Here is a 144,179-nt window from a genome sequence, read left to right as displayed (position 1 = left end):
AGTCATGTATTACAATTTCAAATAGTCTAAAACTGAGTTAATTTATAATATTAATTTAGAAGTTAAATAAATGTTGATATGTATTATCTATTATATTTGACACAATTTTTTTTCTTAATACGTATATATTTTAATATACAAATAATAATACAATTTATAATAGCTGTTATCATAAATTGTTATTTCAAATAATGTTTTATGTGCAAAAGTTGTGCGAATTTAAAACAATAGTGAGTCTTCTGTCTGATCCAGAACCTCCTTAAAATCCTATCGAGGGTTCGTGATGAGCGAATTCATTTCAGGTTAATATAGGTACAATTCAACGGGAAGCTAGCTCGCTCTTCGCTGATTACACGTGAATGTTTCATAGACGAAGTTAGACAGTGTTTTCGTAAAAATACAAACATCCCATGTTAACCCGCTAAAGATAAATGGTTTGTAATATTCGAAATCTATAAACGTTTCTGGTCAAATATATGAAGTTCCCAATTAATAAGCGTTAATCACAGTTATAGCTTCCGAGATTTCTACACCCCAACTATAGCAAACCAATAATATATTCTATCTCTTGGCGCGTCACTTTGGTTAATTTTATAAGCGTAAGGCAAGTTCCTAGAAATTTCAGTTTGCATAACAATACTGAAGATACACTAGTGTTTACATAAACATATATTGTGGATTCTTATACTGAAGAATCTTCTTCATCTTTATTGAACAGGCGGGAATTTCGCAATATAGATTTAACAATCATAATTATGTACGTTTTTAAATACACATTTAACTTACACAAATGTCAGTATTAAAATAAATATACAATAGGAAATCCGTCATATAAGATTTCTGAAAATATTAACATTGTTTTAAGCTGCCTCTGGATTGTGCGACTTGCTCCAGGTAGCCATTTAAAGTTGTTCCATAATCAGAATATATTGCAAGAGTTTTTTTGTTTTTTTTGGAATTTTGCACAAAGCTACTCGAGGGCTATCTGTGCTAGCCGTCCCTAATTTAGCAGTGTAAGACTAGAGGGAAGGCAGCTAGTCATCACCACCCACCGCCAACTCTTGGGCTACTCTTTTACCAACGAATAGTGGGATTGACCGTCACATTATAACGCCCCCACGGCTGGGAGGGCGAGCATGTTTGGCGCGACTCGGGCGCGAACCCGCGACCTTCAGATTACGAAGCGCACCCCTTAACGCGCTAGGCCATGCCGGGCCCATATTGCAAGAGTAAATCATTAGAAAAATAATGCTCAACGTATTCGATCTGATCAGTTCATTACCCTGTATTTTTGGAAATCTGCTTCTATATATTAAAAAGCTGAAGTAATTTCATCTTGGTTCGTTTTAACACAAACATACAACATGACTACTCTGACCCTTTCCACCAGGGGAAAGGAACCCCAGATTTTAGCTTTTTTAAGTCCGTAAATTTACCACTGGTCAACCGTGGAACTATTTTACTTCACTCAATACGTTTCGAGTTATTTCGAAAATAGAAAATACCCAAATTACAATTTATTTGTCTCAAGCACAAATCAAGAGAATAGACGTTATAAGCTGTTAATATTTCTATAATAAAATATACATGAGAACATTCCACACTTTTGGGGGATATCATTATGGTACATGTTATATCACACCTTTTGGGGATATCATTATGGTACATGTTATATCACAACTTTTGGGGGATATCATTATGGTACATGTTATATCACAGCTTTTGATTTTATTAATATTCATTCATAAAAATACATACACACCCACGAGAAAATAAGTTTTTATACTTTAGAAAGTTACTCGGAAAATGTACATTTTTATATACTGTATTCGATCTGTTTCTATTAGTTCAAACTTTGCATGAAATCAAAACATTGGCAATCATTTGATTTGTTTTAGATTTGATATCTAGTTCACAGATATGCGGCTGGCATGGCCAGATGGTTAAGACACTCGACTCGTAGTTCAAGGGTCGCGGCTTCGAGTCCCCGTCACACCAAACTTGCTCGACCTTTTAGCCGTGTGGGCGTTATAATGTGACAGTTGATCCCACTATTCGTTGGTAAAAGAGTAGCCCAAGAGTTGGCGGTGGATGGTGATGACTAGCTGCCTTCCCTCTAGTCTTACGCTGCTAAACTAGGGATGGCTAGCGCAGGTAGCTCTCGAGTAGCTTCGAGCGAACTTCAAAGCAAACCAAACCACAAATCTGCGGTGTTGATCGCGATATTCACAACATACCTATGTACCACCTCCATAGTTAGGAAGTAAGAGAAAAAATTTGGCTAATGACGCGGTCATCTGAAGAAAGTGTGACATATCACTGGCTAAATAAGGTCTGCCATTTATTAAACGTCACTAAGAACTTGGATATCACGTGCACCTGCAGAAAGCTTATAATGGCTTTACTGGTAAATGGGTGAAGTTCATCGTGTATGGCGGCTCCTCATTAAAGGCTGTCGGTTCTGACATGCCAGCGATTGTAGATAATGTAGTGGAAATGATGTGAAGGAAAATGACCAAATTTCAGCTTAAACATCGTGTCTGTAACAAGTATATCTTGTTCATAACACGGTCCTTTGGTTGAACATCTGGTGTTTTAATATGCATCATTTGCATACCTAATTATGACATAAATATACAGGTTTTGTGGTGGCAGCAGTGCACTAACTACGCAGAATGCATAAGTTTTAATCCAAGGTTAACACAATGTTTGCACTAAAGTTGAGAAGGGACTCAACGTGTTTCAAAGACATATTCTATTTAGAGATGCTGAACCCTAAATTTACCTATTAGTTCCTCATTCTGTAGTGATGCTTATTGGAAGAAATATAATGCAACTTCTATATGTTGTGTAACTGTTTGAATGCTCAATAGATATAGTGAGTCCAGGTCTGGCATGGCCAAGCGATTTAAGGCGTGCGACTCGTAATCTGAGGGTCGCGGGTTCGCATCCTCGTCGCGCCAAACATGCTCGCCCTTTCAGCCGTGGGGGCGTTATAATATGACGGTCAATCCCACTATTTGTTGGTAAAAGAGTAGCCAAAGAGTTGACGGTGGGTGGTGATGACTAGCTGCCTTCCCTCTAGTCTTACACTGCTAAATTAGGGACGGCTAGCACAGATAGCCCTCGAGTAGCTTTGTGCGAAATTCAAAAACCAAACAACAAAACAAAAGTAGTGAGCCCTTAAAATAAAACATAATACCCTTTTGTATAATTTCTTCTATAAAAATTAGTCTTCCTTATTCATTTAAAGTTAAAAATATTATTTTCTTTTGTAGTTGGCTTTTCGAGCTGTGCACACCTTACACGTTGGCCAGTCTCTTCAAAACGTATCTCAGTGGATGACTCTGCTCTTTACGACTGCGACTGTAAATTAAAATAATGAATTAAATGCAAAGCGTAAATGAAGTAAAAATGGTCCTTTATTTCGCTTATATGAAATATTATGAGGGTTGCGGTGTTTTGTAAAGAGAACGTCACACACACTGGTAAAATTAGTCTTAGGTGTAATACAGTTAAAGTGCAAATCACACGTTGTTCTTCAGACACACAGTTAATAAAACAACACGTTCACAGTCATTCTAAAAAAGTAATCAACTCAACCGAAGGGAAGAAAAGTCTTTGTTACATTCGATTTCTGTGTGAATTCTTCGTTTATCCAAACCGTACTTTTGTTCTACACGAAGTAAACAGCTGGGGTTGCTGTAATTCCTACAACACATTGGTTTGCTTTGTTTGTTTATTTTTGTTGTTTTTTATTGGAATTTCGAGGAAAGTTGCACGAGGTCTATCTGCGCTGGCCGTTGGTAGAAGGCTACCAGTCATCTTCACCCACCGCCAACTCTTGGGCTACTATTTTACCAACGATTAGGCAGATTGACCGACACATTATAACGTCCCCACTGCTGAAAGGGCGAGCGTGTTTAGCGCGACGGGGATTCGAACCCGCGACCCTCAGATTATGAGTCGCGCGCCCTAACCACTACCTCGCCATGCCGGGCCTCGATACATTGGTACTGTCGTTACGGCTGAAAGGGTACGTCAGGTACGGTAAGTGTGGTGTCCACACTAAAATATGTGTGTGCAATGCAAAGAGCTTGGACATGTTTCATTCATTCGGATTTATCATCTTATAACAAACACCAGGAACACAACAGGTGCAAAACTGACACTCGTAGCGCAAACAAGTACGAACTGCACGAAATAATAATAACAACAACGAAAACTCCAACGTAAATTCATTTCTAGAAACCAATAGCATCATTCAACATTATATCCCTAAGCAAACAAGCGTTGTTAGCGGACATAAAACGTGCGGCATACCATGAAAATACGTTGCATAAAAGAAAAAGCCAAGCAAAAAAGCTGTTGTGGTAACTATTGATACTTGTGCACGGCACAGTTGCCACACAGCGTACACATATTTGATGAGCTTGTTTATTTTAGAACAAAGCTATATTGACTATCTGCTGTGTCCACCGAGGGGAATCGAACCCTGGATAGCTCCGTATACTTATCGCTGTCTCATTAGTGGGTAGTTTGAACAGGTTGGAATGGTTACTTCTACATTTAAAATAATAATAGTATTAAAGTAACATTGTTCCCTGAAAGATATTTGCTATTAAAGTTTCTATTAAATTTTTAAGGAGAAAAACCACTAAGACAGTGTTATTATTCATTTAGTAGAGGAACCTTTGAACTGGTATTTAAGTCCTTTGAATAATGATACGTTTTGATTATACAGAACTGTATCGTTCCTGAGTTAAGGTGAAATATAAAGGTTCAGGACATTAAACTGTTGTTACTGTCATTTTATATACAAGATTAGATAAAAAAATGAATTTAAGTGTATAATAAATAAACATTAGATAATATATCTAACACTCATTCAATATAAACACGCACAAAAATAATTCATAGGTTTTTATTTTATTTCTGTTACCGTAATTTCTTATATTAACAAGATATATAAAATCGTTTGTTTCGGATCTCTTCCGGTTAGCGAATTGTTGTACCGAGGGATGAAATTGTATCACAAACATTCTTAACGACAATATCAGCTAGAGATGACTCGGTTCCAGTGTTCTTAACTACATATTTTCCCGGGATAACGTATCAAACATTAAAGCTACCCGTTTCTCTGTTCCGTGCTGACACGGCCCAACACATCTCTACATACATTCAACTTATCTAACGACGAGATCGTTTAGATAACTTTATTTGCACCGTTCAACTTCTCCCTTCAAACAAATGGCCAATACACGATACAAAGGCTGTGCGATCTGTGGGTACCAGCTGCTAATATACGAGACTGCTTCGAAACGTTACATTCAATTGAATGGTCAATATACGGTTGACGACAAAGTTCGATAGAGTTAAGGACGGCTTACCAAGCGTGCTTTTGTATCCGGGGCCGATGTGGCAATCCGCCGCACCTGACGCTGCTGCGCGCTCTACCAGGCGTGATGCGATCCGACTACACCCACTGACTAAATGAAAAATCATACGTGCACTTGCCGAGTTTACTATGCATTCAAATAGCGGGCAAGCAGCTTCTCAACCATTAACAGCGTTTTCAGTGGTTCTACCGGTTTCGTCTTAATTTTTTTCTTCTGTAGCACTGAAAACGAGATCCAAAGTATCGTGAATACAAATGACGTCACAGCTGTGAGGAAACTGGAACTGGTGAATCGTCTGTACGCAAATATCTGATTTCTTGCCAGCAGTTTGAAAGATAAAAACATGGAAATACGTTTTTAGTATTCGATGGATATATAGTCATGTTGACTTATTTCTAACAATTATATCTTCACATTCAGAAAAGGTTTCAAATTTGGAAAAGTAGATTAATCAAATGTTTTTTTATTTTGTTTGTTTTTGAATTTCGCGCAAAGCTACTCGAGGGCTATCTGTGCTAGCCGTCCCTAATTTAGCAGTGTAAGACTAGAGGGAAGGCAGCTAGTCATCACCACCCACCGCCAACTCTTGGGCTACTCTTTTACCAACGAATAGTGGGATTGACCGTAACGTTATAACGCCCCCACGGCTGAAAGGGCGAGCATTATTGGTGCGACAGGGATTCGAACCCGCGACCATCGAATTACTAGTCGAACACTTTAACGCGCTTGGCCATGCCGGACCTTAACCAAATAAAATTATATGAAATTACTTCCAAACAGAGTGAAGCTAACTTTATTATTTTAAATACTTTGAAAGTCTATTTTTATCTTAACTTAAAGAAAATAGAGAAAATTATTTTGTGCAATGGGCTAATTTCAAATTTCAAGCTTTATTAATTGTTTTGTTTATTATAAAAATGATTTGCTAGAACGGCATGAATTAAAGAAAGCAAATCATGTTAAACTAACATATATTTTGAAATTCTTCTTATGACGTCCTTCGCTGTCAGTGTATTGTAAAAATATAAATCAATGCAAGGTTACCTTTCCCATTGACAGAGTAGGGCCTCTAGCGGCGGGATAAACAAACAAATAAAAATGTTTAATCTGATTTGCCTTCTTAAAATTTGGGTGAAAGTAATAATAATAATTATAAAGCACTGACTCTTTTCTTCTTGTCTGTGCTATATATTAAAAATCATTGTGACTTAAAATTATTAGATATATTCTATATTGTATCATTGCTTTTATACACATTCATATGATATAAATGGGTTTAAACTAAATTTAACGACTTACAACTAAATATCTGTGGTTCGATTTCTTGCGGTGAACAGAATACAGATAGTTCATTGCGTAGCTTTGCACAAGACAGAGAACAAAGTAACCGACTCTATAATCACGAGTGAAAGCATCTAGGCCCGGCATGGCCAAGCGTGTTATTGCGTTTGACTCGTAATCTGAAGCTCGCAGGTTCGAATCCCCATCGCACCAGACATGCTCGCCCCTTTCAGCCGTGGGGGCGTTATAATGTACGGTCAATCCCACTATTCGTTGGTAAAAGAGTAGCCCAAGAGTTGGCGGTGGGTGGTGATGACTAGCTGTCTTCCCTCTAGTCTTACACTGCTAAATTAGGAAAGACTAGCGCTGATAGTCCTGGAGTAGCTTTGCGCGAAATTCAAAAACAAAAACAAACAAAGCATCTACTGTACAGAGAATAATCAGTCGCTACGTTGCGCGTCTTTTGATATAATGATATGTTTAAAGTAGACATAATTTTAGCTGTGTGGTATACGAAACCAAAAGATTAAGTTATTTAGAATAAGATTTATTACGAATCATGTTCTCAGTATGTTTAAGGAATATTTGTGTTTCTATGCACTGAGTGGTTTATTGTCAAATATTATACAAAATGTAACGGTAATGGTCGATCAAGGTTGGATTTATCGGTAACTTCGTACTTTAGAATATGAAACGATGTCATATGTAAACACACCATGTGTTTTCTGTCTCCTTGTATTAAAAATCCCGCACTCGGTTAAAGCACTCGACTCGTAATGTGAGGGTTGCGGGTATGAATTTCCGTCGCACCAAACATGCGCGGCCTTTCAGCCGTAACGGCGTTATAATGTTTCGATCAATCCCACTATTCGTTGGTAAAAAATTAGCTCACGACATGGCAGTGGGTGGTGATGACTGGCTGCCTTCCCTCTGGTCTTACTCTGCTAAATTATGGACTGCTAGCGCAGATAGTCCTCGTGTAGCTTTACGCGAAATTCCAAACAAATAAAACCAAACGTTGTATTAAGATAAAAATTTTCATAATTTGCATTTTGGGTTGTTTTTATACTATGCTGGTCGAAAATGCGTTGAATTCTTTTCACTTTAGCTGGCCATTGTAAGTTATTATTCACTTAGAGCAGTAGCACTTTTTGTCTTTTCACGAGAAAGTCATTTATAGTATGTATAGTTAAACAGGTATATTTTCCTCTTGTTTTCAGTTCACCTCTAAAAGTAACGACCTCTCTACTGTTTCATTGGGAAAAGAATAGTTTCGCGTGTGTAGTGCTATTTACTCTGGGTACATCTGAAGTTAGCAGTGTTGGTAGAAAATACGAGAATCATTTAGTCTCAAACGAGATCCAGAATTATTTATTCTTGAATTTGATATTTAGAGATACAGCTCGGAACCTGAAATCTCCGTTTCAGTATTAACTCTCCGGCTATGACAAGTATCCGTTGTAAAAGTTAACGTATTTATTTTAAAATAGATTTTAAAGTAGATTTGTATTTCGTATTTACTAACTCATTAATACTCATCAACAAGTATAGCATTACGTTAGTGTAAATATCCTGTCCAATCTCCTGTTTTCACAGCTCGTCGCAGTGAAGTTTTGTTTGTTTTGTTTTAAATTTCGCGCAAAGCTGTACGAACGAAGGCTATCTGCGCTAGCTGTCCCTAATTTAGCAGTGTAAGATTAGAGGGTTGTCAGCTCTTCTTCACCACCAACCGGCAAAGGCTATCTGCGCTAGCCGTCCCTAATTTAGCAGTGTAAGATTAGAGGGTTGTCAGCTCTTCATCACCATCAACCGCCAACTCTTGGGGCACTCTTTTACCAACGAATAGCGGGATTGACCGCACATTTGAACGCCCCCATGGCAGAAAGGGCGAGCATATTTGATGCATATGAATGTAATCAATTTAATCTAAAAATACTACAACATCATCAGATGTGTTTTCATTCACAAAACTAGTGAATAGATTTCTACAGTTGGATAGGTTAAGTGCTCATGAATTCAGCGTCAGTGGAATATTTTTATGATAAATACTTCGGTTAAATTAGATTATAATAAAAAGCTCCATAAGGCACGTACAACGACAGCACTCAGTACCTCTATTCCTTCACAACACCACCTGCTGTCAGGGTAGGAAACCAGGAAGATAAATGTTGAGCTTGGAAAGTACGAAACAATCATAAAAAAACATTCACAAAATCGCCTATACCAATTACTGGCTTAACAATAGAAATATAGAATGACAAATGATAGTGAGAATCATGTGTAAAATAAATGTATTCAGAATCGGAATATATCTGTTACTTCTGTCACACAGGAACGTATTAATCAAGTTAGCCAACGTTGTTCATCGGTTCAGCCACAACCAAAGGTTAATAGTTTGAAAACTCTAATTACAAATCCAATAAAGGAACAACGTATTCTCAAGATTGCTGGTATAGGTATTAAAACTTTTCGCCCTTCTTAGGTTTTAATATCCGTCCCAGCCGTCTTGAGAATACATTTCTTCTTCGAGCAGGCTTCTGTCATCACAAAGGAACAATGTTTCTTGTATTTGACTGCAGGGTACAAGTGTAATATTCAATTCGTTGTTGTTGGTTGGGTATTGGTAAACGTGGAGCATTCCAACCAAAGTAACTCCAAGGTTTTGAATTTAGAATGCTTCGGTTTACGTAGAATATTAAAGTTTGGGTTGCAATACTGATATAATCATAGGACATGCAGATATAAAGATGTCTCTAGAAAATTTTTGTTTGGGCTAAGAAACATATTATGTGTATATAGAATATTGGTGTTGTGTGAGTAGCTAATTTATGCAGTAAATTGTGTTTGGAATAGGAGTCTCCACTGTACCATTATAACAACCGTATTTGAAATATGTATTTTAATTCGTGGTATTTTATCATTATATTCTTACCATGTGTATTTTTTCGGATCCTGTACGCCAATTAAAAATTCTCTTTATATCTTTAAAGCATTTGTTTATGGTTTGTGAACCAGTAACGTTGCACCATGATATGCTCACCTATAACGAATTGTTGTGTGTTAAGATGTTTGTAAATGGATAGCTAAGCATACTTATTTCATGTTTTGGTTTCGTGAGCTGTATTATTTCACCGACTGGGAAACGCAACACACTACGACCGTTTAGAGGTACAGTTTGAGCAAACTCATCTCTCGTAGTTTCAAATCGGTACAGATTTCTGATCTTGCATAATGTAATTTAATATTCTATCGTAAGAAAAATGAAATTATTCGAATCTAGGACAGTTAGTAATAGAGTTTCTTTCTGATGTAGTTTCTAGTTTTGTGTTTCAGCTTTACAAGAATTCCAACAATTGTCTAGCCACCTGTGTTATGTACATATAACCGTATAGATAGAACGTACAACGTTTCACTAAACCATTTAACTTACAGAATAATTAAAGCTGGCAAGTATGTGGATTTCCCCACACCCTCTGTAGTTGGCCACGTGCCTTTCTGACCCTGTTTCAACCTCAACAACTACAGAATACGTTGTCATATGTACGTAACAGATGTACCATTATAGAAACAGGAAGGCCTCAGAACATACCGATGATTTATTATTGGCGCAGAAAAAGAAAAATGGATTTCGTGTCTCTCTTTAAACAACAACATAGGGAGAGATTAGCCGTTAGGTTTACTGTAATGAACAGAAACATATCTAACGCCTGGCATAATTATCTTGACGTAATATATCGAGCCAAACATTACTGATTAGATAATTGTGATAATTGTTTCTCTGCTATATTTATTTGCTTATTGTAACTAAAAAAAAAGAACATTTTTAGAATTTTTCTTAATGCACGTTAGCTTCTTCCCTTATTTACAAAAAAATATTTTATTCGTTTAATTTTTAAATTCATTTCCTATCATTGAGTGTGTGTGTTTTCTTACAGCAAAACCACATCAGGCCATCTGCTGAGCCCACAGCGGAGAATAGAATACCTGATTCTAGTTTTGTAAATCCGTATACTTCCAATGTACCAGCGGAGAACACTATCATTGAGAAGGTAATGATGTGTTAAAATGTGTTAAACATGTTCGCACTTTCAAACCCTCCTCCCTCGTGGTATAACGGTATGTGTGTGACTTATAACGTTAGAAACAGGTTTCGATACCCGCGGTGGACAGTATACAAATATCCCATTGTGTAGTTTTTTTGCTTAACTTCAAACTCCTAATAAAATATATTTAAGGAGTCAGGAAAACCTAGGGTCATAATTGGAAATGTTTGATATGACAGGGATTCGAGCCCGCTACCCTCAGGTTACCCGTCCGACGCCCTAACCACCTAGTCATGCCAGGCCGTTTTATTACGAAAACTACAGAACGACGATCTATGTTTTTTGATACCCCAAGTATCGATGGAAGAAAATCGAATAAACTTACATTAAAAAAAAATTATTATGATATTTTGCTTGTTTGTTTGTTTTCCTTACGAAAAGCACTCTCCCCACTGGTACAATGGTATATCTGCAGACTTACAATACTAGAAACCAGTTTTAGATGGCCATGAGCAGTGTACAGTGTATGAAGCTTACTTTATAATTAAGAATAAACAATCCTTACAGATAAAAAATCTTGTAGGTCGCTGGTTCCAATTCCCGTCCCACCAAACATGCTCGCCCTTTTGGCCATGGAGTGTTATAATATGATGGTCAATCCCGCTACTAGTTGGTTTGTTTTGAATTTCGCACAAAGCTACTCGAGGGCTATCTGTGCTAGCCGTCCCTAATTTAGCAGTGTAAGACTAGTGGGAAGGCAGCTAGTCATCACCACCCACCGCCAACTCTTGGGGCACTCTTTTACCAACGAATAGCGGGATTGACCGCACATTTGAACGCCCCCATGGCAGAAAGGGCGAGCATATTTGATGCATATGAATGTAATCAATTTAATCTAAAAATACTACAACATCATCAGATGTGTTTTCATTCACAAAACTAGTGAATAGATTTCTACAGTTGGATAGGTTAAGTGCTCATGAATTCAGCGTCAGTGGAATATTTTTATGATAAATACTTCGGTTAAATTAGATTATAATAAAAAGCTCCATAAGGCACGTACAACGACAGCACTCAGTACCTCTATTCCTTCACAACACCACCTGGTGTCAGGGTAGGAAACCAGGAAAATAAATGTTGAGCTTGGAAAGTACGAAACAATCATAAAAAAACATTCACAAAATCGCCTATACCAATTACTGGCTTAACAATAGAAATATAGAATGACAAATGATAGTGAGAATCATGTGTAAAATAAATGTATTCAGAATCGGAATATATCTGTTACTTCTGTCACACAGGAACGTATTAATCAAGTTAGCCAACGTTGTTCATCGGTGCAGCCACAACCAAAGGTTAATAGTTTGAAAACTCTAATTACAAATCCAATAAAGGAACAACGTATTCTCAAGATTGCTGGTATAGGTATTAAAACTTTTCGACCATCTTAGGTTTTAATATCCGTCCCAGCCGTCTTGAGAATACATTTCTTCTTCGAGCAGGCTTCTCGTCATCACGAAGGAACAATGTTTGTTGTATTTGACTGCAGGGTACAAGTGTAAAATTCAATACGTTGTTGTTGGCTGGGTATTGGTAAAAGTGGAGCATTCCAACCAAAGTAACTCCAAGGTTTTGAATTTAGAATGCTTCGGTTTACGTAGAATATTAAAGTTTGGGTTGCAATACTGATATAATCATAGGACATGCAGATATAAAGATGTCTCTAGAAAATTTTTATTTGGGCTAAGAAACATAGTATGTGTATATAGAATATTGGTGTTGTGTGAGTAGCTAATTTATGCAGTAAGTATGTATTATTGTGTTTGGAATAGGAGTCTCCACTGTACGAATATAACAACCGTATTTGAAATATGTATTTTAATTTGTGGTATTTTATCATTATATTCTTACCATGTGTATTTTTTCGGATCCTGTACGCCAATTAAAATTCTCTTTATATCTTTAAAGCATTTGTTTATGGTTTGTGAACCAGTAACGTTGCACCATGATATGCTCACCTATAACGAATTGTTGTGTGTTAAGATGTTTGTAAATGGATAGCTAAGCATACTTATTTCATGTTTTGGTTTCGTGAGCTGTATTATTTCACCGACTGGGAAACGCAACACACTACGACCGTTTAGAGGTACAGTTTGAGCAAACTCATCTCTCGTAGTTTCAAATCGGTACAGATTTCTGATCTTGCATAATGTAATTTAATATTCTATCGTAAGAAAAATGAAATTATTCGAATCTAGAACAGTTAGTAATAGAGTTTCTTTCTGATGTAGTTTCTAGTTTTGTGTTTCAGCTTTACAAGAATTCCAACAATTGTCTAGCCACCTGTGTTATGTACATATAACCGTATAGATAGAACGTACAACGTTTCACTAAACCATTTAACTTACAGAATAATTAAGGCTGGCAAGTATGTGGATTTCCCCACACCCTCTGTAGTTGGCCACGTGCCTTTCTGACCCTGTTTCAACCTCAACAACTACAGAATACGTTGTCATATGTACGTAACAGATGTACCATTATAGAAACAGGAAGGCCTCAGAACATACCGATGATTTATTATTGGCGCAGAAAAAGAAAAATGGATTTCGTGTTTCTCTTTAAACAACAACATAGGGAGAGATTAGCCGTTAGGTTTACTGTAATGAACAGAAACATATCTAACGCCTGGCATAATTATCCTGACGTAATATATCGAGCCAAACATTACTGATTAGATAATTGTGATAATTGTTTCTCTGCTATATTTATTCGCTTATTGTAACTACAAAAAAGAACATTTTTAGAATTTTTCTAAATGCACGTTAGCTTCTTCCCTTATTTACAAAAAAATATTTTATTCGTTTAATTTTTAAGTTCATTTCCTATTATTGAGTGTGTGTGTTTTCTTACAGCAAAACCACATCAGGCCATCTGCTGAGTCCACAGAGGAGAATAGAATACCTGATTCTAGTTTTGTAAATCCGTATACTTCCAATGTACCAGCGGAGAACCCTATCATTGAGAAGGTAATGATGTGTTAAAATGTGTTAAACATGTTCGCACTTTCAAATCCTCCTCCCTCGTGGCACAACGGTATGTGTGTGACTTATAACGTTAGAAACAGGTTTCGATACCCGCGGTGGACAGTATACAAATATCCCATTGTGTAGTTTTTTTGCTTAACTTCAAACTCCTAATAAAATATATTTAAGGAGTCAGGCAAACCAAGGGTCATAATTGGAAATGTTTGATGTGACAGGGATTCGAGCCCGCTACCCTCAGGCTACCCATCCGACGCCCTAACCACCTAGCCATGCCAGGCCGTTTTATTACGAAAACTACAGAATGACGATCTATGTTTTTTGATACCCCAAGTATCGATGGAAGAAAATCGAATAAACTTACATTTAAAAAAAAATTATTATAATATTTTGCTTGTTTGTTTGTTTTCCTTACGAAAAGCACTCTCTCCACTGGTACAATGGTATATCTGCAGACTTACAATACTAGAAACCAGTTTTAGATGGCCATGAGCAGTGTACAGCGTATGAAGCTTACTTATTAATTAAGAATAAACAATCCTTACAGATAAAAAATTTTGCAGGTCGCAGGTTCCAATTCCCGTCCCGCCAAACATGCTCGCCCTTTTGGCCATGGAGTGTTATAATATGATGGTCAATCCCGCTACTAGTTGGTTTGTTTGTTTGTTTTGAATTTCGCACAAAGCTACTCGAGGGCTATCTGTGCTAGCCGTCCCTAATTTAGCAGTGTAAGACTAGAGGGAAGGCAGCTAGTCATCACCACCCACCGCCAACTCTTGGGCTACTCTTTTACCAACGAATAGTGGGATTGACCGTCACATTATTATGCCCCCCCCCCACGGCTTACGAGTCGCACGCTTCAACACACTTGGCCATGCCGGACCTATTAGTTGGTAAAAGAGTAGCTCAAGATTTGTGGGTGGTGATGACTAGCTGCCTTCCCTCTAGTCTTACACTGCTAAATTAGGGACGGCTGGCGCAGATAGCCCTCGTGTGGCTTTGCGCGAAATTATAAACAAAACAGGAGAAGAGAGATTATGTGTTTTGGTTTATATTTTCTGTGCACATGCATAATAAATATTACCTATAATATAGATAATAGGATAAAACTTCTGTCTTATGGTAGTGCTACTTGTTGAAGTATATGTAACATTCGGTACAACCGTTCGCTTCCATAGAATACGATAACCTTTACATTTATGATGTGCGTCATACTGAAGTATGAACATGAAAGTAAAACCACATATAAAAATAATTGATGTAAGAAATAATACGGTTAGAAAAGTAGATTAGATGATGAAACAGTTGTAGAGTACACTGAAAAACAATGTTAGTAGCAGTAAAAAAAGAAGGGAATAGTAATAACTAGTCACGTGGGTAATAACTAGTCACGTGGATAATAACTAGTCACGTGGGTAATATCTAGTCACGTGTGTAATAACTAGTCACGTGGGTAATATCTAGTCACGTGTGTAATAACTAGTCACGTGTGTAATATATAGTCACGTGTGTCAAGTAAAAGCAGCTTCAGCTTTTCTAACATCTCTATTTCCGATTATCTTGTAGTTAACGTTTGATCAGTTTATGGACGCATTAAATGAAGTGGGAAAGAGTCATTTTCTTACCTAAATCACCTGTAAACAGGTCGTAAACCCGATAAAAAAAACGTATAAACCCAGGGTAACGATCAGCCAGATCGTAAAACCTGACAACTACTGAAGAGGGCTCTCTCTGAACTATCACAACAATGTCTGCTGTATTTAAAATTATGAGCCTTGCCTTTAGAATGAATAAAGCATTAAAAGCAGTTAGTCAATTTCTTGGCGGGCTTAGTCAGACTCTTGGGTTGCGATAGCATAGGAACTGACGTCAGAAATTCATGAACACCCAACGCGCTCGTTTGTGTTTCGATGAAGGCGCGTGCAGAACGGTAGAAGTTTATGCATTCAGTTGCTAATGAACTGTCTTCATATTGTGTTCGCAGAATACTTTGTTCATAATCGTAACTCAAAAAGTGATCCCCCCCCGTGGTTCTGTAAAATAAAGTAAATAAGTTTCTTATATAAAACAGATCACAATAGCCGTTAAAGTTTCATGTTCAAGGCGAAACCCACAGCTTAGCATGTCTTCAATAGAAATACATTTTCCTCCCCTCACCCATCTGTTATGGGTGCTGACATCGACTGAAAGAATTGAGGTTTTCGTCTAAAAGACATTTCCTTCAAGGTTTAGAAGTAACGATTGAAGTATTGAACTTCAACGTTCTTTCGGTTGGCCATCACCTGGTTTGCTTTGAAATAAGTTCATGACGTGAATTTATGTTCTGAAATACATTTGAAACATTGAACTTTCACCAGAAATAAGCTGTTTAATTAATCTTACTCTTTGTTTTGGTGCAGCATAAATTTTATTGTAATCTAACATTTCTTTATTTAATATTTTCTTGTATTTTGAGACAACACTTCTGGCTGTGATATAACATTTGTAGGAATAAACTACTTTCTGGGAAGAAGGTTTAATTTAACCTAAAATTATTACTGGAATTTTGGAACAAAACGACAAACAAACAAACTAACTCACATATTTATTGTTTGACAGGATCGAACTAATGTCAGTTATAATTGTTATGCAAATTAAGACTTCAAATAAAATGTGATTTCAAGGCTTAACAACGAAGATTTTTTTTCTGAATGTTTATTTACAACCGAGGCCTGCATGGCCAGATGGCATACGACTCGTAAGTTGAGGGTCGCGAACTCGAATCTCTCTCATACGACAAACATGTTCACCCTTTCATTCGTGGGGGGGGGGGTTATAATGTACAGTCAATCCCACTATTCGTTGGTAAAAGAGTAGTCCTAGAGTTGACGGTGGGTGATGATGACTAGCTGCCTTCTTTCTAGTTTTACACTGCTAAATTAGAGACAGCTAGCGCAAATAGCCCTCGTGTAGCTGTGCGCGAAAGTGAAAACAAACAAACAAAACAAACATTTATAATCCTTGGTTGGTGGCACTTGAGAAGAAATCTGAGTTTACGGACAGTAATTACAACGTAAAAGTTCAATACAATAAAAATCGTACATTATAAGATTTGGTGAAACATTATACACGAAAAACTGCGGTTTTAAAACCATCAAAGTAATTCATTATTTAATACAAAAAATAATAGACAATAGAGGCAGGAATAGATGTGTCATTCTTGGTAAACGAGAATACAATAAACATTAATTTTTATTTCGCTTCAAATAATATTGCTTGTAGCTTTAAAACTGTTTTCTAAATAGATTTGACTTGAGTCCCCCAGTGGCTCAGCGGTATGTCTGCGGATGTAAAACGCTAAAAACCGGGTTTTGATACCCGTCATGGGCAGAGCACAGATAGCCCATTGTGTAGGTTTGTGCTTGATTCAAAACAACAACAAGATTTGACTAGAAACTTACTTGGCTGATGAAGTCAACGGTTGACTTTAATCAATATTTTTATTGACGTGTATAAAAAGGAAGAACCTACAGTAACTAAATAACTTAGGTTTTTGAGAATATATTCCTCTTAAAAATACTAAATCATACAGTACAGAACTTAAGAAACGTAACGAAATTAAAACTGGTTTTAGTCTATTTTTAATATAAGAGTATTGTATAAATTAACAGAATAGCTTGAAAGAGAGTTGCTTCACAATAACAAATAAGTTCTACAGCAAAAGAGTTGCTAAAGAATTATTGTTATTTTACGTCTAATAGTCTGTCCAATATTGTAGCACCATAAATCTGTGAATACGATTTGAACTTATTTGTATATCGTCAGGATGCTGTAACAGTTATGTTAAAATATTTAAGAAACGAATTTCCATGACCTTAACATTTAACTCGAGATAATCGAAACGAGTACCTTAACTGTAATCATAATTATTTATCACGAAATTTACATTCATCATGTGAAAAATTAAACAGATTATTTGTTTCTTTTGAATTTCGCGCAAAGATACACGGGGCTATCTACGCTAGCCGTCCCTAATTTAGCAGTGTAATACTACTATTTTACCAACGAATAGTGGGATTGATTGTAACATTATAACGTCCCAAGGCTTAAATGGCGAGCATCTTTAGCGCGACCGGATTCAAACCCGCAACCATCAGATTACGAGTCGAACGCCTTAAACCACCGGGCAATGTCGAGCCTGCGTTATTTGACTTTAGCCATATTATTTCTCTTGACCTTAAAGTTTATAACCTGAAATACGTGCTTTGATTATAACATTAATCGTTCTTGTTAATTTAACCCGTGAAAACAGAAATGTATGCTCCCACCATACATGTATTTGTTTTCATGGATTTGATCTTTAACTTAAGGAACTCGAAATATGTTCTTGAACTACTGATAAATAAACATAAGAGTAAAAATGTAAACACCAAAAACAGCAGTTCCGTTGTACTTGTAATGTGAACAAAAAAAAACACAACACCAATTTTAAAAATTAAAAGAACATCGCAAATTACAAAAAAATAGATTTAATAAATTATAAACAAATAAAATAAATAAACACTTTCAAAGAATGAACAAACAACCATTTTAATATTAGCGAAATGTAACAGGCTGGAATATCCTGAAAGAGACAGAGCTTACATGCAGTGAAAAGCATGACATGAAGATGGACCGTGCATAATTCGGTAATCCAGGGGCTTACCTACAAAAAAGACATATTGAATGAGCTGACGATCGAAAGACATTATTTCGCGAAAGTGTACACTATTATTGTGTATTACGATGCTCCCTAAGCCTTCTGAAATGATAGTCGAGCCATTGAAATGATAAACTACGTGTTACCTTTTTGTATAACAGAATAGCACGTTCTGACAAATTGGTTTTTACCCTTGGCTTTATTGCTAATGGATGGTGTTCGCAAATAAAGGGAAAAAAGCAAAGAGGCATTGGATCATTATCATGACGAATTGCTTACGGGTTGTTTTTTTTTTGGGAGAGGGGTCTACTGTTAGCTTTTAAAAACTTACATCTTGTCCAATCATTTAACAAAGGTATAGAAAAGGATTTCAAACGAATCCTGAGGAAGAACTTGGTGTTTCCATCTGTCCAATGATCTCTTTCACAAATCAGTTAGCTCAAGTCAAGGAATACAAAACCTAAAATTAATGTTTATTGTCATCCGTATACATGTGAGAGTATGTTTACCAAGAGATCCACACGACTGTCGATAAACGAACTTTGGTGTATGTCTACCGTCTGTTATCTTAGTTATTGGGGCAATAAAGTGAATCTTTATAATCCATTTCGCATACATCGTGATGCGTTCGTTCAGGCGTTCTAAATTAGCGTGTAATGTACATCCAATGTTAAGAATGAAACTATATATATATATATATATACGAATGACAGCAATGCGAAAGAAAACAAAATATATAAACAGTCACTAATATTAAAAATCGTCATTGAACATTGTTTGTACATCCATAGACATACATATGTACGAATTTTCTAAGTCATTCATTCATTTAATGTGGGGCCAGGCATGACCAGGTGATCAGGGGCGCTCAACTCGTAATCTGAGGATCGCGGGTTCGAATCCCCATCACACCAAACATGCTCGCCCTTTCAGCTGTGGGGGCGTTATAATGTGACGGTGGGTGGTGATGACTAGCTGCCTTCCTTCTAGTCTTACACAGCTAAATTAGGGACGGCTAACGCAATCAGCTCTTGTGTAGCTTTGCGCGAATTTCAAACAAAACAAACAAACAAACCCTATTATTGCTTTGCGCGAAATTCTAAAAACAAAGAAACCACTTAATGTATACTATGTTTGTTTGTTTTTTTTGCAGACATGATAGCTATTTATTACGTATGTGGAAAGAAATCTAACAGCTGAGTATATACGTAGTTTTCATTCTAAAGTTTTCTACGAATCTCCTCTGGTCAAACATTTTTTTAAAAAATGTACACTACTACTGTTGTGTTTGAAAACAAAAATGGTGCATGCTGTTTTTGTTCATTTGGACATTTAGTTTGTAGAGTAGCATACACTGTACTTTATATTAAGTTATTGTGTATAAACATAGTCAAATGACATACCTTTAGACACATTTTTCACAACTTAGAACGGTTACAAAAAATTTAACTGAATTTGAAACCAACATCAATGAACGTTTCTGACACTATATAAAGATTAATCTTGAAAAATATTTCTAAATATGTTCGTAATGTTTACCGTAACATTTACCCTATCACACCATAAAGACTCTCCTATTTAAACGATATTGGTTGTGCTTGTTGTTACAGTTACTCTAGTACACCATAAAGACTGTACTATTTACAGGATGTTAGTTGTGTTTACCATGACAGTTATTCTAGAATACCATAAAGACTGTCCTATTTACAGGATGTTAGTTGTGTTTACCATGACAGCTACTCTAGTACACCATAAAGACTGTCCTATTTAAAGGATATTGGTTGTGTTTACCATTACAGTTATTCTAGTACACCATAAAGACTGTCCTATTTACAGGATGTTTGTTGTGTTTACCATGACAGTTATTCTAGTACACCATAAAGACTGTCCTATTTACAGGATGTTTGTTGTGCTTGTCTTGACAGTTATTCTAGAATACCATAAAGACTGTCCTATTTACAGGATGTTAGTTGTGTTTACCATGACAGTTATTCTAGTACACCATAAAGACTGTCCTATTTAAAGGATATTGGTTGTGTTTACCATGACAGTTATTCTAGTACACCATAAAGACTGTCCTATTTACAGGATGTTAGTTGTGTTTACCATGACAGCTACTCTAGTACACCATAAAGACTGTCCTATTTAAAGGATATTGGTTGTGTTTACCATGACAGTTATTCTAGTACACCATAAAGACTGTCCTATTTACAGGATGTTAGTTGTGTTTACCATGACAGCTACTCTAGTACACCATAAAGACTGTCCTATTTAAAGGATATTGGTTGTGTTTACCATGACAGTTATTCTAGTACACCATAAAGACTGTCCTATTTACAGGATGTTAGTTGTGTTTACCATGACAGTTATTCTAGTACACCATAAAGACTGTCCTATTTAAAGGATATTGGTTGTGTTTACCATGACAGTTATTCTAGTACACCATAAAGACTGTCCTATTTACAGGATGTTAGTTGTGTTTACCATGACAGCTACTCTAGTACACCATAAAGACTGTCCTATTTAAAGGATATTGGTTGTGTTTACCATGACAGTTATTCTAGTACACCATAAAGACTGTCCTATTTACAGGATGTTGTTGTGTTTACCATGACAGTTATTCTAGTACACCATAAAGACTGTCCTATTTAAAGGATATTGGTTGTGTTTACCATGACAGTTATTCTAGTACACCATAAAGACTGTCCTATTTAAAGGATATTGGTTGTGTTTACCATGACAGTTATTCTAGTACACCATAAAGACTGTCCTATTTACAGGATGTTTGTTGTGTTTACCATGACAGTTATTCTAGTACACCATAAAGACTGTCCTATTTACAGGATGTTTGTTGTGCTTGTCTTGACAGTTATTCTAGAATACCATAAAGACTGTCCTATTTACAGGATGTTTGTTGTGTTTACCATGACAGTTATTCTAGTACACCATAAAGACTGTCCTATTTACAGGATGTTTGTTGTGCTTGTCTTGACAGTTATTCTAGGATACCATAAAGACTGTCCTATTTACAGGATGTTTGTTGTGTTTACCATGACAGTTATTCTAGTACACCATAAAGACTGTCCTATTTACAGGATGTTTGTTGTGTTTACCATGACAGTTATTCTGGTACACCATAAAGACTGTCCTATTTACAGGATGTTTGTTGTGCTTGTCTTGACAGTTATTCTAGAATACCATAAAGACTGTCCTATTTACAGGATGTTAGTTGTGTTTACCATGACAGTTATTCTAGTACACCATAAAGACTGTCCTATTTACAGGATGTTTGTTGTGCTTGTCTTGACAGTTATTCTAGAATACCATAAAGACTGTCCTATTTACAGGATGTTAGTTGTGTTTACTATGACAGCTACTCTAGTACACCATAAAGACTGTCCTATTTAAAGGATATTGGTTGTGTTTACCATGACAGTTATTCTAGTACACCATAAAGACTGTCCTATTTACAGGATGTTAGTTGTGTTTACCATGACAGTTATTCTAGTACACCATAAAGACTGTCCTATTTACAGGATATTAGTTGTGTTTACCATGACAGTTATTCTAGAATACCATAAAGACTGTCCTATTTACAGGATGTCAGACGTGTTTACCAAGACAGTTATTCTCGTGCACCGTAAAGACTGTGCTATTTAAAAGGTGTTACTTATATTTGTCATTACAGTTACTTTAGTACAAGATTGAAATTGTCTTTATAAGATTTGCGCGTTAATATCATATAAAAACTGCTATACCACAAAATACATGTATTTGTAAATTTGTAAAAAACAAAACAAAAACATGTAATGAATATTTCACTTACACGATATTTGCAATCTTTATCATAATAATTTATTATTTTAAATAAAGTGTGAGTGTTGTTCTGTTTATAGACTTTTAATTCTGTTTATCTTATAGCATATATAGATACTGTCTTACCAAAATGGCCTTTGTGCAACGATTATCGTAATAACACAATTACGCAGTGTTACAAAGAAAAATGCCACGTTTTCTGTGCCATTGGCTACCACGGTGAAATAACTGTATTATCAAATATTTTCTGTTTACGACAATTTTCCTTTTCTCAGAAATTAGTTTAGAAATTGTGTATTACTTAAAGCCTTTCTGTATAGTTTGAGACATGTCTGTTCGTAACGTATTTGATTAGGAGCAATTAATCACGTACTCAGTGATGTTGTATGCAAAACTCTTGTATTACTAATGATGTTCATTCAGCTCGTATCAAGTTTTCAACCACTCGTGCAGAAGTGCATAATACATTGTTGCCATGGTTAGTTGTAATGTTATTTCTGATAATTAGATACGACTACAGACTCGACTTCTCTATGTGTCACCTACACACCAATAAAAGGTCATCAATTCCTGACGAGTGTAGTACCACTATCCAGACCATTACAGCTGCCGTTGACATAACAGTCTGATGAATGGAACGCCAGCGTGTGCAGAAGGCGCTTTGAGGCTCGTGCTGTTACGTCCCTTACTTGCTGCATGTTGCAGGCCTGAGCGGAAGAGATTTTATAAGCACGTGTACTATATTGAAGAGATTGTGATATGAAACTAGACCCACAAAGAGTGGCAATATGTTCTTGGAAGATAGGAGATTGCTGGTGTAATGTGGATGGAAACACCTATTAGGACCTTTAAACAACTTTCCAAACACGCGTTCTGCAATCGTCTGAGACTTATCTAACACTTACCACAGTTTAATAAAAAAAAAGCTTCCAATTAAAAATGCAAACAAATAGACGATCAAATATTATTAATTTTGTTTTGACTAACAGAAATTTAACTTTTGAGATGTTTAAACAAGAAAGGTATTTGATGCCTGACGCAACACAAAATATTTTCAATCTGACTTAAATGATTTCAAACCATGTAATCAAGTACTCGCACAGAAAGTTCATTTTCATCAGGTTTTACAGGAATTTGTTAATTTTAATGCAATTAGCAGCTGGTGGTTAGAACGCTCGACTCGCGGGTTCCAATTCTCTTCAACAAACATGCTCGCCGTTTTAGCCATAAGGGCGTTATAATGTTTCGATGAATTCTACTATTCGTTGGTAGAAAAAAGTAGCCCAAGAACCGTCGGAGGGTGATGTTAATTATCTGTCCTCCGTCTTGTGTATCACTGCTAACTTGGAGAGCTGGCGCAGTTAGCCCTCGTGTAGCTTTGCGCAAAATTAAAATCAAACCAAACCAAGCATTTTGGAGTTGCAGGTGGTAGAGAAACAAACCTAAGTGAACTGACATGAAATGACCAGACGTATAATATTTTTTTGTATGCATCATCTCTTTGATTGATACTAACTAGGAGGAACGGGAACCTTGCAGGCTTCAATATTCCTCGATTTAACATAGTTCTCACAATATCTATATACATATACATCTTTACATTTACACCTGCTAATTTACATTATGTATCTGAAAGAACTGGACAACGTGCAGAAAGATTTTATAGAAAATAGAAAACATAGGAAACATGGTGGACCACACTCGATATAAAAAAGATGTTTCATCAAGACTGGACCTCCTGCGGTTTTGTTATTTATTTTCAATCGTGCAAGAGAACAACGTTAATACACAAAGGAAGAAGGTAACACGTGCACACACACACGCACACAGATATGTAGACCTTATTTTATATGAACAATATATTTGTTAAAACTCTACCGCTGCTTTAGATAAGCGAGTATGTTCACGATTTTCCAGTAAAGGACAACATGGGTTGACATTAATTAACACCGCACTTTGTAGCAGGTTTAACTGTCTCAGGAAACTCGAACATATTTTGCCATTCCTTAAAATACATCTTTACTGTTATGCCTTACAAAGAAGTATACACGAATAATGTCCCCCTCTGGGACAGCGGCAAGTCTAGGGACTTACAACGATAAAATCAGGGGCTCGATTCCCCTTGGTGGACACAGCATATAGCTCGATGTGGTTTTGCAATAAGAAAATACACACACACATATAGGAATAAGAATAATAACTCATGAGTGAAAATACCGCCACGTACTAACATGAAAGTGTTTAGCAGAAAATTATAAAGAAAAAATTCGTCTAGTACAACGAGATTTTGTAAAACGATTGTAATATTACCCTTTCAAAATATTAACGATAATTATATTATATTTACGAAGTTTTTATTTTATTTCCAGAGCGTTTTTTTAACAGGTAACTTTTTGGCTAATGTTTTTTTTATTAAGATACAAACAAAACAATACAACTGAAAATAAAAACAAGTGTAGTACCAAAGCACTTAGGTGAAAAAGAAAATACTGTAAGGCAAAGAACTGCAAAGTTATAATTAGAATAACCGTGAGAGAGACTAAATCTATACATTAAAAATTGTAACGTAAACAGTCATAAAAAACCTTACATCTAGAATGAGAAGCAGGATTTTAGTTGTGACAGTTTAACCACGTTCGATCAGTATTTTACAATTCCAACGGCTGTATTCTAAACTGGAGAACGTTTCCAGAGGTTTAGATATAAACTGTGCAACGTAAACTCGGAAGTAGCAGTACTTGTTTGGAACGGCAAGAACAACTTCCAATAATGTAGGTAGAAAGTGTTGGATGGCCCGACATGGCCAAGCGTGCTAAGGCGTTCCACTCGAAATCCGTGGGTTCGAATCCCGATCGTACCAAACATGCTCGCCCTCCCAGCCGTGGGGGCGTTATAATGTGACAGCTAATCCCACTATTCGTTGGTAAAAGAGTAGCCCAAGGTTGGCGGTGGGTGATGATGACTAGCTGCCTTCCTTCTAGTCTTACACTGTTAAGTTAGGGACGGCTAGCGCAGATAGCCTTCGAGTAGCTTTACGCGAAATTCAAAACAAACAAACAAATCAAAGTGTTGGTTAACAGCCTTGTAGAGCAATATAACTTAATTGGTAAAAGTATATCTTACCAACGACTTCTGTGACGGAAGATCGAACAGAAACCCGAGTGATTTATTTACTTTATATATAACTTTCAAAACAACTGATGTTGCGCCATGGGAATTCTGTACTGCTACTAAAAACATTAATAATACTTAAGGGTTACGATAAAGAAAAGTAGATGCTTCTAAAGCATTGGGTAAGTTTTTAAATGTTTCAATGATAAATTTGTTTGTTTTTAAATTTCGCGTAAAGCTACAAGAGGGTTATCTGCGTTAGTCATCCCTAATTTGTCAGTTTAAGACCATCCCTTGCCAACTCGTAGGCTACTCTTTTACGAAGAATAGTGGGATTGACCGAACATTATAACGCCCCCACAGTTGAAAGAGCGAGCACGTTCGTTGCGATGAGGAATCGAACCCGCGACCTTTGGATTAGAAGTCGAGCGCCCTAACCATCTGACCATGCCGGGCCTTTAGTGATGAACTGCCAATTTATTTTGTAGTGAGGTACATTAAGAACAAATAAATTATGATTAGAAACAAGAATTAATTGTATAGAAACGTTTGTTATAAGAATTCTAACACTCTTAAGCGTGTTTTATTTATTGGAAACTATTTTAACAAAACTGTCATTGTTTTACCTTATTGGCAAAAATTATAACACGTGGAGATTTAATTGGGTCCATGGGGTATACATACAAATTTTTGGTTTTGCATTTTACAGTTTTTATGGGCGTTTATTACTACTACCCCCTTCCCTCGTTGAAATTCACTAATCGTGGGGAAAAAAATCGTGTACTTAAGTATTTGGAAAGTGTGATGTTTCATTAGGGGAGGGGGGTGAGACGAGGGGAAATTGTTGAGCAATTATTTAAAATTTGCTATGTTATTGGATATTGTGCGGTCTAAGCCCTTATCACAAACACTTGTTTAACAGTGAATTATCCATGATGAGGAAAGGTATGACCATAATATTAAAGTAACGGCTAAGTTAACTCTGACTTGTTCATGCAAATTAGGCTATATTTTAATAAAACTTTCCATTAGTGCAACGCAGGCTTATTAAATATTTCGTCGCATTTAAAGGGGCTTGCTTTACTCGATGTTTTGCATGTGTGATGCACGTTTGCCCAGGCGAGCAAAAAATATGCTTGTAGTATATTGCAATTTACTTTATAATAAAAAGTTATATATATATATATATAGAGAGAGAGCTACATACGTTTCAGAATTTAAAACTGTTACATAAGGATTGCATGGTTAATTACCCCATCTCTTTGAGCGCTGTTTTTTTTTAACCTTCGTTTTGATTTCAACTTCCCTTCACGTTGCGCTGCTCTATTAGAGACCCATGCATCAGGAACGTTCTTTCATTAAAACAAAATCAATTTCGCATACTGAATCTTGCTGTAGAAAGGCTATACGTGGATTATTAATATACTGTTCTCTTGAAAGAACAACAACTTTGACACAAAATATCGGTTATATTTTAATTTGCTCAAAGATAAATGCGAAGAACTTTCAACATTTATTCGTTAAGAAAAAAAAAGTCCTTTGAAACGCGAAGAAATGCTCCGAATTAGTGTCTTTTTCACATCTAACACAGTTCTATTTTATATTTGAATAAATTAGTTACAGCTGTTTTCTAACAAATTCTGTCGAAACATAAATATAAAAAAACAAAAAACTGACTAGGCCTACTCGGGATATATATGTGTGTGTGGGCGCTTGTAAAGCCGAAAAAATAATTTATTAAGTTGTTTTCTACTCAGATTATAATTTCGAGAATAAAAAAAAATAAATGAAATTACTTTGAGAGGAATAATATTCGAAAATAAAGAGACAACAATGAACAAATTAAAACTCCAAATAGTCAATAAGCTATAACAACGATGGTTTTAAGTTAACAAGACAAAATAGGGATATTCGTTTGTTTTATTCCTAACACCAAACAGTTGTTTCCAATTTGTGTGATTCTAGTCAGAACGTTCTGAACAAATGCTGCAGTGTGCGTAATTCTTTTTATTTTGAGACTAAAATATTCGATTAGTTTTAATTGATGAGAACATCAGTTTTAACATCAAATTGTACTGTCTTAACAGAAGGTTTGTTCTTCGTTGAGAAGTTAGAACTCAGTTACGCCTGGTGGACACAGCTCAATCTGGCTTGACTTTTAAACAAACAAACAAATAGAGGTTTGAACTTTTGAACATTTTATTTGTTTCTAGCATCGTTAAAAGTCTTAACAAATGTTTCAGTTTGATAATTCCTAGTCAACTCTAACTTATATTTACACCATTTTATGTCAGCGGACTTATAACTCTAGAAATCGGGTTTTGATATTCTTGGTGGGCAGAACACGAATAGAATAGCTCATTATGTAGCTTTGTGTTTAACTTCAAAACAAACAAACTTTTCCTTTCTCAACATGTGAAATTCTAGTAATTTGTAAGCTCTTTGTTTCCCGCTGATACAGAGGTAAGTCTACGGATTTACAACGCTAAAATCAGGGTTTCGATTCCCCTAGATGGTCTCAACAGATAACTTGATGTGGCTTTGCTATACGAAAACATACCCGCACACACATCCTAACCTATTTAAAACTTAAACAAATGTTTCAGTATGTGTAATATTAATCATTTCTAGCATAAAATCAACTTAACAAAGCTGTAGTTATATATATGTACACATAATATTTCAAATGGTATGCACCGAACTATAATAAAGTCATTTAACTAAACCATCACAGAACTTGTGTTGTCTACAAATGAGTTAATGATGTATTTTTGTGCGTATTATTGATCTGTTTTATAATGACAAAACATTATACCCTAACATATACATAGGATACATTGCGGCAGTAAATATGAATCTGGCATATATATATATTTTGTTCTCAAAGACCACATAAGATAAACCTATGTAAGAATAATTCACCAGATAATGCAAAGTTAATTGGATAGCAAAATTGTGTTTCTTCTATCGATAGCTTTTGAAGCTTAGCGAGCTAAGTACCAATAATCCACACGTTGAATAATATTCACTTTTTTTTTTTAATAATAAGAAAACCAATAACTAATAGAATATCTATAGGAATGAAATTAATTGAGAGTTATTGGTTTTTGTCCGTTTTTTTTTTAAATATTCCCTTTCCAACAAGTTGAAAACGAGTTAAATATTTATTTCTTAAGTCTCATATGGCGTATTATATCTTCAACTTCCCTCAAAACCCTCAGATTACGAGTCGAACGCCTTAACCCATTTGGCCATGCCTGGCCTTTAAAATAAGTTTCTGGTACGTAGGTAGATTTCTGCTTTCGTTGATCAAGTTCGAGTTCCTTTCGCGCCTGTTTTCTCAGATATTTATTTAAAAAAATACAGTCGAACAACGAAAAATATTTTTAACCTACACATAGATACACATTCTATAAAACATCTGCTAAATGTTTTGATTTTCTTTCTACGCTGAGATAGAACGCAACTAGACTTTTATTTGTTTCTCGACAAGGATTTTTCTGACCTATTTTAATTATGCGTATTAATTTTTCGAATTTGCAACTGTATTTTAAAATATTAATTTGCTTAAACAATTTTTATAAGTGTTTAGGTTCAGCATAAAATACTGAGATCAAATTGTTAAGGATTTCAAAAGTTTCAGGAAATACATTGAAAGAAACGTCTATAAACTAATAAATAAATCGCGCTACAGAAAACACATTTTAAACAACTTATTATCAACACAATTAAAGAAATATTTGTAGTTAATCATTAATCATACAAATAAAAATCATCTTTTAAGCGAAATAAAATCAACTACATATTAGGCCCAGCATGACCACGTGGGTTGAGGCGTTCGACTCGTAACCAGAGGATCGAGGGTTCGAATCCTCTCGAATCCCCATCGCACCAAACATGCGCGCCCTTTCAACCGTGACGGCGTTATAACGTGATGGTCAATCCCACTATTCGTTGATAAAAGAGTAGCCCAAGACTTGGCTGTGGGTGGTAATGACTAGCTACCTTCCCTCTAGTCTTACACTGCTAAATTAGGGACGGCTAGCACAGATAGCCATCGTGTAGCTTTGAGCGAAATTCAAAAACAAACAAACGATCCATTTGATACATTTGTCTACAGAGACATCTTTTCCCATTAATGGTATTGATGTTAAACATTTTTGCAATTGCTGTACATGTTTCTTTCATTGCTTCTTTGATATAATATTCCCCCCTATATTCAACAAATTGTACTTGCAGTTTGTTCCAACAATGTTTCATTAAGACCATTTTCGTGTTATCGAATATATTGTTTTCCTTATTTCTATTATTAAAGAGATGATCCCTTTCATAGTTGTTTTTCAATGACGTCATTTATTAATACGTATTATTATTGTTGGTGCCGATATATCTCTGCAATGAGATAACTTATATTTTCCTGCATTAAGGTGGTAATTTCAACATTCGTATTTCTTGCATCAATAAGTTTTCTTTAATCATCCTTCGATTGAAATGTTTCTTTTTATTATTGTCTCTGATGAGCTCAGAATATTTTCTTCAGTATAAATAATTATCCGCGTTTTTTTTTTATAAGCGCTTCTGCTTGATCTGCTCTTTCAAAAATACACTTCTTTTTACAAATGTGTAGTTTTTTTTTTTTAATTTTGCGCAAAGCTACTCGAGGGCTATCTGAGCTAGCCGTCCTTAAGTTAGCAGTGTAAGACTACAAGGAAGGCAGCTAGTCATTACCACCCACAGCCAAGTCTTGGGCTACTCTTTTACCGGCGAATAGAGGGATTGACCGTCACGTTATAACGCCGTCACGGTTGAAAGGGCGCGCATGTTTGATGCGACGGGGATTTGAACCCTCAACCAGATTACGAGTCGAACGCCTTAACATGCCTAGCCTGTATCAAATGGAACATAACATGTAAAATGTTTGTATAAAAACATTAGAAATTATCAAAACTGATTGTCAAGAGAACTGTTGGAAGCAAATACGGAAAAGCTATTTCAAAGTGAATATTTTCTGATATAGTATTGCAAAAATAAGTGGCTAAAATTATAGAATACTTTATAATTTATTCAGAGAAATTAAAAATAATTTTAACCGAAAGTGATTAACGCAACCAGTGAGCAAGTGTGATTTTGTATGTTGGTATCATATAAATTTGTATATTGGTAACAAGTCCTGCCATGAAGGTTTTGAATGTGTATGTATTACTGTGTGTCAAGCATTCGTTATTTATATTTGGCTGGCTCGGTTATCACATTTTCATACGGCAACTGTAAACTGTCTGTCGGTGAACAGAGTCTATTCTGTCTGTCAGTGAACAGAGCCATTTCAATTCTAAGCTTTTGCCATAAAAGGTGGACAGAAAAAAAATCAAGAAATAGCGCAAATTTCTATTTTTTTAAATATATTTTTGGCTTCCTTCACCCAAAGTTGGCTGGCTCGAACTTTGTATGGAAACTGTTCGATGGTGTGTGTACATGGGCTATTTCGTTTCAAGATTTTTACCCGAGAAGAGAAATAAAAACCACCCTTAAGGAAAACACATTTCTATCTTTTTATAGACTTTTGATCCTTTTGATTTGAACAAAGTATTTAACACGTTAAATGCACCAGCTATTACCTTCCACAAAGCAAGGTAAACAGTTAAGATTTGATAAAGTAATTGGAAATTTGATAAGGAAATAAAGATAAAATGGAACGCTGTATAACATTGCTATTTATACAGATTTCGCTTCCTTAACTCTTACTTCTAGCTAGTAAAACCAAACAGTGGCACAGCGTCATGTATCCTGGACTTATACTGCTAGAAACCGAGTTTCAAAACTCGAAGTGGGCAAAACACATCTTGTGTGGTTTTGTGCTTAACTACAAGCAAAGAAACAGAGAGTAAATATAATATTATAAAATGGAAATATATTCGTGGAGCCCGCCGGTAGCTCATCACAAGGTTTCAGGCTTAAATATTGGGTTTCGATACCTGTGTGGTGTACAGATAAAAACTGGGAGTTTTAAGTCGTAGACAATTTATAGTTGCTTATTTCTTTTTGCGAGAGGTTCGATTCCCCTCGTTGGACACCACAGATAGCTCGATATGACTTTGCCATAAGAAAACACGCTCTCGCATTTCTACTTTAAGATAGTATCTAAATATTAAAGGTAAATACCTCCCCACAACTGGTTGCAGATAGCGAGAGGTAGAAAGAGGTGAAACGTTATGGGTTCAAGCACTCAACTCCTAATTCTTAACTTATTTTCCTTAGTTGTTGGTTAGTTTGACATCGGCATCTGGATCTTGTCTGATAGATAGAATATCCCTAACTCGTTTGAGTCCTATGGCCACAGATGTGATCACTTATGAGTTTAATGACGAACACAAGGAAAGGTAATAGATATATTAATTTTGATTTTGAATCTCTCTGTGACGTGTTTTTGACATATATATATATGTATGGATATATTGTAGTATGTATTTTGATACTTCAAAGTCGTTTATACGCTTAATAAGTAAAAAGCTCTCACACTAATACTGTCTCTTCTGAAACTTATTTCGGTCAGTATTCCACTCAGAAAATTTTAAAAAGAAACTACTTTATTTCTTTCATATTTATTAACAAGGCGCTAACTTTTCCGATTAAGTTGAGTAACTCTCCAGGCAGATGGTGCTATCAAATCATCGTTAGATGCTATTGCAGGTTGACAACGACCATTGGTTGATGACGTAATAATGAACGTGACAGCTGCCTTTTGAAGCTCATCTATCATCGACATAGTCAAACTGTCATTACTTGTTACCAAAACTAATAATGGAGTGCTTCCCGCCGTGGGTTGTGTGTATCAGCATGTCACTGAGGGAGGTCCACAGTTTGTGCTTTTTCATTACCTTCCACTGTAACTGATTGGAACGGTAATGTAAGGAAGATTAGTGTGGAAGTTTGATAGTCTTTATACACAGAGATTTTATTATATATGTGTACATGTTCTATTTGTTGACATTCGTTACTAAGATCGTTTCTGTACCTCTATAGATTTTACTCAGTGATGTGGAGGTCATTTTACTCAGTATAAACTCAATATAATGTATTTACTTCACTAGTTAAGGTAAAACGAAAGCAACGCAATGACACCACTTTGTTTCCCTGCTAATTAAATTCATAAAAATAGTTGATTGGATAGAAAACACTTAAAACGTTTACTGCGCATATTTAAGGAAGTCTTCGTAAGAATAAATCGATGATTGAGTTATATACGTTTAGAAAAGGCCTTAATATGCAAATTAACAATGGTTCATTGAAAAGTTTATTTGTCTTACCATTCCTTCTTATCTAAGATAAATTTACTAGTGATTTTTAGAACAATATTTAGACTGCTAAACTTTTTAGGGTTAAGTTACAACAATATTTAGACTGCTAAACGTTTTTAGGGTTAAGTTACAACAATATATAGACTGCTAAACTTTTTTAGGGTTAAGAACAATGTATCATCTGCAAAAGTACCAAACGTTCTAGATGCAACTTTAGTTATGTTGAATTTGCCACCAGATGGCCAAAATCACGAGTAAGAAAACATGCATATTTATTATGCGACAACAAATCTCGTAGAAAAGATCAAGCCATGTGAGACTGTGACATAGTAATATAGTAACTTATCTGCATGTTATATGATGTCTGAATACAATTTTAAGAGACGTCTACGTATCAAAGAAGAATTGTTGTTTCGTGAATGAAATAAATGGAACGATTTCATCAGTTGTGTTAGTTAATAATCTAATTGAATCATTTAATAAACGATTCTTAAGCACAAAGCTACACAAAGGGTTATCTGGGCTCTGCCCACCACTGGCATCGAAACCTGGTTTCTAGTAGAAGTGGGCAGACATTCGGCTGTGCCACTGGAAAGCTAAATAAATATGTCAAACAAGAGCTTCGAATTGATCGTAAAGCACAAGTTCCAAATAGTTCTATAGTTATTATTGTAAAACTAGAATAACCTACAACATAGTTAGCATGTTTTAATACATGAAATAATCCACAAATACGTTTTTTATTATAGATAATTAACTTTAAAAATGATATAGTGCCGTTACAATTTCTTCAGACGGTTTGTATAATGCTCTTGTTTTAATGTTCAAAGGCAAAAAAACAACAAAACATTCCAAATTACCGAAAGAAATCTTATAACATTTTTGTTAGTGTTTTGGGATGGAATAATTATACAGATACCAAAATGCCTAAAAAAGATTTGTTTTTGAATTTTGCGCAAAGTTACACGAGGGCTATCTGTGCTAACCGTCCCTAATTTAGCAGTGTAAGACCAGAGGGAGGCTGGCATGGCCTAGCGCGTAAGGCGTGCGACTCGTAATCCGAGGGTCGCGGGTTCGCGCCCGCATCGCGCCAAACATGCTCGCCCTCCCAGCCGTGGGGGCGTTATAATGTTACGGTTAATCCCACTATTCGTTGGTAAAAGAGTAGCCCAAGAGTTGGCGGTGGGTGGTGATGACTAGCTGCCTTCCCTCTAGTCTTACACTGCTAAATTCGGGACGGCTAGCACAGATAGCCCTTGAGTAGCTTTGTGCGAAATTCCAAAACAAACAAACAAACAAACAGACTAGAGAGAAGGCAGCTAGTCATTACCAACCCCCCGTCAACCCTTGATAACGAAACCAAATGTTTTTTTTTTTAAGTTTTTTGAGTATATGTATACATAAAGAATAAGTATAAAATGTCAAAGTTCATGTCAGGTCAGTCGTCCATAGTAGTAAGAGACAAAATTCTAGGAAAACACAAAACATCTTAAAGTGTGTCACGAGTTACATTCTGTAATGAATGGATAGAATTCCTTTATGAATAAGCGATGCTTCATATCAAATCCCTTAATCTCGTTTGCAGGCAATGATCATTCTGTTGATTCAATTTCAGACAGTTGTTATCACAAGAGATGCTTATAACGATTACAATCAAGAAGTATCATTTTTTCATATATACATTATACGTTCTCTTTCTATAACATACACAAGCTAGTTTAAGTCCATGAATGTTTCAACATGATGTTCCCCAGCGGGTCAGAGGTAACTGTTTGGGCTTACAACGCAATAATCCGAGATTCAGTTCCCTACAGTGCGCAAAGTGCATGAAGCCCATTGTTTAACTTTGCGCTAAAAACAAATCACATTTTCGCAAATTGTTTGTTTGTTTGTTTTGAATTTTCGCGTAAAGCTACACGAGGGCTAACCACGCTCGCCGTTCCTAATTTAGTAGTGTAAGACTAGAGGGAAAGCAGTTAGTCATCACCACCAACCGCCAACTCTTTGGCTACTCTTTCACCAACCAATAATGAGATTAACCCGTCACATTATAACGCCCCCACAGCTGAAAGGGCGAGCATGTTGGATGTGACGGATATTTGAACCCGCGACTCTCAGAATACGAGTCAAGTGCATTAACCACCTGGCCATGTCGGGTGCTTTGGGAATTGTTTTGTTCTATTAATACCTAGCATTAATAGAAAAACATTAATAAATTGTCAAATATATTTCTGTCTACTTTAAAACTCTCGAGTACTAACTAAATAAAATTACTTTAGTTAGTTTTTTCAAAGCTAAATTTTGTGTTTGGGGGCACAAAACTTACTGAATTTACATGATGCGTTAATTGTTTACTTTATGTAGTTTAAATAAACCATGTGTTACAATTAACTACTTTTCTTAACTGAGTAAAAAATTGTTATAATTCCAGTGCATGTCTGTCCCCACGCTGGAACAGCGGTAAGTCTACGGATTTACAACGCTAAAAACAGGGGACTCGATCCCCCTTGGTGGACTCAGCAGATAGCCCGATGTGGATTTGCTATAAGAAAACACCCACAATGCCTTTTTAAATTTTTATTTTCTTTAGTTCAATCTTTAACTCCAGTAAAACTATCTTAGAATTACTACACTTTTCTATTTTCACTAGCTTAGATCATTCCTGGTTTCTCATTTATTTTCTTAGTTTTAGTTATTTGAAATATAGTCCGCTCCAGATGCTGGTCAAACTTTCAGATGATAAGATAGATCAGATATAGAAATTTTACGTATTTTTTATACTTTTGACTTATTTTGTATTTATGTTTGAGTTTAGTCGTCTTTCATTTTGATTCACTTATGTATTTATTTACATAAATAGGTTTTTGATAGACGGTTTAGTGTAACACATACACTTTGTAATGACCGAATGGATCGAAATATACCAAACAAATTAACAGATATTAACTAGACATTATTGTAATGATGCAACTTAACAATTTCGCAAGTGTTAGGAAGGCATTAGTTTATCTAACAAAGATACAAACTCTACAATTTTGGAATAAACAAACGCTATTCTAAAAACATTAATTGTTTATACAAGGTGGGTTTGATATGATTATTTCAAATTAAGCACAAAGCTACACAAAGCACACAATTGTTCAAAACACAATAAACCAATACATGAAACACTGAATAAGAACGTTTCCCATTTTCCTTTTTGGGAAGGAGTGGTTATGTACAATGGTTGATATGAAGTTTGTCACCATAAAATAAGACCGGAATCGTTTGTTTCGAAGTGTAAATAAAAATGTGCTAAACAAGTTGGGAAGATAACTTGTTTAATTTTTTTCACTTAAATCATAAGGTGGTGTTTTTTTTAAACCACTGTTTTATAAAGCTCAGTAAAAGTACTTTCAGTTAAATACCTCATGAATGTTTAAGCGTGGTGTTATTTTTCAAATGTCTCGGTTCTGAACAGCACAACTATGGAACGTAAAGGATTTAAATAAAAATGCAAAATAAATAATGAAAATATTTTTACAACAAATATTAAATTTAAATAGTTATTTTTGTTTTTGTACCATTTTTTCAAAATCTTATAAGAAGAGTTTGAATACAGAGTAAATGGTTGAAAGTCAATTTTCGTTCGTTGTAGTCAACCAGTGTTATTTGTGTCGTCTTACAAGTATAGACATCCTAATACGCCATGATGGGTGACAGTTTTATAACTATTATCGATTTCTAGTGCCTTTAAGTGTGTTATGGACACCGTGAATAAAAAACAACAAGCCAAAACGGTTATTATGGTGACGGTAAAACCATAATGTAATTTTTTAATGTGTTTATTAACTAGTCTACTGATTTTAAAACAAAAATGAACACGTAATTAAACACATTCCTAATAATACTACTTCTATGTTGTTCTTTATTTCGAGAGACGAATAACTATCTTCCTAATTTTCTGGTGATTGTATTCTCAAAAATGGAATTAGAATTTAAGATCTGAAAGAAAGGCCCGGCATGGCCAGGTGGGTTAAGGCGTTCGACTCATAATTCGAGGGTCGTGGATTCGAATCCCGGTCGCACCAAACATGCTCCCCCTTTCAGCCGTGGGGGGTCATAATATGATGGTCAATCCTATTATTCGTTGGTAAAAGAATAACCCAAGAGTTGGCGGTGGGTGGTGATGATTAGCTGCCTTTCCTCTAGTTTTACACTACTATATTAGGAACGGCTAGCGCAGATAGCCATCGAGTAGCTTTGCGCGAAATTATAAAGAAAACAAAACAAAAACAGATCTGAAAGACGTATTATGCGTCCATGAAATATACAACAAGATAAAAGATATTAAGAAACTGGTATACCTGTCACTAAATTTGTTCAGAGAAGACATATATGATCCCAATAAAGAAATTTACTGTAATTTTTGCATTAGGACCACGTCTACTTGGAAGATTCGAACATTCTTAATACATAGATCTCGAACCGTAGACCCTTCAGCACGCACCCACCTCAAACATTTCAGGAATTGGTTAAGATGGCAAAAACTTTGGCAAAATTCTTCAGTGGTAAAAATATGCTTAAATTCTTCCAAAAATTCCAATTTCTTGCTAATACCAGATATAATGGTTTTAAGTGATAAAACAATATTCATTGTTTTACAGTTTCGTGGAGTTTCTGATTTTTATTTAACCACATCAAACTTTTGTGTATCATTTGTAAACGATATTAACTTATCTGATACGTTACCAGATAGATCAAGCACTTGTAGAATTATATATTTTCTTTTTAGAATAGTCGTACTCAAAACACCTATAATAAATCTGACATTCAAACTATCCTATTATACCTTCAATTCTATAATACAAAAGCATATTTTACATTCTAGTTATCTGTAAAATTGCATTCTCTTTTAATCCAGTTTTTTTTAAAAGTTATAATTTCATGGTTATTGCCAATTTTAGTTTATCTCCATGTTTTCATTTGCTCATTTGGATGTAGCATCTTGTAACTTCTTAGGTTTCGATACGGCATTTCTTTGAGAATACAGAATTATCATTTTGTAATTATTTTCTTGCATCTCGTGGGCTTAGAAAACTGACGTGTTTTGTATATTCTACTTTAATGTTGTATTTTTTATATTAGTCTTAGTATATAATAGTTCTGTGAAGTAAAGCAAGTAATTTGTGCTGTCGTTGGTATTCGTTGTTCACTCGTCTTCAACCATATTGAAAATCTTCTCTTTTTTTTTTCCTTAACATTACAGTGTGTAAAAATCGAATCCTGTCAGTCCTACTGTTATATCGGAGGTAACTTACTTACGCATACCTGTATCGAGATATGAAGAGGCATATCTAAATAATTACTGGTTTATCCCAAAGTTATGTCATTTAAATTTTAGTGCTATCTAATGGCGAATGTGGTTTGATTTGTTTTGAATTTCGCGCAAAGCTACACGAGGTCGTTCTGCGTTACCCGTCTCTAATTTAGCAGTTTAAGATTAGAGAGACGGCAGCTAGTAATCACCACCCACCGCCAACTCTTGGACTACTCTTTTATCAACGAATAGTGGGAGTGACCGTCACATAATAAAGCCCCCACGGCTGAAAGGGTGAGCTTGTTTGGTGCGACGGAGATTCAAACCCGCGAGCCTCGGATTACGAGTCAAGTGCCTTATCCACCTGCGCGAAATTCAAAAATAAACAAGCCTTCTGGAAGGCCCCCTCAGTGGCTCAACGGTGTGTCTGCGGACTTGTAATGCAAAAATTCGGGTTTCGATACCCGTGTTGGGCAGAGCACAGATAGCCCATTGCGTAGCTTTGTGTTTAATTCAAAACAACAACTTCTGGGAAGTTTCTGATAACAGATTAATACCAAGCTATTTTGTAGTTGTTGCATTTGCTCTGAATAACTTAACACAAGGGTCGTGACATTTATTTTACGAAGCCTAATTGGTACCATATAAGCACTTCAATTCTGACTTTCAAAGATAATAACCCAGAGTCCGAGAAACATAATCTTAATAAAGATGTAGAATATAAAACAAAACTTTATAAAAATCTGTATATAAAAATCAGTACAAAGTCTACGCTCGGGGCTCTATTATATTGAGTTGTTTTTAGTTAGTTTTTGTTCTTCAGAAGGTTTTTAGACATTAAGTAACAGCTTCTCATAAGTTGGAGTATAGATGAATGACGTCACCGCTTGTTCTTTGACAAGGTGGACAAAAGAATTGAGACGCTTGAAAGATCGTATGTCCTCTGCTTTCTTAAGATAGAGATAAAAATTCCGTTCTTTAGTAAAAGTTTCATTTAAATTGCCGTTCACGACAGTATTACAAACAAAGAATAGAGCTTTCACTGATATTTGGCTTCTTTCTCCTTAGCGTTATAAAAAAAAAGGAACCATTCTTAGCCTAAGCTGAGAGGTCTCTCCGTTGTTTCTCATATATCACTGCTGTCAGTAACACACTCCCCACTCCGATACGAGATCTCACACATCCGCCTTTCAACATCAAAGAGGCGGGTTTTCGGCACATAATCGTTACGAACCTTATAGGATTTTAGCCAATCAGACTTTCCCTCTCAAACCGGCTATGCATTCATGCGACGGCCTTATAAGTCGGCCTACCTAGTTTATTGGGTGCTCATGTGTCGCAGTGCGCGCATTACAAAATCATTTTGAGACCAACTCGAGCTTTTGTTTAATTCATAGCAGAGAAACTAGAAATTCCCAGGATAGTATTTGCCCTGAATTTCCGGTAATCGGGTCAGTATAAGCAGGAGACGTCTTTTGTTTTTTTGTCCCAAAAACCAGAGATTGCAAGAAGTTAAAATGTGTGCCTGAACGGCTTCGATTAGAGCGATATGTATCCGAATGCCATAGCACAGCCTGTTTATCCAGCATTACTAAGATGTCCGATTGCCACAGTGTCTCTTCCAGCGACCATTCAACCACCGTCTTCGTTTTCCCCGTCTGGGACGCCTCCTTCGAACAACTCTTTTTTGGTGGAAAACCTCTTAAGGGACCGTGCTGCTGTCGCTGCTGTCGTAGGTCACCACGGGCCGTTCCTCGCTCGTCCCGTGCCATTATGTCCTTGCACGGGAGGCGGCATAGACATCTCGTGCTCAGCGTGCACAGGCTACACCACGTGCTCGAACATCGGCACGGAATCTCTGTCGTCAGTAAAACATTTTGAAACACTTTCATCAGACAGTAAGTGTAATGATTCACAGCAGTTAAAGTTTGGTGTCAGCGCCATATTATCTCCCACTACAGAGAAAAGTGTTACCAGCCGGTCCATTCTATCAACAGGTAAGTTTTTAACCGTGACGTTTAACTGTACACACGTTAACAGAAAATAATGGTGACAATATAGAACTGTGAGCTCCAAAATAGTGACGTACAAAAGGCGAACAATTTGTGTGGGCTTATGACATGTCGCTGTAAAGTTTTTTTGGCAAATTATAATTAGTATTTCACGTGTTTTCTAGATAGTATAAAAATAAATACTATTTTAAACAGGTCGTTTTTCATTTTAATTTCGAAAAGCACCACTCATAATTTTTACAATTAAATTATAATACATCCCGTAGTGTTTATTCTTAAAACCTTAATCACCTTTATGAATGTCTGTTCAGTGTTTAAAGGCCGCCCATCATTGCTTATAGTTTTATCAAATAAAAAAAAATCGATTCTGCATAGAATTTAGGGATATGTTCTTTTTTCTTTTTGCATTTTGCAGTTAGAAGTGAATTTTGATAAAATGAAAACTGGAGCTATATAAATAGATACAGTTTCACACAGTTGAATATCTGGACATGGGTCTGTGTTGCACTAGAAAATACAGTATCCTCTACATACTGTTAATCTGTACGAGTGTTAAACAGGTGTGTACGCTATAATACTGGGGGGGAAGGTGAAAAGTGTTGCATTTGCAGAGTTAATAATGTTAGCATTTATTGTTTTTTTTAAATTCGCGTAGGTCGAATTAGAGCCATCTGCTGTAACTGTCCCTAAATGTATACAGACAAATTAAAGAAAATACGATTAGTCAACTGCTCTCACAACCAGCTATTGGATTACCTTAATAATGCGACTTGACCATCTTTGATATGAGGCACTCAATGTAAAGAGTGTGTCCTTGCAGCAGCGGGAATAGAATTAAAGACTTGTATATCCTACGTACTATGAAAATGAGATTGTGCAGGGAGGTATCAGTTTCGTAACTGCGTCATGTACTCTGGTAATAGAAAGTTCTATTATATTAGTTTAGTTTAGTTTTATTACATATATATATATAATTTACATATAAATTATTTTACATTGTTAGTTTTATTTATTAATTAAAGGCTGACTTAAAACTCCTAAGCTAACTGTACCTTGTGAGGTGTTATTGGGATTACGGCCGAAAATATCGCTAATAACGAGAATAACAAATTGATGAAAGGTGCATTTTAATCGGTTTACCTAAGAACACAATATTAAGTTAGATTTAATAACAATTTGACTATTTTTGTATCTGATAACTGTTTGAATATTGTTTTCAATAGCAGTTAATTGTGTTAGGACACAATCGTGTAGCACACGTTATCATGTTCGTTGCTAGAAACTGGAGTGTGATGTATGCTTTGAAATCACGAGCAAGATAGACACAAGTTACACATTTTGATAATTAAAGCTTATTTTGTTTATCATACTCTGACAACATGTTGCCCAATGAATATATTTACATAAACATTATATAACTTCTTAACCAATAAAGTAAAATCAATCGAGAGTAACAGTTATTTACAGTAGATTAAAATGTTCCACTTAACTCAATGCACGTTTTGCAAAACCGAAGTTAAGCGTAATTAACATCTCGTGGCGGGATTTCCAATAAGATTAATGTTCTTGGTTAACACTGATTTATTAAGAATCATTCACGAATTGTGTATCTTGCATGGGCTGCGCGCATACGTGAAATTAAAGAGATCCGTTGAGATGCACCTTGGTTATGTAGGCACTGAAACACTGCGGTTTCACACAACAAACATTGTTCGCCTGTTGTCGGCGTTTGTTACATTAATGAATCTTGGAGAAGGGTAAATTGTTGAAGAAGGCTTGGCAATTAGTTGTTTCTAAACCGTCAGCTAAACTAGTTACGGAACGTTGGTTGAATAGCAGTAATATTTTCTTTTTAGTTCCCATCTGAAATGTGTACATGTATTTTTAAAATGTCGATTTGCTGACACGTCCCATAAAAAATCTGAATGAGAAATTTAGGGTTGTTTTGATAGGATATCATGAACTCGTAGAATAATCATTGATCTCAAATTCACCTGCTTATTGTTTGGATTATTTTGAAATGTAAATATTGCAAATTCTAGTCAAACAGAAAAAACCGAGATAAAGGCAGAAAAAAATACTTAAGTGCCTTACACAGGCAATGATTTTAGAATTAAGATATACTTCATGTTGTGTTAGCTGTGGATAACACACTCCTCTTGAAGCTGTTAGGGCTAAGTGTAACACTTTGTTACCTGCGTATTTGAAGTTGTTAGAGCTACGTGTAACACTTTTTACCTGCGTGTTTCAAGTTGTTAGAGCTAGCTGTAACACTTTGTTACCTGCATGTTTGAAGTTGTTAGAGCTACGTGTAACACTTTATTACCTGCGTATTTGAAGCTGTTAGAGCTAGCTGTAACACTTAAGTACTTGCGTGCTAGAAAAACACTTTGTAACTGTATCTCACCGAGGAGTACTTCAAGTGAGAATGACACGGCATGATCAGGTGGTTAAGGAACTAGATTCGTAATCTGAGGGTCGCGGGTTCGAATCCCAGTCACATCAAACATGCTCGCCCTCTCAGCCGTGGGGGCGTTATAATGTGACGGTCAATCCCACTATTCGTTGATAAAAAGTAGCCCAAAAGTTGGCGGTGGGTGTTGATGACTACTAGCTGCCTTTCTTCTAGTTATACACTGTTAAATTAGGGACGGCTAGCGCAGATAGCCCTCGTGTAGCTTTACGCAAAATTCCAAAAACAAAGAAACAAACAAACGAGAATGTATGAAAATAAACTTATTTAGAAACAGGAACCACTACTCACGTGATAGACTATTGATACTTCACGTGTATCAACAAGTTACATAACTGTTGATTCATGGGGTGTTGCCCCCCTTCATTCCCTCCTGATCAGAAAATAAACACGATCTAGGCCTAGTTATTCCTCTGGTGACGATGAATTTTATCGCGTTGAGGTCTGGTGTGGGGAAGCTTCATCAATCTTTCCATATGAACTTGATGACAGCCTATGTAAAATTAATAAAACATTTTGTTACACGTATAAGTAGATCCTCTCTCTGACAAGATGACGAGTAAATGCTTTTGGATAACCTGTAAATATATTAGAAGTTCTAATTGTCTCGACTGATAAATACTCATAGACATTTTAAAGTTTAAAGTGTCGAGTGTACTAGCGTATAACACAGTGTAAAAACTGCATACTGATTATTTGATTCCGAAGTCTAATAAGGTACAGAGCATAGTATGAGCATGCGCAGTAATATTCTCATGAAATGTGTAAATCAATTTGCTAAGGAACTAAAATATATTAATTTTATAAAACATGTTTTGAAGTAGAACATATTATTGCAATAATATCCGGTATACAACAAAAACTATATATTACATACATTCAGGTATAGCTAGCTATAGTTACTTTTGTTGCTATATGTTGCTATATATTTTGTTATTTTGTTTCAGGGAAGTGTAGAATTCAGTTCATTAAGATTCATTGTTTGATCTTCTCTCATATTATGATATTAAAACAAACTTTATATTTTCTTAAATGAGGAACTAAACTTTTATTTTGCGATGTATACATCAATACTGAGATTGTATTTCATTAAAATTTCCCAGTTACAGTTTATTTTAGGGAAGTATATACGTTTCTGAGCAGATTAATCTATGTACTGTAGATTACAGTTCAATGGTTGTAGAACATCCTGTCATATCAAAGGGACAGCTAAGCTAAAGCCTGATTATACAACGCTATAGAATAACATTCATGCCAACTTTTATATGTAAAGTACAATAATTTTGAACCTTAAAACAATTAATTCTTTACAACAACAGATCCAGGCCATCTTTTACAATACATGCAATTTTTTATTGAAATAAATGTGGAATCAGGTTTCTCACAAATTATCTGGTGGATCATTTGTTTATTGTTAAACGCAAAGCTACATATCTGGTTGTATGTGCTCTGCTCATTACGGTTTCTAGCGTTGTAAGTCCGCAGACATACCGCTGTGCCACTGTGGGGATGAACAGAATCAATATAAAAACCTACTTCAAACGAATATATGTATTTCATTATTCGTAAGCCAAGAAAGCAATTTTTCTGTTTTAAATGCTAGTGACTCCTAACACTAAAGTGTATGCTAAACATCACAGAGCGTTAATTGTGGCCAAACAGATGAAAAATCCTTATGATGGATTTCCTAAAATTTTACCTACATGAGTATCAGAAACAGTAAGAAAATCTGCTTATAGGTGGAGGAAGGGGGGCATATCCAGTGCAGAGAAAACATCGTTTTCACTGATAATTGCTTATCTTTGAGGGATCAAAGTTAATCATAACTCTTTGTATAATTTTACGCGGCGTTCGAATCGCCGTCGCACCAAACGTGCTCGGTCTTTCAGCCATGAGGACGTCATAATGTGACGGTCAATCCCACTATTCGTTGGTGAAATAGTAGCTCAAGAGTTGGCGGCGGGTGGTGATGACTAGCTGCCTTCCCTCTAGTCTTACACTGCTAACTTAGGGACGGCTAGCGCAGATAGCTCTCGTGTAGCTTTGCGCGAAATTCAAAAATAATAATAATAAAATAATTTTACGCCGATTCCATGACTACCTTTGTGCATCAAATAGGATTACTTAAGCTGAAGGAAATATTGCTTTAATGACAATATGTTATAAACGTGAATTTGTTTTGAATGTACATAAATGAATTAAATGAAAAGCTTTATTTACTGGTTTGTTTTGCATCTTGAAACTGATCCACATTACAGGAGTTACACAAAGAGAAATTAAATTAGATTGTAAAAAAAGTAACTCGTGTCTTTAAATTCAATTTTAAACTCAAAGTCTATAGAAAAAATTAGAAATGTGCTCTATATAAGAAATGTTTTTTATCCACCTTTCTCGGTTAAAAATCTTAAGACAATTGTACAGTACACTGTCGGATAATGAATGCTGTTGCACAAACGCATATCGAAACATTTTTACAGTAAGATATATTGATAAACAAACTGTAAATTTATATTTCAAAGAAGGGAAAAACGGTGAGGGCTTGAATTAGATTAATGTATTTATGTAGTAATAAGTTTGGAAAACGTGTGCAAGAATAACCTGGAATTTCGTACGTGTGAAACAAACCCGAATAGTATATTCCTATTTGTTACAAAACTATGAAGCTATGAAGTACAAGGCGTGACATTTTATGAAACGTAACTTAGTCTCAAGATGAAGTATCATAGCTAAGAAGCTTACAACCAATATCTTTGTTTATTACGTGCAAACTGCTATATTGTGAATATTAGTTCCTTACATAAAACTAAGCCTAAGCCTACTTTGATTATAATTTATTTTTGTTCATATGTTAAACCTTCGGTTATCTTGTTTGTATTTAAAATGATATTTTTGCTTATAAAATTAACATCAAATTTATACAAAGAATCTTATATATATAGGTAATTCGAAACGCTGTAAGAGTGGATCATGCTTAGCCTGGTGGTGAAAAATGCTCTATTTACTTTGAGATCGTGGATGCGTTATAAGAGTGACAGCATGTTACTCTATCCTGTCAGAGAAACGAGAGAGTTGGGTATTGATTAGCCGCCCTTCATATAGCCTATTAATTTTGATTAAAGATGGCGTTGCTTTGTGTGAATTTCTGAAACGCACACACACAAAAAATGCCACAAAACGAGGAATTTCTACTTTAAAATTTTATTGTGGTTATCTGAAACAGCATGCAAGTTCAGATGACATTTCTTCTGTACACGATGGATATGGACACAGCAAAGATAACACATGGTGTAAATGTATGCGTAGCAACAAAGAAACTATCGTGAAAGAGAAGGCATCACGCTCACAAACAATTTAAATCAATATAAAAACAACAGATAAATTCAGTTGTTTAACAAAACTATAAATAAATCAAATTGTTTTACGTAGTATCCAAGGTGCGAAAACGGGGACACTATATAATGTTATTTTGAAAGTGAGAAAGGTTTCTTAACTGAATATTTAGCGAAAAGCAGAGACTAGAAATCTACTTTTGAAGTAAGAATTTTGACATAATATCCTTATTTGTGCACGTTTGTAAGCGTCGTACATTCATATATTGAAATAATAATATTCCTGTTATACTTTCAGAAACACTATAAGCAAATTTTGACAATTTCGAAAAATATAGGATTTATTTACATTCGTCAACAGTCGAAAAAATCCAGTCAGATATCTATTACCATAAATATTAATTAAATTTTACGTTGCATCTGGGGAATGCTTGAAACGTCAAACCCAGGTTAAAAAGCTATTACATCAGATGTGTATGTAAGTTCTGTTTTAGCATTATAGTTTCACACTGAATTGTAAGTATTTTTCTTTATAAATAACGGAGAAAGTATCCAGCGTTGCTCAAGTCCCCCGATAGAACAGCGGTGTGTGTGGAAAGCCATGTTGGGTCATCAGCTGTGTCCACCAAGGGGAATCGTACCCCTGATTTTAGCGTTATAAATCCGTAGACTTGTTGCTGTCCCACCGGAGAAGAGGACAGCTGTAAGTCTTCAGAATTACAACGCTAAAGTTAAGGGTTTGATTCACTTTGGTGGACACAGCAGAATAACTTATTTGGTTTACGTTAAAGAAAGCACACACACAAAGACATGCGTTGCTCGGATGAAGATGGTTATAAATATCCCGCGTTATTTTAATTAAATTTTAGTTAATTTTTCACAAAAAAATCTGAATGATTTTTTTTATCCAGCTAAATGTTTGGATTAAAATAAATAAAAAGAACAATGTGCGAAAAAATAAAAATTCGCTAAAACTATTTTAATCAAAACAAAACCGGGGGCGTTACTTCTGCTTCTTACATGTGCTTTGCATGACATTTCAAGTTTCCCAAACAAAATTTTTCACTTCCTGGTGGCCTGATTTTCGCTCTGTCGTCAGATGTCATTTGCAACTTATTCTGACTTTATTATAATTTCATTCAATGAATAACTGATTTATATCCTTTTCATTGAAAAACAACGTAAACGAAAATTTGTCAATACCAAACGGGATTAATATTAATAATGTTTCTTAATATTTTACATTATTGGAGCTATGCTATTTAGTCATCTATATCAATTTACTTAATATGGTAATCTCTGTAATGCATTATCATGTTCTTTTCTTTTTCTTACACTTGAACTGTTGTCATTAGTATTAACAGTTATCAATATGAATAATTTATCTACTGTGATACTTGGATACTTCAGCTGACAAAAGTAACTCCCAATATGTGTTTAATTTATAAGATCTTCTGTATAAACAGTTAGTTTAATTTAATGAATCCTTTATATAAAGAATTACGCTTGTTAAACCCTGAATATAAACACTAAAGATATTGAAAGTTATATATAAACAATTAGTTGAGGTCCTTCAATCCTCTATATAAACAATTAAACTTATTAAACCCTCTGATAATAAGCATTTAGTTAAGCTGGCTGAATCCTTAATATAAACAATTGGCTTAACTTACTGAATCCTTAATATACAAAATCTGGTTAACTTACTGAATCCTTAATATAAAAAATAGGTTAATTTACTGAATTTTTTATATTAAAAATTAAACTTATTGAACCTCCTGTATTAACTCTTAAACTTATTGAACCTCCTGTGTTAACTCTTAAACTTATTGAATTCTTTGTATATAAACTTTAGGTGTTATTTGATATCATTTTAAAGTGAGCGACTTACTTTAAGTGAATGAAAAAATGAATTTTCAGGGAATCCGTTTAGAATATAAGTTGAAAACTCCAACATCTATTCGACAATTAAACAAATGTATTGTTCCGAAAAGTTCTGTTCTAAAGTATATTTTCGTTTAATTATAAATGCACCAGCGTTTCTTATCATTGTAGTATAAAATAGCATGTAATTTTGACTAGACCATTCTAAACATATCTCCCTATAGTCTTTACGTAAACGAAGAAAAATATTGTATTATTAATAGTTCCCCATTCTTTGCTCAAACACAAAAAAATCTCACTCCTAAACAATGTGTTAGTAGTATTATAGAACGGTTGTTCGAAATACAATTTTCCAAACATTTGAAGACTCGAAACAAGGGTGGTAAACAAAACGATCCCGTGCCTCTGTGAACGGAAGGACATTTTGTTTTTCTGTTACGATTATCAATCTAAACGGATACTATATATAGTATGGAGTGGTCAGCAATAGCCAGTACAGAACCATTCTAGTTATTTCTCTCATAGATATATACATAAAAGTAATTGTTATACATGAGCTCGAAAGAAAAATGGTTAACTTTAATAGATTTTTTATAACAAAACAACAGAGGAAATATTGATGTTGCATCAGAGAATCTGATAAATGTACCAAATGTACGTCATCCTGAGGATGGTAACTTAAAACCATGCTTCAGAAACGCTTCTTTACATATTAACACCAAGTTGAAACGAAATACGAAACATTATCTCAGGTAAGAGACATTTGATAAAATACTCAATATTCCAAAGAGATCGAACTTCTTGGTCAATTTCAGTATATATATATATATATATATTTCTTTGTGGTACTGAACTTGTGGACCAAAGGTCTAACATTCCTAAAAGCACGTTACCTCGTCTTTTCTGTTACAGTTTTTTTAATAAATATCTAAACACACTTTTCGTACACTCACTTGAGAAAAAATAAAGCGTATTCTTCGAAAGTGTATTATTTTCTGCATACATAACTTCCTGTTGTTGCATGTTTATTATAACATTAACGAAATACTTGAGGTTCTGTTAGATACCAAATATTTTAGTTAAACTAGTGACAATTTTACTGAGTTTATTCAATGCTATTTATAATCTTTGCAAAATTACGACGGTGTTATGATGATACAAAGTTACTACTTTGAGTGTGCAACGGTAACTCAGTGCTATTTTACACGGATTTTCCTTTACGCTAAAATTACGTTTCAACCATCGTGCGTCAAACATCTATGATGATTTCTGGAACGCTTCAGTTTTGTTTTTGTAAATCTATAGAAAATAGTCTCTAAAGATTGAACAGTTTTATTACATCCATCGACATAACGACAGCTGTATGACACATACTACTCGTTTTAAATATTTCATATAAATTTTAAACCATATTTTTTTTTTATATTTCTGAGTTCTCTTTAGGACACATCTGAAAAACACATTTGTAAATCAGCTGAGTTAGACCACAACTGTGGGAATTCCAATGATTAATCTAATTTAATGACTAATATGTACTGCCAAATCTCAGAATCTTCGAAATATCATTGGAAGTTTTTTCACTATCCGTATTTACCGCCTGTTAAAAAGTGAATTATATATATGTATATATTGCTTCTCTTAAATTGAATTTACTAGTGCCATCATTTTTGAGGGAATGTCAAGTTGAAGACACTGTACCTCTGATTTTAGTCTATATATATATATATATATATATATTTCATACGTAAATCACTGGAGCCATACATCATCACTTAACAAGTATGTAATCTTAAGGAATATTTATTAGTCATGTCTGGGAAAATATCCAGTCTATTGCTTTTTTTTATTTTTTCGTAATGATCTTCTGTGTCTTTTTTCGAACAAATTTTCCACTTCTACTAATGTTTAAAATGTTATTTATACCTTAATATGAGAAAAAATGTACAGACGAAACATTTGTGTTGAGTAAAATAAAACATTAATTCTAAACGTTTCTTCTGCTTTATCCGGAGAATGGGCGTTTCAGAGAAACGGCCGCGAATATGAACTTCATAAACATAATATGTCGTGGTCCTAATAAAGCAGTTCTTTCGTTTTGTGATTTCCTTGTGACAACTCTCTTGTTCATTCCTAACTATGGCTCTTTAGTGGCTCAGCGGTATATCTGCGGACTTACACGCTAAAATCCGGGTTTCGATACCCGTGGTGGGCAGAGCACAGATAGCCCATTGTGTAGCTTTGTGCTTAATTCAATACAACAAAACAATCCTAACTATGATAATGAAAGTACTGCATATTAGTGTATTAGATGCTCCATAATTGAGGAAGACATCACATCAGTCTGTCGAAACGTGAAGTATATTCACACAAAAACAAAATCACAAAATTATTTTTACAAATTGTTGTTCATCAAGTTATTATTACATTAATATAACGTGCTTTCTTATTCAAGCATATTGGATACTTTTCAAAGATAACGGTCCTCTAAGATCGGAATATCCATTTTGTAATGGATTATTTTTCCATGAGCCTAAAATATCTTGTGAAAAATAAACGTTATGTAGCTCCTTATAAGATTGTAATAAAAATTTAGTTCCTATTAAGTGCGTTGGGACGTCTTTTAACCATGTGAAGACTAGAGTTTAGACCAGAATCATGCTTTAAAATTTCAAACACAACAATTACCATCTTGAGACTAGTTCAAAATTACGCAAATTAAGTTTCTGAGATCTTGCGTTACTGTTAACATCACACCTAACGGTAGAATAGTTCGTTTGTTGTTGTATTTCGCACAAAGCTATTCAAGAGTTATCTGTGCGAGACATCCTCGTGCTACTGTTGCCACACCGATTAGTGAGACTTGACTGTTACATTTTCATGCACCCGCGATCTCAGAGTGAGATACGCGATGTTTTTCGGCGGTAACAGGGCATTTGCTTGTTTTTGTTTCGAATTTCGCGCAAAGCTACACGTGGTCTATCTGCGCTAGCCATCTATAATGTGGTAGTGAAAGACTAGAAGGAAGGCAGCTAGTCATCACCACCCACCGTTAGCTCTTGTGTTGCTCTTTTACCAACGAACAGTGGATTGACTGTAACATTGTAGGCCCCCACGGCTGAAAGGGCAAACATGTTTGATGTGACGGGGATTCGAACCCGCAACTCTTAGATTCCGAGTCAAGTGCCCTAACCGCCTGGTAATGCTGGGCCCAGCTAATGGGGCGAGAACCACAAGATCCGAGATATACAGTTCGATTCACTGACCACTGACTCATTAAGAGTGTAAAAATAATAATCTCAAGGAACTGTTTGTTTATTTCTGAATTTCGGGCAAAGCTACACGAGCGCTATCTGCTCTAGGTATCACTAATTTAGTAATGTAGGACTATACTCAGTCTAGTCACTAGAGGGAAGGCAGCTAGTTATCATCACCCACCGCCAACTCTTGGGATACTCTTTTTCCAACGAATAGTGGTATTTACGCTCAATTTATAACGACCTGAAGGCTAGAAGGACGAGAATGTTTGGTGTGACGGGGATTCGAGCCTGCGACCTTCGTATTACGGGTTGAGTTTCCCAACCACCTGACCATTCTGGGCCTCGTAAGGAACTGAAGAATAATGATTTTTTTTTTTTTATTACCAGATTCTTTCATATGTAATTTCGCCCATTCATGTTTCAAACATAAGTGCCAGAACTTACAGTGTTGAAATTCGAGGTTCGATTTCCAGCGATGTACAGAGCGCAGATAGCTCATTGAGAAGCTTTGCGCAAAATCAAAACAAAACTGAATTTTGGAAAGAAAAACAACAACAAAAAGTTAACGTTCAAAGTGCTTTGACGTTTACGTCTCTGCCAGATTTTAATTCAAAATAGTGATACTTGAGAGTCTTACGAGAGAAAAACAAAGATTTAATCAATCCCTTAACAATATGTATAAGTTAATATAAAATAGCCTAGGCATTTTGTAGCCCCATAAATGTAAAATTACATCACAAAAGCTGAAACATTAATTCGATACTTCAATAATTCATGTGCACAGGCTGAATGCCAATATGGAGCTATTGAGTTGTTCATGGGAACTGAATTTATAGCCAACTGAGATATGAGGAAAGACCAAGTTATGCAACGGCTCTGTCACATAAAATGGCATTTGTTTTCCATATGAAAACCACAGTTTTGAAAAAGGGGTCTATCTTCCTTTACCACGATTCTGTTCTGAGCATACATGTATACATTTACAGTGATTACGGTTTCGTTTCCCAGACATAATGTAGTTTTACAGAGCTTGCACGTGTCATTTAGGGCTATAGAACTATACTTTCAACACGTGCGGCCTACGTTCACCAATACTTTTGTCTTATTTCAGTTGGGCAAGACAACGAAATTGGCGGTAACATGGCCGTGCTGTTTAGATTGAAATGAACGAAAGTTCGGTATTTTTTGAGTCGATTTGACAGTGGTAAAATGACTACTTTAAATTATTACTGTCGGTAGAAAACTGATTAAACTGAGATAAAAAGGTAAATTTGGCAAGTACCTACACGATAACATCAGTGGAACAGATTACAACAATAAGGTGTTACATCTTTAACTGTTGTCCAGTGATGCCTGTCCTCGTCTCATGTCGATTTGGTGAAAATGACCACTTTTCCTGATTGTTAGCACTACATTTTGTTGCTACGAAATCAATACTAATGTTTGTTTGAACTGCGTACAGTGTATTTAATGATTATTGTTATCAAGTGTGAATGTGAACACGGTTCATATTTCATATGTTTTTTGAGCTACCAGAAAAAGTTTTCTAAAGTTTTCTTTTAGAGTTAGGTTTTTATTACCTTATACCATTTTATACTAACTCTGTCTATTAACTGATTATACTTTTACCTTACTGAACGATTTTAAGAGTATGATTTCAAATACCTGGCCCGGCATGGCCAAGCGTGTTAAGGCGTGCGACTCGTAATCCGAGGGTCGCGGGTTCGCATCCCAGTCGCGCCAAACATGCTCGCCCTTTCAGCCGTGGGGGTGTTATAATGTTACGTTCAATCCCACTATTCGTTCGTAAAAGATTAGCTCAAGAGTGGGCGGTGGGTGGTGATGACTAGCTGCCTGCCCTCTTGTCTTACACTACTAAATTAGGGACGGCTAGCACAGATAGCTCTCGAGTAGCTTTGTGCGAAATTCCAAAAACAAAAACATTCAAATACCTAAATTGTGTTTCAACAAATTACAACTAAGATACAGGGTGTTGTACAGTTAAATCGGAGCTGTTTTGTTCAAGTTTAAACGTACAGCTACTCTCAAACAGCCCATTGCTTTATACCGTGTATAATAAGTACTAAATATTGTGTTTAAATATGAAGTATATATTCTATTCAAAAGATGTTTTTATTAGAGTGGGCATTTACTCGTTCTGTGACAGTGTAAGAACCTACATTAGACTGCAGTAGTTGGAAGACGTTTCGAATTGCTGAGACCTGGCATCGCCAGGTAGTTAGGACACTCGGCTCGTAATCCGAGGGTCGTAAGCATAGCATCTCTTCTCTCTTATGTCTCTTGATATCTTATCACCTCGTAATCCGAGGGTCACAAGTTCGAATCCCTGTCACACCAAACATGGTCGCCCTTTCAGCTGTGGGGGGCTTATACTGTGACGGTCAGTCCCACTATACGTTGGTAAAAGAGGAGGCCAATAGTTGGCGGTGGGTGGTGATGACTAGCTCCCTTCCCTTTAGTATTATACTTCTAAATCAGGAACGGCTAGCGCAGATAGCTCTCGTGAAGTTTTGCGCGAAATTAAAAACAAACAAACAATTGAATTACTGTAGCGCAAATTGCCTTCAGTTACGGTAGTTCGAACTGTTAACTTAGCGTTATCTCGGCGCAATATCCAAAATGACGTGTGTATCTTATACCTTAACAAGATTGTAAAACGTACATTTTTCATGTTTTAACGAAGTGACGTATTTTTAACGTGTTAAAAACAGTTCGTGACATGAAACGTCAGGTAAAATAAAAATTGTTCCACGTCTCTCTTGGTGAAAATAATAATAAATCACATTGAAAACAACTATTTTACACTTCACATTGATAATTTGACAATTAATTAAATAATTAGTAACAAATAACGTGGCCGATTCTCGTCGTTCTCTGTACATAATACGCTGACTTTTAGGCAGGTATTACTCTTATGAAGGGAAGACATTACCTCATAGTGTATTACTAATGTGTGGTAATTAAGATAAGTTTAACGTTGTCGTACGTTCATCCGATATATAAATGATGTGGAATAATCCGTGGTAGCCACTTGAGATCTGGAAACTGGCAGCTGCTAAGATATTAACAAGAATGGTGCAGTTAAGCACCGTATGTATTAAGGTGGACGTTTAGTTTGGATTAAGTTATTTGGACCTATATGTAACTTAATCAGATCACAATTATAAACTTAGTTAATTAGATCCAGGTTGAGTAGTTTAGATAAAGTTGTGCAGACACTTTAAGGATGAAACTGATAAAATTTAAACCTTTGAGCTGCGTGTTGAAAATCGAGGTTTAATGGCCCCTCAACGTCACGACTTGGATCAAATGTTTGCATATTTTGTAACAAATAAGACCATTATTATTAAGAAAAATTACAAATGCACTTATTGTTGTTTAACTGAGAAATGCGTGTTATTTATACATCTACATATGTAATCTGTATAAAAAGATAGGTTCTATGGACATTGTGAACGATTTATTAAACACCAAGAATTTTACCACGCCTGTTGAAAGATGTGTGATTTAGAATTTCACTTATCTCAACAAAACCTTGCCTAAATATATACAGCTGTATAATGACAAAATATAACAACACATTATTATAGATAGAAACTGTAACCTCATTTCACTTTATGGTGGTTGGTTGCTCCTCCTATTTCTCTAATAACCTCTGCAAAGCGAAGTGATATGTAGTCGATTATGAAGTTATTGATATAATATGCAGTGATTTTTCCCAACTTCTCACTAGAAGGCGCTGTGACTCAGCTACAGCAGCTTGTTAAGGGTCGTGGTTAATAATCTTCCGGTTTAATTCTACCCAACAGTTCTTGATAGGATTACATTCTGAAGACTTTGGTGGCCATGAAAATCTTGTAACTTCCTCTTGGGCGAGACAATCCTGTACAATAGGCGTACTGTGAGCAGTGACATTGTCATCCCGAAATACAACGTTATTGCCAAACATTGTCCTAAACACATTGCAGAAATATTGTCTTCATGTGATGCCTGAAGAAGACGCCGCTGATAGTTCCCTGGATAAAATGAGATATAGTTTTTCCACAATAATGAATAGCTGCCCAAACGTCTACTGCACCATTTCCTGCGGGAAAGACAGTCTTCCTTTATCAGTTCTCCGGGCAAACAACGAACACGAATCCTACCACCAGCTTTAACAAGCCAAAAATAGGACTCGTCTGATAACTCGACATATTATCTTGCTCAAGTAAAACAGTGACGGCGGGAATTTTCGTTAATATTGGTTTGCCGATAGCTCTTCTTGCAAAATAATGTCATATGTTCATTCTCCTATTTACTGTTTATCTGAATACCTTGTCATAAGGCGTTGTAATACTTCTTTCAATCTTTAAATTGTAACCTTCTCAAAACACGGTCATCTGAATCAGTAGTTTTTCGGCGTCCATGAGAAGATTTTGCATTTTTTATTGTCTGATGATCTTTCAGGATTATGGATACATATACACTTGGGACACTCTAATGTTTGGTAATGTTTCTTTTCTTCAATACTATTTTTGGACAGTCGAACAATTTGATTTTTATATCTTTTGACACGTGACGATGGATAATTTCACACCGAATGCAGAGAAATTCTCTGAACGAAACATTGATCTGTTTTCACAAAACTTATTCCAAACGCGGACCGTTTTGTACAAAACAGGTGTCTTTCGTGGAACAGATGTTCAAAATAACTTATACAGACCAGAATAAAAACTCGAACACGTTTGTCCAATCACACGCCACTTTCTCTGTTAACACTCGGGTATTTACTCAATTACTACACCATGCATGCCGACAACGACATCAATATAGAATATAAACATTTTAACCAAGAATATATCTTACACAACCTTATTCTGAAAATACTCAGATTCGGTCAGTGACTGGTCTACTGTATGATCGCCAAGCTATTTTAGGAAACCTAAACATATATATGTGTAGTAACTGGAATACTGTTTGAACCAGTAACTTGGCTTTCGGCACTTAGTTATTAGATAGACAATTGAATGTTGTATCAAGTGTACGCTTGTGAATCTACTTTAATGTTCGGAAAGAGATGTCAAGCAAAATATCAACACCAGAACGTGGTCGAGGTTATTTTGATTTGTATAAAGATAAAATGCGTAAGTTTCAATGTACTACAGTTAAGGTTTTGTTAAATATGACAGAGAATGTTTTTAGTAGAAATAATAAATTATATTTGAGAGAGCTTTTCATGAGAAATATTAATAGATGTATCTTTTCTTCCGCAAATTATATTTCGTATAATGTGGAAGTTGTATATTTGACATTATGAAGCAAACATCTAACTAACTTTATATCCTGGTTATTGTACATTTGCATATCACCCTCTAGTGAAATAATTAAGAAACAGACAAGGCTTATAGTTGATTTTAATAATTTAATAAATTGCCACTTTCCACCTCGGTGAACAGGATTTCTATGTCACTGACATTTAACTGAAATAGTTGATACTATTAAATAATGTCTTATTTCCGAAAGTGTTCTGACAGACAAGCAATAAAGAACATACGTTTGCGTAACTAAAAGGCGTATTTATAACGTGGTCGCGTAATTTACAACGTTATAACGGATGTAAAGGGTTTTATTAAAAATCATAATCGTGTATCATTTTATCGGCGATCGGTGACTGTTGTGAGTTATGACGCTATAGATATACGTCAGAACACGAGAAAGAATCGAATGCTCGTGATACTTTCTAATGCACTGAGTCAAATAAACGCAATGACGAATAGTAATTAAAACATTTGTAAAAAGTGTAATTTTCTTTTAAGTTAGAATAGTTGTCAAAATTAGAGGTTCTCATAATATGTATAGAACCTACCCCCCTTCCCCTAAATGAACCTAGGAAAGCGTGATAGTTCAGGCATTAATGTCGGTTATTAATTGTACCAAATATATTAATGATTTTCTCATTTGTTTGAGAAGTTCAAATTTGCCATATAACCCTATGTTAATAAACCACAAAGATAATGACGAAATTAGAACATTTACGTCAGTCCATCTGTAACAGATATTTCGCTAACGACAGTCGATTCGTAATTTTACGTTAAGTCTTCAAACCTGAAATTTCATCAAAGTATAATCAATAATTTTGTACGTTATTTGCTTCGTTGAGCAGAAAATCCAAACTCTGCCCCTGACAAGTTATTTACGATAATAAGTGATAATAATCGATTATACAAAGTACTTTTCAAAGTTGAGGCTCGAAATATAAAAACAGAACTAAAAACAAACGAGCATATATTTTCACAGAACGTTCATGGTTTTTTCAGAACATAACACTTAGATTTCATGTTTCAGTTCTCCTTGTTATTAAAGACCATTATGCCGAAATCAGTAACCGTAGGTTATGTTTGGTATTTTCAACTTTAACTGTACCTTTCGCAATACGTAGGCTAAACAGTCAGAATAGACAGCGTAGTTTGAGATAGCCATCCCGAACTTAGAGCTGCTTACCAGAAGGAACGCTACGAGTTATCATCAGTCACAGCCTTCGAAGTTCTGACTCTTAATAAAGTAATGTGACAGACTGTTGCAGTTATAGGGGAACCATAGATGAAGGAATGGCCCGAACCTTGGACCTACTGACCGCAGCAGGCTAGTTAAAGCAAAATACCACGTCTGGTCCCGAGTTTAAGAAACTAGCTTAGGAGAGAATGTTTACTTGATGATCCATACATTATTTTACTTTAACGTTTCGCCGAGTCATTTTACGATGCAGAGTTGGAGGCCTGGCACGAGTTGCTGGTTTGGTGGGCACTTGACTCGCAACCTGAGGGTGGCGAGTTCGAATTCTGTCACGCTGAACATGCTCGTCCTTTCAGCCGCAAGGGAGCTATAAGTGAGAATCATTCTCACTGTTCTTTGATAAAAGAGTAACCAAAGAGATGGCGGAGGGTGGTGATTACTAGTTGCCTTCCTTCTAGTCTATCACTGCTAAATTAGACACGTGAAGTTTTATTCTAAATTTAAACCACACGAAACCAGTCGAGAGTGTTTGCACCTGACCCTCCCAGGTCAATACGAGTCTCTTTCCCAATAAACAGACACTAACATTTGTTTTTTGTGCTTACCGTTCAGGTTACAACATGAATTTCAGTGTTTCAGTCTTTGTTATGTGCTTATACTCATATGATTTTATAAAACAGTTGAAAATTTAAAAATAGTTTGTGTTTCTCTTATTACGAAGCCACATCGGACTATCTGCTGGGTCCACCGAGAGGATTCGAACCCTCGATATTAGCGTTGTAAATCCGTAGACTTACCGCTGTACTAGCGGGAGACATAACAAAAATAGGTAAATATTTAGTAGGAACAATAATAAAGCAATACAATCTTTAGGTCATCCTATAACAAAAATAGGTAAATATTTAGTAGGAACAATAATAAACCAATACAATCTTTAGGTCATCCTATAAAAAAAATAGGTAAATATTTAGTAGGAACAATAATAAAGCAATACAATCTTTAGGTCATCCTATATGATTGGTAAAACTAAACATCTAGTGTTATTATTGTTTACTTATCGTCCACATTATAGTTGAATATGGCTGTAAAATAACGTATTATCTTAATGTTATTTTGTATTCATCATCAGCCCATTCAACTTGATGATACTACTAAGTTTTATCGAAAATATATTAATTAATTATCTATTGCCCGATGATATGTTTAACGTATCAAGTCCTCAATACCAGCATACAAGTTTTTTTTTTTTTTCTACTTTATTCCACATAATAAGTTTACACTGGAGAAAACTGTGTTGAAAACATAATCGTTTAAAGATAATAATGGAACACAAAAGCATTAACTGACGCACAGTCTTTGTGGTGAATTAAAAGATATATGTGTTTGTGTGAGTTTTTCTTATAACAAGCCCACGGGTCCAACATGGTCAAGCGTGTTAAGGCGTTCGACTCGTAATTCGAGGGTCGCGGGTTCGAATCCCGGTCGCACCAAACATGCTCGCCCTTTTAGCCGTGGGGGCGTTATAATGTGACGGTCAATCCCACTATTCGTTGGTAAAAGAGTAGCCCAAGAGTTGGGGGTGGGTGGTGATGACTAGCGGTCTTCCCTCTAGTCTTACACTACTAAATTAGGGAGGGTTAGCGCAGATAGCCTTCGAGTAGCTTTGCGCGAAATTCAAGACAAACAAACGAAGCAAAGCCACATCGGGCTATCTGCTGTGTCCACCGAGGGGAATTAAACCCATTATTTTAGAGTTGTAAATCCGAAGACTTACCACTCATCCAGCATACATATACACATAAAATAAAATAAAAGTCACAATTGGCGCTGTGAGGCCATGGGTGCATTAGGACAGTAACTGTTTCTAAAGAGTTGGTGGTGTTGACTAGCTGACTTCCAACTACTCTATCACTTCAAACGTAGGAACGGCCAGTTTTACATTTAATTCACCAAAGAAACAGATAAACAAACTTACGTGTTTGTATCGCTACAACAACAACAACAAAAGATTTTGTTGTTCAATAGTTTACACACTTGTGAATTTGGGAAACAAAATATCTTTCGTGAAGGTAAAACACAGTGTTTTCATAACTTAGAAGAGCATTTTGTATAGTGAAATATCTTTCTGTCAACGTTCAGTTTATTACAGTCGATTCTAACAGTAACTCAACGCTTTAATATACAAAATTCGCAGAACTGTAATTAGTATTTCACCAGTGAAACGTCTGACAGCATTATCGACTAAAATCAAACGATGTTGAGCTACTTTTGGCGAACAGTGGTGTATTTCCATCGTTGCGTTATTGTTTAAAAATGTAATTGATCAATAGTAATTTTACTTCAAATATCAACAACGAACAATACTACTTAAAAGTATTTCAGTTTTATAATACTTAAACTGTAAAAAGAAATGCGCAAAATAATAAGAAAACAACTTCACCAAACTGCCGTATTTACGATTATTTCCAGCCAGTTGGTTTTACACCACAACAAAGTTTCTACAAGAAGTAAACAAATTCCTTCAGGACTTACTCTTACAGTGAAGTAAAAATCACTTCAAAAAATCACACTATAATGAAGTAATTATATTTTCATACTTTATTACTGCGGTGAGGTAAAATTATCTTTAAGCCTTACTTTGACAGTGGAGTAAAATGGATTTTTATTTCTCTCCCTAAATGTTTGCTATCAAAACTCTAGTGTTAATGCAAGAGCATGATTCCAGATATTGGTATCGTGACTTATATTAAAGTTTGAAGTGTTTTTCAAACTAGAATTAAAAGTCTTTTCGATTTCTTATTAATATGATATAGTCTCAATTTAAAAAAAATATTAAATTATCATACTAGATGAAACTATATTTTAAAAAAATAATAATATTAGATTACTATATGAAAACTAACCTAAGGTGTTTTTAAATTTATTTACAAGAAACTCCAATAGTATAAAAACACGAAAATGTACAGTTGGTGGTCAGAAAATTAGTCCTATTAAAATATCCACAAAACTGTTTAATATACTGTTAAGTCAGTTAATTAACTCATCTGCTCTTCTTTATATAAGACTTGAATTCATGTATAATTCAGTTAGTTTAATTTCTAAGTGTCTTCGTCAGTTTGATCTCATTTGATGTGACCATGGTTGCTGTTGAAATATCACTTTTCAAGTTTGGAGAAAAATAATTTGTAACTTTGACAAAAAATAGTTATAAGCCAAGGTAATTGCAATTGAACGTCAGAGCACGCTATGTAACAAATATTAAGACAAGCATTTTAAGCCATAGCCTGTAACCTGTTGCACAAACATAATGGGATGCAAAGCATTGAAAACTATTGCTTGTAACCTGTTGCACAAACATAGTGGGATGCAAAGCATTGAAAACTATTGCCTGTAACCTGTCGCACAAACATAATGGGATACAAAGCATTGAAAACTATTGCCTGTAACCTGTTGCACAAATATAATGGGATACAAAGCGTTGAAAACCATAGCCTGTCACCTGTTGATTCAGATATAATGTAATACAAAGCATTGAAAGCCATAGCCTGTAAACTATTTTATGTGTTTATTTTTCTGGATACTTAAAAACAACAGAAACACGTTTATTAGAGAGAAAACAATTTTAAATGTGTACGACAAGGAAATTCATTTTTTTATTTCTTAAAAATATTCTAGTTAATTAATGAAATCAGCATCCGAAGGATTTTAAGTTTTGCTTTGTTTAACAAATGACGATGAAGCTAGCAACTGCATGTGTATTTTAAAATTATTGATTATATCTATGTATTTGTCACAATATGTATAATTATGAGATAAAAATAAACTTTAATAATTGTTATTTATAAGTACAATCTGTTTGAAACAAGAAGTGTTACCATATAAATATTGTTGTTGGTTTTCAGGTTCCTACACAACATCCCTTTCAGGTTATAACTACACATCTGCAATGGTAGCTAAGCCCGTGCCCCGTACCTTCATGGATTCGCCATTACAGTCTCTAATAGCGTGCAGAGCTCAATATTTCACGGGTGAGTTGTTTTCTTGCTACTCCTGGCTGCGAGTTTAAGCGTTTGTTGGCAAACATGCGCTTTATCTTAAAAAAAAAAAAGCCAGTCAAACACAAACATAAAGTGACCAATAACTTTGCTTCTGTAATATTAGAAAAACACCTTCACTGTAACGTATTGGAATATTTCATCGATAAAAGGAACCGTATATTTATTACAGACTAGATTTAAAAGAATTCATTTGCAAGACCTTAGAAGCTCAACTTATAAGTATTCTAAACGTCCATTTTGTTGGTTTAGTCTCCAGAGAAAATGGTAAAGAATACATGTTGTTGTGACAAAAGGGATTTCTGCTTAAACCTATTTATAAATACTATGATGTTTAAAGATTCTTAAATCTTATAAATTATTGCTTGCGAGAAAGCTGTTGAGATAATAGTGTATTTTGGATGAAATTTGTCATTTATGTTGTTCTTTAATATACTGCACAAAGAAATGTGAAAAGTCATGATGAGTTTCTTTTCACTGTGGTATGATATTCATGAATGTCATGACATGCGTATTTTAAACAAGAATGCACGAATATATGTTTATTTTCAGAACAAATAGAGGAATGAGGTATGAACTATTAGGTTGTTTGAAAAACCATGGCGGATTTTTATACTAAAATGTTATTTATTTATAGGGATAATAAACATATCTTTTTTACGACTTCCTATATATCATTGTAAAACTAAAGCTTTCTTCTATTCATTAGCGCTTTTGTTCTTTTCTAAGACTTTATTTTCAATATTTTATACCCTTATAATTAATGATGTGAAAAAAGTTGCGAATAATTTTTTGAATGAATTTAAACTTGGTCATAATACATCACAAACAGCTCACAATATTAGCCAAGTATGGAACGAAGGAACCACCTCCAAACGTACAGTACAGAGTTGGCTCCAAAATGTTCCCAATTGACATGTGGTTCTTGAATATAAGGAAGGCAGAGAACGTCCTTCTGCTGTTGGAATCAACCAACTGAGAACATCAGTGGAAAGGAACCCGCGTCAGAGTGTTCGAGAAATGACACAAGGATTGGATGTTGGCATTTCCACAATTTTAGACTATCTCGAGCAAATTGGAAAATTGAAAAAAGGTTGACAAATGGGTTCCATACGAACTCAATGAAAATCAGAAAAAAACTGCTGTTTTGAACTGTGCTCTGTGCTGATTTTGCGCAACAGAAATGGCCCATTTCTTGATTGAATTGTCACTTGCGACGAAAAGTGGATTTTTTACAACAACAGAAAACGATCTGCGCAATGGCTCAACCACGACGAGGCTCTAAAACACTTCCCAAAGCCAAAGTTTCACCAACATAAGATTATGGTCACTGTAAAATGGTCTGTGGCCAGTATTATCCATTATTGTTTGCTCAACCGAGGCCAGAACATCACTATGGAAGGTTTACTGTCAAGAATTGGAATATATTTATAGAAAGTTGCATGAAAAAATGCTAGCACTAGTCAGCCATAGAGTACCAACCTGGCTTCATGATGATTTTCGACCATACGTTACTCAAATGACTCTCCAGAAGTTCAACAAAATGGGCTACGAGACATTGCCTCATCCTCCTTACACTCCAGACCTGTTGCCCACTGACTATCACGTTTTCAAGCATTTGGACAACTGTTTACAGGACAAGACATTCATCAACAGAGAAGTAGTACAGAATGGCTTTAAATATTTTTTTTATTTTTATGAATAATCTTGTTTTCCGCTGACAAAAGTGTGGTGATTCATTGTGTTCCTATTTTGTTTAATAAAGATTCTTTTTGATTTTTTTATTTCTTATTACATTTAAAGTTTTAAATCTGTTATTAGTTTTCGAACAATCTAATAGTTAGACCAGTTTTGTTTAACACTGTGTTTCCAAATCTCATAAAGGAAACAAATTGCTTCACAGCTACATAGAGCTGAGCTCATAAAACGAGTAATTATGGATGATCACTAAAACAAAAACAGAATTAATTTTTTTACAACAAATTATTTGTTCAATACATTTAAATATTAGATGTACCGTTTTAACTTCGTAAATTCAGTTGCCACCCAGTGACATAGTGGTAGATAGATTGCTAGAAACTTGGTTTCGATACCTGTGGTGGGCAGAACACAGATAGCCCTTTGTATAACTTTGTTCATATTACTAAAACAAACAAGAGATCAATTATACTTTCCCGATTTATTTATTTCTGTTATTATACTTGCTACAATTGCCAAGTGATTTATTTAGACCCAAAAGAATAGGCCTTGGCATGGCTAGAAGGCTAAGGCACTCGACTGGTAATCTGAGTGTCTCAGGTTCAAATCCCCGTTGCACCAAACATGCTCGCCCCTTCAGCCGTGGGGGTATTATACTGTTACGGTCAATCCAACCATTAGTTGGTAAAAGAGTAACCCAAGAGTTGGCGGTGGGTGGTGACGACTAGGTGCCTTCCCTCTAGTCTTACACTGCTAAATTAGGGACGGCTAGCACAGATAACCCTCGAGTAACTTTGCGCGAAATATAAAACAAACAGACCAATAGACGCTTTCCATTGTGGCCAAAAAAAAAAAGCCTTTCAGCTAAGATTCATGTTAATTTATTTCTCACGTTTAATGTTCATTGTTAAGTTTTAGGTGTTTTTTTAGCAGTCATAACTCCAGCAAAATACGTTTTTATAGTGTTTTCAGAAAGTCGATATTAGTCATTGTAATTGTGCTCATTGCTCCTAGCCAATGTTATCAGTTAAGTTTGATTATAAGGGTGAATTGATTCTTCACGAAGAAAGAGGCCTTGCATGGCCAGGTGGGTTAAGGCGTGCGACTCGTAATCTGAGGGTCGCGGGTTCGAATATCCGTCTAGTCTTACACTGCTAAATTAGAGACGACTGGCGCAGATAGCCCTTGTGTAACTTTGCGCGAAATTTAAAACCCAGATAAAAAAACACAAACTTTACAACAGTATTAATACATCAGACAATACTTCTTTTCAAACAGATCGGTAAAAATAAATTAAAACGAAACGTGTTAAGCTTGGAGACCAAACGTTTCATTATGTTTTAATATTTCAATCTTTTCTTCTGCTGTATGTGACACGTATTTTTTGTAATTTTTTAAATCTTTCTTTGTACACGCTAAGGAGTTTCTTCTTGCCTGTTTTCTAAGTGTATGTTTTATCCTAGAGCAACCAAGAATAAAAACTTTTGTATATCTCTTAGAGATATTTTGCGAATGTTCAAGGTACTTCGAATAAAATAAGAAAAATCGATATATTCATATCGTTGTTATCTGCATATGATGTTTATTGTGTAGTATTTCACCCATAGGCCTGCGTCTTTTACAATCTGTATCGAAATATAACATAACAAACAAATGAAGTAAAAAACAGTGAGTTTTGTGATAATATATAATTTGTTCTCTGAAGCCTTCTCTTTGATTAACTGTCAGAAATAACTTTGTTTGTTAAATAATATTAACGAGATGCTGTTTGTTTTGAATTTGAAGAAGTAAAGAACTTCAAACTCTTTGTTTTTCTCAAAAAATTTGTTCGAAAAACTCGCAACGTCACACGTTCTGAGATAGTTCATAATTCGTATACTTTAACTTTTCGATAAATAAGTTCTTTGAAGAATCTGTTCTCCATACAGAGGGTGATGACAAACAGCGTCCCTTAGTGACCATTATTTGAACATGAAGCAGTCTATAATTTCAAAGATGTAAAACCAGTACATTTTTTTAATAACTAGGTGTGTCACCTGTTAACGGAGTCAATGGTCTTCATACCATTAATGGTATTACAGGGATTTCTTCAGGGTCTGGTGTTTCCTTTCCGCTTCCAGCGACATTTCCTTGGGCTACTGCTCGTGGGAAGCCCCGACGAGGTATGATGAGACGAGCCGTCTTCTCGGACGCACAGCGTCAAGGTTTAGAGAAAAGATTCCAGATTCAGAAGTACATAAGCAAACCCGACAGGAAGAAACTAGCTGAAAAGCTGGGACTCAAAGACTCTCAGGTAGGAGGTGAAACAGTATAACGGACTTAGCTTGTATGTCAGTATCTATGTACGTATCCAAAACTTCTGCGCCATCTAGTGATTAGTAGTAAAATAAAAAATTCATACAAAAATTTACACTTTGGGTATTCAAGATTCAGACAATTATAAACATAACAGTGGTATGTGCTGCAACCATTTTTTTATACTATAACACAACAGGGAAACAACTGAACGCGAGGGTTTGATTATATCTTTATTCGTGTAATTGTTTAAATGTAATGCTGATAAACTGGAGTTCTTAAATAAATATTTTTTTAAATAAACGGAACCAGTTTATGTTATTAAAATTTGTGTAAATTTTGAGCTCTGTTTATTGAATCATTTTGTGGCAATGAGTTCTGTGTGACTAAAGAATACGATCCGAACACTCTCCTCCCCCAAAAAACTGTTATAAAACATTCACTTTCTCTAATGTATTTTCAATAAAGTGTGAACATTACGGTTAGTAATTACGGGCGGCCCTTGTGTCAGCTTTGCAAGAGAATATCATATTATGCTTCCTGAAAAACATCAATCAGAAATTTGGTTTGTTTGTTTTTAATTTCGCGCAAAGCTACTCGAGGGCTATTTGCACTAGTCGTCCCTAAATTAGCAGTGTAAGACTAGAGGGAAGACAGCTAGTCGTCATCACCCACCACCCACTTTTGGGCTACTATTTTACCAACGAATGGTTGGATTGACCGTAACATTATAACGCCCCCTACGGCTGAAAGGACGAGCATATTTTGTGCGACGGCGATTCAAACCCGCGACTCTCGGATTACGAGTCGAGTACCTTAACCACCTGGCCATGCCAAGCCTCATAAATTTAGTATTAAAAAAATAAATCTACCCAACCTGTCCTAACATTGTACTTTTGATAACTCGGTCACTTTTAATCGTTTTCTAACAAAAGATTCAAAAATATGTTCTAACAATGATCCTAAATAACTCCACTTCTTCTAACCCTTAAACATGCATTAGATCACAGTAAATATACTTATTTAGGGCGTGCAGAATTGGTGTTTGTTATTAAGCGCAAAGCTACATAAAGGGTTAACTGCCCTCTACCCACTCCGGCTATCGAAACCCACTTTTTAGTGGTATAATTCTGCAGACATGCCGCTGTGCTGTTGTGGGAGGAGCTTAGGATGGGGGAATATGTTACTTTTTATAAATTTAATTTTGTTTTACGTTTTCGAATAATTTAAAAGTTTTGAAGCATAAGAATAATAAAAATAACGCATCGACATTAGTCAGTTTTTTTTGCACGCGAGTTTTTGCTTTTTCAACCTTCAAACTAACCATGACTTACTGGAAATTACGTAATTAATAAATTTTATCTCTCTTGTTTTTTTATTCCTTTATTTCAATTTTATTTCCCATGAGATAAGAAAAAAAAAACTGGTTTTCGTAACTATAACCTGCGGGTTTTTAGAGTAACTGTAGTTTCAACTATATTTTAGTTCTTTTTCCATATATAATTTCAAAACACATTAACGATTTAATTTAGGATATTTACAAACAAAAAAAGGGAAACTCATTTTTAACCAAAGTCAGAGGAAAGTAATAAATCTTATCATCTGTTCTTTGTGTGAGGTGTAAACTGTGTTGTGTAGCCTAAACTTAATTACATCCTTAGCACCGTATTATTTGTGTTTTGGTTTTAACAAATACGTATGTTTGGTGTTAGATTTAAAATAAAAAAAACCCTCAAAGTAACGTCTTTGGAGCTTAAATCCAATAGCATGTTTAAAGTAGAATTCTAAACTAATAAGAAGCTGTAGATATTACAGGGTGTGTTATTTATTTATTTAATATTCTTATTGTGTTTATTATGTATATATATATGTGTATGTGTGTTTTCGTTATATCGTATTTTTGTGTTCCCATGTGTACTCTTGATAATGTTGTATATATCACGTATATGTTTTTTTTGTGTTTCTTTAAGAATGTTCCTCTATTTAATAATATGAGTTTTAACTTGTATGCAACATGTTTAATTGTTTTCAAACAATATACATCTATAAATATTCTATGGAAGCAAGGAAGGGCTAAACTTAATCTAGGATTAAAATTATGCAATAAGTCATTATTAGCGAACACGTTACATGAGGAAGTAGAATAAGTCATTATTAGCGAACACGTTACATGAGGAAGTAGAATAAGTCATTATCAGCGGACACGTTACATGAGGAAGTAGAATAAGTCATTATTAGCGGACACATTACATGAAAAAGTAGAATAAATCGTTATTAGCGGACACGTCACATGAGGAAGTACAATAAGTCATTATCAGCGGACACGTTACATGAGGAAGTAGAATCACCCTTAGAACATCACGTGGATCAGCATTACGCTTACGAATTTACAATGCTAAAACCGAGGTTTCTATTCCACGTGGTGGAGATAGAGCAGATAGCCTATGTTCTAGCCTTGCACTGAAACAAGAAAACAACCATATCTTGAAAGTGAAAGTGAACCAGGGAACCATGACTATTGTCCTGATCTGACTAATCACCAGATAAATTTAGGAACCCCATTTAACACGTGTGGGTTATCGTCGCTCAGTCTCTGTTCAACTAAACCCACTTCCTCGGGCTTTCTAATATAAATCATGCACCAGGAATGGGTTGCAATAAAAATAGTATGTTCATTTTACCCAGGCAATAAGGCAAAGGGATGCATCTCAATAAATTAACGAATTCATATTTCTCAATGTGCTATGTATGGTTCGAGAATGAACTGTTTGTTTTTCAAACTAGGAGAGTCAATTTACTTTAGTTAAGGCGCAGTATACAGAATTAGTACCAAATTCTCCGACAGATATTAGTCACTATGGAAATACTTTTTTTCCAAAATTAAACGTGACGATAATATAATCTTTAATAAGATAGTAATATCACATTGTAGAAGGTGCAATAAATGATAACTATCAAAACCGAAGATCTTTGGTTTTTCTGTTGTATGATTCGGGAAATAAGATACACATTTCATGAGAAGTTTTAGGTGCATTGGTACGAGCAATCAGACGTACAAACACATTATGCTCAATAAAGATATTAATGTCAAAAGAACCAATAGAAAGAAGAGAGCTTTGGAGAGATTTTGCATTTTCACGTGTTAGTGTGAAAGTGAAAAGTACTCGTTAACTTGTTAGAAACGTGTTAGAAATACATATCTTGAGTCAGAAGGTTGAAAATTCGACAATCGTTTTAAAAATAGTTATCTTAGAGCAAGAAAAACTGCCTCCAGTGACTAATCAACAGTGTTAGGTTTTTGAGGATTTGTTTATTTTGTTTCTGAATTTCGCACAAAGCTACTCGAGGGCTATCTGTGCTAGCCGTCCCTAATTTAGCAGTGTAAGACTAGAGGGAAGGCAGCTAATCATCACCACCCACCGCCAACTTTTGGACTACTCTTTTACCAACGAATAGTCGGATTGACCGTCACATTATAAGGCCCCCACGGCTGAAAGGGCGAGCATGTTTGGCGCGATGGGGATAGTTTTTGAGGAAACGCAATCTCTGGATATTTGTTCAAATACAATCTTCAATTATAATTTTTACCAACATTTCACAATCATTGCCGTATAATTACTGTACTACGTATGTTTAGAATACTTTAGTAGGTTTGTTTGTTTGTAGTTAAACACCGAAAGTTATATGCCCTCTGCCCACCACTGGTATCGAAACCCGGTTTATAGCGTACTTTTTGAAGTACCTTAGAGCTACCAGTCCATTCTTTATTCAGTGTGTATTCTCTTCAATTTTGTTTTATAACTTATTTATTATTTGCGGGGCATTTCATACAATTATATGAGATAGACTGTGTTGAGTTCTGTTTCCGATTCTGCGCAATAAGGCTTTCTTTAAACAATGCAAATGATAGATATTATAGGTCTCTAATAAACACATTTAATTTTAATGGTACACGAGATTTTAACTTTCAAAAATTTCAACCACAGAAATAGTATAAAGAGTATTTTCTGCTTTTACTCTAACTTTAAATCGGCTGAGCTCAGAAAAACAAATGTTCCTTTTTATCTTGGTAACATCCCTATATAAACCACATACATATTAACTATAGTATTCGCGTCTGGTAACAATAAATTTTATATCCATTTTTAACGTTTTATAAACATGTTCATGTGATGGTTCCATGATAAATAGAGAAGAATAACGTTATTCACGAACTTTCCTAATCTTCTGCTATACCTTCTTTATTTGTTTATCCGGCATTATTTAAACTGTCTTATCATAATATAAACATTTCTTGCAGTTCTAAAATACTGAGTTGTTTTTCTATTTTCCAATTAGCGTAATAAAGTACAAAGTTATCAAAACGCGTGTATAAATAAACAATCAACTAGTACCGTGTACACATTTTTTTTTAGTAAATTCTCAAATACAAACCTAGTTTGAACTTTTTTCACAATTCGGCGTTAACGTTTCGTATGATGCACCACTTCGTGTATCCTAAAAATGGGAATAGAAAATTAAAGTTTGATTTCCTGTCGCTGGTACGCAAGCGTAAGACAAAAGAACAAAATCGAGGAGAAATTACTTAGACGTTTGTTAAAATTCATACCAACGACAGCAAGCGACTGCCAAAACACGTACGGTTTGACATTCTCCCGCAACTGAACGAAAATTACTAGTAATTATAGAGGTCACCAGTGGCGTATTAAGATAGGGACTACAGGGGACTCAATACCAGGGCTCATGGTCTTAATGGAGGCCTACTGATAATTTTATTCTATGTAAAATTATATAGGATGTGTATGTGTGTGAGTGTGTTTTTCTTACAGCAAAGCCACATTGGGCTATCTGCTGCTATTCACTAGAGGAATCGATCCCCTGATGTTTAGCGTTGTAAATCCGTAAACCGTAGGGCCCACAAAAAAGTATTAGCCCCTGGGACCAAACAATCTTAAGTCCGCTACTGCAGATCACAATAAATATATTGCAGCCTTCACTGTTCACATTAAAAGATCACCCCCCTTAGCAACAAAGATCAGCCTTAAGTATTCTGTCCATTACGTGCAGAATAAATGAAATGCTATTCTTGTCTATCACACCTGTGACCATCTTTAACTTGGCCGATCAAATGAGGACAAAGACATTTCTGATTGGGTACAGCTGTGACGTTATTTGCATTTAGAGATGTATGCGGCCACATATGAAGCTTACGTCTCACTTGGGTTGTGTTCCTATTGTTAAAATACTATTGTCTGTAGCCTGCCTTCTTGAAAACGATACTGAAAACCAATGTTTTATTCTATCATGACTAATACTTTATTACAAAATTGTCTTCTAATTCCTACAGCCAATAAAATAACATTTAATTAGGTTGCGATAAATAACGATAATGTGTTTCTCTTCTTAATATTTATTGTTATTTTTATTATTTTCTGCGAGTAAAGTTAATTAATAGAATTTTACTGAAAATATCACAGAAATGTGAAATAACATAATGAAGCAGCTAAAAGGTCTCTGTCAGACGACAAACAAATTTCTACCCTCGCTATTTAACTGGCATAAATACAAAATAAACCATGGCCAAGCGCGTAAGGCGTGCGACTCGTAATCTGAGGGTCGCGGGTTCGCGCCCGCGTCGTGCTAAACATGCTCGCCCTCCCAGCCGTGGGGGTGTATAATGTGACGGTCAATCCCACTATTCGTTGGTAAAAGAGTAGCCCAAGAGTTGGCGGTGGGTGGTGATGACTAGCTGCCTTCCCTCTAGTTTTACACTGCTAAATTAGGGACGGCTAGCACAGATAGCCCTCGAGTAGCTTTGTGCGAAATTCCCAAACAAACAAACAAAATAAATGCTTACCGCCAACTCTTGGGCTGCTCTTTTACCAACGAATAGTGGGATTGACCGAAACATTATTACGCCCCCCACGGCTGATAGAGGGAACATGCTTGGTGCGACAAGGATTCGAACTCGCGACCCTCAGATTACGAGTCGAATGCCTTAACCTACCTATTTTTCATTACCATGTTTTTTTTTCAACAATCCCGATTATTGTAACTGATGAAAGAGGTTGGATGATGTCACTGACAATCTGTGTAGAATGCTCGAGACACTTCAGCAGAAATGAAATGATATAAACAGCAGTAATTAATGGTATTTAAACTTTATTATTATAATCGAATGTTGTAACTGACCTAATCATGGATCCAATTTGTTGCATAAATAGTTTACAAAATTATTTTTCAAAATAAGATTGATCCATTAATAATTTTAGGGCTAAGATATCTTATGCTGTCTTCATAATTATACCTTTTAATACACTATATAAACATTAATAATCTAGATTATATTGTTGTTAAATTCTTACTTCATCACAATATTTTACTCATGAATTGTCCAACACAGTATTGGTATATCTTTAGGTTAGTATTTCATTTCTATGTTTTATTTTCAACAATCTCAATTATTGTCTTAAATAAATAAACAGTTTGCTACTTGTAGATATTACCATAATGTGTGTGGATAAGGATTAGTTGCATGAATCTTCTAATGTATATTGTGTTGCCACGGGCACTAAATGAAACATTTAGATATAACTAGTTTAATTGTTTAACAGGTAAAAATATGGTTCCAAAACCGACGAATGAAATGGAGGAATTCTAAAGAACGCGAATTGCTATCATCAGGAGGATCACGCGAACAAACCTTACCTACAAAAACCAATCCTCATCCAGACCTTAGTGACGTAAGAATCGAACAGAAAAACTCTTCGTTTGAAGATGAGGTCATAGATAAAAGTGGCGAATTTCTTCCCTCTAGTGGACAAACGAGAGGCTCAACAGGCGCAGAAGATAGTAATGACTCTGACATGGGGTCGGCGGTGGGAAGCCCCCGAGAGTGTGAGATGGACAATGCGTTATAAAATCATAAGAAAAAATGATGGATCGAAATACGTAAGAGAAGTAATTCTTTAAGAGAGTGAAAAGAGACAATGTGTTATAAGATTTCAGTATATGTCGCGAATCGTTTGATATTGCAAAAAAAAAATACATCTTTTTGGTTTTGCAAGTATCGGAAATAGAGTAGAGACCGAGAATCAGAAGGAAACGTTTTAAAACCAGTCAGAAACTAAGAGTGATATGACATACATATTGTGCGTGACAATGATGCTGTTGCTAAGGCAACCATGATTAACCAATCAGAAGCGATCAACTATTATTTTGTAAAGTTGTATAAAATACATGTTCTAAAACAAACATTTCGCAAGTATTAATAACTAAGACAAGATGTAGATTTTAAATTAATGTTTGACCATATAATAATACTCGAAATGTATTCTCTAGTTATAGTAAACAGAATTTGATAAAGTTTAATAAAACTGGTATCAAATTTGTACACGTGTTTCTTATTTGTGAAGGTTTCATGTTATACGGAATTATACGATGCTGGTTGTATCGTATATAAAAATTATGTTTTTCAGAAAGTAATTTCATGTATAATACTCGCACCAAAGGAACGAAAGGAAATAACCCACGTTTTACTACTGACTATCGAATTAGAGTTGATTATTAATATTCGAGATAAAAAGCGTGTTTTTTACTTCAATTTTAATTTAAAGGAAAGCGAAACCGTAACTGTTGTTTGCAATATGCATAATTCTAATAAAGACATATTAAACTCAAGTCAGAAATGACAGATTAATTAAAAACATACCAAAATGCACAATGGCGACTCTTTGTTCCACTTTTATTGTTGTTGTTTTTTTTAATGGGCTTTGACGCCCATTGCACGGAAAGAAATGTAAAAGTCAGTAAACGCGGTACGAGGCAATTAGTTGTGGAAGTTTTAATTTTTCGACGTTTCTGAAGCGGAAAATATGATCTTGCTGTAATTGAGATTAGAAGTTTCTTGTAGATGCAACGATTAGCGAGGCGCAAATCAGCAACGGGGTAGCGACTCCACGTATATGCTAGTCGTTTCAAGTTGAAAACATGGAATCAATCATATATTATTCAACTTTCGGTGACGACTTCATTTTCTCCTTTCTGGTAACTGAAGCGAAAACATTTCATGTGCAGGATATTGAGTTGAACTGTAGAATTATGCATGTTTCTCTTCACCTATAAGGAACAATTACACTGTACTTGTTCGATTTCAGGGTTGGAATATTGTTATCGCTTCATGCTCTTTATGCGATGTTAGTAAGACGAAGAAGGGTTGGAATATTTAATAAGAACACTTTATAATTATGTTATGAACTATTTCGTGTTGGAAGTAATTTGTGAATAAAAGTTATTGGAAGAAAAGAAAAATTTTCAAATTGATCCTAAACTTAATGATTTTTCATGCTTAATGTGTTTTTTTTTTTTCAAGCATTTATGTTAAACCAACTGAATTTTGTTGTTTTATTCAGTGTTAGCTTGTCATGCCTGACAAAATTTGCATACATATTTCACATTACTTCAAAAGTAAACTGTTTTTGTTGGATCAGCCAATTACGACACGATGGTTTCAGTTTTGCAAGACAGATAAAGAAGTATTTATCTCAAACTTTTTTTTGTGTTGAATTTTCGCGCAAAGCTACACGAGGGCTATCTGCGTTAGCCGTCCCTAATTTAGAAGTGTAAGATTAGATGGAAGGCAGCTAGTCATCCCCACCCACCGCCAATTCTTGGGCTACTCTTTTACCAACGAATTGGAGGATTGACCGTCAAATTATAACGCCCTCACGGCTGAAAGAGCGAGCATGTTTGGTGCGACGGGGTTTGAACCCACGACCCTCAGATTACCACTCAAATGCTTTAACCACCTGTCCATACCGGGCTGATATTTTAAAATTTTCCATACCAAATGTGATTTATGTCACTCATCTGTAATATTTCTCTTTTAAAACAACTTGCTTAAACTACCTGTGAAAACATTTTAACCTTCACTGGTGTTTGTTCAACAAAAGTTCAAACGTTTCGAAAACTGAACGTTGCAACTTAATGTCAGTTTTATAACTGTTTAACTAATTTGAAGTATTTTGGATTTTATTTCGCATTATTCAAACAAGTATTAGAGTCGTGTGATATTTAAAAAAGAAAAATTACTTCAAAATCACAAACAAATTGCCAATAAAATTTCTATCCAACACTTGTAAAGTGTCTGCAATGGAAGTAAACACCCAAATAAAGAAATCTTATTCTGTGGTATCAAATATAAAAAAAATAAAAAATTGTTTGTTTGTTTGTTTTGAATTTCGCGCAAAGCTACACGAGGGCTATCTGCGTTAGCCGTCCCTAATTTAGCAGTGTAAGACTAGATGGAAGGCAGCTAGTCATCCCCACCCACCGCCAATTCTTGGGCTACTCTTTTACCAACGAATTGGGGGATTGACCGTCAAATTATAACGCCCCCACGGCTGAAAGGGCGAGTATGTTTGGTGCGACCGAGATTCGAACTCGCGACCCTCTGATTACGAGTAGAACGTCTTAACCCATCTGGCCATGCCGGGCCCAATTCGTAAAGTGAGCAAACCAAACTGTACGTTCTTTCAAGGCTTTAAACCTTACATGCGTCATCTACACATCTTCTCTAAATACATGAGTCAAAGCTGATAATCATTGACAGGGCATCTGACGAGGAGAAACTAAGAGATCAAAACTGGATGCTATTTACATACATATAAATCAACTAAACCCAGATGACATTTACCTTGTCAATGTAGTAAAGAACCAGGTAATAAATTAGTGACCAGTGAAGATAATTAGAAACTTCCTAAGTCACAGTTTAACAGCATTGAAAAGAGGAGCCATATCAAAGACATATTTATCAAACCGAAGAAAGTATTGGAATGTGACTAGTAGTATGTAGCACGGTGTTAGTCTAAAACGTTCTCGCTGTGCTATTTTGTGAACATAAACAGTGGCGATCAGTAAAATTTGCTCATTTCCAAAATAGAATACTTTACTTATTATTATAGTAGCTCTTCTTCCAGATTCGTGTTCAACAGAAAGATCAGTAAATTAATATATTTTCAAATATTAGTATTTTTTGGTGGTTACTGTCACAATTTTCATAAAGGCGATTACTTTACCTCTTTTGATAATGAGTAAGTTCTGTAGAAAAGCGAATTAGGGATTCTTGGTGCTCTGGGCACGAAGAAATTTGAGGTTTACTTCAGGACACCTGCCCCAAATTAAGCCAGAAACGTGTAATGAAATCCTTGAGAAAATAGGTCTATATAACGTAACAAGTTATATTATAACATGTTACGCTTAAGTGAAACTGATGTGTGTGTGTTTTCTTACAGCAAAGCCACAAAGGGCTATCTACTCAGCCCACCGAGGGGAATCGAACCCCTGATTTTAGCGTTGTAAATCTGGAGACATACCGCTGTACAAGCGGGGGACAAGTGAAACTGATGAATATTGCCAAATGCGAAATGAATTAATAAAATAAGAAGTGATTATTATAAGAAAAATTTGTACCATTACAAGCACCAGATTGTGTGTATATGTCTAAACAACAACAGAAAGTACCTGAGTCTTCAATAATGAATAATATTGAGTATGTAACTAGAGACAAATTTTCTAGTGCACAGATAAGTTGTTTTCTTGGGCTATTTTATTACTAACGAATCGTGGGATTGACCCTCACTTTATAGCGCCACTACAGTTGAAAGGGTGAGCATGTTCTGCGTGACGGAGATTTGAACCCGCGACCCTCAGATTTCGAGCCGAGCGCCCTACTCACCAACATGTGCGAGGCTTCCAATCTGTATTGCAACATCACTCGGCGAAACCTTAAATTAAAAGTATCTTTGATTGAGTAAATTTCCTCGTTGCAGCTCTTCTCAGACCAATTAGTGGGATTTAACCACTTTTATTATAAAGTATCAGTTTGCAGAGCTTGATGTCTTTTCTTGGCAGGTAATAAGTAGCGAAACACAGGACATTAGCTCCAACATGTCAACCACTGGACAGCGAATGCTCTGCTCTTGGATAAATAATTAAGATCTCAGCGTGAAGACTATTTGACACGTTTCAAGACATGGACAATAAAAGCAAATTAATGAACTCGTAATGCGCAAATAACAATGTTGTCGTATTATCACCGAACTGACGAAAATATTTACAGATTATGAGTTGTTGATTGTCATATGAAAGACTTAGTCGTGTATAAAATTTTGTTGAAACAATTAAACTAGTCAATCATAAAAATGTGTCACATTGTTTATAATTCTGTAATCCTATTTTTAATGTGAAAACAATTATGTGGAATCTGTATTGCTTTAAATTATTAAAAAATACACAAACATAAATATACTGAGTTTACAATTTTTAATATTATTAAAGTATGTTAACCGTGTTTTTATATTTTAAAGAAATTTAGAGGTATATGTAATACTGCCCCCCCCCAGTGGATCAACGGTATATCTGCGGACTTACAACGCTAAAAACCGGTTTTCGATACCCGTGGTGGACAGAGCACAGACAGCCCATTGTGTAGCTTTGTGCTTAATTCAAAACAACAACATGTAATACTCCCTCGAAAAGAATAACAGAATTTTAGGCTTCTAACGAAATTCGTATCTATCAATTTTTCTTTAGATTTATTCTGGAATCATAAAAATGCTTAATAATGTAGATTAAATTAAGAATAAAAAATGACATTATATGTCAAAGGAAAATATCGCCTGAAAGTTTTAATGAATAAACTGAATGCATTTATCTCTTGAATATCGAATCATATAAAATTAATTCAACAGTTTCAAAATATAAAACAGTCCAACTCCACTTATTCCTCTACAATATTCCGTTTTTGATCACCATTTCCCATTTTAGTTAAATCTAATCACTAACAGAAAAGACTGTCAAGAAGAGAGTTCCCAGGATCAGATCATGCATTTTATTATATATGTGACACCACATCATCCACATCATTATGACGTCAAGCTACGTAAGATCCGAATATGAAAGCCAGGAAGGCTCTTGTAGCCGAAGACACGGAAGTGCATTTGCATCCTACCACCGCCTGTGAAAAGTAAGTCAAAGATTAGTGGAAATCTGTGACTGGGAATTTTTTACAAAAATGTCTTCGCTAAAATAAATGATGATACCAATTATTTAGAAGGGATACAAAGACTCTTCATCAGAAGAAGCACAGGTGTGTATGCAATAACATTTTCATTCTGTGTTTTAATTTTTGTCTAAAGGCTCCAATATGTAGCTTGTTCGCTCACTTATACGTAGACCCCGCATAGCCAGGAGGTTCAGGCCCTCGACTCGCAATCCGAGGGTCACGGGTTCTAATCCCTGTCACACCAAATATCCTCACCCTCTAAGCCGTGGGGACGTTGTAATTGTGTAATTTCTGCGTTGCCAGTTATATACGAAATATCCAGGTTCTGCCCACCACAGGTATCGAAACGCGATTTCTTGTGTTGGAAGTCCATAGATATACCGCTGTATCACTGATGGAATGAAAACAACGGAGAATTTTAATAGAACGTTATGTAGAAAATGCATTTTTCCATACGAAAATGTATATATACGCAAAAAAACATTACGTAATACCACTGTTAAAAACAATAACTTTAATTCATATAAATTCACAATTCGTCAGTTTCCTTACAAAACCGACAGCAATAATATAAAATCTTTGGTAATATTTTAAATTGATTTTAAAATTTAATTTTCTTCTAAATAACGAAACATACGTCATTAAATAAAATCACCTTCCTCACAGTTGTGATATATTTTGTTATCATGTATGGATTAATAATAGGAATACAATTACGAAATACGACACGAAAAAAAACACGAAAACGTGATTTCATTGCAATGAAAATGAATTATCAACTGTTTTGGAACTAGAATGGCCCGGCATGGTCAACCGTGTTAAGGCGTGTGACTCCTAATCTGAGGGTCGCGGGTTCGCATCCCCATCGCGCCAAACATGCTCGCCACTTTTAGCCGTGTGGGCGTTATAATGTGACGGTCAATCCCACTATTCGTTGGTGAAAGAGTAGCCCAAGAGTTGGCGGTGGGTGGTGATGACTAGCTGCCTTCCCTCTAGTCTTACACTGCTAAATTAGGGATGGCTAGCGCAGATAGTCCTCGAGTAGCTTTGTGCGAAATTCAAAAACAAGCAACTAGAATTGATATTATGCGAAAAAACGTTTTTTTTGGAATTCAGAATGTTTTATTCTCAAATATATTTGTTAGTCAGACTGTTTGTTTTAGTTCTTTCTACGTAGAAATTTTTATTGCATTTAACAGCCAGAGAAACAAAAATGTTTGATAAAAGTGGAGGTCACGAACAAAAAGGATAAATATATATGTTAGAAATCAATTTATGGTACTTGAGTGAAACGCAAGGAACTAGAAATAGCGCAACGTACCACAGAGGATCAATGATGCCAACTTTCTATTGCCATCCACCCATCCATTCTTTCATCGAATCAGCGAAATGAAATCACCATTCGACCATAGAAAACTTTTTTCTATGTAAAAATAAAGTAAATAACAGTAAAACATTTCTGCGTTGTTTTAGTACATGTTTAACTTTTAGTTCTTTTCTAAATCATCTTTGGAAAATGAATTTATATAACTTGTTAATTATTTGTTTGTTTGTTTTGAATTTCGCGCAAAGCTAATTGAGGGCTATCTGCGCTAGCCGTCCCTAATTTAGCAGTATAAGACTGAGAGGGAAAGCAGCTAGTCATCACCACCCACCGCAAACTCTTGGGCTACTTTTTTACCAACTAATAGTGGGATTGACCGTCACATTATAACGCCTCCACGGCTGAAAGGGCGAGCATGTTTGGTGCGACGGGGATGCGAACCCGCAACCCTCACATTACGAGTCGCACGCCTTAACCCACCTGGCCATGCCGGGCCTTGTTAATTATACACAATAGCAATTGTCATGCTTAATGTTTATTTCGGCTGGGACAGGTGCAGCAGTGTTTTCATAAACGTTAACTTTATAATGAGCTGAGCAGATGCACCTAGTGTCTGTTGACCTAAAGAATGTTTTGAATCTCAGACAAGTCCCAGTGGCTCAGTGGAAAGTCTGAAGGCTTATAATGCTAAAAGTGAAATTTTGACCTGCGATGGACACATTACAAATAGCCCATCGTGTAAGTTTCTGCTTAACAATAAACAAACAAATAAATGTTACCGACAATCTGAGGAAGAGGTAATTCTAAATATAGAATCATAAAAATAGCAAAGAGCATTCTAACAATATAAATTCCTTTTTAAAGCTGGAATAGCGACTTTCCAAAAGGATAAATATATTTTGGTAGTAGTGACATTTTAAATGAATAGGATATTATTGTTGTCGATACATCAAACTTGAAGTTCGATTCTTAAAATACTAAAATACGTTCGTAACGTACAATAAACTGAGACAGAACTGGTGTTCAGACAGAACGATTTGGTTTAAAGCAATATTTTTTATTCTATAAGAAACGTTGATTTTTAAAATACAATAAAATAGCAAAGTATTTTAAAAACTATAATTCAAAGCTTTAGTTAGGAATTTTGTTTCAAGGCTTTTGTACCATAAAACAAATGACAGTTCTGAAACAAAGTTTGATGCACCTTAAGGTACAAGGCAGTTTGAATAGTAATAGGAAGCTACGCCCAGTTCGTATTATTTAATTTCAAGGACTTTAAAAATGCTGGATAACAGCTGCTTTACCAAAATGTTGTTCTCTTTTCTTATTCTTTAGTTCTTTGGATACGTTGACATCGCTTCAATCCGAGGTTGTTGACAGACGCTTGAGGGCGACTGAGGTGGAATCAAGTTCTTTATCAGGTTCTTGTCTTCAACAAAACACCTCACCTTTTCAGCCTATTCCGCTAATTTTTTCACTCAACATGGCTGAAGCGTTTAGTTCCCTGAAAGAGCTTGCCACGTAGCAGCAGATACTACAAGATATTAAAATTGAACGGGAACCTCTATGACTGTACGTAAGCGTGAAAAGCCAATAATAGGAATAATCATTCATCTGACACAGCGTCAGCTGAAGCTGTCTGGATTGCTTACGAGTTTCTCCATATCAGCTTCAACACGAGATGGCGCTTAGAGCGCGGGGAAAGCAGTCTACAAAAGACAGGTTCATTACGTTTGCGCTGAAAAAAGAAATCCTGGTTGATTAGAAAGTGAGGTTATGATGTTTCTGTACACATTATCCCAGCAGGTATTTTGTCAGAGGCGGCTATCACAGACGCAGATGTAGAGTAGGCTAAGGTTCCAACAGGAAGTGAAACGCACACAAATCAGAAGGAAAAATAAAGTAACGATCACACAACATATGTATTTGACGGGTCCCGGAGGGGGTGGGGATATGACAGCACGTGGATATGGAAAGCAGAGACGGGAAACTTTGACAACCTATCTCTCTATTTTACTTTCAAACGTTTTTGCTACTAGTCAAATATATTGTAACGTTTCAATATTAGAAGTTCTGTATTTCGGCTACCAGTTAAGCTTCCTCAAATTCAGAAGATATCTTATTCTATAAGAATACTTGTATGTATATCTAACGGAAAAAAAATTCATAACAACTCCCTCTAATGGACGTTTTGCGGTGCCTGGCCACTTAAACATAAAAATTCGCTGATCTTCTGAACCTAATCATTTCCTAACCGGGCATGACCAAGCGTGTTAAAGCGTTTGACTCATAATCCGAGGGTCGCGAGTTCGAATCTCGGTCGTACCAAACATGCTCGCCGTTTCGGTCGTGAGGGCGTTATAGTGTGACGGTTACTTCTACTAATTCGTTGGTAAAAGAGTAGCCCAAGAGTTAGCGGTGGGTGGTGGTGACTAGCTACCTTCCCTCTAGTCTCACACTGCTAAATTAGGGACGGCTAGCGCAGATAGCCTTTGAGTAGCTTTGCGCGAAATTCAAAACAAACAAAGAAACAATTTCCTTACCACATCTTCAACGTTTCATTTATTAAGAGTAACTCCAATTCTGTCCTATATCCTCAGATTCGGAACGCAAAAGTACTTACCATAAGTTTTAATATTAATCTTTCAAACAGTCCTGATAATAAAAATTATTATATAAAAATATGGTGTCGCAATGTCTCCCATCTGTTGTCAGGTGGCGTTAGAGAAGTTAGATGCTCACTTAGGCAGCTCATCTGATGCGAATGAACCTTCATTACTGCGAAACATTGTTAATCAGATGAAGGCTTAGACACATAGATCAAAACGTTGTCCACCTCTTGACTATAGTCAGGAGAAGTACACAGGAAATCCAACACTATCATAACCATCGTTACTATTTACTATTGCCTTTACTTAATCAACCAAACGGAAGCCAGGACACATAGTCCGAAATGTAATACACCTCTTGACTCCTATCGAGTGCAATCTGAAGAAAACGCAACGCTATCATCATCTTCATACAATAACAGTAGATTAATATTTTCTTTGTTTAAGACTTTACGTTTCAGCAACTACTGATGAAATACAGATTAAAGTTTTATCACTTAAAATAATTCAAATCAACGTTTATAAGCAGGTTCCCTTCCCCTGGTCGTACAGCGGTATGTCTACTGACTCACACAGAGAGAAACCGGGTTTCAATACTTGTAGTGGGTAGAGCTTAGAGAGCTTATTGAGTAGCTTTGTAATTAATTACAAACAAACAGATGAGCAGAGAAAACAAAAATATATTTTTAAATGATATTGAATAAAAATGTGATGTGTTATGAGTTGCAAATGAAGCTATTCAAAGTTTGTTTATTTATCAATTGCTTATTAAGAAATGACCGCTTTCCGAAGTAGTTGTGGTACTGAGTTGTACCTATTTAAACTTTTGTACTTAAAACGTGAGAGTTGATAACTTTTCCTTTTGTTCCCTATTAATTAATACGTTTTGGTTTGGTTTGGATTTCACATAAGGCTACTCGAGGACGATCTGCACTAGCCATCTCTAATTTAATATTGTAAGACTAGAGGGAAGGCAGCTATTCATCACCACCCACCGCCAACATTTGGTCTACTCGTTTACAGACGAACCGTGGGATTGACCGACACATTATAACGCCCCTACGGCTGAAAGAGCGAGCATGTTTGATGTGAAGAAGATTCGAGCCCACGAGCCTATAATTAATATGTAATCACTTTCTCTTATGAATTGTTTGTAAAAATATAGCTTCCAGTAACTGATTTGTATTGCTGGAATATTGCATAAAAGCCCCTCGCTAGTGCAGCGGTATGTCTTCGGATTTACAAGCCCCTCGATGGGCTCAGCAAATAGCCCGATGTGGCTTTGCTGTAAGAAAAACACACACACTATTGCATAAAAATGGCATTATATTTTACGACTCGACTGTGTAAAACTGGTTCGTTAAAAATATTTCAATTAGAATTGTTATTCAGTTTGTAGACATTTCGAATTTGATACCTTTATTGAAATACGTCAAAAACAACTCGTAGGTGATTAGCATCAGTAATTTCTAGCTTCACTTAGCAAACAGCAGTAAAACCACGTTTCACAAGACTCGTAAAATGATCATAAACTGAAAATGACTGCAATTTGTACACTAAACACTGAGAAACTACTACTTTCAATATGTAGACATTTACCAATGAATAAAAAAAAATTCAGAAAGATTAATTATGTGGATAAATTCCCGAATAACCAATTTGATATATAGTTAAATCACCATAAAAAATAATACTAATTCTTAGATATTCAAAAATAACCTACGCTCTGTTGAGGAGCCTGGCATAACCTGGTGGTTATGTCGCTCGACTCACAATACGAATGAACCAGTTGTATAAACTGACGGCAATCCTAGCAATCATTAGTAAAAGAGTAACCTCAATAGTTAACGATGGGCGGTGTGGACTATAGTTATCTTCCTTCTAGTTTATCACTAATAAAGTAGGGATGGCGATCGCAGGTAACCCTCGTGTAGATTTGCGCGAAATTCAAAAAGCAAACCCAATAACCTTCTAGTAAGGATATTGTTTTGTTAAAAACTTGCGGTTTCTGAGGTTATTAGCTGTTGTTACACGTGATTGGTTTACTAGGAGTATCATATTGTTTTGAATATATAATTGTTGAGTATTACAGAAATTGTCAGGGAATACGATTGTACCGTTTTATTTATTTATTTATTTGTATTTTAAGTGAGAGTGTAATATGAAATGAATATCTTAGATCAATTTAACTTTATACACATCTGTTTAAATAGAAAGTAAAATAATATATGTTTATTCATTCACTAGTTTCTGGTAAGAGCCAAAATAACTATATGACTTGTACTAAGAAAAGTCCTTAAAAACACCAGTAAATGAAATAAATATTCAACTGGACGATGTGAAACAAATAAGTAATAACAGGTTCGTTTGACTTTAAACAAATATCAAGTGACAATTCAAAATGCGATACGAAAGTCTCAATAATTGTTATTAATCTGGTAATACATACTGTTCAGCATGTTCACAATTAAGGTGGGTTAAGGCGTTCGACTCGTAATCCGAAGGTCACAGGTTCAATTCCCGCTCGTACAAAACATGCTCGCCCTTTCAGCCGTGGGGGCGTTATAATGTTTCGGTCAATCACACTATTCGTTGGTAAAAGAGTAGCCCAAGAGTTGGCGGTGGGTGGTAATGATTAGCTGTCTTCCGTTTGGTCTTACACTGCTAAATTAAGGACGGCTACGCAAATTGTCCTCGTGCAGTTTTGCTCAAAATTCAAAACAAATCAAACAAATGTGTGCAATAAATTTAAATATAATTTCTTTTATTATAGCGCATTTTGACAAGAGCACCGCGCTATCCAAACATAATACGCACATACATAGTTTTCCACCCAATATTAAATCAATTCAAGCTAAAATTATGACAACAACAACAACAAAAAAAAACATAGAAAGGTTTTCAAGTAAAGATTTTCAAAAATTAGGTAATAATTAATATTTTTGATAATCACGTAGAGTCCAGCTTGCTTCGAGTCTTTGGTTCTCCTTTTTTATGAGGACTAATCACAAACTACCATCTCTGTCAGTTTAGAAATTCGCACAAAGCTACTCAAGGGCTATCTGTGCTAGCCGTCCCTAATTTAGCAGTGTAAGACTAGAGGGAAGGCAGCTAGTCATCACCACCCACCGCCAACTCTTGGGCTACTATTTTACCAACGAATAGTGGGATTGACCGTCACATTATAACGCCCCCACGGCTGGGAGGGCGAGCATGTTTAGCGCGACTCGGGCGCGAACCCGCGACCCTCAGATTACGAAGCGCACGCCTTAACGCGCTAGGCCATGCCAGGCCTATCTCTGTCAGTCCTTTCTTTTTTCTCCTGTTGGCAACCTTATCTGTCACCGATATTTTTAAATTTAAGAATAATTTAACTTAATTTCAATGTAGCTTTCAGCTGTGAATTTCTTTTTATCTTCCTAGTTTTTTAACTGAGTACTCTTTTATTTTAATATTAAGTTACTTTGAGTGGCGTTTTGGCGGCGAAGTCAGATAAACGTGTCAGGACTTTTTTTTATATTAACGCATATCTCACATTACTTCAGTTAATATGTATATCCACATGGGAGAATAAAAACACAATTCGACATAGCTGAAAGGTATGATAAATTAAATGTTTACATCCAAGTGGAAATGATCTCCTAGTGTCAGTGATCGTAAACATTTAGTCTTCTGAAATCAAGTAACAAAATCTAATATCCACCTTTTCATAAAGCAAGATATATTTTATATGGGAAAAAAAAACATTATAAGCAAGCGTGTAATAAAAGAACTTAAATATGTTTCAAGAAACAAAAAATAGTGTTTTTGTTGATATATTTGTTGTATAATATACGAAATATTTTTATTATTGTTGAGGTTATTCTCAATTAACTTGGTTATTTCGTGTTCTGATAATTACATGTACATGCTTAAAATTAAGGTTATATACTTTGGAATTACTAAGACTTCAATATAGAATACACATAATTCTCAATTTAAACTTTATATTCGGATAAGTGTGTTTTGATAAGTGTTATTTTATGTTTTGAAGAAGTGGTTTTCAGATATTCATGATGACGAGAAACCCAATTGAAGTAAACATGTATTCTAAAGATGGCTGGTCTGGGTATTAAAACTTTAATTAAAATAATGCACAGAATAACGTTTCGACCTTCTTATGTCGTCTTCAGATCAACAAAGCGAGTATGTAACTGACCTGAGACATTTGCCCAGCAACTGTGTTTTTGTTTTAAAGAAGTATGTTTTTTAAATGTCTATATTTTTGTTTTTGTGTGATAGTGTTTTTGTTTTATTTTGGACACCTATTTTTTGTTTTTTTTTATGTGTATATTTTTGCTTTTGAGGCCCGGCATGGCCAGGTGGGTTAAGGCGTTCGACTCGTAATCTGAGGGTCGCGGGTTCGAATGCCGGTCGCATCAAACATGCTCTCTCTTTCAGCCGTGGAGGCGTTATAATATGACGGTCATCACTATTCGTTGGTAAAAGAGTAGCCCAAAAGTTGGCGGTGGGTGGTGGTGACTAGCTGCCTTCCCTCTAGTCTTACACTGCTAAATTAGGGACGGCTAACGCAGATAGCCCTCGAGTAGCTTTGCGCGAAATTCAAAAAACAAACATTTTTGGTTTTGTGTGATAGTGTTTTTTCGTCTTATTTTATTTTATTACGTATATCACCCACTGGTACACCGGTATGTCTGCGGACTTGCACTGCTAAAAACCGTGGTTTCGATACTCATGGTGGGAAGAACACAGATAGCCCATTGTGTAGCTTTGTGCTTATTTACAAAGGAACCTATTTTTTGTTTTGCTAAGTGTGTTTTCTTGTTTGAGAAGAGTTTTCTTTTTGCCTTGTATAAAAGGGTTTTTGTTTCGGATAAAGGTTTTTAGTTTTGTTTTTGTAAGTGGATTTTCTTATCTAAGAGAAGTATGTTTTTACTTTTGTTTTGGATAACTGCATTTTTTATAGATATTATTTTTGTTTGGGATGATTTTTTTAGATAAATGTGTTTCATACTATGCTCGTTTTCTGACTCTTAAGTTTTTCATATCATTTGATTATTAAGTAAGTTTTATTATATAAGTTATATTAAAATTTCCAGACTTTACTCGTATTAGTTCTAATTATACTAGTCAATTACAAGAAGTACCGCATTTCACCTAATTAACGCCCTGGGGCTTTGAAAACTGCAAAGAGGCGCAAAATATAATACTTGTGCAGTTCCGAATACCATTTTCCACATGTGATGTGTTGATTTCAATGTTAATAAATATGTGTTTTTTATTCATCTTTTTTATTTCAAATCAAAATTAAAGTAATAAAACTGAATTATATGTTGGGTTAGTACTACTGTTACACAAGATAAGCCTTATAAAAATACCGAGGAGGGGCGTAATTAGAGAGGGGCGTCAATTAAGGGCAATACGGTATTCTCATTGGTGACACTTCGTAGCACAAGGCATACGTTACCTGCTTTTGCAAAATATACATAACTTCTATTTTATAAAATGTAAATATCACTTTCTCATACTCTACATATTATGACGAAACTGTTTCACTTAATATCCCTTACAGATGGTTCAACATCGTTAAAGTTTCTTAATGGACGGCTTTCTATGTTGATTGCTACACTTTTTAACGGGCTGTTTAATTTTGAAATTTAATCTTTGTGTTTCTACATATGACAGTAAGCCTCTAAGATTTATTTTTCTTTATAATTTCAAGCGAGACGATGCATCTAAATGAACATAACATCTTTAGAAAGGTAAATACCATAAAAATATTCGCGAACTTCTGCTCTCGGCCAGTAACTATGCCCTCCGTGAAGCACACCTAGCGGATAAAAGAAGAAAAAAAAAGGCTTAATTATACAGAATTTCTTTAAGATACGCAGGTATTTTTTGCTTTAGATGAATTTACTTGACAAGAACAAATATAAATAAAGTTGCAACATGAAGAACATTTTACATAGAAATATTAAAAGCATAACATGAAAAATAAAGTGCAAGTCACGAAGATGAAACAGAAGCAAAAATATATTTTTTTAGAAAATTATTAATTTATATTGACACTTCAAAAACTGGTATTAAGTATTTTCATTTATAAACATTGCGTAAGTGATTTAGAGTTTCAACGTTAGTGATGCGATAAATTTGTGTCAAAAAAAATGTTAAATGTCGATTCAAGCACTTCTTTTTAACATTTTTAACTTGTCGTAAGACCAATGAAACTATAGTTTTTAGCACGAAACTTTCACTTTTCTCAAGGACCCATCAGTGATGAATCATTAGTTTTTGGAAAAAAAAATTAATTTTTATCGTTTGGTATACACATATATACATACATATCATTCGTAAGTAAATGTTATTAAATGCATGTTTTACGGTGATTAAATAACTGAAAAAGTATTTCCATAAATAACTTAACGGATACTCTGTTCAACATAAAATAAAACTTTATTGATTATCTATGTGTTTCTTAATAAACGGAGAGATAATTCTATCATATAAACGTATATCTGTATATGTATAAACATATAAACATTGTACACTTCTTAGAAACTCGACATCAAATAATAGATTAACAATGTTTTGCTTTTAATCTCAGAATAAATCTTTCCAATAGAGGGTTGTTCTCACGTAAAGGTCTGATTGAGGTGGGCCCTAATTTCATAAACGACAACAGTACATTATATTTTTGAATTTCTATTTATGACAAAGATGCTGAGGCTATCTGTTTCCGGTCTTAACTTTGAGCTACTGGAGAAAGAAAGGGCATCCAGCTAGTAGCTCCTTATAACTAATGCCAGTCGACTGTCACTCTTATATCACACCCAAAGCTTCATGATGAGAGGAGAATATTTTATTATTATCAAAAGAAAGTTATCTACTAGTCGGCTCCAAAAGTTGGTTTGTTTTGAATTTTCGCGCAAAGCTACTTGAGGGCTATCTGCGCTAGCCGTCCCTAATTTAACAGTGTAAGACTAGAGGGAAGGCAGCTAGTCATCACCACCCACCGCCTATTCTTGGGCTACTCTTTTACCAACGAATAATGGGATTGACCGTTACGTTATAACGTCCCTACGGCTAAAAAGGGCGAGCATGTTTGGCGCGACCGGGATTCGAACCCGCGACCCTCGGATTAGGAGTCGAACGCCTTAACACACTTGGCCATGCCGGGCCGGCTACGAAAGTCACAGCTTCCTGAGCGTCACAACCAGCACCCCTACCGGCAACAACAACACTGATAAGGCAAATAAAATCATAACTAAAAACGTTTGTGTTGAGCCATTTCACAGACACACACAACACATCTTACAGGAGGTTGAGTGTTTAGAAAATAAAGACAAAACGATAAAAATGAGTCGTGTTTTTCCAAAAACTAATGATTAATCACTGATAAGTTCTTAGAAAAAGTTAAAGTTTCGTGTTGAAAACTATAGTTTCGTTGGCTTTACAATAATCTAAAAGTAAAGTTAAAAAGAGGTGCTTAAATCGGCATTTAATATTTCTTTTGACACGTATTTATCGCATTACTAACATTGAAACTCTAAAGCATTTATGTAATGTTCATAAATGAAAATACTTAATACTAATCTTTGAAGTCTCAATAAAAATTAATTTTGTAAAAAAATATATATATTTTTGCTTCTGTTTCATCTCGTGACTTGCACTTTATTTTTCTTCTTAAGACATGTGCCCTGCAATGGTCAGTTGCAAACTGTCTCTCTGTAAACCTGAAGATGACTTGAGAAGGTCGAAACATTGTGCTCTCATTTATTTTAATGAAAGGTTTGATGCCCATACCAGACGTCTGGAAGTACAAATGAGGTTATTATTTATGGATACTCAATTATCAATTTTAGCTGCACCTCCGTCCATCTCAGTGATAAGCTTCGAGGATAATGGTGCTAAAATGTGGAGCTTATTCCTTTCAGTGGACAGGAACAGTGCAGCTCTGTGTTTAAACCAACAGACAGAAAACAATGCTTGGATGTTTATTATTCAAATTCTATACAATGTCACCATAACTTTATCAGTATATAACATTATATATGATATCTACATATCACTGGCCATAGCAGTTGCAAGATTAGATCCTTTACTATTAACTTCACCAACAACTTGATCACAACTTATTAACCACGAAATACAATTCCTTAACTATTAACGATATCGTATTATAAAACACACACTGGGAATATAATGCTGAAGGAAGAAGAGATTTTTAAGAATAATAAATACTTGATCAAAGTTGTCCAAGCACAAGGAGGTTCGGCATGGTCAGGTGGGTTAAGGAGTTCGACTCGTAATCTGAGGGTCGTGGGTTCGCATCCCGGTCGCACCAAACATGCTCTCCGTTTCAGCTGGAGAGGCGTTATAATGTAACGATCAATCCAACTATTCGTTGGTAAAAGAGTAGCCCAAGAGTTGGCGGTGGGTGGTGATGACTAGCTGCCTTCCCTCAGATCTTACACTTCTAAATTAGGGACGGCTAGCGCAGACAGCCCTCGAGTAGCTTTGTACGAAATTCAGAAAACAAACTATACAAACAAACCAAGCACACATGTTCAGTAGACTTCAAACTCTAAGCTAACTTGAACAGTTAACTCATTCTTTCGTATATTTTTCAAGGAAAGTTATTAAGACCTCAATAATTCATTACGATAACGGCCAGTATTTGAAGCCAGTGGAACATTAAGCTTATGAATTACAGACAAACTATAGCACTATTTATACAGTATTTAAGTTGTACCTTTAAACATTGTTACATGACATGAATACAATGTTCAACATGAAATGAACAAATTTACAATGGATGGAGACGTCTATTTCATACAAATACCAGTTGTTTATCCACTTCTCAAGCTTCTTCTCAGGAACGTGTTTATTACATACAAACACCAGTTATTTATCCACTTCTCAAGCTTCTTCTCAGGAACGTATTTATTAAATACAAATACCAGTTGTTTATCCACTTCTCAAGCTTCTTCTCAGGAACGTGTTTATTAGATACAGATACCAGCTGTTTATCCACTTCTCAAGCTTCTTCTCAGGAACGTGTTTATTACATACAAACACCAGTTATTTATCCACTTCTCAAGCTTCTTCTCAGGAACGTATTTATTAAATACAAATACCAGTTGTTTATCCACTTCTCAAGCTTCTTCTCAGGAACGTGTTTATTAGATACAAATACCAGCTGTTTATCCACTTCTCAAGCTTCTTCTCAGGAACGTGTTCACTACATACAAACACCAGTTGTTTTTTTCAATTCTCAAGCTTCTTCTCAGGAACGTGTTTATTACATACAAACACCAGTTGTTTTTCCAATTCTCAAGCTTCTTCTCAGGAACGTGTTTACTACATACAAACACCAGTTATTTTTTCAATTCTCAAGCTTCTTCTCAGGAACGTGTTTACTACATACAAACATCAGTTGTTTTTACAATTCTCAAGCTTCTTCTCAGGAACGTGTTTACTACATACAAACACCAGTTGTTTTTCCAATTCTCAAGCTTCTTCTCAGGAACGTGTTTACTACATACAAACACCAGTTCTTTTTTTCAATTCTCAAGCTTCTTCTCAGGAACGTGTTTACTACATACAAACACCAGTTGTTTTTTTAAATTCTCAAGCTTCTTCTCAGGAACGTATTTATTAAATACAAATACCAGCTGTTTATCCACTTCTCAAGCTTCTTCTCAGGAACGTGTTTACTACATACAAACACCAGCTGTTTATCCACTTCTCAAGCTTCTTCTCAGGAACGTGTTTACTACATACAAACACCAGTTATTTTTCCAATTCTCAAGCTTCTTCTCAGGACCGTGTTTATTAGATACAGATACCAGTTGTTTATCCACTTCTCAAGCTTCTTCTCAGGAACGTGTTTACTACATACAAACACCAGTTGTTTTTTTAAATTCTCAAGCTTCTTCTCAGGAACGTATTTATTAAATACAAATACCAGCTGTTTATCCACTTCTCAAGCTTCTTCTCAGGAACGTGTTTACTACATACAAACACCAGTTGTTTTTCCAATTCTCAAGCTTCTTCTCAGGAACGTACTTATTAAATACAAATACCAGCTGTTTATCCACTTCTCAAGCTTCTTCTCAGGAACGTGTTTACTACATACAAACACCAGCTGTTTATCCACTTCTCAAGCTTCTTCTCAGGAACGTGTTTACTACATACAAACACCAGTTATTTTTCCAATTCTCAAGCTTCTTCTCAGGACCGTGTTTATTAGATACAGATACCAGTTGTTTATCCACTTCTCAAGCTTCTTCTCAGGAACGTGTTTACTACATACAAACACCAGTTGTTTTTTTCAATTCTCAAGCTTCTTCTCAGGAACGTGTTTACTACATACAAACACCAGTTATTTTTCCAATTCTCAAGCTTCTTCTCAGGACCGTGTTTATTAGATACAGATACCAGTTGTTTATCAAATGATTAAACTTCTTTCCTGGAATATATATATATGTATTACGTACAAACTCCAATCATTTACCGAATATTCAAATTTCTTCCCAGAAAGAGGTTCATTGTTGTAAAAATACACTTGGTATACAGTACTGTATAAAATACGAGCATGCATAGGTACCAGAAATAAAGGACCTGATAACACCACATTATTGTTTTTATTTAATTAGACTTTCATTTTACGGCTTTTTCAGACTCTAAACTTTCTGAAGATTTGCACTGTCAGTTTCGGTTTGTGGTTTAATGGAACGTTCCTGAAGAAGCCTGAAAGCGAAACGTTGAGCAATTCGGGGTTATAAGGTCGTTTACTTCTGGTATTAAAATGCATACATCAGTATGCACTATTAGAGAATTTGAATACTATATGATTGAAATTACCAGTTGTAACCACTTTAGGTAAGTATGCCGATTATAATGAAACAATAAAACAACGAATGAGGTGTAGGAACTAGAATGAACAAAACAGATTACTGCAAACACTTTACTTGGGCGACAAACAAACCAGGCTAATTTGGTAAGGTATAGGGGCCGATAATTTAATAAAGGAAATGTAAATTTATTAACTTGATCCAAATTAACTTTGTACGTGACCTTGACTCATTCCCACCCAGAATATTAGACTGATACGCTTTTAGTTTTACAAATAACTTCTCTATTCGTATCATATAGCAATGTGCCTTAGTCCTTAAATAATAAAAAGTAAAATACAAGTAACGGTTATTTGGTATAAAAAGTCAATACATTGGATATATATCGACAAGCGGACAAAGACAGCGCTTGTATCTGGAACTGTATCTTAATTATGTGTAATAGAATGTGTTTAAGTACTAACATTCGACAAACCTTAAAAGGCTGAAGTGTTTATCATACGATTCGTTCAGATATTTACGCACACTCATGTGAAAAAGTTGGGACACCCTATGAAAGCCTGTGTATTTTTGTAACATGTTTGGATATATAGATATTTAATCTCAATTTCAACAATACTGAGAGATTATAGGAATATAACTAAACAATTAAAACTGAAGAAAAGACTTTTCAAGATCTTCTGTAAATGTAATTCTACAAAAATGCATATTCTAACCGAGGAGAAGTTAGGACACCCTACCCCCTAATAGCTAGTGTTACCCCCTTTAGCTGAAATAACTGCAGTGAGACGCTTCTTGTAGCTATCTACCAGTCTCTGACATCAGTCTGAAGAAAGAATGGCCCACTCCTCAATGCAGAATTCTTTCAGCTGTGAGATGTTTGAAGGGTTTCTTGCATGTACAGCCCGTTTCAAGTCACCCCACAACATCTCAATGGGATTAAGACCTGGGCCTTGACTCGGTCATTCCAGGACTCTCCATTTCTTAGTTTATAGCCGGTCTTTGGTGGATTTACTGGTATGTTTTGGGTCATTGTCGTGTTACAGGGTCCAGTTCCGCTTCAGCTTTAATTTTTTTACAGGTGGACTCGCATGTTCCTCAAGCACCCTCTGATACACAGTAGAATTCATGGTGGATTCTATGATTGTGAGCGGTTCAGGTCCTGCTGCAACAAAGTAGTCCCAAACCATGACACTTCCACTTCCATGCTTCACAGTTGGTATGAAGTTCTTTCCTGGAATGCTGTATTAGGTTTACGCCAAACATGTCCTCTGTTCTGGTGTCCATATAATTTAAATTTGGACTCATTTGTCCAAAGAACATTATTTCAGAAGTCATGGTCTTTGTCTACATTCTCTCTGGCAAACTTCAGTCTGGTCTTGATGTTTCTCTTAGAGAGCAAAGGTTTCTTCCTTGCACACCTCCCATGCAAGTTAAACTTGTGCAGTCTCTTTCTGATTGTAGATGCATGCACTTTTACATCAACAGTAGCCAGATCCTTCTGTAGGTCCCGTGATGACATTTTAGGATTTTTGGAGACCTCTTTTAGCATCTTGCGGTCTGCTCTCGTGGTGAACTTGCTTGGACTACCAGACCTGGGCATGTTGGCAGTTGTTTTGAAAGCCCTCCACTTGTTGACTATTTTCCGAACAGTGGAATGGCTGATTTCAAAATCTTTTGGGATCTTTTTAAATCCCTTACCAGACTCATAAGCTGTTACAATTTTCTTTCTGAAGGCCTCAGACTGCTCTTTTGCTCTCACCATGGTGCTCACTCTCACTTCAGCAGTCAGGAGCACACCAAACTAAATGTCTGAGGTTTAAATAGGGTAAGCCTCATTCACAATGCTGAGTAACGATCTTTAATCACATGCACCTGGTGTGATACACCTGTGTGTGAGTTGAGCCATTTTAAGTGAGAATAATTTTGGGATGTCGTAACTTTTTCCTCAGTTAGAATATGCATTTTTGTAGAATTACATTTACAGAAGATCTTGAAAAGTATTTTCTTCAGTTTTAATTGTTTAATTATATTCCTATAATCTCTCAGTATTTTTAAAATTGAGATTAAATATCTATATATCCAAAAATGTTACAAAAATACACAGGCTTTCATAGGGTGCCCTAACTTTTTCACATGACTGTATATGTTTTGAGAAGTTTCTTTCTGACTCAGAAATGATACTATGATATATTCTACTCTGAAAACTAGACTGAAAACTAAGTGGCTTTCATCTCAGGTCTGTTTTCTATTGAGCTGAGACAAAGTTTGCGTTGTTTGTGTCCAATAGTTTTGTATTGATCATAAAATTAAAATGAAAATCAAATGCGTTACAATGAAAATGTTGCTTACTGATAAATGTAAACTTGTCTTGAATTTCAGCGTCTACACGTCTGGTATGACAGATAGACGTGCCAATACTGCAGTCCACACGTCACAAAAGGAGTGAACGTACATTTCAGTCTGCTATACAATACAATGTTATTCACGCACTCTAAATGCATTGGCAAAAACATACACTTTTGTTCTTCTCTGAGCACACTGCAAGATCGTTCATCACCACTAATATCAGTCCTGCCACTGACATCTGGTGGCTTAGCAGGGGATTAATCGTCGTTTCCGCCGAATCATAGAAAACCATTGCACAGTGTGATTATCCTATTAGCTAACACATGAAGAACCGCTAGCACACGGTGTGGCTTAACACCACCCAGAGTCTCCAGAAATTGATGTAATAAACAGAAGATAACTTAGTGATTGAGTAATGTGTAATCATAACAGAACTACGAACAATGGAGGTTTATGCTGTTTTTTTATATGAATTCAACTGGTCTGTCTTCGATTTTGAGGCCCGTTTCTTCTTTGTTTCTTTTAATAACATGAGATACAATATAAAGTATGCGATTTTTTTGCTATAAAAGTTAAAACCCTTTATGAAGCCCCTTCTTTGTTTAGTAAGTTTAATATAACTCTTAAACAAGTGAAATGTTTCAAAGCAGTAAAAACTCTAATGTTGATGCGATATAAACCTTGCAACGTCAAGATTTAATCATCTTTCCGTTTCTTTTAACAGTGAATAAAATAGACGATTTTAATTCGAATTTGAAAGAAGTAATTGTTGATGAATATTGAGGTAGAAATTCACATGTAAAGCTTTATAGTATACATGCCTATCATCAGTATGTGTACATTTCTAAATTTAAATAAGTTTCACGTGTAATAGAGCAACGACCAGTAACATTCTAAGACAATGTTTATTTCGATACTAGACTCATAATTATAATGTTTTTCGCTGACATAACCTATGTTTCTTTGATGGTTCTAGTCGTGTTCACCGCAGCTGCTAAGAACTACAATACTGTTTATTTACCACCAAAGTACTGAGTAGATTATAAACGTCTTTTATCCTTCAGTGTGATATTTATCGTCTTATTCTATTACATTTGTAAGAGTTTGAATAAATAATTGTCAAGTTTTAATCCGCTTACGATAAAACTTTTCATATTTTCGTTTCTAGTTTAATGCTAGGCCTGATGTTTATTTATTTATCTTTCATAGTTGATATATTCTCATACAAAACTCTAACGAGTTTTTCAGGTCACGATTCTCCTTCGGTAGTTTTAGAACTTCATAATTAAAAATCAAAAATTAAAGACTGAACAAATCTGCCATGTCGTTGTTTGATCAGATATTTTGTAAACATTTTGTTATATCATAAAGACTTTCGAAAATATATCACAACAATTAGAACATTGATAAAGGTACTAAGTAGTTTTTTTTTTTAGTTTTTATTAAGGGATTTTCACGTTTCTTAAATAATTTGGTTAGTTTAATGCAAAATCGTCGAACGTATATAAACGTATTCTACATTCCCCGTTAATAATAGACGAAAGAGAATGAATTTCAACTCTTGTTACGTCCGTAATTACCAGTTATGTCCTTTCAATGAGCACGAAACTTATCGAAGACCAACATTTCCATAAAGAATATTTACACCAAGAGCTGTAAACAATTTATGAAAAATACCATTTTGAATAAAGCGCACTGTAAACATTTTTTGTAAATTTCAATCATTTATGAGATATTTATAATATCAATCAATTGGCCATGTCATTTATAATATGATCCGAAATACATTGTATAATACTAACGTGGCCAAGTGTGTTAAGGCGTTCGACTCGTAATCCTAGGATCGCGGGTTAAAATCCCGGTCGCACCAAACATGCTCGCCCTTTCAGCCGTGGGGTGTTATAATGTGACCGTCAATCCTACTATTCGTTGGTAAAAGAGTAGCCCAAGAGTTGGCGGTGGGTCGTGATGACAAGCTGCTTTCCCTCTAGTCTTACACTGCTAAATTAGGGACGGCTAGCGCAAATAGCCCTCGTGTAACTTTGCGCGAAATTCAAAACAAACTGACGTTTCAGAGTGTACAGAGATTGGATTTAATGTTAGTTTATTTATTTTTATGGACTTTATCGTTAATATTTATGAGACAAAATTTGGTGTTAACCTTTCTCCGTACAGTATCGCTGTACGGACGTATATGCTCTTTGTCATTTTTTACAAATTACAGAACAATATTAGAGTTTTCAACAAAACAGAAATATCACGGATTATTCAATTTTCCAACAATTTGCTTTTTCTGAACTCGCTAGTTTCAAATTGTCGTTCCCATGACGACGGTCGGTCATCAATCTCAAGCTATTGAATAGAGAGAAATCGGATTGATAAGCGAGACCTTGCCTTTTTCTATTATGTGGCTACCAAAGACTACAAGGCTAATGGATCCGCGAAGTTTCACGGCTTTAGTATAGTCAGTGTTATACCCATGGATCTACTGAGGTCAAAGTACCTCATCAATTCCAGTAAACAAAATGTTAAAATAGAGCCTTCTTCAACGCTGTAACGATAACACAAGTTGTTTTGTTTTCTCCAATCGACTCTCCGACATATTGTTAAAACGTTTACTGAGTACTTTTTCCTCAGATCCTACAAAGCGCGATTATAGTTAGACATTTTCCACTCGGATCTTACAAAATGCGACTTTAACTAAACCTTTTCTACTCATATCTTGCAAAATGCGACTTTAACTAAACCTTTTCTACTCATATCTTGCAAAATGCGACTTTAACTAAACCTTTTCTACTCATATTTTGCAAAATGCGACTTTAACTAAACCTTTTCTACTCATATCTTGCAAAATGCGACTTTAACTAAACCTTTTCTACTCATATCTTGCAAAATGCGACTTTAACTAAACCTTTTCTACTCATATCTTGCAAAATGCGACTTTAACTAAACCTTTTCTACTCATATCTTGCAAAATGCGACTTTAACTAAACCTTTTCTACTCATATCTTGCAAAATGCGACTTTAACTAAACCTTTTCTACTCAGATCTCACAAAATATAAATCTACATTATCTTACTATTTACTTTTGTGATAACTCTCTTGTCACGTATCTTACCCGACTCATTGTAAAAACATTCAAGTCCACAATTCCTGATTCACCTTAGACAACTGTTTGATTTCGAATGTTCTCCTCAAACTAGCTGTCCATATTTTTAAAATGAAATATCATATGGAAGGCATCACTCATCGCCAACACTTGGGCTATTCTAATCAAATAGTAGGCTTTGACTATTTCACTTTTAACGCACTTACGAAACGAAGTGCGAAGCGCGATTTTCATGCAACGGACGTGAAACACAAACCCCACCCCGTATTCATTACCAGTGAAACATGAATCCCATTCCAAATTCACAGCACGTGAAACATGAAGCTCACCAGCAAATTCACAGCACGTGCTGCCTTCATCAGGAAAGTGGAACACTAAAATCATCTTCCACTGACTTACAGATGAAATCAAACTAATTCTGAACTCTATTGTCGTCTGTGGTAACGAGTGATGATTTTTATCTTCCACATCTAAAATATATTCAGTTATATTTTATAGAACAACAACGAGTTAGACTCATACGAATCTCCCAACATTTTTTACTGACCATCTAACGTTTATCAATCAAAACTATAAAGAGAAAGCACCTTAATATGTTTAACCACTCCAGAAGGTGTTTTCTTGAGCACTCAATTAAATTACATGTTTTCTCTATAATAGCTCTACTATTACACCAGATGTAACATCAGTAAGACCAGACGTATTTATAACGCCTAAAATCAGGGGTTCGATTCCCTCGGTGGACACAGCAGATAGTCCGATATGGCTTTGCTATAAAAAACACACATTCCATCAAAGATTTAAATCATTAGAAGAAGCGTATTGTATATAAACCTTAAAGCAGCTGGTTTAATTTATCAGTTGTGTGTGGTATAATTATAGTAACTTTTTTTTCATTAATATTAAAATTAGAACTACTAATGAATAAATTATTTTATGGTTTTTGGCTCAGATAATGTAATGAAGTCGTATGTATTCTCTATAGCATGTTCTTTTTCGTCGTTTTAAAGCACTGGTATTTGTTTCCAGGATATATATTTCATTTCTATACTAATTCACGTTGCTCGTAATTTATTTATTTATTTGTTAGAGAATTATTTTCGCCTTTTATGGAGTTAGCAGAACGAACCTTTGCAGGTGCACTCTGATTCGTGTTGACCTAAGGAGTGTCTTTTTTTTTTTTTTTACATGGCTTAGCTTTAAACTAAGTAATACAAGGGAGAAGGCGAAAAGTAGCCTAGGAACGATAGGGCTTGCAAACAGGTTTAAAAGGTCCCTGATACACAATCTGGCATTCTATTTTATGTTCTTAGCCCGCTTGGTATACCGGGGGCTCTAACTGTGATTATATCTCCAATTACAAGCTAGCGAAGCCTAAGTTGAAATAAGTTCTTGTATGAGGGGGCTTTTAACCCTACAAATAAGAAGGCTGTTCTTTGCCCGTTGGCTAAATAAGAAGCGTATATAGCCAGACAGAGTCTGTCTTCAACCAAGCAGGGAAACGTTGTAAGCAACGTTATTCTAATTAATTTTTATTAATACAGCCACAGTTTGAATCCAGTCCTGTTTAATTTCAGAGTATAGCAAACAGAATGAGTCTTCTATCTCAAATTGAACCAATTTTAATATTATTTGTTGCATTGTTTTCGTTTCCTAATAAAATAAAGGTTGTTCCACCGGATGACTCGTTTCATGTATGCTTTAATGTGAGCAACTGAAAAATTCCATTACCGGAAATGAATATTAAATGATTTGTTTCCCATTTTCGATTCAGATAAACGACACGCTGATAGAAGATTCTTACATTCCTTTATATACGTATATATGTTTACAGGAAACAGTAGTTATATCTTCCATAATTCCAAACAAACAGTAAGAAGACAGCGATTATTTTCAACCTTACTACGGTATTGTATCGTAACAAATACACAAGAACCAGAATATTGAAGTGAGTCACGGGCGATGGTGCCAGCTGGCTCGTGCGACACTTTGAAAATCAACTTGAAAGCCCTTTTTTCACGTGCATGGTCAATTGGACGAGCTCCACAGAACGTGTATGTCGTATTGACTTTCTCTTAAACTGGAACTGTTACTGCGCTTAGCGGCCGAACTAGCAATCTCCTCCACATGACGGCAAGCTGTACTACGAGCTTTAGCGTCTGCATTTTGTGAACTAAATGAAAAATCATAGGCGTACTAGCCGATAGCACCATGCATTCAAACGACTAGCAAACAGCTGACAGCGGGTTGCGTTAACGGTATCGTTCAGCCACGTTTATACGACTTTCCAGCGAGCAAGTTTGACGGTATGGGTATTAAGAACGCAAATATCTTGAATGTAAAAGATGTCACAGCTGTTAAACCCCTACTGCCGCTAAGAAGAAAAATACCTTCCTACTCAGTGAATATCGCTTAAAATAATTTAAGTTAGCTGGCTATAAAAAATTACCCCGAAAAGTTATTAAAATACAGTAACCACACCATTCCTATCATTGAACTACTAAACAGCCTGGCCCTTAATGATAACTATTTAATTGTTTATAGGTGTAAGAGAGGTTTTATTCTGAAAATATCACGAGTTTAAAATATGAATGATATCGTATTTTCCCTTTGATAAACGTACAAGTTAATGTTTAGTAAAAACAAGAATAACCTTTTCATTAACTTATCAGGTAATTAATCGAATTATTATAAAAATTAAAAACCTAAAGCATTTTATATAACTTTAGTAGTGAAACTTACTCTTCAAAAAACGAATTGTTTGTTAGTCAGAAAAATTAAAATGTATGATTTTAAAATCATATATGTCAGCCATTGGAGATTTAATGTAGATATATAGACAGGTTTACAGATAATGACATAAATAAGATAGATTACAGATAAACAGGTATACAGATAATGACATAGATATGGTAGATAAATAGATAGGTATACAGATAATGACATTGATATGACAGATTGATAGATAGGTATATAGATAGTGACATAGATAAGGTAGGATAAACAAATGGATAGGTAGATCACTACATAGGTAAAATAAATTAACACATTTTGTGTCAAAATGACCAGGTATTTTTCAAGCTTAAAATGAGACACAACTGTTTTTAAAACAAGAAACAAATAAATTCATTATTGTATGGTAGTTTTCCGTTAATATCTGTACATAATATTACATATTTACACACATTTAAAGGACATGCTATATTTATCAACAATTCCCAGTATCAAACCAGTAATTACAAAATTTAAATGGATAATTTAAGGTACTTCTATTAACACAATACAGTATGTGATTTAATAATCATTATATGTATACAATGATATTGCATGCAAAGATAAAGTAGGCATAATAAAATTATTCTGATTGTTAATTGCCACAAGATTTGTTCTATGATGAACAATCGACATTCTTGAATCCAGTTTAAAAAAAAAAAAAAATTCCAGTTCAGTTTGTTTTGCCTTTGTGTATTCTAACGTAAACTGTAATTTCGGTCTATTAATAAAATTACATATCATTGATTGTATTTATTATGTTAAGCTGTGCAATGTGTTGTTTTTGTGTCTTTCACCAATGATGGAAATTATAATTTTACCTGAGATGGTAATCAAATTACAATCATTAATTAAGTTAATATAACCTGTCTCATGCGCAATAATTAAATGTCTTCTGAAAATAGTTGACAACAATTTTAAAATTGTGTTTAACAAAAGTTCATTTGCAACAAATGTGTGCATAAATAATGGTATAGATAAACAGATGGATATATGTGTAAATAATGACATTGATAATATAGATAAACAGATATACAAATAAATAATGACATAGATAATATAGATAAAGAGATATACAAGTAGATAATGATATAAATAAATAGATAGATAGATAATTAAATAGAATGGACCGCTAATCAGATAAGTATATATATATAATGACATAGGTAAGATAGATGAATAGATAGATAATGTGTGTTCTTTGGGAACTGAGCACAAAGCTATACAACAAGCTATCTGTGCTCTGTCCATCACTGGCATCAAAATATGGTTTCTAACGGTGTGATCCACAGACATACCGCTGTGTCTCTATAAAACAGACAGATAACAACATAGATACGACAGCTAAACAGATCAATAGATAATTAAATAGAAAATATAGCTTATCAGATGAATAAATTTTTAATGACATACATAAGACAGATAAACTGATGTATAGATACATAATGGTTCCTCGCTGTTAAAGAGCCAAATCTACAGATTTACAACGCTGAAATCAGGGGTTCATTTCCCTTTGGTGGAGTCAGCAGATAGCCAGATGTGGCTTTGTTGTAAGAAAAACACAACACACACACACAGGTAGATAGTGACATAGATGAAATAGATTAACAGGTAGGTAGATAGATAGTGGAAGAGATAAGATGGATAAACAGTAAGAGAGACGTACGGTTAAAGCTATTCCGCTGACAATACATTCGCATGAATTATGCACGTAAACATTTACGTCCCAATTTCAGAAGCTCTGATGGACTGCTGGAGGCTTGTTCTGGGCTTTCATTATTGACCTTTACTACATTACATGGTCACCAATATTTAATCACGAGGGCTGTCAAGCCTGTTATTACTGCAATAACAAACATGCATAGGTTCATGGCTTGCACGCCGAAGGTTAGTGGCTAATTACCAACGACATTTTAATTACATTAATTAAGCGCTGTAATTAGTAGCGTGGAAGGATGTTACCAAGACTGTAGAATATAATCACCAAGACTGCACAATGAAAAATTAGTTGCTAATATCAAAGAGAGTTAATGTACGCTTACACGTTTATTTGTATATGTATATCCAAGTCATTTTAGGATAAAATGAATTAAAAATAAAGTCTAAGTCACTCAGTAATGGTTACTTGGTTTTACGCTCGTGGAATCATGATAGTGTAATTATATTACGTATAAGTACATTTGCAAACAGTTGAACCTTCTACGTAACCAATGAATAACCTCGAACTAAACTGAACTTCCTTAGTACACCTGGATATCGTGTAGATACTTTACAAGCGCCAACTCATGACATCACGTATATTAATCATAACGTGATAAATCTGGGAAAGTGGTCACAGTCAGTTTACGTGTAAATCATCAAACTAGCGTTAATCACCGGCTACATCAAACTAAGATGAGAGATAAGATTGTAAAAACTAAAACCTGAAAGTTTGTTTTTATTATTATTATCAGAGATGGTTAGTAACCTGTTCATCCATATGTTTAGTTTTATTGACATTGTAAGGAACATTATAAAAACGCTCTCTGCGAAGCTTGGGAAACTAAACCCAATATTCAAGAAAAGCTGCTACATAATGCAACAAAATCTAATGTTACATGTTACCATCTCCTATAAGTCTGGCTTTATATTGGCCAATAAGTTTTTTCTAACTAAACCTCTTGTAGTGATTGGTTTAAAGCATAGTGTTTCAAACTATGCTCCGCGGAACCCTTGGGCTCCACCATAGTTATTTGGGACTCAACAAGGAAATTTGAGAATGTTAGTATTTTTTTCCCAAATCTATAATATTGAATCAGAATACGCTGTACAAAGAAGTAAAATGTAAAATATATCTTTAATATAACACGTTTATCGTGTATTGCATTGTGCCTTTTTAATATTTTATTCTGCGTAATGCCAGACGATGTTATTTAGCTTAGGGAAACTTCTCGCGGTGAATGTGTTAATAGAATCTCAATTAACTTCGACAGTAGCACAATTGGTTACTTGTAGATATGGAGCCATCTCAACATCGTATAAGTCATTGGAGATAAAAGATAGCCTAGTAATTCTCGATTGAAACATCGGTGAACTATGAGTAGTGATGTCAACTGTTTTTTAAAAGCCAGATCTGGATTTGCGGCTAATTCTCGAACGAAATGAAACATGACGTCATAGCTGAAACTTATTCAAATTTGAAACATTGAGATGCAATTAGATGCAGTATCAGTTGTTTCAATTTCATAGTATGTTTATATGAAGTATAATTATATTTATGACAAGTATAATTGGTAATTTTTAGGTTAGGTTAGCTTCATTGTAGTTTAATTAGACAAACTTAGTACCAGTGAGTTTTATGACGTCATACGCCCGCATGACGTCATGTTTCATTTTGTTCGAGATTTGGACGCACATCAGATCTGGCTTAATATTTTGTTATTTGACTTAAAATTTCTGTTAAGAAACAAAAACAATTGTAAAAAATAATAAGTTAACCCTTTTCCTTTAGAGAAATATATTATTCTAGCAGCTAATCCTTTCTTCCACAAATCTTTCTTTGTGACTTCGTTATGGCAACACTGCCACTGTCAACATGCCATTGTATGATGATGAAACTCAAGTGTTTTAACGAGTTTTCATTAAGAGACTAGTTTGTGTCTGTGAAAATACTTTTGAAGTGCCAAAGAATTAATAATTATCAGTGATGTCGAGAAAACCCACTTGCAGAGAAATACGCTCATACGATCGTTAAGAAACTAAGAAATTTAAACCGAAGAATTATCAATAGAAGAAATTTAAATTAATAATTAGTTGTCATCCTCAAAATGGATAAGTGGCTGAATATTAGTAATAAATCTGATACGAGGACAAATCTTCCTAGGCCTAATACGGATTGATCGGTATTATTGTCGTGCGCAAGCACTTGAACGCAGATGATACAAGACGTACAGAAACACGAAAGAAAAGAAAGTATAATGAAAGTTTTATTGAATATGGTTTTACATGGACAGATAATGAAGATGTGGGTTGTGTGTTGAATGTGGATCAGTGTTTACATCCAGCAAAGTTAAAACGACATCTAGAAACCAAACACTCCCATTAAAAAAATCAAACTTCTGAGTATTTCAAAACAAGTGTTTGCAATTAAATGCAAGAAAAGCTACATTTTGTTTGTTTGTCCATTAGGACAACAAAGATGCTCTTATTGTTTTATATCGTGTTAGTTACTATATTGCAAAAGCAGGTGAAGTTCATACAGTTACAGAATATTTGATAAAACAATGTTCTAAAAATTTGTTAGAGTGCACAACTGATGAGAAATTTGTTAAAAACATTAACTCCATGCCCCTTTCTGACAACTCGGTTTCTCGAAGAATCAAAGATATGTCAACAAATGAGTTAATGAGACGGGTAAAAGCGAGTCCAACGTTTTCGCTTCAGATGGATGAATCAACAGATGTCGCAGGTTATACGATGGTTTTTGTGTTTGTTCGCTATATTTACAAAGCTAGTTTTGAAGAAGACATGCTAATTTGCAAACCTTTGCTCACTGAAACAACAGGCGAATAAATATTTAAACTGATCGATTTATTTATGGAAGTACATAAGACATAATGGCAACTTTGCTCAAGTATTTGCACTGATGGGGCTGCAGCTATGAGTGAAAAAGTTTCAGGCACAATGGCACGTATAAAAGAGAAAAACCCGGATATCGATAGTATCCACTGCTGTCTTCATCGTCGTATACTTGCAATGAAATGAATGCCAAAAGACTTAAAAGAGGCATCGGGTGGTGTCATAAAAATAGTTAATTTTATAAAATCAAGACCATTCAATGTGAAGATCTTTAGTTTACTTTGTGAGGATATGAGAAGTTTGCAAACAAATTAAGGGACAAATGCTGGATACAGAAAGTAGCTTACCTTTTGGACGTATTTGCCTATCTAAATGAAGTGAATGCTACAATGCAGGGTACCAGGGTAACGTACTTCAAAGCTCAGAGCAAAATTGGAGCGCTTCAATATAAGTTTAAACTTTGGGGTGAATGTGTACTTACGGAAGAACATGATGTTTCGAAAATCTCAATGACTTTTTACTTAAGAATGAATTTTCCTTAAGTGAAGATGCACTTAACTATTGAGGAGTACTTCCCTCATCATTTAGAAAATTTACTGTGGATTCAAAATCCCTTTGTTGACTCTGCAAATACCAACGATTTTCCTTTGAAAGAGAAAGAACAGCTTATAGAAATTTCAACTGATTACACCCTAACAAATTTCTGCAGGAAGAAATTACACAATTTTGGATTCAAATGGCCCTGGAATACCCTGAAATAAGTAACAGAGTTTTAAAAATGTTGATGCGTTTTCTAATAACACATCTTTGTGATCAAACATTTTCAATGCATACATCTACAAAGACGGAATTTATAAACAGGCTAAATGCTGAAGATGATTTGCGCTTACAGGTAACAACCATAACTCAAAATATTGAACTACTTTGTAAACAAAAGCAAGTCCATCGGAGCCACTAATAAATAAATAAGCACACTGATATAAATTTTGCAAGCAGAAATTGCTGAACAAGTAATTGGAAGTAAAAAGTTTTATTTAAATATTGATGTTTTTAATTAAATTATATTCTAAAAGCTTGAAGTAAACTTTATCTGATGCTAATGACCGATTGTTTCTATTTTTAGTATATTTTTTATTAAGGCTCCCAAATGTTATTTTCTTTCTGATTTGAAGCTCCACAGGTCTGAAACGTTTGGGAACTCCTGAACTGATGAATCGTTTGCCTCCCAGTGTCTTAGCGGGATATCTGCGGACTTACGACGCTAAAAGCCGGGTTTCGATACCCGTGGTGGGCAGAGCACAGATAGCCCATTGTGTAGCTTTGTGCTTAATTCAAAAGAAAAACAACAATGAATCGTTTAACCGACTATCTTTGGAGTTCTATAATTGAATGTCAGATTTGTTGCAGCATTGTTTTACTGTGAATATCCGTTTATTAAAAATATTAAACGAGCTTCACAAAATATCTTTGTTCGTTTCTGGCTTTTCTGTAATTCACACTTATCAACACTTTATTCCTATGGAGAAGGCGTGTCTTTATGGTACAATATTGATGCATTTACGCCATGCATAAAGTCCTTTGCATATCTGTGTGTCAGCTAAGATTTACCAATAGAAGTATTTCTAACACTTTGATGTTCCTAAATAAGGTTTATCATAAATATTCCAAGCTAAGCAAAAATGTTTGTTTATTTCATGGTACTGTTAACACAATTTTGCTGTACTGTTTTGTTATAAAGAATCTAATTCTATTGTATTTCTCTATAAACCTTCTATTTTGTTCATATTCAGTATTTTTTGGTGTTTTTTCCAGTTAAAAGTTACATATCTGTGCTTCATGAATAGGTTTAAACTTGCATCAGTGTCACTCGAGATAAATCATCTGTCTTCTTAGGTCATCATTGGGTTAACAAAGAAAGTTTATTAAGTATCTCTGTACTTTATTTTAATTAAAATTTTAATACCCATACCACGTCATCTTCAGAATACATATTTATTTCCAGCGGGTTTCTAATCATCATGAAGTCATCTATCTAATATTGTCGTTATATGTGTTCTTTATATGTGTGTGTGTGTATGTATGGTTTTCTTATAGCAAAGTCACATCGGGCTATCTATATACACAATAATTACAAATAATTTTATCTGTATTTATCATATTTACAGTTTCTGTTATAATTTTTGTTTAATTATGTTATCTAATAATGATTTTTTTTTTAATTTTCATAACTACATGACTCATTTGAACCTAATTAAAATATTTCAGCTCCATTGTCAGGTTCTGCTTCTTAATTTGTAAAAATTTGCTTTATTTTGCATAATCTAGTAACACGCTACAAATTAATGTTTTTTCCTCGTAGTTTTTAACTTTATATGAATATATCAGAACAAACAAAATCTTCTCGCATACCACTTGTCACAAACGTAAGTTGTTTATAATAACAAACATTGATGGGCTTAGAATATTCACGATAAATATCTCATTATAAAGGCATAGATACAAGTATGCCTCGAAGCAATAATGAAAAAAATCAGAAAATGGTGATTTCTTTTATACATGCAGACCGTCTTGGTCTATAAAAACGTTTCTTAAGGTCTGAATATTTTACAGAAAACGCTGTTATTTAACTACTCCAGTAAAGAATCTAGATCAAATCTCATTCCCTTTGGGATTAAAGTATAATAAGGTTTACAAAATCGTTTACACTGTGAAACTATCGATCAGAATATCTAGAAGTAAGGTATGTTTTTTTTTTATTGTGTGTGAGTTGCATAGTTAACAAAATAGAAGAAAGTGTCGGTCTAATCGGATATCCAAAAGTGTAGAGTTGAAACACTACGGCTAGCACCTGGTTTTGTTTTGAATTTTAAAGCCAGGAATTGATATTTGCATAACATGTCTAGAGCAGTGCATCAAATACTAGGGTTATTTTTTGCACATTATTTCACGGTTTTTCATATTACAGGCCTCGTTTTAACGTCAAAAGGGAATATAAATTGCTTCTTTAGTAGCACTGAGCAAAACTTTCTTGTGGGCTTGCAAAACGAAACTCTAAAAAAAAAAAACAACTTTTTTTGGTTGTGCCACATTTTTACCAAAGAGTTAATAGAACGAAACGGAATCTATTAAAAATCAGATTAAGTTTTGAATTCTGTGTGGTGTTTACTGTGAGATTTTCAAACGGTTTCCTCTTTAATAACACTATTTAACAAAATTTTTACTTTTTCTTGTTCCTGGACAGAAAGTGTTATTTCCCAATTGCTTTTACCTAAAGAAAATGGAAAATACCAATTTTCGTCTTCAAACTTTGCTTTTGTGACCTGGGAGCGTATAACGTAAAAATGATGGGAGACTATACTTGGGGGCTGATACGTGAAAGTGATTTACATTACAGTAGCAAATCTCGAAAAACCACTCACTTCTAAACATTTTTGTATAACTTTAGTATAAGTACATGTAAATCTTGATTCATATGTTGTTTTGTGTTGTCTTGTTCACACCTTATGTAAATAAAAATGTGCAAATTTGCCCGTTTGTACGTAGAAAATATGTTAATTTCTAAATTTCATTATCCAGGTCACAAAAGCAAAATTTGAAGGGAATAATGGCCATTTTTTGTACTTTTACAACATAAGCGATTGCAAAATAACCCATACTATCCAGGAACAAAATTTGTGTTACATAGTGCAATATAACAAATTAGCATATAAAACAAAACCTTTCTTTCGCTGCAAAGCGAACCAATGACTTTTTCTTTCTGCCTTGTCGTATTACAAGATAGTTCAATTAAAATAAACAGATCGAAGTAGTTTATATATTGGTTTGTATTTAAGCACAAAGTTACACAAAGGGATATCTGTGCTGTGTCCATCACAGTTAGCAAAAAGCAAAATCTGCTTTTTAATGTTGTGAGTCTTAAGTCTTTACTAGGGGAAGAGGCCCAGCATGGCCAGGCGGTTAGGTCACTCGGCTCGTAACGTGAGGGTCGCGGTTTCGAATCTCCGTCATACCAAACATGCTCTCCCTCTTTCGGACGTAGGAGCGTAATAATGTTATGGTCAATCCCACTATTCGTTGGTAAAAGAGTACCCCAAGAGTTGGCGGTGGGTGGTAATGACTAGATGTCTTCCCTCTAATCTTACACTGCTAAGTTAGAGACGGCTATTGCAGATAGCTCTCGTGTAGTTTTGCGTGAAATTAAAAGAAAACACGAAACTAGGTGTAGATTCAAATGAGATAGTGTGTCAGAAACGATACGTTAATTTCTACACGAAATAAAATGCGTCAGAAAAGATTTTTTGTCCTAGACGAGATTATTGGACCAGAACGTGTATCAAACATGAAAGAAGCTTTTTTGTTTTAGATTATTACGTCAGTAGTATGTCAGAACTGTGATCACCACCCCACACACACAAATATACAAATATGATTCTCACACTACATTTATTTGTATTTTCATGGCCAGTGGGTTAAGGTGTGCGACTCCTAATCTGAGGGTCGCGGGTTCGCAATCCTCTTGCATCAAACATGCTCGCCTTTACAGCTGTGGGGGCGTTGTAATATGACGGTCAATCCCACTATTACATTTGTACGAAATTCAAAAACAAACAAATTATTTGTATTTTGTTTGTTCTTTACTAAGCACAAAACTACAAAAAAGGGCTATCGTGTCTATCGAAACCGTACTTTTAGTGTCATAAGACCTCAAATTTACCGCCCAGTCACTTGTACGAGAGTACACTAAAATTACATCAGAAATTAATAGTGCTTGTTTTCAAATTTAGAGTACAGTAGAAATTAAGGTTTCCAGACTAGAGGGTGAACACAATGTAATATTTCTTATCTCCAGTAAACCTACGGCACTATGTTTATCAGCGTAAGAACAATAGAAGAAAAAGTGGGAGGTATATGCAGCGTTATGTGTTCAAACGCCAGAAAGAAAAACGTTTTTGATATAAGATTCTAAAGGATTTCTGACGAATACCAAGTTTTCAGAATAGAGTCAGTCTGAGGTTTGTTTTCAGAAATCGTTTTAATTTCATTTGTTTATATGTGTGTTCGATGGAAAAAATGCACGATTAACGTTTTGTTTTTCATATCGCAGCTTGAAGGTCAGTTGTTTTGTCATTTAAATATTTTAGCTCTTGGAAGAAGGCTTAGGTAAATGCATAAAGATTTCGATCAACACATGTCATGACATGTTATTTTCCTCAGACATCGTGATGCACGCCTTAAGATTTTGATGCACAGTTGAAAACATGTTATAATTTAAATATTTATAAAAAAACATTGAAGTGATTAGGTAATTGTAGCCCCCTAGTGGCACAGTGGTATGTCTGCGGACTTACCCACTAAAAACCGGGTTTCGATACCCGTGATGGGCAGAACACAGATAGCCCATTGTGTAGCTTTGTGCTTAACTCTAAACAAACAAAGGATACAGAATTATTCAATTGTATTAAAACACTTAAACATCTATCATTTGATGAGCTTTTAAAGTAGTTTATTACTTATAGAAAGTTACTTGTAATTACTTCAAATTAGTACTTTAGACACTATCGCAAATCTTCCCATTGGTACAGGGGTAAGTTTACGGATTTCCAATGCTTAAAGTCAGGAGCTCGACTCTCCTCAGTAAACTCAGCAGATATTTCGATGTGGCTTTGCTGTAGGAAAACACACACACTATTACAGAACGAGTACACATATAACGTCTTTATATTTCTTTGATACAAATATTTAACGTATCCATCTTTAAAATCAACTATGACATTGCGTATACACATTTCTCACAGTCTCGGGTGTAATATGATTCGAAGGTTCTTGAAGCATTGTCCAGATGTTTTTTTTAGTATAATTGGTGCTTTTATCAAGAATGGAATTCGGTAAATCCCAAATATAGTCTATGGGGTTAAAATCAGGAATTTGTGGCAGCCAATTTATTCGCTGTATATTTACTAAGTTTTCTTTGTTCTTTTGCTCAAATAAATCTCGACATTTTTTGAAAGTGTGTTTGGGTGATAATCTTGAAATATGACATTTTACTTAATATGTTTCTCTTGAGAGGGTACAACATGACGTACTAACATTTTGTGGTGTCCAGGTGAACGTGGAAACACAATTCATAAACACTGACCCCGAAAATACCACTGAGGCTTCTATTTTACTAACTGTTAGGATAAGAAACTCGTACAACCTGCCGTTGAACAATATATATTCCAGATGGAACCAAACTGTTGAAGTTTAGACTCACCTGTCCAAAGAAAGTTATGTTTCAAGGATTAAAATATTGTAGTTCTTGAAACTTTATTTCTGTATGAGTTTTTAAGGCTACCATGAAAGATTTTCCCAGTTTGTTATGATATTGTTTATATATTTCTAACATATGCTTTCTACGTCTCTTTCTTCACTAATTATTTAGGTCTTTTTGTACGTGTTCAAGTGAAGCTCATAATACTTGGTGATCAACTCATAAATTTCATTAAACTTCAACTGACATCATGTAAAGATTTTACCTCAATTCTCTTTGTTTGGAATTTTAACGATAACGTCATACTATATTAATTGTAGAACAGAATGTTTTTTGAAAACACGTCTTCCCTGATACCCTTTAATGTACCTGCATGAAAAACCTTGAATGTGAAAATTTTCATGCTCAGTACAGATAACATGACGTACTAACATTCTATGGTGTCCAGGTGAACGTGGAAACACAACTGATAGTACTAACATTCTACGGTGTCCAGGTGAACGTGGAAACACAACTGATAGTACTAACATTCTATGGTGTCCAGGTGAACGTGGAAACACAACTGATAGTACTAACATTCTATGGTGTCCAGGTGAACGTGGAAACACAACTGATAGTACTAACATTCTACGGTGTCCAGGTGAACGTGGAAACACAACTGATAGTACTAACATTCTATGGTGTCCAGGTGAACGTGGAAACACAACTGATAGTACTAACATTCTATGGTGTCCAGGTGAACGTGGAAACACAACTGATAGTACTAACATTCTATGGTGTCCAGGTGAACGTGGAAACACAACTGATAGTACTAACATTCTATGGAGTCCAGGTGAACGTGGAAACACAACTGATAGTACTAACATTCTATGGTGTCCAGGTGAACGTGGAAACACAACTGATAGTACTAACATTCTATGGTGTCCAGGTGAACGTGGAAACACAAGTGATAGTGCTAACATTCTATGGTGTCAAGGTGAACGTGGAAACACAACTGATAGCACTAACATTCTATGGTGTCTAGGTGGACGTGGAAACACAACTGATAGTACTAACATTCTATGGTGTCTAGGTGAACGTGGAAACACAACTGATAGTACTAACATTCTATGGTGTCTAGGTGAACGTGGAAACACAACTGATAGCACTAACATTCTATGGTGTCTAGGTGAACGTGGAAACACAACTGATAGTACTAACATTTTATGGTGTCCAGGTGAACGTGGAAACACAACTGATAGTAATAACATTCTATGGTGTCCAGGTGAACGTGGAAACACAACTGATAGTAATAACATTCTATGGTGTCCAGGTGAACGTGGAAACACAACTGATAGTACTAACATTCTATGGTGTCCAGGTGAACGTGGAAACACAACTGATAGTACTAACATTCTATGGTGTCCAGGTGAACGTGGAAGCACAACTGATAGTACTAACATTCTATGGTGTCCAGGTGAACGTGGAAGCACAACTGATAGTACTAACATTCTATGGTGTCCAGGTGAACGTGGAAGCACAACTGATAGTACTAACATTCTATGGTGCCTAGGTGAACGTGGAAACACAACTGATAGTACTAACATTCTATGGTGTCCAGGTGAACGTGGAAGCACAACTGACAGTACTAACATTCTATGGTGTCTAGGTGAACGTGGAAACACAACTGATAGCACTAACATTTTATGGTGTCTAGGTGAACGTGGAAACACAACTGATAGCACTAACATTTTATGGTGTCTAGGTGAACGTGGAAACACAACTGATAGCACTAACATTCTATGGTGTCTAGGTGAACGTGGAAACACAACTGATAGTACTAACATTCTATGTTGTCCAGGCGAACGTGGAAACACAACTGATAGTACTAACATTCTATGGTGTCCAGGTGAACGTGGAAACACAACTGATAGTACTAACATTCTATGGTGTCCAGGTGAACGTGGAAACACAACTGATAGTACTAACATTCTATGGTGTCCAGGTGAACGTGGAAACACAACTGATAGTACTAACATTCTATGGTGTCCAGGTGAACGTGGAAACACAACTGATAGTACTAACATTCTATGGTGTCTAGGTGAACGTGGAAACACAACTGATAGTACTAACATTCTATGGTGTCTAGGTGAACGTGGAAACACAACTGATAGTACTAACATTCTATGGTGTCCAGGTGAACGTGGAAACACAACTGATAGTACTAACATTCTATGGTGTCCAGGTGAACGTGGAAACACAACTGATAGTACTAACATTCTATGGTGTCCAGGCGAACGAGGAAACACAACTGATAGTACTAACATTCTATGGTGTCTAGGTGAACGTGGAAACACAACTGATAGTACTAACATTCTATGGTGTCTAGGTGAACGTGGAAACACAACTGATAGTACTAACATTCTATGGTGTCTAGGTGGACGTGGAAACACAACTGATAGTACTAACATTCTATGGTGTCTAGGTGAACGTGGAAACACAACTGATAATACTAACATTCTATGGTGTCTAGGTGAACGTGGAAACACAACTGATAGTACTAACATTCTATGGTGTCCAGGTGAACGTGGAAACACAACTGATAGTACTAACATTCTATGGTGTCCAGGTGAACGTGGAAACACAACTGATAGTACTAACATTCTATGGTGTCCAGGTGAACGTGGCAACACAACTGATAGTACTAACATTCTATGGTGTCTAGGTGAACGTGGAAACACAACTGATAGTACTAACATTCTATGGTGTCTAGGGTAACGTGGAAACACAACTGATAAACACTGCGCCCGAAAATACCACAGAGGTGCTACTTTATACACTTTGAATAAATTTTAAAATATTTAAAACACTTAATCAATTATGATTGTCTACAGCTTTATAATTAAATGCGTTGCATTTTAAAGTAACGGATAAATTATGAAAATGAATAACATGCCTATTCTGTTGCTCTTTCCAATATTGTAACTACCATGGTTATATTCTTCATACGTACAACAATCCAAAATTGAAATAGGGCGGTCTTATAAATATACTCGCTACTGTACACGTGTATATAAATATATACCTTTGTAACGTATCCTATTTGTATAATCACTGGTTATCTATAGCACTATTTTTCTATAGAGGTTTATTTGTAGGACTAGCTTTCATTAAAGCTTTCAAATAGAAGAAACTTTAGTGAATCTCACTTGAATAATGAGATAACCAGTAGGGGCTACATGAAACTCAGAAAATTCTTTCATAACATACTTTGTTTTTGTAACACATTCTAACGGCAAAGGAAATTAGCATACGATGTATTATTTATTACAAAATCAATACACTTCAAAGATATAATCAAACCTAGCTTTATATAATGTTTATATAACCAAGGTGGAATACATCTGTACTTGTACTTGACAGTCAGAAGCCTTTCATACTGTTTAGTAGGTTTTACAGTAAAGTTATACTTTTATGTGTTTTTCAGCAATTTTTCAGACTTGTTAGTAGGCGAACGAAAGTACATTTATGTTTTTGTGTGTTATTGTAATATTTTACCCACAGTCTAAGTTATTCAACCTTAGTTTTAGTAATTACTGAAATTTTTGTGTTTGATTATAGAGCTTTACCAGGGTCTCGTTAAGTAAAATAATTGTCATACGTCAAAAATTTACAGCCTGTATGCGAAATTCCCGCATTAGGCCTTTACTAGAATGTTATATAATTGAAAGAAAGAGTTTAAAAAAAGGAGAGTGGGTGATAGTTTATTTGTTTAACGGAATTATTATTAAAAAATGTTTAGTATTTTACTTCAAATCGACAAAAGAAACTTCAAAAACGAGATGTAATTATCAATTCAATACCTTTATATTTCACATCATTAAAGAATAGTTTCCTATCTTATACAGTTTAAAAACCATGCATCATCCGATCAGTGGTTTTAATATGGAATACAGAAAGCTAAGCACACTTTATAAGGATTATATGCACATGGTGTGGTAGTAGCATCGTGCAATATTTACATAATTAACTCGTGTCAAATTCCCGATCATTCGACGTCACGGAATACCTTGTGGTTGATAATTGTGGGTAATTGTCTTCAAACCTTTTTTGAAGAAGGATATCCGTGAAGTGAGATCTAGAAGAGATGCACAGATAAGAACAGCACATTTAGAACAAAGGAGATTTATCAACGTAGAGGGGCAGCCATACAGCAGAGCGTTCAAAACTATAAAAAGTTCCAAAACCACGTCATTCGTGGGGATAGTGGTAAGTCTTTGCATTTACAACGCTAAAACTTGGGGTTCGATTCCCCTCGGTGGACACAACAGACAGCCCGATGTGACGTTGCTATATAAAAGTACACACACACACTCCGAAACCATATACAAAGCTAATTCAAGCAACGTTTCCAAACCACATGCTAGGCCAATTCGAAACCATGCTCCAAAATCACACCCCACACCAATATGAAGCAGCGTTGTCATTTGCATAGAGAAAGTTACTGAGTTGAAGAGAGACAAATATTTACATAAGGAAGATAAACGATAAATATTTGCGTTTACAGCCTCGTAGCTATAACCGAAAATTAACTACTGTTTTGTCGTCTGTCGTGATAAATCTTATGGTCAAGATTACTTCGGACATCACTGTTTCAACTATAGCGAGGTTATGCGAAGAAAGGCAAGAACTATTTTAAACCGTAACCTTATTCGATGTATTTTGACCCATCATTCATAGACTTTGGTGTCACTGGTTGTCTTAAACGTGGCCTCGAAAGTGGGAGATATGTCACAATAAATAATTAACAAATTACACGCACATACTATGAAAATTAATTTACACAACACTTTAAAACTGTCTAATACAACATGTAACAACTATATCCTACACAGCATTCATCAGATGTCAGATTCAACACATAACTGCTGTTCCAACAGAACACTTAACTTTTACATACAACATAACACTATAGCATTTGTCTAATTTCACATACAGCAGATTACAACTGTATCTTATAAGTGTTTATCTAATCTCACATACGCATGAGAACTGTATTCCGTAAAACATTTGTTTATCCTTACATAGAGCATGTAACAAAAGTATCATACATAAAACTGAACAATATTAACAAGCAAGTATAACAAGTGACCAACATAATTCTTGACAAAGTTAGCATACACATATAGTTACGTTAATTTTTACTGGCAAAATAACAAAAAATACAGAACTACGTTAAAATACGCATTTAAGACATGTTATTAAAACAAGCCCATTAGGTAAAACGTTATTCAAAATAAAGTTCAATTTTAACCCAATTTAAGTAATTCAAATTAGAAACAGCAAAAATTTTTGGTTAGAGAAGTGATATAAATTTTCATCAAAATGAACAGATAATCAGAAAGTCGTCGTTTCTCGAGTGTATAAAAATGAAATTTAACAATAATGCATCAGTAAAAATCCTATTTTCAAAATCTACTATTACTAATATCACGAGCCCAGCATGGCCAGGTTGTTAAGGCGTTCGACTCGTAATTCCTGTCACACCAAATATGCTCGCCCTTTCACCCGTGGGATGTTATAATGTTACGATCAATCACACTATTCGTTGGTAAAAGAGTAGCCCAAGAGTTGGTGGTGGATGGTGATGACTAGATGGCTTCCCTCTAGTCTTACACTGCTAAATTAAGGATGGCAGACAGCCCTCGTGTAGCCTTGGGCCAAATTCAAAATCAAACAAACAAAACTAATATCATTTCTTGTTGGCCTAAATAATATAATTTCTAGTACTTTAACATAATTTGAAAATGTATTATTCTTATTAATGTATTCTATATAAACTTTTAACTTACTATCGTCGGTTTTATTTTTCTTTCGAAAGTTCGAGCAAAACTAGAGAACTTGATTCTGATTCTAGGAACTGTGAGAGTAGACAAAAAGAAGCTAGCAAAGTTGTTTGTTTGTTTGTTTTGGAATTTCTCGCAAAGCTACACGAGGGTTATCTGCGCTAGCCGTCCCTAATTTAGCAGTGTCATCTAGAGGGATGGCAGCTAGTCATCACCACCCACCGTCAACTCTTGGGCTACTCTTTTACCAACGAATAGTGGGATTTACCGTCACATTATAACGCCCCCACGGCTGAAAGGACGAGATTTTTGGTGCGACGGGAATTCGAACCCGCGACCATCAAATTACGAGTCGAACGCCTGAACCCACCTGGTCATGCCGGGCCGGCAGCTAGTAAACAACAGACAAACTTCGTCAGATCTTCTGATATTTTTGGTCGCCAGAAGTCGCCCTTAAAACTATTAGCATGTTTCAGTGCAAAATATCAAATGACACTACATTTGAACACCCTGTATACAGATATCAAGTAGCATCTCATTTCAACACCCAGTATATAAATATTAAATTACACCCCATTTGAACTCTTAGAATATAGATATCAATGCCACCTGTTTGTACATCCAGTATATAGATATCAAACGACACCTAGTTTGAACACCCATTGTATAAATATTAAATGACACCTGTTTATAGAACCGCTATATGAATATCAAATAAAACCCGCTTAAACATACGGTATATAAATATCGAATGACACCCGTTTAATTACTCGGTAAATAACAATGCCAAATGAGATAATAACAGAAAAAAATAACGTCAGGATATGTGTCTTAACCAAGCAAATAAAATGATAAAAATTTGTACTTACTCGATGAAGTATCATTAAAGCTACCAAACATGTTCACCCTGTCATTCATAGAGCGTTATAAAGTGGTGGCTAATCCCACTTCTCGTTGGCAAAAAAATAGTTCAAGAGTTGGCGGTAAGTGGTGTTGCCTATTTGCCTTCCCTTTAGTCAAGGCTTGCTAAACTGGAGACGGCTAGCGCAGATAGCACTTGTGTAGTTTAATTTTTCGAAAAATTTAAAAAACAGACAATCACAATTATACCTGAATATCATTGATTCCGATACAGCTGTTTTATCACTTTACCATAAAATATATCTCTAAGCTTTTCGATACGATTTTCTAGTGTAGCAATATTTCATGAAATCGCAACCTATATCTTTTAGATTTTAGAGACTCATAGAACGACTTTAACTTTTTCAAGTACAAACGTTTGGCTCATAGCACGTTATCTTCTGAGCGGTTGGAGATCCAATTACAATTTGAGATTCAGAAGGAAAACCCTTTCAATTGACGTATTTTAACATGCCCGAGGCCTCATAGGCTAATTTTTTTTTCTAATCCTCCTTACAATAATTTCAGTTTGAGGGTAGGCTGGTAGAGACCCTGATGAGCAAAAAAAAAACAAAAACCGAATCCAGTACACACACACACACCTACTGCATGGTATTGCTGGTGTACAAAAATACAATAAAAAGGAAGAAAAGAGGGTCTCATACGCTGATGTATACAAACTCTGACTAAATGAATTTCATGTACCGCGGATATTGAGGATTTCCTCTTGTTTTCTCATGTGGTATAATCCACAGGAATCTCAGAACATCTTATTCGCTAAACACAGATATCGAAGTAATTTAAGTTTCAGTTCTAATGTAAAATTTAAAGGTTTAATTTAAATTGTCTGTTTCATGGAATTTGACAATACACATTTATCTAAACCAGTTAATTTTAACAGATATTATTATTATTATAGACCTCGTCATAGGTTTAGCTTAAGTATTATACATGTATTGTTTTTTCGAACGCAATATTGTCTCAGACACCTCGAAGATTATGGTCGGTTTCCATGTCGCTCAGGTCAAAAGTGATTTCATTATCCAAATTAATATAACCCTAGAAGAGCTCTGTCGAAGTCTTGCTTTGTATGTTCCGGCTGTCACATAACAGACTTCCGGCGAAGTCAGGCGTGGCTAACGCTGATATCATTCCGTGTAATTAAAAGGACACGAGTGCGATTCCCCAATCTGTAGGCATTGACTTGGTACCAATAAAATATCATCAGATTTCTGAGTTTCTTAGGCAGGCCGAGACCGCTACAGCTGTTAGTGACAGCAAGAACTGATGAATGGAACACCCCTGGCAAATCTCCCGGGTTTCCGTCTATGAAGGTTTGATCCTATTGTCCTCTTAGTTCAGCGGGCGGCGTTCTTACGGTGGAATGCCTTGTTTTTTAAACATACTCGACTTCATTTTACATCAAAGTGAGTTGGTTTTTTTCATTTCTGCTGATGAACCCACCAACCTCAAATTAAGAGAAATCACACTATAACCATTAATAGGACGCATTATTGTGACGAAAATAAGTGTTCTCTGTCTTGCCAAACTTTATCTCAACATAAGTGAGACTCTTAAAATAGAAGTTACATCCGAGATGATGAAAATAATTTGAGGAAAAAAATAAATTCATAGAATAGCAGTTAAATGACCAGGATAATTTGATGTTTACTATGATTCAACATCAAGTACCTTCGGAATGACTGAATATTTAAGGTAATATGAGAAGGCTATTCGTAATTACGATATTGACATTATCCTTGGCCATGCAAGGTCACTCATAAGTCGTAAGAGCGAAACCTCAGACACAGCGCAACAGGATGTCAATTTGCACCGAGGGAGGGAAGAAGGAGTTATCATAAAAAATAACGAGGTCTTGTCTTAATTCTAGGTCTGTCACCAGAGGGCGTATCGTTAGAAACGCGTTACTAACGATACGCTCTCTGGTTACAGACCTAGAACTAAGACCTCGGCATTTTTATGATAACTCCTCCTTCCCTCCCTCGGTGTAATCAATATGTGTGACACTAATTATTATAGCAAATATAATATTTCCGAATCGGTGAACTCAGACATAACCATGCATAGAAGAGGTCATTGACAGGTATGACAAAGGTCACTTCTGAGTTGATAACATCTAGTTCGCAATGCACAGTCGAGCTGGACAAATTGACACCCACATAAAAACAACTGTCAATCATTCTGCAACCACTTTGAATTCAATATGCATGCCAATACTATACCTTACAATTCTTCTACTGGTAACCATGGGCAACTCAGTTGATCTAAGTACGATATTTGAATATATTTCAAAACTAAATAAAACAAATACTGTTACAGATCTGTTTTGGATATATTTTTGAACTAACTCAAACATATATTTTTAAACTAAATAAGTACTGTTACAGATATTTTATATTTGTGTAGGAAATGATCCTGCCATCGATCCGCTGTGAAGATATCCACAAATTAGACTTTCTTTGTTTCGTTTGGAATTTCGCGCAAAGCTACACGAGGATTATGTGTTCTAGCCCTCCCTAATTTAACAGTGAAAGACTAGAGAGAAGGCAGCTAGTAATCACCACCAACCGCCAACTCTTGGACTACTCTTTTACTAATGAATACTGGGATTGACCGTCACTTATAAGACCCCCAAGGGTGAAAGGGCGAGCATGTTTAGCGTGACAGGGATTCGAACCCGTGACCCTCAGATTACGAGTCGAGTGCCTTGAACACCTGGCCATGGCGGGCCAATTAGAGAGAAATACGTGTCAACAATTAAATGGAATTTGCTTCGTTCTGTGACATCTGTTTGTTGAAAAGACTGAAGCTCTACTCACTGTGAGATAAACAAACTACCCGATATGTCAAGAGATCGTGTAGCGAAGAAGGAGAGGTGAGTTTTAAAACTTATTTATAATTCACATATTTGAAATAATTTTCCTTTACGTATTAAATTTAGTAATATCATCTGTTCTTTACAGGTATCTGCTAAACGTCCTTACAAGGAAGACAGATAGTTTATCGTTAGAAAGTCTTCCAGTAGAAGAGTTTAAAAAACACTCAGCTTCTTACAATATTTATTTTAATATTAAAACAGAAGGACTTACCAATATTTTGTACATTGAATACTAACATCCTAAATATACTGGACGATACCACTGAACAGTAAAGATAAAGTGAGATTACTTGTTTATTCAAACTATCTCGATAACCCGATAAGCACTTGTTTACAAAAATAACCTTTCAATATCTGAAATGATTTTAATTACACTAGGAAAAGTAAATCAGAGAATTAAAAGATGTACTACTAGATGACGTTTTAAAATTGAAGTTACATCATTAGAATTACAAGTAGGTAGTACCAGACGCAAATTATAAAATATAAGTCAAAATAACAAAACTAGTTATTTTTATAATTAACAACAACGACATTTATTGCAGTAATAACGATTGTATTAGGCTTATCCTTGATGATGAAAAACCCACGTGAAATGAAAAGGTATTTCAGAACTGCTGGTATGAATAGTAACACTTTTATTGATAAGTGGAGAACAACGTTTCGACCTTGCTAGGTCATCATCTTCAGGTTAACAAGATGTTCAGCAGACAATCTCATAAACACTTTTTATGTGTTCAGCAGAAAATCTCATAAACAATTTTTATGTGTTCAGCAGACAATTTCATAAACAATTTTTATGTGTTCAGCAGACAATCTCATAAACAGTTTTTATGTGTTCAGCAGACAATCTCATAAACAATTTTTATGTGTTCAGCAGACAATCTCATGAACAGTTTTTATGTGTTCAGCAGACAATCTCATAAACAATTTTTATGTGTTCAGCAGACAATCTCATAAACAGTTTTTATTTGTTCAGCAGACAATCTCTTTTCATTTATTTATCGCGAGACTTAGAATTAAACAACATCTATAGTGGCTCCATGCAAAACCTAAAGTTACATATAAACCGATTAAAGGAGAAATTGCTGGAGCTAGAAATGAATTTATCTTGAGTGCTTGTGAACGTTCTTACAATGTTTTAAAGGATGGTGTTTCCAGGACGAACATACAAAACGTGACGAATGTTCACGAGATAAACTTACACGATACAAGTCATTACTGAAATAGTTAGCTGTCAAGAAAACGCCAGTTTAACAGAAAAGAAACTTGCTAATAGAGAAAGAAGATTTTTTACCGTTACACGTAGCATCAATATTTTTACTGTTTGGTGGTTTGGCAGAACAGGCTATAGTAAAACTGCTGGAACATAAAAATGTGATAAAACAAACGATTCCTTTTTTCTGAATAACTGGTACAAACTCTTTATGAATCCAAGGTTTATGGAAGTACAAATATCAAGTATTGATCTCTATAGCTCATGATATGAATTCAGTCATACAAAATAATACGTTACCCTTTGATGATAAATCAATTGTAACAATGTCATCAGACCTTTCACTCACAAGTCATGGAACCCTTTGATATTAAAACAGAATCGTTGACTCGTGAACATTTTAAGATCGACAACGTTCCTCAGAGATATAAAAAAAGAAAACTGAAAGTCTATAAAACTTGATACGTTTCAGTGTGGATCCAACGTAGAACGATCGTGGAGAATTAGTGATTAATGGAAGATCTGTCTAAACAGTAACATAATTAACCTAATCAACGACGTGCTACGAAAACGAAAGGACGTTAACCCTGCAGGTTAGAAAAAAAATTGCAAAACGTTTATCAGATACGAATGTTCCTTAAGAAATTCTTGAAAATGTTTGTTTGTTTTGGAAATTCGCACAAAGCTACTCGAGGGCTATCTGTGCTAGCCGTCCTTAATTTAGCAGTGTAAGACTAGAGGGAAGGCAGCTAGTCATCACCACCCACCGTCAACTCTTGGGCTACTCTTTTACCAACGAATAGTGGGATTGACCGTCACATTATAACGCCCCCACGGCTGAAAGGGCGAGCATGTTTGGTGCGACCGGGATTCGAACCCGCGACCCTTAGATTACGAGTCGCACGCCCCTAACACGCTTGGCCATGCCGGGCCGATAAGAAAGGTGCAATACTTGTGAAATCTTTCAAACAATTTTAAAACAGGGTCTAAAACCTTGCACATTTCAAACCGATGCTGGGATGAAGTTTACTATTTGTCTCTTTCAGTTTTTTTTTTATTGCACGCAACGAAACGAAACATTTAGAGTAGAAAGATTTAATTGCAATTTTAACACTAAAATGTGGTTCTAGTTTACTCCTCGTGGAATTTATAAATATTTTGTTTGTTTATAGATAAGCACAAAGCTGCACAATGAGCTATCTCTGCTCTACCCATTACGGTATCGAAACCGGTTTCTAGTGCGTCCGCAGACATACGATTGTGCTGATGGGGAACGATTTATAACTATATCACTGTATTGAAACATCTAGTCAGTGCACATAATCAATCGCATAACATCAGCATCAGAATAACACCAATAGATGTTAATCACGCTAATCAGCCTGCGGTGTAGATAACACTTCACAAACCACCCTATGAGGCAAAATTTCGTTTCAAAGTAAGCGATCAAATACATACTAGTAAAGTGAAGCGTCAGTTCAAGAAAGGTTTTATGCGTACATAGACCGATCTGACATGGCCAGTTGGTTGAGGCTCTCGACTCCTAATCTAAGGATCGCAGGTTCGAATCTCTGTCACACCAGATATGCTCGCCCTTTCAGCCGTGGGAGCGTTGTAATGTGACGGTCAATCCTACTATTCGTTGGTAAAAGGGCACCCCACGACATGGCGGTTGGTGGTGATGACTAGCTGCCTTCCCTTTACTCTTACACTGCTAACATAAAGACAACTAGCGCAGATAGCCCTCATATAGCTTTACGCAAAGTAAAAAAACAACAACAAACAAACAAACCTGGAGAGACAAACGAAACATTTACAATTTACCAAAGAACAGAGAGAAATCCACCAGTTTATAAACTGCAAGACTATCTAAAAGGAAAACTGAAGAAACATTTTGTTAATTTGAACTACAAGAAGTTACAAAGTCTGTCGCTGATGTTTATGAGGCAAAGACAAGAGATATTTTTTTGTAAGATGGAAAGGATAACCTGATTAATTTGATAGCTGAATCACTGAATAAGCTCTGAATCGCTGCTTTTAAAAATATTATGTATAATTCTATTTCTCGTTATTCAACATGAAGCAGACACATACGAAGTCATTTGGTAACAGTTCTATGAATTGTTTTGCTAATAATTCTGTGACAATCCATATCACTCATCTTCCAAGATCTATCGATCTTAAACGTTCGTGAGATGTGGTCTTGGTCTAATTACAGTAACCACATGATTGACATAATGTACCTGGTGGTACAGAATGGATATCACTCTATAATAACCCCATGTTTAATGGAACTGGGATTTCAACTCAGGTCTTTAAATTGCAAAGATTGTGGTTAGCAACTTTCCGATTCAGTTTTGCCAACCAGTTCTCAATGGAATTACAACCTGTAAAATTTGGTGGCCAGGGAAATCTTGTGACATCTTCCTGATCGAAATAATCCTGTAAAATACGCACATTGTGGACAGTGGCACAGAAATCTTCGTAGAAAAGCTATTCCCAAACACTGCCATAGAATATGGCAGAAATGTCGTCTCCAAGTGATGCTTTCAAGGAGCGCCACTGATGTCTTCTTTGAAGATGTGAAGAACAGTTTTTCACCATGATGAATAACTGATCAAAAATGCGCTGCACCACCTCCTGTGAAATAGTCATCCTTTATCTGTTCTCCAGTAAAAAACAACGAACACGAATCCTATCATCAGCTTTAACATACCAGAAACAGAACTCATATGAAAAGATTTCATGCGATCAGTGTTCTCACTGTAAGATGACATGCAGTCTTGTTCAAGCAACATGGTGACGACGATGAATTCTGATTAAGATCGACTTGCAGATAGCTCTTGGTGTAAAATAACCTTGTTTTGTATTCTCCTGTTCACTGTTCGTTTGGATACCTTGTAATGAATTTGTTCATGCTCTTCCTGAAGTAAAGTGTGCAAGACTCTTTTTCGACTTTTACGTGCTAACCTGATCAAAATAAGGCAGTAATTTTTCTGCATCTACCAGTTTACTTCACTGTAACAACGTTTTTCTGTTGTCCAATGATGTTTCACGATTTTGGATATAACACACTTGAAATACCCTAATGTTCTGACAATATTTGTTTTCTTCATGCATTATTTTTGAACTGTTAAACAACTTGATGCTCTTATCATTTCTGGCACGTGATAAGACGTGATTCTACATCAAATAAAGTGAAAATGTCTCAACAAAACGTTGATTTGTTTCCAAAACAACTAAAAGCACACCCTTTTGTATGAAACGGGTGTGTTTTGACGAAATGATGCTCAAAACAACTAAAAGCACACCCTTTTGTATGAAACGGGTGTGTTTTGACGAAATGATGCTCAAAACAACTAAAAGCACACCATTTTGTATGAAACGGGTGTGTTTTGACGAAATGATGCTCAAAACAACTAAAAGAGACCAGAATAATAATATTACGCTACCTCCTTTATTTCTACTCAGGAAAGTTTTCAGTAACTTCACCACGTTTGTAGACAATAACATCAATATTCGGTGTTATTCTAACACGCGTGTTTCTTTTCCTTAAATGTTAGATAAATGAAGTAAAATATATGACTTCAAAGTAAGCTGTAGCATGAAAGTATCGTGAAACATTAAAAATTTCTAAACAAAACTGACTTGTTTGATTCTGAGGAAAGACTTTTGTAATGTTATGGTTTATGTATATAGTATGTGGTAACATGTAAATATTATTAAAATTAATTTTTTTTAAATATAAATTACTAGTTTGATCCTGAAGAAATACATTATTTATATTACGATTTATGTACATAGATTACTAAATAAAAAAGAACATTTTAATTAGGGTAAAATTTTACTTTTCTGAGGGTAAGTTCAGAAGACTTACTTACTTGAGGTAAATTTTTAAAACTAATTACATAAACAAGTAGTAGTGCGTCTTGAAATGCGTTAAAACACACAACAGCTGCAGTATATTTCTTGACGAAAATTATGTTTCTGTTTTTTACGAAGTACAAGAGATATAAATGACATTGTACAATATAACGTCCAAACTCTGATCTACTTCTGATACACAGTCGCGGGTTTGAATCCCTGTCGCACCAAACGTACTCGCCATTTCAGCTGTGGGGGCGTTATAATGCGACGGTAAAAGAGTATCCAAAGAGTTGGCGGTGGGTAGTGATGACTAGCTGCTTTCCCTCTAGTCTTCTTCTAAATTAGGGACGGATAGCGCAGTATCTCTCGTGTAACTTTGAGCGAAATTCAAAACAAACCAATAAAACAAAAGAATTTGACTCACAAGAACGTCATCTGCTAGCTATTTCATGTTAACCACTCTATTCTGAATGACCGAAAATTAACTTAATAAAATCTGTTATATGGAATAGGAATAAGGTAGGCAGGAGTATACAGTTTATGAGCTTAAAGTTAATTGTTCTAGATTCTGATATGAATATATATATGTACAAAATATACAGTTTCGAGCCTTTTATCTCTACCCATTTATTGACATTGTATTTCCACTGACTTATACACAAATTACTATTTCAAACTGAAAAGGGCAGTGACTAGAACGCTTCTATCCACAAGCTTACTCCACGTTGTCTTGAATGAGCAGCGTTTTCCTCAGCTTAACTACAATGGAGTCTCGAGTGCTTCAAATACACCTTCCTTTTTGAAGATCTTAAAAGTGCCTCTGCAAATCACGCGTGTGTGATAAGTGCTGAATAAACACTGTCTTGCTAGTGTTTGATTGCTCGTCCTATAGAGACATTAAATGTTTATTGTCAGTTACAAACATCCTCTGGAACGAGTTAATAATTTTTATTCGTCATCTTGTAAAGGTAGATATATAAAGGCTTCGTAAAGGTAACGGTATTATTATTAAGTTAGAAAGCGGGTATTATGACAAATCCGACAGCAAGGTAAAGTTCTCCGAAGATGCTTACTACCCCATCTAGCGGCGTATGAAAGAGGTATTATTTTATTAGGTTGAAACTGAATCATTAAAACATAAACTTTAGATACTATGTTTATATTTTAAGTATGGCATTTTGAATTGAATGTACTTAAATCTCTTTTGCATTCTTCCATTGTGTTTATAATTTCCAGATATTTTATTTTATTATTTATTCCCTTTGAATAATTCGATATTTTGAAAGAGCGTAACATTTCCACAGTTTAATAAAAAGAAGAGAAAAAGATAAATTGATAAATTCATGTTTTAAAGCTAATGTGGCCCTTTAATGCCAATAACTCTTGAATATATTTAGTTTAGTAATGATAAAAGTGAATAATTTCTTGGTTTACAATAAATATATTGTAGCATGTTATTCTCTTCAACAACAATAAAAAGCATTAACTGAGCATTATTATAACAGAAATGAATATATTGTAGCCTCGCATTATAATAACAGCTAAATATTTATGTAAATAACAATACATCCACTTTTTAGTGACATGGGGTTAATAAAATAATAAAACGAGATGTATTTACATGAGATACTATATTTCAGTGATGAAGAAGTGGAAGTCTAGTGAAACGGTTCTAAGTCTCAAGATTCTTTTCATGATTAGGTGCGTATAACTTATTTTCATATAATAATTTCATAACACTGAGAATACATGATCTTAAGTCCATGGAAGATATAAATACAAAAGACTTATTGTTTTGCCAGAAGTTTATCCCATTGTGCGGCTTTGTGCTTTATTTAGGAGAGGTATCGAAACCAGATTTCTATCGTTGTAATGCTATAGATATACCGCTTTAGCACTGAGAGGCAAGTTGGAAAATCATTGAATATAAAGCTTTAAGTACAAATCTTCCTTAAAATAGAATTTGTCAGTTCTTTTATTTCTGGCGTGAAGAGTACACTATTAATTAGGTTTAACAAAGGTAACCGTGGCTAATATTTGCTGCAATTAACATAGAACGTTATCATCACACAGTAGTTTAGTTTTAGTGTGGGAAAAGTTTCAAACTGTAATATCTTGGACTTCTTTCTGAAGAAGTAGGAAATCAGTAACACTGCATGAGCCAAATATCTAGTTTTATGTGCAGAGTAAATAAAGTTATACAACGGTTTATTCTTTAATTTTTATTAATAGTATTGGTCAAAGTAGAGTTCCTTAAACTTTTGGATGGCATGGCCGGGTGATTAGGGAAATTAACTCGCAATCTGAGGGTCGCAAGTTCGAATCCCGATCCACGAAATATGCTCGCCCTTTCAGTCGTGAGGACGTTATAATTTGATAGTCAATCCCACTACTTGCTAATGTTGGAGTAGCCCAAGAGCTGGTGGTGGGTAATGGTGACCAACTGCCTACCTTCTAGTCTGTTCTGCCCAATTACGAATGCCTAGCGCAACTTTGCGCGGAATTCAAACCAAACCAAACCTAGATTTTCGTGCTTCGCGTCCTTCACTTTAATAAATATTGTTTTTTTTTTTGCGTGCCCATCTTTTTTTTATTCAAACGAGTGAAGTAGTGATTTAAGAGACGAGACACGCAACACGTATACACTTTAAGTTAAAATATTATATGTGGTGTAATAATTACACATTCTTCTCTGAAGAATATTTTAGCAGTGGCAAGCGGTATGTTTATGGATTCACACCGCTAGAAACTGTGTTTCGATACCTGTGGAGGGCAGGCCATAGATAGCCCATTGTGTTTTATTCTAAACAAATAAAGAAACAGACTCTACCCAATCGCTCGCGCTCCCCGAGAGATCTGGTTTGGGGGGGGGGCACTTCCCACTTTTTGGAAAACGTTAGGGTTAAAATATGCTTATTTTTATTACTTTTAATTTTTTTAGCATATATATGTATATATGTATTTATACAGTTTTATTATGACGTTATTTTACATTCTTAGTCTGGTATACGGATTTAGAACCAGCCTAAAAATCCTAAACTTGCCAAATCTCGTGAAATGTTATTGGTATTGCGAGAGAAAATATCGATAATAAAGGGATACCTGAGTGATGAATTAACGAAGTCTAATCACCAAAAATATTTGCTTTATGGCCTTGCATATTCATATCTATACCGATATATGTTTTACCTTAACTAATGGATGTAGGTAGTCTGCTGTGATTAGGAGTTATTGATAATTATGTGGTTGGACAGTTGTGATATTATATATCTGTATGAACAAACCTAAATGTAAAGCTTCACGTGTGAATCTAACGAATGTTTCCATGGAAACCGGGCAGACATGCAATGTTTCTAGTGATTTTTCCGTTTTAAAAGGGTTAATTAGATTGAACTTAAGCGTATCCTGCTTAAAACAATGAACGTTAAACTTACTCTTAATAAAAACATCCAGTAACTAAACTATACCCAACCTCTTATCAATGAAGAATATTTTCATGGTGTATTCGGTGACCACCCGCCCCGTCTGAGCTATCTAACTAGGGGGTTTGGTCCTGCTCGATAAGATATAAAAATTCAACAACGTGGTGGGTACAACTTTCATGACGTTATATGATAGCATGTAATTATACATTGTGATGTATTACTTCACTTTACTCTAAATCTCATTTTTCTGATAGATGAATGACGTCACGTGTCATACCACACCCACCTTCACAGTCTCTGTTGAATCTTAATTATTCAAGGGTTGGGCTCCTAATATCACGTATTTCGAAGCTCAGTGATGAATGAGGATGGGAAAACCTTGTGAACTTCACTATCAAAAAGTAAGCGATGGTCAGCAACCAATAAATGCATTTAGATTCACACATCTACCTCTTTAAGATTAGAAAATAAAGTCTTATGAAAACTTAAAAACACTACAACCATGAGAGTTTTGAAATATGTTGATAAAACATGAAAAATGATAGATTTTATTCCGGTGAGCTCAATTACTTTTATATCTCTATTACCTGATAAAACACTGAGATTAAACTAACAGCTTGAAACATCAAATTATTCTGTATACATATAGATAATATTTAAATATATCTTTAATATGCTTGTTTCATATACATACATAAGGAAACTTTTTATATTTAGATTTAATTCTTTTAATTTGATATAAGATCTTTGTTTTGTTTTGTGAATTTCGCGAAAAGCCACACCAGGGCTATCTGCGCTAGCCGTCCCTAATTTAGAAGTGTATGACTAGAAGGAAGGCAGCTATTCATCACCGCCCACCGCCAACTCTTGGGCTACTCTTTTACCAACGAATAATGGGATTGACCGTCACATTATAACGTCCATACGGCTGAAAGGGCAAGCATGTTTGGTGCGATCGGGATTCGAACCCGTGACCCTCGGATTACGAGTCGAACGCTTTAATCCACCTGGCCATGCCAGGACGTAAGATCTTTAAAAAGCTTCATTGAAGTAAGGATTTGGATATGTAAGTTTAAAACTATACGTTCATTTGAAGAAAAGTTTTTTTGACAAAAGACCTGAGGAAAGTTTGTAGAAGGGACTATCTCCCATTTTAAATCAGGGCCAAAAATAGGGAGTGCAGATGTGGGCTTGTATCCCCATATTTCACTCTAGTTCTCCCAAATTGATAGTCCCTATTGATTTAAAATTCATATCATAAGTTTTAGAAAATCCTATCTTTTTGAGCTGTTTAAATGAGTAAATAAAGGAACTTCCAGTACCACCCCCCACTTCTTCAAGAGAGAAGAGTTGGAATCAGACCTGACTGAGATGCCTCATCGAATGTCTACATCATTTAGATATGAATTCTTAAAATTACAGACAATAAATAGCTTTTATTCAAATATTAATTTCTCAATAGTAAATACATATCTATATACACATATATGTGTGTGTGTATAATTAACTAAGATTTAATAGCGTTATGTATATTATTTTGAGTTAACTGTTATAAACAAACCTATATTTACGTTCATCACATACCATTTGGCACACATGAGACATGATGTGATCAGTAATGTCATACATGTCAATAATTTCTAGCAAATATTCTAAGTCTTTTATCCCGCAATGTATTGTGAGTGAGCGAACCCAGGTTATCCAATCCAGCAATAAGTAGCCAGTATCGATACTAAGAATATTAGTTTTAGTGTTAACAGTGTTTCCCTTTGTCAAGCAAGCATATCCAAACGGGATATAATTAGATGTTCATGTCTGAAACACCTTCCTCAGCCGCAAAGAAAATAAACGACGCAGTCAGAAACTTTTCTGCCAGAAAAGAGGGTCGACCTGATAGATCAAATATAATTACACGTTTGCCTAAACTTTAATGCTAAACCCATCATTGGGAAAAGACTCGAGTACCCTCATAACCAGCATTGAGGTAATGAATAGACTGACCAGAGGGCGCTTTTTTAATAAATTCAGACACCAATTTTAATCACGATTTCACGTGACCATGTTATTTAACTGGCTGAAGTAAACGTTTTGACAAACATCAAATAAATCATGAAATATAAAACTTCGTTAGGTAGTAATATTTTCGAAATACGGATATTGTGATCGAATTGGAAATTCCAAGTAATAAAAGTGATTTTATTTGTTTTAATAAATTTTGTGAATGAGTTTTCATATCAAGTATATATTCTCTAATATTAACGATCAAATACAGGAGTTTTCAAAACCATATTTTAATGTTAGTGATGTATACTATATTCGGTCAATAACAAGTGTAAAGGTTCATAACACTAAAAATCGTGTTTCGATACCCGTGACAGGGGAGAAACAGAAAGCCCAGTGTGTAGTGTTTGTTTAACAACATCAAGCAAACAAGGCACTGAGTAATTACATTTTATAGTTTCACAAATATCAGCTGTTGAAGCTATTTTTATGAATATTTTACAGTTTATAGCTATGAACCATCTGCATATTTTACAGTTTATGAATTTTAGCTATCTGCATATTTTACAGTTAGGGACGTATATATATATATATATATATGACATTGTGTTCAATAACAACACTTTTACTTAATGTACATTTCACAAGGGCCGGGCATGGCCAGGTGGTTAAAGCACTCGACTCGTAATCTGAGGGTCGCGTGTTTGAATTCCCATCGCACCGAACATGCTCGCCCTTTCAGCCGTGGGGGCGTTATAAGTTACGCTCAATTCCACTATTCGTTGGTAAAAGAATAGCTCAAGAATTGGCGGTGGGTGATGGTGACTAGCTGCCTTCCCTCTAGTCTTACACTACAAAATTAGGGACGGCTAGCACAGATAGCCCTCGTGTAGCTTTGTACGAAATTCAAAGCAAAACAAATTTCTATTTTCTACCCTCTTAATTAAGTGAGTGTTGGTAATGTTTGTGTTTCCATTTATTGGCACAAATGCTGAACAGTGTCTGGTTTTGTTCAGAGCTAAAAGGTTGTCTCTCCATGGGATAGTTGCAAATCTGTGGATTTACTACTTGAAATCAGGGATTCGGTTCTTCTCGATGGACAAAATAGAGAACTTGATGTGTTTTATCATAAAAACAACACAAACACACAAGCGCTACCAAGTTTCACAATTCTCTGGAACATAAAAATGTAAAACAATTAATTATATATTAACAATAACAATGTTGCACGAAAGCATTCACTTCCAAAAGAAATGCTTTACATCAAGTAATTTTAAAATATGCAACATTAATTCACAATGTCTGCTTGTGAATTTGTTTGTTTGTCCATCATCATTGTAGTTTAGAAGTTAATGGGTTAACTTAATGGGTGCCTTAGGAAAGAGTTATCTCACCTACGTGGGTTACTAGGTGTCACAAAAGGAGGATAATATACCCCTGGAAGCTGACCTAGAGGTGATGTGTGTGGAAGTAAGTTTTTATGGTCGATGAACCCAATTCTCACATTCAGTTTTGTTTTCCCGTCTCCTTCTGAATCCACGTGAAACCATGTTTGAATCCCCAACCATAAATTAGGGTGATTGGACTTAGCACATGTGTTCAGGTACCACGGGGGATGTCCTAACGGGATGTATGCTGGATATATAACCTCCTAGAGTGGCTAAGTAAATGGAGATAATAAGCCAGCATAATTGGGTCTCTGAATCATGAGTGGACCATTGAACCCTTTATTGAGGCAAAGATACTGATTATATTATTTTTGGCAAAAGTCATCATCACCTACGTGTAATTATTTAACCCTCATTACATCAACTTGGGTTACTAATTGTCGTTTGTGACAGACGTATCCTGCCAGTTCAAACTCTGCTATCCGTCTTATTGCACTTGATGATAAAGATGTTATTGATGGTCAATGATAATACAAGCTTTGTTTTCATCTTTCACTAACCACTCGTGAAAAACAGATGAGTAGTTGTAGAAGTATCATTGTTATTCCTAGTATTTAAATAAAAGGCACAATGAAAACTAGTTTAACCACAACACAGCTTAGCATTATCACTGACTTTATAAAATTATTATCACATTCGTGCACACTTGTTTTAAGATCGGTGCTGTTATCTGCCTTGAGTGCTTCTATATCATGATTTCGTTACTAGGGAACGTGATTTCAACAGTTATTTCGTAATGATAGTGGTTTTGTGGATTAACTGAAGAAACTTCCTTGTGAACTATTTCAATAGCATTGGAAAAAGCAACATAGTCTTCAAAGTACGGCTCAGATTCATCTCGATCGCATACAGATTTTATTACTTTTGGTGAAAGTGGTTATCTAATAGTGACATAAAATTACCAATAGATTATTTAAATTTGCCAATGACATTAAAATTTCGGGCGTTGCCAAATTTGTATTATTAAGGAAGTTAGGTGAATAAAGGGTAATATGGCTTACAATTACAATAAATACGAGGCAGTGCGTGTGGAGTGGCACAATTTAAATTATAAATGTACTTTTGAGGGAAATAATCGTAAAGTTATTATGGAAGACAAAGATTTTGATGTTTTGATTGATCAGCCTTTTAAGCCATCCAAGCGGTGACCTGTTGTTCACGGCATGCCAAATGAGGATTTAGTTTGTATCTATAGAAATACCAAATACAATCCTGAAGAGGTTGAAATATCATTGTATAGGTCATTGGTTAGGCAACATTTAACATATTGTGTTCAATCTTGGGCTCCTTATCTTAGGAAGGACATTGAATTATTGGAAACGGTTAAGAAAAGAGCTACTAGGATGACACCTGGGATGAAATGTTGTCACACAAGGATTGGTTAAGACCTATAAACTTGTTTTCTTTTAAAACAAACGAAAAAACTTTATAAGAGATCTAATTGAAGTGCTTAAGAATGTTAAGAGATGTGATATGTATCATTTTTTATCGTATTAGATGTTGAGACTGGTAAGATTAGAGGACAAAATTATAAATTTTGTGACTTCCAGCTGAGGATTCTTTATTTTTCTTCGAGAATAGTTGGTTCCTAGTTGCACAGTGATATGTTTATGAACTTATACTTCTAGAAACTGGGTTTCGATACCAGTGGTGGGCGGAGCACAGATAGCCCTTTGTGTAGCTTTGTGCTTAATAACAGAGTGGTTGCCTTTTGAAATGGGTTAACTTAAGATTCGGTAGATGCAGTTAATTTAAAGGGATTTAAGGGAAAACTTGATAAATATTTGAAAGATAAGAACTGACTTTAGGTTCTTTAATGATTAGTTTAATTTAGTCGATAGGACAACTTAGATGGATTAAAACAACAACCTTGTTGTCCTTTAATACTACGTAACGTGTGTTTCATGAAGAAGACAAAAAAGAACCAACAAATACAAACCATCATATGAAGCATTGTAAGTATGAAGCTATTCTTCTGATCTCTATATTTAACGTTTTATATAAATTTTACCAGCATGTTATGGTTTTGCTACTTTTGAAGTTAGACTTCAATTACATAAGATGAAATAAACACGCGTCTCATGTGATAACTATGAAGTTCATATAAAATTGTTCTATGACTAACATACCTTAAGTATCAAATGCTATAATTTAATTCGTATTGAATGCTAAAAAAATACGATGTGCTTAGAATTTCTCATGGATTTATATATATTTATATATAATATATATATATTTAGCGTTTTAATTAATTTATTGGTTCTCCTTAATTTTACATTTTGCCAAACATCTAGAAGAGGAAAATCAAAAGACAGATTCGAATAGCACAGATCAACAATAGTTTTATTGTCTTGAAACTTTTAGGCGTTCTACAATAATTCCTATACGCTGAAAACAAAAATAATATCCGATTTTTCACATAACGTTTTATGTGCTTTTACATACCCGAATCATTTTCATTGAAATCGGGTCACATTTTCTTAAATTTGAAATGTTGACTCTAGATTTCTCGATTTTTCTAGAACCCAAACAGAACAAACAAAATAATAAAAATGTTTATTATGGTGACCAAAATAATAATCTGTTTTAAATGATTTGTAACAAAATCTCTGTCTGATAAAAATGAATTTTTTTGAAACCCACGTAGATGAATTATGCAAATTTTGTTAATGAAACCAAAACACCTTTTACGAAGTTTAAATTCTCAGGCCTGTTTAATCTATTAAGTGTATTAAAGAAAAATAACTTAGTATTTTTGTTAAAGCTTCATCTCTCAGCTTTAGTGTTACATTGTGACGTTAATTAACACGGTAACCTGTTATAAAACAAGCTCGGAATGGCCAGGTGGTTAGGGAGCTCGACAAGAAATCTTAGAGGTCAAGGATTCGAATCCTCATCACACTAAACATGCTCGCCCTTTCATTTGTGGGGGCATCATAATGTGACGGTCATTCCCACTATCCGTTGGTAAAAGAGTAGCCCAAGAGTTGGCGGTAGGTTGTGATGACTAGCTGCCTTCCATCTAGTCTTACACTGCAAAATTAGAGACGGCTAGCACAGATAGTCCTCGGGTAGCTTTGCGCGAAATTAAAAAAAACAAACAAAGAAATATTAAATGTTATGTTATCTGATAATATAATAAAAATCTACAAAACATACATTAGACCCATTATAGAATGTGTATATCTAGTCTGGATAAACATAACACAAAATACAAAAAATACAAGATTCAATCTTAACCTCAGCTTAACCTGAAGTACTTCATCCACATTTATGCACAAGTATGCAAACTTAGAGAAGTATCCGATAGACTCTTGCATAATACAATAAATTATTTGAATAAAAATTGCCATAAAAATGATTGTGTGATCTCGACAGATACTATGTACATGATGAACATAGTCCTAAGACCCTCTCTCCTATGAATATATATTTAAGAAATATAAATCAACCTGGCCGCCATGCAGTAGATGTTTAGAATTACTATAATATTCATAGTTTTCCTTTTTGTTTTTTTTTTTAAAATATAGATTTAAAAAGAAAAATAATAATGAAAAAATAATAAAAGAAGAAAATAAAAATTAAATAAATACATTTAAAAAATAAGGCAACTCAAGACAATAATTGCTCTGAAGAGGGCAGGAGTACTTTTGGTTACCCTGCCCCTAAAGCACTACAGCTACAACATAGTAGTATCTGACATGAAAGTTAGGGATGGAGGAAGAGGTATTTTACACCTGACCCTCCTGGGTATCTAAAATCCAACATACCCAAATACCCACAAAGAAGAAGCGAAGCGATGTTATGTTGTGTTAAATCGATTTGTAGTTAGTATTTTTATTGTAACTACTTCTAATTGCAAACACAGAAATCTGTTAAGCCTAGTTGTCTTAGGCCTAGCTTTAGTTTAACCTTTATTAAGTATGGCTTACATTCAATAAAAAAATGAATTAGCGCTGAAGCTTTTACACGTTTTTTTGCTTACATTTATTTAAAGCTAAACTTTTCCATATTTAATACTATTAATAATTAGACTTATATTGATATTCTACTACCTATTTATGTATTTTTAAGAACTTTGATAAGCATTTAACACGTTCAAAATGTTGACTAAAGTCGTGTTGTCGATTCGAGGATGCTGTTTAGTCTTTTAACGGTTTACTTTACGGTTTGTATATTTACTGCTACAATTATTTTTACGTGATCAGGGCATTGAAACTTAACTAATTACTAGGGTCGTGAATATGACGCTTATAGGACCTAGTGCTATTTCACTATTTCCCTGTATTTCTTCGCGTAGAAATAGATTCTTACTCGCAAACAGTTCCATAGCAAAAAAGTAACTTTTTCACTTGATAAAGTTAGCAGACAATTATTTCATATAAATACCCTTTTAATATCTAAGCGATAAATTATGGTCTAGTATAGTTGGACACTTATGTAATGTACATATTATGTGGAAAGAGGTACTTAGACCTGTTACCATCAAGCGTGACATAATAATCTATGGAGTTTAATAAAACATGTTTACAGAGATTTTTATCAATTTACTTGAGAGAGCAATCTAGTAGTTTGTCGTAGATTAGTTGTATGTTTGCGTATTTATCTAATGAAATATATATTTACATTTCACTTTTGTTTAAACCCATTTAGGAAGAAGTGCGCGCGTATGTACATTTAGATATGAAAGTGCGCGCGCATTTTTAGTACAAGTGCGTCTTGTGCGTATGTATTTGTGTTAAGTAATCTAACATGTCACTTTGCAAAGAAAGAACAAACAAATCTTTAATACACTGTTGTGAATTTGTTTTGTTTGAAGTTAAACACATAGTTACATAATGGTCCATCTGTGCTCTGCCTATCACGGGTATCGAAGCCCGATTTCTAACATCGTAAATCTGCAGACATGCATGACTGTGAAAATAACAAAATGAAAGTGTGTGTATATATGCAAGACATAAATTGACAGAGGATCTTTAATTTAGTTCCACTGTGGATCAGCAGTAGGTTTACGGACTTACACAGCATGGCCTGGCATGGTCATGTGGTCAGGGCGCTCAACATGTAATTTGAGGGTCGCGAGTTCGAATCCCCATCACACCAAACATGCTTGCCCTTTCAACCGTGGGGGCGTTATAGAATTATGATCAATCCCGCTATTCGTTGGTAAAAGAGTAGTCTAAGGGTTGGCGGTGGGTGGTGATAACTAGCTGCCTTCCTTATCCTACACTGCTAAATTAGGGTCGGATAGCGCAGATAGCCCTTGTGTAGCTTTGCGCGAAATTGAAACAAACTTGTACAGCTAAAATTCAAGGTTCGATTCTCCGCAGTGGACGGAGTGCGCATAACTTATTTTGTAGTTTTGAACAAATAAAATGACAACAAGTTTTTGCTTTAGTTGAAATGTTATTGCGCTATATTCGATAAATTTAAAGAAACAGCTTTCATTGTAACATATAAACCCTCAGTGGCACAGCGGTATGTCTTCGGACTTACAACGCTACAAACCGGCTTTTGATACCGTGGTGAGAAGCACACATATATCCCATTGTGGAGCTTTATACTTGCTAGAAACTCAACGACCCAACTTGGAACACGAAACTGCAAAAACTGAAAAAAAAAATTGAATAATTTTTTTCGAAACGCGTATGAATTTATCATGAAAAAATGTGTGTGTTTTCTTATAGCAAAGCCACATCGGGCTCTCTGCTGAGCCCACAGAGGAGAATCAAACTCCTGATTTTAGCGTTGTAAATCCGGAGACATACTGCTGTACTAGTGGTGGGCGCATGAAAAAGTAGCAAGAACTGAAGTTTTTATTATTAATATTACTAAGTGTGACTACTAACAATTAATTCTAAAGTTCCCCAGTGTTACAGTGGTAAGTCTGAAGGCTTATAACACTAAAACCGTGTTTAAATACCCTTCGCAGCCACAACACAGATAGGCCATTGTGTAGCTTTGTTCTTAACTACAGACGCCTAACTAACCAAACCAAACAATTCTATAATCAATGCAATGAACGAAAGTTAGTTTCAAAGATTAGTTTGAACGCAAACAACTAAGAACGATCAAACGATTTGAACTCGGAAATATCGGGTAGCGATAAATATCACAGAAGTTATTTATTGTTGATAACTGGAGTTAAGAAAAAAAAGAGAAATGACATAAAATAATTAATAATAATAAATTTCAGAGGTAAGTAGCTGCTTCCTTCCTGTAGTCGGTGCTCCGAAATTAAGAACAGCGCTGCCCCGCCTACAATAAGTACTGGTGAGTTTGTTGCGACGCTATCGATAATTGGAGGGAAGGAAACCTATGATCTGACGTATAAAAACTAAATAAAAAGTATCTGAATTAATGTTTCTCGACACACATTTTTTAACTATATATATTCATTGTTCGTTCACGTAATAGGATTTTACACTAATGAACCCTAATTGTTTTTCTTCGTGGATCAATCCTTTTCGTAGAATTCACTGACGTTCTGCCTCAGAGACAATTCCAGTAAACTATGATTAGAATATTTTATTAAAATTTCGTTAATATAGTGAATAGGGATATAACAACATAGACGATTGCGTCCTTTTATCTTTCGTAATCTAAGGGATCCGAATACCCGTTACATCAAACATGCTCGCTCTTTCAGCCAATGGGGCGTTATAGTGTGATGGTCAATCCGACTGTTCGTTAGTAAAAGAGTAGCCCAAATGTAGCTGCCTTTTCTCCAGTCTTACACTGCTAAATTAGGGACGGCTAGCGCAGACAACCCTCGTGTAGATTTGCGCGAAATTTGAAACAAATTAAACCAAACCTCTGTTTTTAGTTGTGCCAAAATAGAAAAAATTCGTTTTTCTTATGGTATTAAAGTGGTATTTTATGCTATAAAGTGGTTTATAATGAATTGTCATAACTTTAGTTTATTATTAGTTACAGTATATTGAAATATAAAATATTAATTTTTTTTCTGTAAATTTTATAGAAAAAAATATATTTTACTGCTGTTCTTGCGATCCATTTCAAGTCTTTTGTCTTATACAAATAGTAGATTAAATGGCCAGGAACTCTCCAACGAATAACCACTTTCAACTGTCGATCAGAAGGAAGCAACTGGTCGGAAACATTCGTTGCTTAAAGCCGCTACTTTTATTTAACAAGCGAGAGAAACTGTCATCTTGTATCTCATCCACATCTGAAAGTGTCAGCGTGTTTGGTAGCACTATTTCTCTCATTCGACACAATCAATTTTTGATAAGATACGCTAGTCATTAGGCAGTGTTCGAGTTCTTAATGTATCTACTCTTTTTCATAACATAATTTTATTATTTAAAAAACCCACTAAAATAACAGTTTTTACCCGATATATTATTCATTATTACAAAAGTTAAATTTAACAACAGTAAAGTTTAGATAAGATAAAAAGAAATACAATTTGAATAAACAAGTCAGTAAAATATTTAAAGTAAATTTCTAATAAACTTCTAATGTTTAATTTCACTACTCAAACAGCCATCTAGTGGCCTACTGCGGTACTGTCAGATAACAAACAACGTGGTTACGGGTATGCATTTATAAACTTCGATTAACAGTTTAGAAAAATTACGAGCTAATAGTTTGGACAGGTAAACACACTTTTCAATGCATGCCTGCAAAACCTGAAGTATTGGAAATGAAGTAACGACATAAAATGTTGGTCTAAGGAGCCTAACAAACGATATTGTACCAATATATTATTATTATACAAATTTGTCACTGTTGTGCTAAAAAAGTCGTAAAAGACTTTTTTTTTAATTTCACGCAAAACTACACGAGGGCTATCTGTGCTAGCCGTCCCTAATTTTGCAGTGTAAGACTAGAGGGAGGGCAGCTAGTCATCACTACCCACCGCCAAATCTTGGGCTACTCTTTTACCTATGATTAGTGGGATTAACTGCACGTTATAACGCCCTTACTTCTGAAAGGACGAGCATGTTTGGACCCGCGACCCTCAGATTACGAATCAAACGCCTTAACCCACCTGACCGTGCCGGGCGCCAGTAGTAAAATTGTTGAGTTAAACGTCAGAATATTTTTTGTTTAATACATAATTAAAATCACAGGAAATTATCTGAGGAAACACACATACATCTTAGTTATTAATTACCATAAATCACTAACAGAATTAAAAAAAAAAGGTTTTTAAAAGATACAAGCTAAATTGCTATGTTCTACCATACAATATTTATTTTTCAAATTAATTGTTGGATTATAAATGTAATGTTTTTACAGTCTGAAAATAAGAGGTGCTTTAGCTACAGTGGCTGGTGTGCGATTACAAACTTTTGTTAAGTTATTCATCACCAATTTTAATAATCATAGCTTTTCGCACTAGTAGGCATTTTTTTATCAGCTCTTTGTAGACTTTAATAAGGAAAACCTTCAAACTGCCAAAGAAACGTTCATTACGAAACATGATCCTCGTAATGAGCGCCAATTATTATGTTACTTTGTTGAAGATAAATAGATCCTTTATATTATTTATTGTTTGAAGATTTTAAGCCTAATACGATTGAATCCCTACATCCTAATACATCAGTCGATCAAAATTTGTTTTGTGTATTCAAAAAAATCGTGTGTTCTGAAATTGAGGGTGAGATTCTATTACGGTGGTTCTTAAGTGTATTATATATATCTATTGAATATGATTCTTCCCTAAACTCTGTAAAATAATTAATTTATTGTGACTGTAATCTCAATATTTCGATTCTTCAAGAACCTCAATTAAATACACAACCATAGCATAGAAAATCATAACTCTAATTACAGGACGGTATTGAAAAACATTCCTTGTTGAAACACAAATACTTTACTTTTGAAGGTAAGAGATATAGTTCTAAATTTACCAAGTTGAATACTTTGTTCTTAATCTATTAGTCTTAGTAATTAACAATTTAAAGACAAATTAAGAAATATTTTATTTTCGAACATTTTACACTTGTACTATAACAGAGTGCTGTCAAATAACAGAAAATGATATTTTACAAATTTATCTGTTTATAGGTACAAAAATAAATTTCAAAATTTTCTCAAATTAGGGTACTCTTCAGGTAATGAAGTTATTAATAAGTGATCTGATATTTCTGAGGAGATTTAAAGCATTTTGCGAACGAAAACCCATTGAAAGTTTACAGCTTTAAAAATGGACAAGAGATGGCACAACGTTCGCTTTTTATCTGCTTATTTGGTGTTGGGTATTTGTCGAAGGAAAAATATTTATGCTAGATTAGATTCACCATTTTTGCTTTGAGTTATCACAACACTATATGTTCTTTGTTTTCGGGAAGGAGGAGGGGGAATATTACAGCTATTAAACATCAGTTTGCTACTTTCCATGCCAGTTAATTATTATTGAATTGTAATTTTCCAAAACACGTCTAAGCTGGAATTTCAATATACTTTTACGAGTTTATGATTTATTTAATAGTCCACTGTTGGAACAGCGGTAAGTCTTCGTTTTACAATGCTAAAATCAGAGATTCGATTTTCCTCGGTAGACTCCGCAGATAGCCCCATGCTATAAGGCTTTACCATATGAAAAACACACACACAAATGTTTTTAATTTTTCAAGTTAATCAAAAGCAAAGTCTTGTATACCTATATCTTTGCAAAACTGACTTAGAAATCTTTGTTTTAACTTAAACAATTTCATTACATTTTTTTTATTATTTTTAGGGAGAAGATTTTTAATCATATATGTATATATAATTTGGTATACAGTTGTTGTAACACGTAATATACAAGTCAAAACGTTCTGTAAGTACTTTTTTGTTTTTTTCTGATATTTCGCCCAAATATTCATTGGCACTAGTAGTTTCTCATTTTGGTCAAATATTCAACAATGTTCGAAGACTCGCTAGTGTTTTCGTAAACTATATATTGTTGATTCTTGCTCTTGAGAATCTTCTACAAATTAAGAGAACAGGCCGGACTTGCGCAACACGCGTTGCAACAGAATTCGTCACGTGCATTAAACAGAAACCAGCATAGTAGTTAAAATAAAAGTGTAATAGTTGATCAGTTTTACACATCACAACACACACACAAGCTTTTCAACGGCTTATACGCAAATAGCATGTTATTTTTTTAGGCGTTGTAAATGAAAATTACTTTATGAAATAATTGGCATCAACAACAACATCCGCCTTATTTAGCAATACGGTAAGTTCTCGTTTAGTAAAAAAAAATGGTTAAATTGCTTCATCTGTTCTAAGCTGCCTTGATCGTAATCTTTAATTAATTAATATTTAATGATCTTCAGCTTGCAAAATTATCTCTTTTCTTTCTCGGAGCTGGACGTTGGAATCCGAAATGACCTTTGAGAAGTAAATAATTCAGCAACCAGACCTTCCAGCTGCAGTTGGAAAATCGAATTCAACATATGTAGAATAACGGAAACATATTGTTACACACATAAATTTCTAATGAAGGATTTATTCTTGTGTCCCTAAATTTAACTCGTTTGGATAGGATGGAATTAATTTACCTCTAAAGTTAAATCTTTGGAAAGAATGAAATTTATGTCTCTAAAATTAAACACTTAGAATGAAATTAATAGTTTGTTTGTTTGTTTTGAATTTCGCGCAAAACTACATGAGGGGTATCTGCGCTAGCCGTCCCTAATTTAGCAGTGTAAGACTAGAGGGAAGGCAGCTAGTCACCACCACCCACCGCCAACTCTTGGGCTACTCTTTTACCAACGAATAGTGGGATTGGGCGTCATTTTATAACGTTTCCACGGCTGAAAGGGAGAGCATGTTTGGTGCGACCTGGATTCGAACTCGCCACCCTCGAATTACGAGTCGAACGCCTTAACATACTTGGCCACGCCGGGCCATGATATTAATTTATTCGTAAAATTAAATTGTTTGGAAATAATGAAACTAATATATCCCTAAAGTTAAATCGTATGGATAGAATTAAATTAATCTATTCCTAAAGTTAAATGATTTTGATATAATGATATTAATTTAATCCTAAAATTGAATTGTTTGGAAATAATGAAACTAATATTCCTAAAGTTAAATTGTATGGATAGAATTAAATTAATCTATTCCTAAAGTTAAATGATTTGGATATAATGATATTAATTTATTCCAAAAGTTAACTTGTTTGGAAATAATGAAACTAATATATTCTTAAAGTTAAATTGTATGGATAGAATTAAATTAATTTATCCCTAAAGTTAAATC

At 35.0% G+C, this 144,179-nt stretch overlaps 1 protein-coding gene across 2 annotated transcripts; it reads left to right on the top strand.

Moving 5' to 3' along the window:
* The first annotated feature begins 39,292 nt into the window (after nt 1–39,292).
* LOC143244586 (homeobox protein DBX1-B-like) lies at nt 39,293–72,870 on the top strand. 2 transcript variants are annotated; one of them, XM_076489558.1, is made up of 4 exons: nt 39,293–39,960; nt 61,334–61,459; nt 65,266–65,477; nt 72,094–72,870. In XM_076489558.1, the coding sequence occupies exons 1-4, from the start codon at nt 39,513–39,515 to the stop codon at nt 72,397–72,399; spliced, it is 1,092 nt and encodes a 363-aa protein (XP_076345673.1). In that variant the 5' UTR covers nt 39,293–39,512; the 3' UTR covers nt 72,400–72,870. The 2 variants fall into 2 exon arrangements, with proteins under 2 accessions (XP_076345673.1, XP_076345666.1); XM_076489551.1 differs by having other exon boundaries at nt 65,212–65,477.
* The last annotated feature ends 71,309 nt before the right edge of the window (nt 72,871–144,179 follow it).

Source organism: Tachypleus tridentatus, chromosome 1 (assembly GCF_004210375.1).
Source record: "Tachypleus tridentatus isolate NWPU-2018 chromosome 1, ASM421037v1, whole genome shotgun sequence".
NCBI lineage: Eukaryota > Metazoa > Arthropoda > Merostomata > Xiphosura > Limulidae > Tachypleus > Tachypleus tridentatus.
The sequence above is the reverse complement of the archived record's forward strand: the minus strand, read 5'-3'. Positions and strand labels throughout refer to the sequence as shown.

Excerpts from the sequence above, each read along its gene's own strand:
- LOC143244586 (XM_076489551.1), top strand. The coding sequence starts at position 39,513 with ATGTATCCGAATGCCATAGCACAGCCTGTTTATCCAGCATTACTAAGA. Across the intron at positions 39,961-61,333 it reads CCGGTCCATTCTATCAACAG|GTTCCTACACAACATCCCTT; the intron begins GTAAGTTTTTAA and ends GTTGGTTTTCAG. Across the intron at positions 61,460-65,211 it reads CAGAGCTCAATATTTCACGG|GTGTGTCACCTGTTAACGGA; the intron begins GTGAGTTGTTTT and ends TTTAATAACTAG.